General features: G+C 46.8%; 2 protein-coding genes across 4 annotated transcripts; both read right to left on the bottom strand.

The window, feature by feature from the left end:
* Positions 1-23,902: 23,902 nt before the first annotated feature.
* On the bottom strand, positions 23,903-54,337 carry Tex26 (testis expressed 26). 3 transcript variants are annotated; one of them, XM_021162779.2, is made up of 7 exons: positions 54,223-54,337; positions 48,110-48,194; positions 41,038-41,203; positions 37,492-37,636; positions 33,493-33,669; positions 31,354-31,515; positions 23,903-24,397 (listed from the first exon to the last, which is right to left on the bottom strand). In XM_021162779.2, exons 1-7 carry the CDS (start codon positions 54,281-54,283, stop codon positions 24,303-24,305), a joined length of 891 nt encoding a protein of 296 aa, XP_021018438.1. In that variant the 5' UTR covers positions 54,284-54,337; the 3' UTR covers positions 23,903-24,302. The 3 variants fall into 3 exon arrangements, with proteins under 3 accessions (XP_021018438.1, XP_085692478.1, XP_021018442.1); XM_085836352.1 differs by having other exon boundaries at positions 48,110-48,191; XM_021162783.2 differs by lacking the exon at positions 48,110-48,194 and having other exon boundaries at positions 54,223-54,310.
* An 8,609-nt stretch (positions 54,338-62,946) lies between these two features.
* On the bottom strand, positions 62,947-82,850 carry Medag (mesenteric estrogen dependent adipogenesis). The gene is made up of 5 exons (XM_021163369.2): positions 82,386-82,850; positions 72,472-72,581; positions 67,672-67,784; positions 67,209-67,494; positions 62,947-64,866 (listed from the first exon to the last, which is right to left on the bottom strand). The coding sequence occupies exons 1-5, from the start codon at positions 82,661-82,663 to the stop codon at positions 64,742-64,744; spliced, it is 912 nt and encodes a 303-aa protein (XP_021019028.1). The 5' UTR covers positions 82,664-82,850; the 3' UTR covers positions 62,947-64,741.
* Positions 82,851-144,179: the final 61,329 nt, after the last annotated feature.

The raw sequence follows: 144,179 nt of genomic DNA, 5'->3' as shown, positions 1-144,179 counted from the left end.
GTGGTGGGTCAGGACCCGGAGATTGAAAGTCACCGAAAACTCTGTCAGAAGACTTTGTTATGTTAGCAGGTGGGACTCGATATCACAGACCTCGACCCTCTAAATAATGGGTAGACATAGGTACTGTAAATGTTTGAAAGAAACAGCTTCAAGCTTCCTCCATACCCCTTCCCCCACCTCCAGGATCTGACCTTTCTCTTTCAAGACTTCAGAGATACAACCATGACTGTCCTCTTCAGGGAACATTTCAGGAGTCACTGTGTCTAGCTGTGACTAATGGATGAGTCTTCAGCAACACTGGCCATGGTGGCTGCCCATACCCTAACAGGCCTACCCTCGGGACCAAGAATGTCCAGGGTCCAAGATTGCCTGGGTAAGGCTCAGAAGGAGGAGAGCAGCAACCTTGTATATCAGGGATGGAGTCTGTGGCTTGTGGGTGCTCAGAAAACACAGGATAAGTGGGCTGAAAAGCTTTCATGTTTTTGGTTTTATCTCTGAGCAAGGAAATTTGACCTGGTTCTTTTTATCTTTAAAAATCTAGCCCCATGTGTCACCAGTCAAACTGACAGTCTGCATAAAAGGACACCATGGTTTGGATACAATCCTTACATCAGAGGTCTGTGCACTAGGATTTTGGCTGTGGACCCTTTAAGAGGCAGGACCTGTTGGAAAGGGGTGGAGGAGCGCTCTCATGATTTGATTAGTTTTAAAGAGAGAATGAAGCCTCTCTTCTGCATGCTGCCTGCTGCTTTCTTCCCAGTCATGGTAGAATGCACCCAGCTTGATCCTCCTGAGATGCAGGGTGCCTGGGTTTTTCCAGCCACCACAATCGCAAGCCAAGCAAATCTCTTTATAGATCGCACAGTGCCAGGTGCTTTCTTAGCGCAACAGAAGCAGACTGCAGACTGGGACGGTGGATTACCATGCTGTGTGTGCTTCAGTGTCAAGAATGGTCCTCACCCTTGCAGGTCTTTCCACTGCCGGTGACAGTCTAGGTGCCACCACGCTTCTGGTTATTTATCTACTCAGACTTGCTGAACAATGACACTGTCTGAACAATGACAGTGTCTTCCAAGGACGGAAAGTGAAACTTCTAGAAGTTTCTTGGGAGTAAGACATGAAGAAGGATCAAGTGCAATATGAAGACATTGGCCTAGCACCGGTGGTGGAAGCAACTTTGGGCTTCTCAGAGATGGAAGGAATCTGGTGTCCCAAATCATACACCTGGGCCAGTTCACACATGGGCAGGTCCCAGTCATAAACCTAGGCCAGTTCACACTTGGGCAGGTCCTTAGTTATAAACCTGGGCCAGTTCACACATGGGCAGGTCCCAGTCATAAACCTAGGCCAGTTCACACATGGGCAGGTCCCAGTCATGAACCTAGGCCAGTTCACACTTGGGCAGGTCCTAAGTAATAAATCTGGGCCAGTTCACACATGGGCAGGTCCTTAGTCCTAAACCTGGGCCAGTTCACACATGGTCAGGTCCTTAGTCCTAAACCTGGGCCAGTTCACACATGGGCAGGTCCCAGTCATAAACCTAGGCCAGTTCGCACTTGGGCAGGTCCTAAGTCATAAATCTGGGCCAGTTCACACATGGGCAGGTCCTTAGTCATAAACCTTGGCCAGTTCACACATGGGCAGGTCCCAGTCATAACCCTGGGCCAATTCACACATGGGCAAGTCTTCCTGTCTACTTTCTTCCTGTGCTTTTTGCTGCCATCTGTCAGAGAAGATGTGTCTAGTCTGACGACGTCTCCTTTTCCTACATCCAAAGCCATTATTCTGCTCTATGAGCAACTCCAGCTCTTGTCTATTCTACCATAAAATTAAAATAGCTCCTGTACACTTGTTGTCCCACAGTGAATTTAAATCCAGGCCATTTTTTAAGGCCATCTGTCTTGTTCTGCAGTGGTGTCAGCCCATAGCACCCTGCACCTTCACCCATGTCTCCATCCCCATTCCCATCCCCCACTCTCGCCCCTACCCCTACTGCTCACTGGGAGTTTCAGAGACTATCATACTTCTGACATGATAAACAAAATAAAAAGCAAAAAACAAAACAAAACAAAACAAAAAAAAAACCAACCAAGCCAAACCCCAGTGCAGTCATAAGCAACAGCTCCGGGCTGGATCATCTGCATCCGTCAGTTATGGTGAAATGGTTCTGTGTTCGTAGGGATGCATCTCCCTCTTTAAAACCTTCCTCTAATTCTTCTGGTGTCAACCTAGGAGGACAGTCGCTAGATCTTTGGTGCTTCTCATCTTTTTAAAGGACCCTCCATGAAGGTCCTTTAAGGTCTGCATAATGGGTTGGTTCTAGCTATCTGCCATGTGGCACGGCACAGTGTCCTAGTGAACATTAAAATTTTACCAGTTAGGGTGAGCCTCTAGCTGGGGATAGCTTAGTCGCTAGAATGGAGCTGGGCCTTGGAACTCTGTGGGTGGGCATCCAAAGGAGAGAGGAGAGCTGTGGAGGCAGCAGGGGCCCGGGGTAATTAGGAGTGTTCCAACATCCAGGGAGTGGGTACCAAGCTGATGTAGAGGGATCTGAGTATGGCCCAAGGTTTTCACTGTGTCGTTGGTAGTAAGTGAACTCCTGGTATGCCTAGGGAGCCCAGCTTCAGATCTCTGCTATAGATTTGCCTGGGCGTGAAGGGTGCAGTCTGGTCTCTGCTTTCTTACCTTTTCAGCCCTCAGGCTCTGGGCTGGGTCTGCATGACGCAGAGGCGTCCTCCTGTGCGTGGGCTCTTGGGAGCTGACCGAGTGGCTGCGCATTCTTTCTCGAGTGAGGCATTCCCGCAGCAGCCAGATAGGGGGCTCCACACTCAGAAGGCCGGGCTCCCCTGAAGGCTGAGGTCTTGCTGGCGATGTCTGAGCTCGAAGTAGCATAGGCGCCCCCAGGATAGCTGCTGGTTTCAGGATGCTGTGTGGACACCACATAGTTCCTTTAGGGGACACTGAAGAACTCTGGGGTCCACCTAACCTTGCTTGTGCAACCTTCTGGGCAGTCTGTACAGCCACAACCATAGATAGAACTCTTCACATTCAGAAAATGCTTTTGGGGAGGTGGGGGCAGGGCTTGTACTGTCCTTGGCCAAGATAGGAAGCATAAGCACTGTGGGAAGGGTGGGAGGGAGGGAGGGTCGGCCCTAACCAAGTCCTCATGAACCGCTTCTGTTCTGACGGAAAATAATGAGGATGTGAGGATGGGTCAAGGCAAAATTCTGGGCAAAGGGAAGGATTGTGATTAAATAAATCAATAACAAAGTGAATCTGACATATATTTCATAGTTTTTATTGTAGTGAGTGAAAATTTGATATAAATGACCGTATGTTTAAACAATAATCCTAATTACAGTTTATTTTGCCACAGTGTCACCGCATCCCCAGTGGTACCTTGGATGGCTGGTTCTCCCAGAGAGGACTTGCATCTTAGAGAAACAGAGGCAGCGATGGTTTGTAGACTTCTCTTGTGAAGCATGGAGCCCTTTAGGAATTTGCACTTAGAATGATATCGGCTATGCCCCTGCTTAACCTACAGTGCAAAGATCTTGCTTGTTTTTTGTTTTTTTGTTTTTTTTTGTTTTTTTTTTTTTTTTTTTTTTGATAAATACATACTAGAAAGAAAGTTTTCTCTTTCGCTGCCCAACAAGGCAAGGAGTTTGTAATCCCATTCCTCCATTTCTTAAGAGACAAAAGGTAGATCAGGAGACCTATGGAGAGGTTTTGCTTAGGCCTATCAGCCATAGCACGGTGTCCACTGGCCCTGTTTTCTAGTTAGAAACAAGCCTGTCTCGCTGAGCTCTGTCTGAGGCTACACTGGGCATCTGAGCCATCTCTACCTGCTCTCAATGCCTTCTGATAGCCCATGGCTCGCCTAACCACCCTCTGCGCATGCCCAGTCCGCAGAGATGCAGACACAAAGTATATCAAAGAAAGCTGGTGCAAGCAGGAGCTTAAAGAGCGCTAAGCAATTCAGACGCGAGCTAATCCAAATCATCACAGGGGTGCATTTGTGCGGCGGCCAGATCAGAGCCAACACGGGTGCCCTGGGCTCCCTAGAATCCTGTCTGCCGAATGTGCTTGCAAGGCTGGAAGACAGCAGCCTGCTTCAGATCATGAGCTGGCATGCCCTGGTTGCCAATGGCAACCCAGCTGCTCTGGAGTGCTAGCATTTGTAAATGTGTGTGGGCTTAAAATTGTATTATTGATTCCGTCTGAAAGACGATAGTCTGATTTGTATATAGCTCGGAATAAATTAATCATTATCCTTTATAGCCCAACAGAGTATGAATTTCTTTTTTTTTCTTCTCTACCTCGTGTTTTTACTTGAGAGACAGAAAATTGCATCAGCAGATGTGAAATGAAATGTTTCCCATAACAACCACACCAGAGGAATCCACAGCCAGAGGACCCGCCTGGAGAGCTGTCCCGTATTACTGAATAAATAACAAATGGATCGGGGTGGGATGGAGCCAGCATCAGGGGCAACCTATTCTAAAAGGGCTGCAGGGTGTAGTTTGGACTACAATGAGATGCAGCTGTGGAAAGGGGGAACTACAGGTCTGCTCAGGCCTCCCCCTTGCTGAGGTTTCTCTTCTGTGCATGCTGCACATCCCTGGGCAGACTGAGGCATCATTGCCCCAGTCCCCTCACCCTCGCTCTGTCCATGGTCCTTGCCAGTAACTCTGTGCCTCCTTCCATGAAAGGCATCATGCATTGCCCTTGACTGTGGCCTTGGCTCACTGACTAATTTGACAAAGTGGCAGAGAGCCAATTCTGAGAGGAGACTTTAAAGGACTCTGAGAGTTGTCCCGCGGTGCTTCTGTCAGGCCCGTGAGAACACTGTACCTTCAGTGGGAATGCAAATGAGCACATGACAGACAGCCACCATCCCCACCAAAGCCAGCCACCAGGCTCCTACTTGGAGAGTTCCCCAGCCTAGAGCAGTCAGTTACTCCTGCCAAGCTAAGGATACATACCCACGGCTGAATGCAACCAGAGTTTTGTGGATGCTTACTGACAGGCAGTAGCTGATGAACACTGTCCCCCACCCGTCTAATATTAGGGTCATCAGTGGTATGATATGTCTAATATTAGGGTTTCAGTATGGTTTGTCCCCAAAGGTCCCATCTGCAACAGGACGATGGTGGGAAGTGTTATGGAACCATTGGCTCCAGGGAAAGGTAACCACAGCGGAATGTGGGTTTACAAGAGTGTGCCTCCAGCTAGCCTCGGAAATTGGGGATTGTGTGTCGGTTTGGCAGCAGCCAGCTGTGGTGGTTAGATGACAGGGAATGTGAGCAGGTTCCGTGGCAATCAAACCGTGGAAAGTTGAGCAGATGCTGCATGGGGTTAGGCAGCAAGACCGCCAGGTATGGAGAGTGGGAGAGTGCTGGCATTAGCATGTTTTTTTATATTACATGAAACAGTCCTGTGCATGCTCCTGGCATGATCCTCTAGACCACGAGGTGATGAAGCCAAGGAGTGATCTTTCTTGAGCTGGCACCATCGTTGAGCATTATGCTGCTGTGAGCAGAATGGGTTGCTTTAAATCCTCAGAAGGTACAGTAAATACCATCTTCTATCTCAGAGCAGACATGTCTACAGAACACTACTGTCTCAAACTTGTGCCTTTTCTACCCTTCGTCTTTCCACTCCTCAGTCAAGGTATGGCTGATGCAAGTTCATTCAATCAGTTTCTGACAAATGTTATGGAATTTCTACTATATATAGACTGTGGCCCTGAGGATATCACACTGAACAAAGGCAAAAGAGGGTAGGCTAGATATGTAAGGAAAACTCAGGACTTAGCATTTAGCCAACTTACTGTACATTTCTGTTGCTGTAATAAAACACCATAGCTAGGGCAACTTATGGAAGGAAGAGCTTATTTGGGATTTATGGTTCTGGAACGGTGTCTTCCGAGGCTCGGAACCATGGCTGAGAGACATGACAGTAAGCAACAGGCATGGTGGCTAGCACAGTCACTGAGGGTTCACATCTTGGGCCCCAAACATGAACCAGAGAGAGCCAACTGGAAATGGTGGGAGATTTTGAAACCTCAAAGCCTACCTCTAGCGATATGTCTTCTCCCACATGGCCACACCTCCTAAGGGTCCCCAAACAGTGACACCAAAGTAGGGATCAAGTATTCCAACACCAGAATCTATGCCTGTCAGCCTCACTCGAACCACTACAGTTATTATTTATTAAAACACTAAGAAGTCTCAGTTGGGGGGAATGAAAAATAATGATAAAAGCCATGCTTGCAATATGCTGTATCAGAGGTGTTGCCTAGGTGTGAAAGTAGAGATGTCAAGTGGATAGTGGGATGTCCAAATAAGGAGGTCTTAGGAGGGGGTAGAGCTGAAGAGATCAATGTGGAAGGAGAGGGACCCTAGAACAGTAGATGCCACCCAACACCAGATGAGCATTCCTAAGCAGACAGCAGAGAGGAGAAGCGCAAGATGGCCTGGCTTGAACCTTAGGCATCCCTGCAGTTAAACAGTATGCAGAGGAAGATGGGTAAAGTACCACGGAGCAGCTAAAAGAGGGAAAACCAAGAGAGCCGCATCAGAAAGATAGGAGTCTGCCTTCCTATCCGGTGTCATCCCTGCCTTCTCTGGCTTACGAACTCCATTTCTGCTTCAGCATTGGGTCATTGCCCTTCAGAAGAGCAGCAGTGTCTGCCCAGGCTCGGATCCAGAGTCAAGGGTCATCTACAACTACACTTACTTGTTTGGGTCTCATTTTAGACTTGATCATGTGACTGAGTTTTGGCTAATCATATTTGAGTGGACACCCACAGAGTGCCTTATGGGCAAGACTGCTGTGTCTGAGACAAAAAGGAGAAAACATCTTGTCTCAGTCAGGGTTTCTATTCCTGCACAAAACGTCATGACCAAGATTCAAATTGGGAAGGAAAGGGTTTATTCAGCTTACACTTCCACATTGCTGTTCATCACCAAAGGAAGTCAGGACTGGAACTCAAGCAGGTCGGGAAGCAGGAGCTGATACAGAGGCCATGGAGGGATGTTACTTACTGGCTTGCTTCCCCTGGCTTGCTCAGCTTGCTCTCTTATAGAACCCAAGACTACCAGCCCAGGGATGGCATCACCCACAGTGGGCCCTCCCCCCTTGATCACTAATTGAGAAACTGCCTTACAGCTGGATCTCATGGAGGCATTTCCTCACCTGAAGCTCCTTTCTCTGTGATAACTCCAGCCTGTGTCAAGTTGACACACAAAACCAGCCAGTCCAGCCTCTGCCTCCGTCTTGCTCTGCCTCCGTCTTGCTCTGCCTCCGTCTTGCTCTGCCTCCGTCTTGCTCTGCCTCCGTCTGTCTTGCTCTGCCTCCGTCTTGCTCTGCCTCCATCTTGCTCTGCCTCCGTCTTGCTCTGCCTCCGTCTGTCTTGCTCTGCCTCCGTCTGTCTTGCTCTGCCTCCGTCTTGCTCTGCCTCCATCTTGCTCTGCCTCCGTCTTGCTCTGCCTCCGTCTGTCTTGCTCTGCCTCCGTCTGTCTTGCTCTGCCTCCGTCTGTCTTGCTCTGCCTCCGTCTGTCTTGCTCTGCCTCCGTCTGTCTTGCTCTGCCTCCGTCTTGCTCTGCCTCCGTCTGTCTTGCTCTGCCTCCGTCTTGCTCTGCCTCCGTCTGTCTTGCTCTGCCTCCGTCTTGCTCTGCCTCCGTCGTCTTGCTCTGCCTCCGTCGTCTTGCTCTGCCTCCGTCTTGCTCTGCCTCCGTCTGTCTTGCTCTGCCTCCGTCTGTCTTGCTCTGCCTCCGTCTGTCTTGCTCTGCCTCCGTCTGTCTTGCTCTGCCTCCGTCTTGCTCTGCCTCCGTCTTGCTCTGCCTCCGCCCGTCTTGCTCTGCCTCAGTCCGTCTTGCTATGCCTCCGTCCGTCTTGCTCTGCCTCCGTCCGTCTTGCTCTGCCTCCGTCCGTCTTGCTCTGCCTCCGTCTTGCTCTGCCTCCGTCTTGCTCTGCCTCCGTCTGTCTTGCTCTGCCTCCGTCTTGCTCTGCCTCCGTCTGTCTTGCTCTGCCTCCGTCTTGCTCTGCCTCCGTCTTGCTCTGCCTCCGTCTGTCTTGCTCTGCCTCCGTCTTGCTCTGCCTCCGTCTGTCTTGCTCTGCCTCCGTCTTGCTCTGCCTCCCTCTTGCTCTGCCTCCGTCCGTCTTGCTCTGCCTCCGTCTGTCTTGCTCTGCCTCCGTCTTGCTCTGCCTCCGTCTTGCTCTGCCTCCGTCTTGCTCTGCCTCCGTCTGTCTTGCTCTGCCTCCTTCTGTCTTGCTCTGCCTCCGTCAGTCTTGCTCCGCCTCCGTCCTGCTCCGCCTCCGTCCTGCTCCGCCTCTGTCCTGCTCCACCTCCGTCTTGCTCCGCCTCCGTCGTCTTGCTCCGCCTCCGTCTTGCTCCGCCTCCGTCTTGCTCCATACTCCCAAGCTGCTGTTGGGGGGATGAGCACTTTTGCTAAATGTTTAGGCATGGTGGCTCAAAAGCTGTTTGTTGTGGCTCCACCAGATTAGGTGACATGCAGCCATAATGGTTCATTTCATCTCATTTTGGGAAATAACAATTGCTTGTTGCTTTAGGTACATCGTTGGTAGTCTTGTCGCTAACCTAATATGGTTGTAACAGAACAAACATTTTTCTCCCACTCTGAGAATGTGTTACCTCTGGAGACATGGATCAAGCTCCTATTTCGAAGTTTCATAGTTTTGAAAACAGGATCTTGTATGTCTCAAACTGGTCTCAGACTCAAGACCCTCTTGCCTCTGCCTCTGGGGTGTTAGCATTACAGGCATTCACTCCCAGGTGCTTAAATACTTTCTGGAAAGAATTTCATCATCAACGCTTGGGAAGTGAGGAGGCTGGGCCGAGGAGACTGGGGAATATTCTAGAATTAATTTTCCTGTGAATGTGGAAAATACTCCTGATGGGGCAATGTGAGAGGAGGAGGGAGAGGAGGAGGGGGAGCAGCAGAATCCTTGTGGTCAGGAGAAGATTAGACACTGACACAGAAAGCACGGAGACACTTTGTGCCTTGAGTAAGCAGCTCCTGTTGTCACGGCCACTGCAGCTGTAGGGTTCAGGACAGCCTCACAGTTCTTTAATCGTATTCTCTTTATCCAATTAATGCTTCCAAAAGAGCTTTAATTCTGCATTAATCAAAAGCTCTCTTATTTCCAGGATTGACTCAAATTCACACACACACACACACACACACACACACACACACACACACACACAATTAAGTTATCAAGGCAGAGGGTCTGATTATAAGGAAAAACTCCCTAGCAGCAGCCAGTTAAACACATAGAGCTGGAAGCCTTGCTGTGTGGGTTGTTCTTGCCAGACCGAGGGGGAGCTGGTCACAGTGACAATGGGACAAATGTCCCTCCATCTTCCTTGACAACACAAACAATTACCTTACCTACACAGCTTGTGTTGACAGTAGCCAGATCCAGGCCTATACCCCAAGCTAGAAGAATTCTAGAAAACTTTGTGATCATTTTTTTTTCCCCTACAGAAACAAAAGCAGCTTTTCCTTACCTACTGTCCTGCGAGGTTTCTAATCTTCCCAACGCAGAGCGTGATCTTCGTCTCCAGCTCATGGTGGAAGGCAGCGAGGACTTCCAGGGACCCACCCCTTACTGATTGGAATCGTGTCCACTCAGCCCTTTGGAACAGTTAGTTTTAAATGACCAGAGCGATGGTGCATGAAAAAAAACTGTGTGTTTTCTTGCAGGGAGCAGCCCAGGCTGGCGAGATCTACCCAGGACGGAGGATCCGGTGCCCACCGTCATGTAACTGGAGCACCTGCAGGCTGTAGGTGCCTTTCTCCACTCCTCGCTGGGTAATCCCTTTACAGGTGCTAGTAACTGATAACCACGTGACCTTGTGGGGAGAGAGAATGCGAGGGAGTGAACAGCTCTGGCAATAAACATGCTTTGTCACCTTGTTCAGATATACTCAGTATGACCATAACACACAAGGGACCGTCTGCCATTCAAGACTGAACCCTGGTTACCAGTCCTACCCCTTCCCCACCTTCCCTAGCTCAAACGTCCTTCTTGAGGTGGCTTCTGATAGAACCTTTAGAACCACCCAACCTCCTTTTTCTCTCACAAAAATACAGCGAGTCCCCCAGTAATTCCTACTGGCCTCACCTCTACCACACCCCAGTCCTCTCTCCTGCTTTGCCAGTACCTGGGGCCTGACAAACCCTCCTCCTCTCATGTGGACTGCGGCTGATGCCCCTCCCCCATGGCTGTCTACTTCCCTACCAGACAGAGAAAATGTGACCGAGTCAGATGTTGGATGGCGTTAAACCTTTAAAACCCCACCATACTTTTTATTTCATTGGAAGAAAAATCCGAAGAATTTACTGCGGCCCTAAAAAGGCGCCCCCTCCTGTCCGACCCCCGCTACTACGCTTCTCTCTTCACTTGCAGTGAGGCGTGCAGGACTCTCCACCCATTTCCTTTGCCAGGAACGCCCACCAGTGACAAACTCAGTGCCATTTTAGTCCACCCCAACACCCTAAAGAGAACAGTTGTCCCTTTAGCCTAATTGATTTTAATTTCTCCTCCAGGGATCCTCACGCCATTGCATAGTTAATAGCACATTATGAGTATATCTTCGACATATGTATGTTTTTCCTGTACCTCACGTTGCTATGCAGCTCTAAGTAGGTCGTCGAGTTTCCACCCTTTGTAACAGAAGCTCCGTGAGTGTGAATTACCTTTTATGCAATCCCGGAGCCTAGATTTATGTATGTGTGGCATAGTTGAATAAATGAGCAAGCTAGCAAGCGGGTTGGTGAATGATGGCTTCCAGTTTGCCAACAGTTTCCAAAGACTTCATCTACTAAACACTTAATTCCAAAGTGTTGTGATTCTCACTACAGAGGAAGAAAGATGCCCAGAGTGGCTGAAATCAGATTCTGTAGTCAGTGTGGTGGGATTGTTTCTGTTTGCGGATGGGCTAGCTGAGCTCTGGCCTAAATGTGGGCTCCTGTGAACTATTCCACAGCTGCCTCACCTATGGCCTCCCATAAACTTCTATAGAAAGAGTAGGGGCGCTCTAATCTTTTTTTTTTTTTTAAGATTTATTTATCATGTATACAGCATTCTGACTGTATATGTGACTGCAGGCCAGAAGAGGGCACCAGATCTCATTATAGATAGATATGAGCCACCCTGTGGTTGATGGGAATCGAACTCAGGACCTTTGGAAGAGCAGCCAGTGTTCTTAACCTCTGAGCCATCTCTCTAGCCCAGGCTAATCTTTTTGGATTGATTTTTAAATAGTTTTGAGACTTTAATTTCATACACAAGTACTGTATTTACATCATTTCCACACCTTTCTCTCTCTACTCCCTCTAGAATTGATGACTTCTTTTTTTAAATATATTTATTTATTTATGTATTTATTTATTTATTTTATGTAAGTACACTGTAGCTGTCTTCAGACACCCCAGAAGAGGGCATCAGATCTCATTACAGATGGTTGTGAGCCATCATGTGGTTGCTGGGATTTGAACTCAGGACCTTCAGAAGAGCAGTCGGCACTCTTAACCGCTGAGCCATCTCTCCAGCCTGAATTGATGACTTCTTATTGTTACACACACACACACACACACACACACACACACACACACACACACACAACCTCCATATGATGTTGGTCATATGTACATGTGTTTAGGGCTGACCATTGGATGACCCATCAGGGACCTCATCCCTGGAGGAAGCATACTGTCCCTCCGCAGCCATCGATTGTCTGTAGCTCTTCACAGAGTGGCAGGACACTTTAATTCTCCCCACTTGGTCCACATAGGCATGCCAACTGGTGTTGTTATGCAGAGGCCGTTTGAACAACCATATCGTGATTTCACTGACGTAGCTTCCCTGTCATAGCTAGAAGACACTGCAGCTGCAGCCGTCCTGATCTTCTGGCTCTTAGAAACTGCCTGCTCTTTTCTCTTCACGTTCTAATCTTGGATCCTATACATGAATTCTTATCCAGTACAGAAATCTGATATTAAGGTCACATTTGCTGTGGTAACCTTCTGTATAGGTTTAGCCTGGCTTGTCCCCAAAGCTGCATTTCCCCTGTGCCTCATAGGAATGTTCTGTCCAAAACCCATTCCATTCTGGCTAGAAAGAGGACCCTGGGCATTTATTGACGTGTACATGTGTGTGTGTGTGTATGTATGTGTGTGTTTCTATAATGGTGCTTTGATTAGCAATAGCAATACACTAGTTTTATAGCTTCCCCATTTGTTTAAAGAGCTCATTAGGGTGAGTTTATAAAAGTGTAATCCTGAACAGATTGCCAAGCAGAAAGAAAGTAGGTTAGAAAGTGGCGATATCCCATTTATAAATAACGTTTGGCAAATTAGCTAACTAGCAGTGTGGCGACTTTGCTTCCCCCCATCCCCATAGTAACCAGTACGGGCTTGGAAGTTGTCAATTAGCATTTTGTATTCATGAGATTTCCTAGCCTACCTTTTCATGGAGCAAGATAGCTGGACTGTTTCTACATGAACGTCGATAAAGATGGGCACACAGCTTTTCCTTCTGAGTTTACTTTTCCGTGGTTAACACAAGCAAGGAAACTTACAGAAGGAAGGAGCGTTTATTTGGGATTATGGTTCCAGAGGGCTAGGGTCCATAATGGCTGAGAAGAAGCAGCTGGCAGGCATGGCAGCAGAGTGTGATCAGCCAGCCACACACACACACACAAACACACACACACACACACACACAGAGCGAGAGAGAGAGAGAGACGCAGACAGACAGACACAGACACACAGACAGAGACAGGTAGACAGAGACACACAGACAGAGACAGACACACAGTGAGAAACAGATAGACAGACAGACAAACAGAGACAGGTAGACAGACACACAGAGGAAGACAGAGACAGAGAGAAACAGACAGACAGACAGAGACACAAAGAAAGAGACAGACACAGATACAGACAGACTGACAGACAGATACAGAGACAGAGAGAGACAGACACAGAGGTACACACAGAGAGACAGACAGACACAAAGACAGACAGACAGACTGACAAATACAGAGACACAGAGAGAGAGAGAGAGAGAGACAGACAGACAGACAGACAGACAGACAGACAGACACAGACAGACAGAACTGGAAGTGACTGGAGGATTTTTAACTCTCAAAGCAACGCCCCCATGACAACGCCTTCCTCCAGCGAAGCCACATTTCCCAAACCTATCTCAAACAGTGGCACCAACTGGGGACCCAAATCCTCCAGTATTGCAAGCTATGGGGAACATTCTTGTTTAAGCCACACTAACAGCCCCTGCTTGATGAACAGAGAGCTTTTTAAATACTTTCTTACGTTATATAGTGATTTGACTAATAATAACGACACGCTTTCATTGTAAACTTTCCACGTATAAGAAGAGTTCATTAGGGAAATTAATAAAAGCATCCGGAACATATTGCCAGATTGTCTTCCAGACAGACAGTCCAGTATGGAGGACAGTTGTACAGACTGACACAAAGAAAGATGATGGTATGGAGGCCCAGATGCGGATGTTGTGGGACACAGATGTTGTGGGACACATGATCACATCATTACTGAGAACCAGGAGAACAGGGGACGGTGGTGCTGCCCATGGGCTGCAAACATGATGGTCATGCCCAGGGTGCCAGCTAGGTCTTTGGCACCAGGGTTAGGATGCTATACAGAGGCCTAACTGCAGGATCACCCAGACTCTGAGCAGAGACAAGGTATCGGACATGAAAAGTGGTTCTTTTTAAAAAAAGCTCCTGTGATCTGCGCTACTGCGGGAAACCACGTTGGCTGGTGCAGCCATCTTCTGCTCTGGGCAAGGAGGCATCTTTTGCAGGGGAGTCTATGACTGCAGACTCTCAAGAATGAGAAACTGAGCTGGGTATGGTGGCACATGCCTTTAATCCCAGCACTCAGGAAACAGAGGCAGGCAGATTTCTGAGTTCGAGGCCAGCCTGGTCTACAAAGTGAGCTCCAGGACAGCCAGGGCTATACAGAGAAACCCTGTCTCGAAAAACCAAAAAAAAAAAAAAAAAAAAAAAAAAAAAAAAGAGAGAGAGAGAGAGAGAGAGAGAGAGAGAGAGAGAGAGAGAGAGAGAGAGAGAGAATGAGAAACTGAAGGCTTCTGTGCCAACTTGTTCCTCTCCCCCACTCCCCAAGAAACAGTCTAGACATGGAAGTATTGAAGAGAATCATTAAAAATTGTGATAAGGATGTTGAAGTGTAGAGCTCTTCACAGTTGATGGCTTCTGGCGGGTGTTGGGTGGGTGGGGAAGGACCCAGTTTTGTTTAACCGGCTGTCTGCTGGGAAGTTTGACCAGGATCCAATGTGGATATGGTCAATACAAATGTAACATTTTTTCTGTTATTTTTTTTTGAGGGGGGTTAGAGGGGATACAAGGGTGGGAGGGTGGACCTGGGAGGAATGGGAAGTGAGTGTGATCTGGGTTTATTGTATGGAATTCCAAAAATAATTAATAAAACAATATGTTGGGGGAATTGAAATTTATTATATCAATGTAAATTATAAATATATTTATTATATATTTTGGTTCATCTATCTGGTGTTCATTTTTATTGACAAGTAATGTATAAGTGTGTCTTTTCTCTGCAAAGGTTAACTTTGGGATTGTTTATTCAATAAGCCAGTTTCTGTGGAGCTTTTTATTGGTACCTATATTATAGATTGAGTTTTCATATATATCATATATATAATATATACACACAATTTTTTTTCTGGAGATTGTTGTTTGTTCCATTATTCCATTAACCCGCTCATCTCCCCTTGCATCTGTAACACAGTTTTCAATGACTTTTGATGTATTTGAGTATTTGTGGGGGGGACGCTATTCTGTGCATTCACCCTTCCATCACAAACCCTCTGATCTTTCCAGATCTGCATTCTTTCCAAACCAGTTTTACATTTCTTTCACTTTAAACCATGTGCATATATACACGCAGCACCCGTGCAACGGCTACCGTTGGAAATTCCATACGTGTTGAAATGTCTATCTAGGTCAGTTTAGGAAGCTCTGGCATGTCTGATCTCTATTCTTTCTGCCTAAGACCACTGTGGCCTCGAGATTCTTCAAGTCCAGCTTTGTGAATCTGAGTGAGTTTCAGGAAGCTTCCTCATATGGGTCCCATACATTTCCAGAGAAATGTTATTTATTTTATGGGCTTGTACATGTATGTAGTTTCGACTAAATCTTCATTTATATATAATTACTTGTTTTCATTTCATATTACATGTCAGTGTATATGTATTATTTATATAAAAATTTATAATTAAAATTTAAAAGCTGAAAAAAAAAATAGAAATCACTTCACAATGGATTATTGAAAAACAGGTTCTTCCTCTCAACTAAGAAAAAAAAAATGAGCAAACACAGGAAGGCGTGCTGAAACAGGTTCACCTACAGTTTGGCTTCATGAGTCCAGAGAAATCACAGAGGGACACCCTAGGGTTGTTTCAGATCCAAAGCTTGTTGAAAATATAAAGACAAAAGGCTTACTGTCCTCTGTCATCCCCGGTCTCAGGACCTGCTTGGGCATCTAGAGAGATGGGAATAGTGTCATTTCCACATTGACAGGAACAACGGAAAACAGGGACGAGTGTCACGCTGACAGCTGTCATTTTGAGTCGCTCAGAGAGCCTGATTTTGAGCAAGCAGAGCTGAGGAGACACTGCAGGTGTCTGTGGGGAGAGGGATAACACGTGTTTGATGACCTAGGAGAGAAGCTGTAGACTGGAGAGAGATCCCAGGAAGAGAACCCAGCGTGAGTCCTTTTTTCCATCTTGGAAGATGGAGATCAACCATGAGTTCGAGCACCAGCTGAGTTGTGAAAGGGATTTTGATAATATTTGACCAACTTGAAAAATCAGCTTCTTAACCCTTGAGAGCCCGGGGAGGGCGGTGGAATACAAGTATAAATGAGGCAGGAGGACAGACTAACCCCAGAAAAAAATAAATGCTCATGTCTTTTCTGGATGTTATGCAGAGTTGGGGGAATCCAGGCACTGCCTTCCCTTTACGCTCTAGTTAAGGTTCTTTCCAGCTGTCACCAGGGCAGTCGTCAACTGTCACAGTACAGAAGGTATCAGTCAGCACACAGGCAGGCTTATCATAAGGTTAGTGGTTGTCTCCAGGGATTCTGGGGCTACTTTAGGTCCAACTATTTTTACTCTGTCCCCTTAGAGCAGATTTGAGGTCTCCAGGCAGCTTGCTCTCACAGCCTCGTAATATGGGAACCATTGGGTTAACTCAGCCAAGGCTTTGTTGGAGGAAGTATGTCATTGTGGGGGCGGGCTTTGAGGATTCCTATGCTCAAGCTATGCCCTATGTGGCACGCAGTCCCCTTCTGCAGCCTTTGGATCAAGATGTAGGACTCTCAGCTTCTTCTCTAGCACCATGTCTGCTTGCATGCTGCCATGCTCCCACCATGATGATAATGGACTGAACCTCTGAAACTTTAAGCCAGCCCCATTTACAGGTTTTCCTTTATAAGAGTTGCCTTGATCATGGTGTCTCTTCAAAGCACTAGAAACCCTAAGACATTAAGAAAACCAACAACCCAGTTTTAAAAATGGGGTACAGATCTAAACAGAATTCCCCAAAGAGGAAACTCAAATGGCTGAGAGACACTTAAATGTTCATCATCTTTAGCCATCAGGGAAGTGCAAATCAAACCCAGAAAGACAAACATGCTATGTATTCACTTATATGTGGATATTAGCTGTGAAGGCAATGATAATCAACCACAGAAGGTATGTGTAGAGTGACAGACTAGAGGGAACAACAGAAAGGTCTCATTAGGAAATGGAAATAGAACTGATATTTATGGATGGATGGGGGTGGGGTCTGGAATGAGAGGATCAAACCAGTAGGGATGGGGAGAGGGCAGGGGGAGTGGGAGAGTATATGGGAGAGACATCTAAAATTAAAGGGCATTTGAGAGTTAGTATAAAAGCTTAATACAATAGAAACCTCCTACAGTGCATACATATGTGGAGGTGACCTAAATTAATTGCCAAATAATGGGGGAGATAGGAAGGAAGGGAGGAAGGAAGGGAGGGAGGGAGGGAGGGAGGGAGGGAGGGAGGGAGGGAGGGAGGGAAGGAAGGAAGGAAGGAAGGAAGGAAGGAAGGAAGGAAGGAAGGAAGGAAGGAAGGAAGGAAAGAAAGAAGAGGTCTGGAGAGATGGCTCAGTGGTTAAGAGCACTGACTGCTCTTCCAGAGGACCTGAGTTCAATTCTCAGTGCCTCCCAATCATCTGTAATGGGATCAGATGCCCTCTTCTGGTGTGTCTGAAGACAGAACAGTGTACTCATATATAATAAATAAATCTGTTTAAAAGAAAAGAAAGAAAGGATATAAACTTAGCCACAAAGGAAGAAAGAATATAAACTTAGACACTAGGATGAAGGTTAACAACAAAATTGTCATTTGTTCTGATTACAAATAACGGCCGTTACTTGGTGACAATTTGGTGTGACTCTTGTGTGTGTGCTTTTGTTGGTAGTGGTGCTGTTTTCCTTTTTGGGTGTTATTGTATTTTGCTTTCTAGGGTTTGTTGTATTGTTTTTTTGGAGGGGGTTGTATTTTGAGAAAGAGCTTAAAGTCGGGTGGAGAGAGAGAAGAGTAGACTCTGATTACTGTCTGGCGGAGGGGAGAATCAAAATATAGCTAAATGTAAAAATGGTTTTCAATTTAAAAAATTGAAAAAGATCAAGGAGGGGTCAGAGGAAGGAAAAGGAAGTGTGAAATGATGTGATCTTTAAAAAAATCACAAATAATTAAAATCTTAATTCATTTGCATGGTTTATTTATTTATTTTTCTGAGCTAGAGTGGTATTTTACTTCCAGCACTAGGAAAAAAATAATTGACAATCCTTTTGCAGTGAGAATGCTCCATAGTTTGTTTCGCTATATGAGGAATATAATTCAATTGTTCAAGGAGTAACACTTGGCCCTTGGTTGCCTTCGGGTTTTTGTTTTTGTTTTTTTTTTTTTTGTTGTTTTTTTTTTTGGTTTGGGTTTTTTTTTTTTTTTTTTTTTTTGGTTTTGGTTTATAGCTGCAGCCCCGGGAAATGTATTCTGCATAAAAAAAAAAAGATCTAAAACTCTCCCATGGCCCTCACTTCTTATAGAGTTTGATTTTTTTTCTTTTAAAGGGGAAAAAGAAAAAGCCCCACCCCCACCCCGCCAAAGCCAGTCACTACCTAAACAAAATCTACTGCTAGGTGAGTTTCCCAAGCGAGTGCTCCCATCTGAAAGTGTGTGCTCCCCCTTCCTTTGATGAAATCTTTACCCCGGTGCTGGGGTCAGTGGCTGGCGCCTTTGAGAGGTAATTACAAATGGTTTTAGAGTCTTTATAAAAACAGGCCCAAGGGAACAGGGAACCCTTCAGCCATACACGATGTCACACGATGTCAAGGCATGTGTCAGCAGCCGAGCCCTCACCCAACACCAACTGGCTGGTGTCTCACCTTGGTATATCCCTGGGGCTATTTACAAGGGCAGTGTATAGGGAGGTTGGTGATAGTAGCATTCTCAATAGCTCAAGACAAAGGACAACCACCACCCACTCAGCTCCACTTTTTTTTTTTCCCAAGATTTATTTATTATTATATCTAAGTACACTGTAGCTATCTTCAGATGCACCAGAAGAGGGCGTCAGATCTCACTATGGATGGTTGAGAGCCACCATGTGGTTGCTGGGATTTGAACTCAGGACCTTCGGAAGAGCAGACGGTGCTCTTAACCACTGAGCCATCTCTCCAGCCCCTCAGCTCCACTTTTGATGCCAACCCCTCCTAACACACTCATTCTTAGGTGGGGAAAAATGATCCCAGCCTCTGTCATCCTACACCACAAACGTGAGCTGCATGTAAAAACTCAGCACTACTTTCTCTTCTGGCAACGGAGACTGCGAACACGGATGAGGGCTTCTGGTGTTTGTCTAAGCCCCCAGGAAGCAGGCTCTGGCTGCCCTTTGCAGAGCCGGAGAGCAGGGGAAGCAGGGGTGCAGTGGCTGGATGTCACGGCACGGAAAAAGATGCTAAGCACACATTCAGTCCAACTGGGCATCAGCTACCTACCACCCTTTCCTGGAGCAAAAGAAACTAAATTCATTTGACTCAATTCCATCAGCAGGCATTTGGCAGACCAGCCTGGGTTCCCGTACCACCTTGTGATCGGTGATAAGAAAAGGCGGTCACTGGAGAAGTGTGATCAAACTGGTCATCAACAGAGTTCAAGAAGGACGAGAGTGGCTTGGGGTGGTAATTGCTTGGCACCCCTTTGACTACTTCAACTCCATAGACACAAGGAAAAGCTGGCCTCTCTCCCTGATTCCTCCAGACTTCTGTTTGGGAACCCTGACTTAAACTGTGCTTTCTAATGAGTGATGGAGCAAATAAAGCCTTTCTTGGCTTTCCCCCCTCATTCAGGACTTGGAATTTTTCTTGTTTGCTGAGCCAAAAAGGAAGGCAAGGATTCTTCCAGGAATCGAGAAATGGCTTCCTGGATTCTTAGGATAAAGTGTCCCAGCGATGATTGACACATCTACACCCCCCCCCCCACACACACACACACACTCACAACACTGGGTAGGGGCCAGTAAATCCCATCAGCCCTTGGGTTGGGAAGGAAGGTGTCTGTGAAAGAAGACAGGCAGCGGTGGCCTGCAAACCAGCAGGGAAGGCTGCGGTGGTGAAACCCTTGCACTTGCGGAAACCCGAAGCAAAACCCTTGTCCTTTGTCTGTGAAAGGGATAACAAGAACTCCGAGTTTGGCTTTCCACCGAGGTTTTGCAAGGCCAGAAGGCCTTTGGAACAACACTGAAGCCGTTTCCCAAGATGTAAGGAATTGCTGGGGTGAGAGTTAGCAGCTTCTTCCCGTTCCACGCTAGGAAGGCGCAAGGGGCACCCGCTGCTTGACTCAGGACTCAGCAGTGGGGTTCCAGGCACCTGTTCTGAACCTTTAGATGAAGGATTTGGTCTGCATGTGTTTCATTATGTGGAGGGTAAGAAAACCGTGTGGTTTGAGGGCGCTGTTCACAGCACCTTGCCTGTGTGAACGAAGCTAGCTGTGGATGTGACTGGAAACAGCATATAAACCCAAAGCCACCCACGGAAGCAGACAGACGTGGCGCAGTTATTCAAATATGACTTTTAATGCTTAAGGACCTTTTTTTTTTTTTTTCTTTATTTCGCCTGTTTTGCTTGCTGGTGTATCTGTGCACCACATGCGTGCAGTGCCTAAGAAGGCCAGAAGAGGGAGTTGGATCTCTGGAACTGGAGTTACAGGTGCCTCTTCAGGAGCCAAGCGTGCTATCAAATGCTGCCGCATCTCTTAAGCCCCAGATGTTAAATTTTTAATGAACTGATTAAAATGCTAAAGTCTCCAATGGAAACACGGACAGCATGTAATACCAAATGTGTTTCAGTATAGCTGGAATCCACAGAAAGACAGACAGAGAAATGTTCGTCATGGAAACATAGCAACAGAAATGAACCCTTTTGGAGGCTGAGCAGTAGACTTGATTCAGATGAGAAAAGAACTAGTGACCAGGGTAGACAGTCAATGGATGACACTTTCAGTAGATGCTTTGATAAAAGTCAGCCTAACTGAAGTATAAAAGGCAAAAACAATCAGGGGAGAAAAAGAAACACTGTAGAATTGTGCAACAGTATCAAATGATAGTAACTGGAACTGAGTGGAAGACATATTTAAAAACCACAATGACTGAGAACTTTCCAAAGCTAATAACAGCCGTCAACCATCATTTTAGGATGCTCAGAGAACAATAAGCAGGGTACATATCAAAGCTGACCATAGAGGCGGAAAAAAAAAAAGAAACTATTTTATAGCATAGTCAAAATATTGAAAACAAAAGATGGAAACTTACAAGGGTAACAAGAGAAAACAGATATTTTGGGAACTGACACCAGCCATCGGTAGCTGAAAGAACCAAAGCCTGCTGGGAGAGAATTCTGTGGCTGGAAGAACTACCTTTTGTGAACAAAGGAGACATGGTATTTTTAGGCAAACACAAAGTGAAAGAGAAACATTGGAGGCTTCTGGTGCTCTGATGGTCACCCTGACAACTAACCTTAAACTCACTCCGTCTCCTGACAAGGTTAATACCTGCACAGGAAGGGGCTTCCAGGGAGAACTATACAAATGGTAGAAACAAGTTCTTCAGAGAGAGGAATGTGGCGCCAGACAAACTCAGATGTACAGAAAGGAAAAGGGCTGGATGGATGATAACTGTAAGGGTTGTAAATAGCTAATTTTGCTTAAAGATGTCTGTCTAAAATTCACAGAAACATGTATTTATATCACATGTAAAAATAAAATAAACATCACATTAGCAAAAGGGCAAGGAGGGAGGAATTGGGAGCATGGATATAGAAGACCTGCGAATACTTTGGGGGCAATGGTATTTGGTACAAAGTCTGACTAATTCTAGATGCTACAGGAAAAACTGGGGCAACCAATCAAAGACAAGCAATGCAAACAAGAAATCGATAGTGAAAGTGAAGATGATATAGCCAAAAATAAATAAATAAATAAATAAATAAATAACCAGATGGATTAACCAAAAGAACCAGAGAGAGGGAAAAAGGAAATATTCACATTAAAATATGAACTGGGCGTGGTCGGCATGTGCCTTTAATCCCAGCACTCCAGGGATGGGGGGTGGTATTGTGCACTGTGTATTCAGAGGCTGGTTACTGTGCCCAGAGATGTGGTGGCAGTGCAGACACTGCCACCGTCAACATTCTTGTCTCAATGTTGTGTGAAAAAAATTGTCTTCCATCAGCTCTGGTTGGTTAATAAAGTGCTGATTAGCCAATAGCTGGGCAGGAGAGACTAAGACGGGACTTCTCATCTCAACGAGGGGATCTAGGACCAGAAAATGAGGGACTCACCCTAAGACGTTCACCTGGAACAGATCACCAGAGTCGTCATGAGGACACAGATGAAGGAGGCGGCCAGGGTAAGACCAAGATGTCAGGCAATGGGACGCGTGGCTGGGAAGTAGTGCTGGTCAGGTTAGCACCTAAAGCTTTAAGTAAAATACCAGGTCTCCGTGTCTCTGGGAGCAATAGAAAAGAAGCCTCCAAATTACTCTCCCACTCCAGAAGCAGAGGCTGGTGGATCTCTGTGAGTCTGAGGTCAGCCTGCTCTACGTAGCGAGTTCTATGATTGCTTGAACAAGTAAGGATTTGGAACCCTGCTCTTAATGGGAGGTTTTCTCACGGACTGAGTGTACGTCAGAGCATGGAGGTGGTGGTGCAGAGAAGTAAGGGACTATAGGAAGCAGCTCTGTATAATGGACTGTATTAATAAGCTATTGACAATCTATAGCATGCCTGGGGGGGGGAATCTCTAATAAAACAAACTCGAAATGATTTAAGCATCCAAACTGGAGTGAGCTCCTGCTGTGTGCGCAGGGAATGGAATTAGAGGCAAAACATGAAATGAGAAAATAAAATGGTTTTCATTTTTCCTCAGTAGACAAAGGAAGAACTGAGTAAACAGACAAGGCACTGAGAATATAGGGATTGTGCCATTTACATACACATCTGGGGGAGAGAATATAGGGATGTGTGATTTACATACACATCTGGGGGAGAGAATATAGGGATTGTGCCATCTACATACACATCTGGGGGAGAGAATATAGGGATTGTGCCATCTACATACACATCTGGGGGGAGAGAATATAGGGACTGTGCCATTTACATACACATTTGGGGGGAGGAACTTAAATTTAGTAACAGTGTGTGATCAAGAGTGAGAATGAAAATTGCATGCTTAAGAGGTAGAGAAAATTGGGAAAATGGAAGAGGAGGGTTGGCAAACAGCAATCATGGTACAGGAAACCCCCAAACCAGGTGGCTCGCTGTCACGGTGGGGCTGAGTAAACTCCATCATCAGAGCACACCGTCTGCCCTGTTACACGAGGTAAAAACCAGGCAAAGGCCTTGAAAGTGAGACACAAACACAGGCCGAGAGCTGTAGGGATGGGTCAATGGTTAGAGCACTGCCTGCTCTTGCAGACGACCTGGGTTCAGTTCCCAGTGCCCACATGGTGGCTCACAACCATCTGTAACTCCAGTCTCCGAAGATCTGTTGCCCTCTTCTGACCTCCCAGGCTATCAAGCGTGCGCATGGTCACATATGTTTAGACAGAACACCCACAGACATGAAACTTGAAAAGGGGGAGAAAACAGACTTGAAATTGAGGCAGGAAGGAGTGTGTGGCAGGGGAACACACTGAGTAGAAGCAAAGAAAAAAAGAAAGAAGAAGAAGAAACAGATCAGTGCGATGTTAATTGTGATTCAAATGCAATTTAAGTTACCAAAAGCAATTACCAAGTTTTAAAAAAGGACAGTGTAATGAGAAAGTTAGTCAGCAGAGAGTCTTTACATAATCCAGTGGTCAGAAATAAAGCAGCGTGGGCTGGAGAGATGGCTCTGCAGTTAGAAGCACTGGCTGCTCTTTCAAGAGGACCCTGGTTCCGTTCCCAGCACCCACGTGGTAGCTAACAAGCACCTGTAATTCTAGTTCCAGGGGATCAGAGCCCTCTTCTGGCTTCCAGGGCACTGGTTGTATGTGAGCACTCTATACTCAGAGGCAAAACAACTATACATGTATAATAAAAAGTAATTTTTTAAAAATGAAAATAATTTGCAAACATGCAAGGAGGAGATCACAAGACTGTTTATTGTTTGATGTTTTAATTTTTTTTTTCAAAACTTGATAGTTCAAGAATACAGTTAAGGTAACAATAAGAAGGACTTTGGAAGCACATAAATGATTTTTTTTTCATATATTCTTGTAAAGTAGAAATTAATCATACACTGGATTAGCCACATACAGGGAAGCTGTGATGAATCCCCAAAAGTAAAGATTGTTTTTTCCCTAGCATTCAAAACAAAAATCAACAATGGAAATGTCTTTAAAAATCTTTTCATTTATTGGGAAGTTGAAATTTCTCTGAAGAGGAACTCAAGATTGAAACCAAAAGTTATAAAAATAAAAGAAGAAAAAAAAAAAAAGACGTGACATCCAAACCTTGGGGACACAGCTAAAGGTATGTCATGGGAGAAATTGGAACTTTAAATCCTTCCATTTTAGCAACACAGAACATACATGTCCATACTAGCACAATATACTTGGAGAAATTTCACCTATTTTTTCTTGATTATCAGAAAACAACCAGAGCTCCATCTGTCCACCGGTCTCAGGGTCTCTTTCTGTGACTTTGTTTTTCTCTCTTATTAGACTTTGCTTCACTGTCACAGTGAGAATGAATAAAGCGCTCAAGAATTTGTCGGTCTGCAAGTGAAAAAGAGTAGAGGTTTCATATTTCATTATGAATCAGCCATATCCTGGGAGGAAGCAAATATCTGGCTATCCACACTCCCTCTGTAGACCAGGCTGGCCTTGAACTCATAGAGATCTGCCCGCCTCTGCCTTCCAAGTGCAGGGATTAAAGGTGTGCACTGCTACCTCCCTCAATGCCCCTCGTGTCTTTGTCTCTCGTTTCTGGATGCAGATCCAAGTACTTACCTTGCTTCATGCAAAAGACTAAGCATACCGTGTGTGTGATGTCACATATTAATGTGTGACGTTAATTAAATAGCAACCACCTTTATCGAGTGCACAGTATTCTACAGTGATGAGGAAAACTGGGACCTGCCCTGAACTTTGTAGACAGACATCAGGGCTGTTTTCTTCCCAGCCAGCATCGGTAGGCTTTGCTATCTTGAGCTGTAACTGTGCACCTTTGGGAAGCTCTTCAGTCTGGCCTCTAGCTCCTCATCTATGAAGCAGAGTCCTGTGTGATTCTGAAGAGCCGTAGCTGTCCAATCTTGATAACATTCATATAGAGTGGGACTGTCAAACTCTGAATTCCCAGAACTGTCATTGGGCATTCGTCCTCTTGCTCAATGTCACAAATGCCAGCAGAAGCTGGTAGATCAAGGCCGTGTGTGTGTGTGTGTGTTAAGAAAAATTATTTCTATCAAACATAACTAGTCCACCAAGGACCAACATACCATAAATTTCTTCCACCTTAACTTTTATGCAAAAGAATTCAATATTTTTGATTAATTTATTTAAAGTATATGAGTGCTCTCATATGTATATGTAACCTACATGCCAGAGAAGAGCATCAGACCCCATTACAGATGGTTTTAAGCCACCATGTCGTTGCTGGGAATTGAACTCAGGACCTCTGAAAGAACCACCAATGCTCTTATTGGCTGAGCTATCATCTCTCCAGCCCAGAATTCTAAATTTTTAATTGCCCTACCTGGTAAAACAGTTTATGGGGAAGCCCTCCTGCTGATTTCCCAGAATTTGATGGCCAGGAGCAGCTTACTCCTCCCTTCCTTTCCTTCTTGCCCCTTTTCCAGTCAGGAGTGGGGTGTGAGCTTGAACCACAGCCATGGAGGAACTGCCAGATTCCCCTTGTAGTAGGGATGAGAGACAGAGGCCAGCTTGGCCTTACTAGTTTGGGTCATGGCCTCCACTTTTTATAAAACCAATCGCCTTGCCAGGCTACTTTTGCTTTGTGCTTGGTTCTTTGTGTGATACCCTAGTAAGTCTTTTTCAACAGTGTGTAAGTGGGTATTCTGTGTCTTCTATTATCGCATTTATTTGAGTGATTCCTTCTCTGCCTTGTACCTCCCTTGATCCCAGCCTTTCCCTTTAAAACTCAGCTGTGCCTCCCACAGAATCAAATGCGCCCGACCTTAGGTGCAATGTGTGACAGTTGACTTTCGTACACAGGCGAGTCACACCCATTGGGAGACAAGTTTAATCCCAGCACCTAGAAGGTCCTTCTCAATGCTTCTCAGCCAATGCTGTTGGCCCAAGGCAGCCTCTGGTCTGGTTTCTTTCACCAGGGATGAAATTTGCCTGCTATGAACCTTCAAATGAATTTAACCACACAGAGGTTCATCTTTAAAGTTTGGATTTTTTTGTTTGGCATCTTTTGAGTTTGGGCACCTGGTTTTGTACATCAGGAGTGAGTTCCCTTTTACTGCCAGATGTTAAAACATCACACTTCATCCATTTTCCCAATGATAGGAATGGGGACTGTCTTAGTCGCAGTTTCTATTCCTGCACAAAATGTCATGACCAAGAAGCAAGTTGGAGAGGAAAGGGTTTATTCGGCTTACACTTCCATATTGCTGTTCATCACTAAAGGAAGTCAGGACTGGAATTCAAGCAGGTCAGGAAGCAGGAGCTGATGCAGAGGCCATGGAGGGATGTTCCTTACTGGCTTGCTTCCCCTGGCTTGCTCAGCCTGCTCTCTTATAGAACCCAAGATCACCAGCTCAGTGATGGCACCATCCACAATGGGCCCTCCCCTCTTCATCACTAATTGAGAAACTGCCTTACAGTTGGATCTCATGGAGGCATTTCCTCAAGAGAGGCTCCTTTCTCTGTGATAACTCAGCTGTGTCAAGTTGACACAAAACCAGCCAGTACAGGGACCATTTCCAGTTCTGGGATATTAAGAATGAACTTGCTTAAATATTTTTATACAAGTTCTTTCATGGCTGTACACCTTCTTTTCCCGAGGGCCTATATCCAGAAATGAAATTTCTAAGTTGTGACATAGCATATATTTAACTTGGTAAGGGGCCTCCGGAGCTTTTCCCAAAGTGATTCCACTACTTGATATTCCCTTGCAATGTAGGAATTCTGAACGCTCGGTGTCATCACCAACTGTGGTCACCCACCTGCTCCTCATTCGGCTTGTAGTAGTTCTGAAGTTTATACTGAATAAGAAGCAGTAAGTGTCCTTCTCGTAACGCACACATGCAGATGGTAAGCCAAGCTGAGTACCTATTAGCCAAAAGAGATGGCCCAGTGTCCATCAAACAGCAGACAAGCTGCTCAAAAGGCCACCAGCTGTTCTCCAGCTGCTCTTGGCTATGATCCTGACAACTTGACTGGATTCAGCTATGCCTAGGACTACTGGAACACGGCTGTAAGTTTGTTGGGGTGCTTCCAGAGATGGTCAATCAGCTCATGGAAAGGCGAGTAAGGGTGGCACCTCAATGTGGGCGGCACTTTCAAAGGATGACTTGGATAAAAGAAATCCAAAGAAAAAGCAGTTTGCAGGTAAATGCCTCAGCCTGAGCCGATACGGTGTGTGTGTGTGTGTGTGTGTGTCTGCTGCAGCCATGCTGTGCTGACCTACTTGGCCTCCATGGAGTCCAAGATTCTCCAAAGAATGTCTGGGCTTAATGTGGTTCCTGATTGGGAGTGATGAACTTCCTAGCTTGGGCAGCCATCTTGCTCTCTATCTTGCTCCAGATAGCCATCATTGGACCATGCAGCCCCTACTATAGTAGCAATCTAATTAATCCCCCTTTGTACTAATATTCTGTTTCTGTTGTTCCGATTTGTGTCCTTTGGACTTTATGCCATTCCCTCTGCTGGAACAGCCCTGTCACTTCTTGATATGAGGACCACATTGGCCAGAGAACCCATCTCTCACCTGCTTTGGATCTAGGGCTAACAGCACCTCACACAGGCGCTCCCTAGAATCAAAGAGTTCTTCAATGATGCCGTGTGTCCTTATGCTTACATCACTGTCTTCAACACTGGACACTTGATAGGATGGGTTTGTTTTGATTTCTATTTGTATTAAGTTAGCATGCTAGACATACAATCAATGAAGTTTGCCGAGTGGGTAAAGACATGCATTCTTTTAAAAATAAATTTATGTTTATGGGTGTTCTGCCTGCATGTGTGTCTGCGCACCACGTGCATGCAGTACCCATAGAGGTCAGAATAGGATGTCAGATCCCCTGGAACTGGAGTTATAGATGCTTTGGAGCTGCCAGATGGATGCTGGGAATTTAACCCGGATCCTCTGAAGAGCAGCCAGGGCTCTCAACCACTGGGTATCCTTCCAGCCCCAATCTATGCATTCTGAAATACAGCCTTGGGAGAAATACATTGTGCATTTTATGTTGGAAAAATAAGGGGTCATAGCTTGAAAAGACATGCAGAAAACCAGGTTCAAGATAATTCTATTGCTCAAGTGGGAGGAGAGCGGGTAGATGAGAGTGTACCAGCAGATAGCATATGCATGAGCCCTCAGCTCCTGAATAAAAAAAACCCAGGGACAAAAAGAATTCTGAACATAGACTGTCCACTAAGGACTCAGTCTCAAGCATCTTGAGATAGAAACAAACTCAATGTGGCATCCTTAAGCATCCTTATCCCAAAAGGCTCAGAACTCAACATGTTTCAGATAAAGTCTCTTGGGTTTGGGAATACGGGCACATACATGGTGAGGTCTCTAGGAGATTGGATCCAAGTCCAAACACAGAACTCGCTTCCCTTTTGAATCCACCGGGTATCCACCAGCCAGGGATAATTGCGCTCAACATTTTCTTCATGCCTGTGCTTTGACTGTGACTCTTGGTGTGAAGTAAGGTGTGGAATCTTTCACTTGTGGTCCCCTGGGTGCTCGAAGGGTTTCAGATTTCACTGTAGAGATGTTTGTACCAAACGGTGCCAACAGAGATTTCATGGACACTGAGGCCGGCTCTCAGCGCCTTTCTAGGCTTCAGTTCACAGCCCCCCCCCTTCCCCCTCTCCCTTCCTCAGCCTGCCTGCTCTTCACCCTGACTGGGGTGTTACTTAGGTGGGAAGACTAATGTCTCTCCCCTCCCCTCTCCTCCCCTCCCCTCCTTGTCTCTCTTTTCTTATACCTCTCCTCCCTCCCTCCCTCCCTCCCTCTCTGTCTTTCTCTTTCCATCAAAATATCACAGCTCTGGTTTATTCCTCAAAAGCTACTTATGCAAGATAATCCAATGTGAAGCCAGTAACAACTGAGTCTGAGACATCTCGGGTCTCTCTGGTCTGAAAGCCAGCTGAACCCCCGCTGTGGAAATGCTTCTGACATCATCCACAGCTGACAGGCACTCCTATCATCCCTGACACTAGGAGATGACAAGAGGTTGGCTGCATAAAAGCTTTAAGGGAACCTCCTGCTTGCCAGTTGCCCCCTCCCCCATAGCTGAACTCATGGATGAGGGCATCAAAGCAGAAAGGACAGAGTGGCTTCTTCCGTAGTCCAGCAAAGCTCTGGGTCATGTGCCTTCTGGTACCTGCCCTCCAGTGCATCCCTGGGGCACCAAGAAGAAACTGTTGGTTTGCTGGGGCATCTGGAAGAGGTGATCCTGACTGGCTAGATAAATCTCACTGACTAGAGAGTTCATCTTCCCTGGCGAGAACAGATGCCAAGTTAACAGCAGTTAGCAGAGGAGTCTCTGGCTTTTAGACTTGGGGATCAAGGCCAAGATTGCTCACGTACAGAGCGTAGGAAACCAGACTGTGTCTAGTGTGATGGCTGCATCTGATATGACCAGTCTTTGGTCCCTGGGAAGATGTCAGCTGCTTCTGCAGGAAGCAAAATGACTCCTTCTGTGGGGCCAAGGGACTCGGCTCCTAAAGGTCCAATGAGCCCTTGCAAACGCAGAGGGTGATTTTACACATTTTGTACCAAAACTGGTGAAGAGAACAGGCAGGCAGCCTGGCTCTGCTGGTGGGCCTCTGGCTTCTGCTGCATCTTCAGGAACTTTCAAGCAGCAGGCTTCCGGCAGCCTCTTGGTTCTTCCTGAAGAGACAGCCTGGCCCCGAGGCATCTGTTGAAAGGAATGAGGGTCCCAGGAGGAAACAGACTTCTGCTTTCTTAGGAGGCAAAGCAGCTGCTTGGCCCCAACACCCAACATCCAGGCACTTGTTTCTCCTTCTTGGGATGTGTGTGTTCTTAAGTGTGTGTACGCGTTCATGCTTGTGTGTGCATGTGTGCCTGTGTGTTTGTGAGCTTGAGTGTGTGTTCATATGTGCATGTGTGTGCATACATGTGTGCATGCGGGTTTGTGAGTGAGCGTGTGTGTGTGTGTGTGTGTGTGTGTGTAGGGTGTTTTCCAGTCTTAAAGAAGTATAAAGGGCTAAAGCAGTGGCTCAGTGGGTAAAACCACATACTTTTTTCTGCAAACATAGGAGCGTGAGTTTGAATTCCCATTGCCCATATAAAAAAGCCAGGGATGGTTTCAAGTGCCTACAATCCCAGCACTGGGAAGCAGAGATAAATGGACCCCAAGGAGCTTGCCAGTCAGCCAACCCAGCGAAACGCTGAGCTTCTGATTCAAGATTGAAGAAGAGCAAGAAGGAAAGTGAAAATTTAGACACCCAGTGATGATGGCCTCCTCCGGCTTCCATGTGCAAGCACACAGTAGGGGCTTCAGTCTTGTTTGGAGCAGGAGACCTCAGGGGCAGGGTAGGGGTGGAATTCGTTTTAGAGTAAGCTCTGTGGCAGAGGAGATGGGGACGGATGAGGAGCGGTGGTGACTGGGGTGATGGGACACAGAGAAGGGTAAGGTGGAAGGAAGAGAACAGCTGAGGAGCCGCTGAGCAACTGGAAGCACAAGCCTGGGCACAGAAAAGGACATAGCTGGGGCTCACACACCACCTTGTGCAGTGTCCAGGAGCCATCTTAGGGAGCACAAAAATATTCGACCTTCTTCCTATGTTTCTCTTACTTCCTTCTTGAAGCTAGAGTGTTCTGCAGTGGTCACAGCACATCTGTGCACAGAAATTCACTTTATGTGGATGCTGGCACTTACGCTGGGTTGTGAACACACACACACACACACACACACACACACACACACACACACACACAGGCTGACAGGCAGCTCTGGGAAAGGCTGCTTTTCCCTCCTCAGGCTTGTTTGTTCTCTTGTTGACTTTCTCAGATGACCGTACATCCCAAAGGTGCTCCCGATCAGCCCGTTACACTCCACCCCGTGTGTGAGTGGGTGTGAACTACAGGGATCCTTGTGTGTGAACAGCCTGACACTAAAAAACGTACAGCCAGACAGGAAATAGAGAGTAAACAAAACTCCTCAACAGCACAAAAGCCAACTTTTGTTAGAGAAACGGGAAGCCATCCTAGCACACATAGCTCAACCACCGGCCAATCGAGAGGAGACACCTAACACTTAGAGCTATGTGAACAAGCAGAAATGGAGTCTCTGGCGCGCCTTTTAGGAAAGTAAGTTTTCAACACGTTGAGATTTGCATGGCACTATGGGATTTTTTTTTCAAAGTAGTCTTTGTCTTTTGGGGTTTTGTTTGTTTTCTTGTTTTTCTATTTGACTCCAGCTGCCTCGAACAGCTTATTAGCAATAGGAACAGCATATTCAGAAAGGCATTCGCTATCCTGATGAACGTATGAAGTGGTGACCTCTTACCTTTGTAGGAAACACTTTGCAGGTAGTCCTGGACTTGGGAGGGCGTGAATGAGTCTAAGATTGTCAAGAAGTCCAGGCAGGCTTTCCCGTAGTCGCACTCGTACGTGGTCTGCTTCTTTGTGCGTTCCTCGTTCCGAATATAGCTAGACAGCACAGAGGGCACTGTAGTGGTACAGGGTGGGCAGCACAGGCTGTCAGCAAGCAGAGAACGGCTGTCGTTGTTCAAGCACACCCCTCACCCCCCAACCCCCTGCCCAGCCGGAAGTCTACTCAGCATCCTTACTGGGAGCTAGGAGACATGACCCAAAGGCTCGTGTGGTCGCCATTTTCAGGAGACCAGGTCTTCCTTCATGTCTTATGCACTTATACAGTGTATATAAGGTTTACCTTGCTTAAGAATAAATGGACTTTGTAAAGGTTTCGTTTTCATTCAGGACAACCCTGTGCATCCTCGGAGGGGCACGGGAAGAGACCCCTTTCCGGTGAGTGACCTAGGAAGCCTTAGGATGAGCACTTTAGCAAGCATTTGCTGTTCAGACTAGAAGCAGTCACAGACACAGGCAACCCCAACCACTCATATTTGAGTTACGACTCAGTTAATGTGGATGCCGGGATCTGTGGGGCTATAATTTTAAAAAAAGGAAGACATGACGCTTTAAAAGGATGATTTTTTTTTTTAAAGTAAGCGGTCCAACTTTTGTAAAACACCAACACCTCAACTACTGTCCCCAGCTCCAGGTGCCCCCTTTAAGGACTCAAGTGTAAGGAACAGGCTGGAGAAGAGACCTCTGTGTTCTCTCTCCCTTGTGGAGAACATCAGAGTCTGGAAACTGCTTTAACTGAGAAAGAAAACTTAGGAGGCGTGACCAGTGGTTTCCATGGGACAGAAGATTTCTACTCATTAATCTCCTTCAAGAAACAGGATCAGTGGTTATACACTTAGGACGAAATCTCCCAGCTGTAAGAGGTTTCAAGCAGTTGGATTATCGGACAATGACGTCACCACCTTGGAGTGTGGAGCATTGCCCTACGTGATATGCAAAGATGGGCCACCCCTCTTTGTAACCACTTGAATTCACACATGACCCAAGGCTCTAGACGGGAAGTCTGTGTTCTCCTTTCACCATGCAGGCCTGGGGTATTGAACTTAGGTCATCAGGCTTGGCTGCAAGCACCTTTATCTGCTAAGCCCATCTAGTTATTTTCTTAACAAGTGGCTTAGAGGTTGCCTGGTAACAGAAGTTTTTTAAAACATCCCTATCAAAAGGGATGGGAATCAGGATCATGAAAGAACACTCGCTCAGACAGCTAAACCTGAGGCTGTGTGGTGATAAGCCCAATGTGATTCACATCTAATCTCTGTCATTTCAGGACATCTCCTGACTCCATCATTGCTCTACCCGGGTACCCACAGTGCCATCTCTTTAAGGCATAAGCTGGCAGCCTTCTGGAATTTACTGTTCCTTCACCCCGAGGTTGGGAGCTATAGTAGCATGGACATTCTGTTATCAAAACTGTCTGCCAGGGACTTCTATGTCAATGAGTCCTGGAGCAAGGAGCCGGAGATGCCAAACCATAGTAGCAACCGCTGTTTCTAAAAAAACAAACCAAACCAAAAACCAAAACCAAAACAAATAAAAAAAAAAAACAACTGCTGTACAAACAGTGAATCTGCATGCTGGACATCAGCGTAGACCGGAGGTCCTAGGTGCCAGGGGCTGGAGATGGCTCAGCGATTAAGAGCACTGGTTGCTCTTGCAGAGGACATGTTCAATTTTCAGCACCAACGTGGTACCTCATAACCACCTGTAATTTCAGTCCCAGGGGATGCAAGGCCCTCTTCTGTTCTCAAGCACACATGTGATGCACAGATACACATGCAGATAAAACACCCTTACACATTAAAAATAAATAAATAAATAACTCCCAAAAGCCCCAGCTTCTATCTCACTCATCCCTCACCCCTGCACTTTAGTCTCTTTGTTTAATGGATGTTAGAGACAGACCCAAGTCCCCTCCTTGTCAGTTAACATTAAAACTCCTTCTTTTCAGAAGTCGGCGCCACGGCATTAGTTTCTGGCTTCAGGCCGAGAGCCCTGTGGGTTCCTATGCAGCTGTAATATCCGAAGGCTCACTTACCTAGACCCTGGGAGGCAACAGGCAGGCTTGCGTAGCACCCATATTTGAAACTAAAATCCTTCAATTCGGGAATCTGAGCTGGAATTTGGTAATTATATCGAAATTCAGTGTCCAGAGGCCGGGGAAGGAGCGATTTCCCGTCCTGGGACCTTGGAAATCTTTTCATGGTCTTCTTAGCTGGGGTGAGAAGGGAAGGCAACGGTTACCATGGTAAGCCATGTTGAGTGGCTTCTCCCTGAATTGTGCTTTGGCCAGTAGCTACAGTGCGCACCATTGTTTGGAGGTATAGTCGGTGTACTCTATGAGTGTTCCAACCAAGAAACTACTTCCCACTCTCAGACCTGGGATTAGATGCTCAACTCACCATAAGTAGTTTTAGAATGGCTAGATACTTGGGCGTTTGAGGTGAGTCCTTGGGAGCACAGTGCTGGGGACAGAAACCACTGGTGACCTTGCTCGGGCTGTACTTGGCCTTATCGAGGCAAACCAAAGGGAGAGATTTTGGGTATGGCCAACATGGCATACGAAAGATTCCCAGTTAAGTCAGAATGCCACGTTAACAGTGATGACTTTTTCTTTTCTTTTTTTAGTGTGACTATGCATAGATGCTCATTATCTGATACAGATCACAGTCCATTTTAACTGGGCAGTCTGCTGAGCTTCACGGCCCTACATGGAGTGGCATCTCACTCCTAGGAATGAGCTGGTCAAAGTGTGCCCCTTACTGACAGAGGGCCGAGGGGCATCGCTGTCATTACTGGACAATAGCATTATTATTTCTTTAAAGTATTTCCACTGGAATCCTCCATGATGTGGGCTCAGTTTTCCTCAGCCATACGTATGTATATATCATCTGGGTTTGCACTATTTGGCTCCTTCGGGCGTTTCTAAGGCAGGAGGTTGTGAATGAAAAGTAACTCTGACCTAGCCAGAAACTCCCGTCTTCCTTAAAGCATTGTGGTAATTCTCAGATGTATTTCCCCTTGTTAACCCTGACACTATTACCAGTCAATCATGCCAACCCCCAACCCCAGTAAGATGCTGGCTTCCATTAAGGTGAACACAAATTCCTGGAGTCTTCCATATTTTGCGTTCCATGGTAGAACAGCGATCACACCCGTTTTACATGCTGAGGTCCTAGGTTAGAGCCCCAGTGGAACCGTGATGAAAAAAAAAAGATTCTGGGCCATGTGTGAGGGCAGCCTGGTTTACACAGTGAGCTATAGGGTAGCTAACCAGGGGTCTCAAAAACAAAACAAACCAAGGCTCTGAAGAAAGGCGCGATCTAAAAGCAAATATAGATGACCATTCAAAGTCATCAGCACTGCCAAGACCCAGACTATAACAAGAGGGAACTGGTTTTGCGCTCTTCATTCGCTGTTGCAATTCATCAAAGCCAAGTTCTCCAAGCCTGAGTGTGCAAACAGCCAGTTTTTCGTGCTTCTTTTCATTTGCTTTAGCTTACCAGCAAGCACTCAAAAGAAGTCTTTGCCTGTACATGGGGCGGTGATGATTGGCTTACATGGAGCAGAGTAGCAACTCAAGCCTTTAAAAACTATAAAGAACACTAAGGTGCTTTCCTGTGGCCCCGGTATCTCTGTGCAGACAGCACTGTCCTTTGATCTCACCACCATCTAAACCCTGAAAAATAGTGTTTTCCATACTCTCCATCATTCAGCAAGTATATCCCAAACTCCACCTGGCTACCAAGCCTTCTGCTGGCCATGAGTGAACATGGCCTGTGAAGAAGGGACCTTACCCTAAATATGAAAGATCAAAACAAAAAAAAACAGCAAAAGATAAGAGCTGGTGATAAGAGGGTCTGGGAAGATGCTCAGCTGTTAAGAGTTCTCACTGCTCTTGCAGAGGACCCAAGTTGGCTCCTAACACCCAGGCCAGGTGACTCATAACCGCCTGTAATGCCAGCTTCGGGGACACCCAACATCTCTAGCCTCTACCCTCTGAGGGCTCCAAGACCCTCAGCAGATATCCCTGTATCCGGGACCCACGGGCCTCCAGCACCGTGAGCAAACCCATTGTTTATAAATTACTCACTGTGCTAGTCAGCCGTAATAACGGGTGAGCCAATTCCTGACAACAATTTGCAGGAGAAGGGACTTATTTTGTGCTGTCATTTTTCAGAGGTTTTGACTTATAGTCAGCCGGATCTGTTGTTGCTGGGCCTTGGGAGGGCAGAGAATAATGACAGAGAGGGCAGGGTGGAGCCAAGATTCTCGCCCATCCCCCAGAAGGCAGGAAACAGAGAGGGCATGGGTCCGGATAAGATCTGCCTTTCAAAGACCCACGCGGATTGATCCTACCTCCTCCAGCCAGGCCTCTACCTCCTAAGCTTCAATTACTTCTCAAAATAACGCCACCCACTGGGGACCAAGCCTTCAACATAGGAGCTGTACTGATATTCACATCCAACAATGCCCACATAGCAGTATTCTGCTGCAGTAGAAAACACAGGCCTTCCCTTTTTTTAAAAAAGAGAAAGAACTGATATATAAATCGCTTCATTGTAATGAACTCAGACAAAAAAACATCTCTCATTGATGTAGCTACTCAAATGTTCTGCACAGTCCGACTTTTCTTCACTCATGGTATTCTCTGCAAAGCTGAATCAAAGGACTCAAGAAGGTAAGGGTGAGACGCTGAATTGGGAAAAGAGAGAGACCACCAGCCAAGAAGATCTCCAAGAGACCACCAGCCAAGAAGATCTCGACCCTTCTCACCATCGCCACTCTTGGAATCCCAGTGGTCTTGTGCTTAGCTCTCTGATTCTACAAGTACTCTCTCCTAAGCATGATCCCTGATCACTCATTTAAGTCAGCTGCCAGCTAAAAAGGCCTTTCTCTGGACTTGGTTCTGCCTGGCTAATTCCCCATCACCCACTGGGACTGGAGAGGGAGGTCTGGTTTTCTTTTCCCTCCCCCCTCCTTACCCTCCTCCTGTTCCCCACTGCCTTTCTCTTCCCTCTTACCCCTCCCCCCAACCCTGGCCCCAAGTTGCTCTTCTCTTTGCTTTCTCCTTGCTTAGCGTTTTTTTTTGAGACAGTCAGCTACAGCAGTAATTAATCTCAACCGGGGGTTTCTTCCCTGCCTTAATCATTCAGTTCCCAGATAAACAACACGAAACTTTTATATTTATAATAATCCAGATCTGGACAGATATCTACCCTCTATGCTATTATGTCCATTTCCCTGCCAATAACCCTGCAATATGACTTGCCATACTCTGCTTGGGTCACTCCTACTCTGACTAGCCAGCTCTCAAGGCCAGTTCTCACAATCTATGGTGTGCTTCTCCCCTCTCTCTCCCTCTCTCCTCTCCCCTCCCCTCCCCCTCTCCCCTCCCCTCCCCGTCTCCCTCGTGCCTCCCCAGGAACCAAAACTCCACCTACCTGTCTTCTGCCCAGCTCTAGGCTGTCAGCATCTTTATTCAACCAGTAGTTTTAAATGAAGAAGCAAGGTTACATAGCATCACTTGGTGTATGTAAGGATTTCCTCACCCCTGGGGCAACCAGACCTTAGGGGCTCATATTTAGCATTATAATTCATAGCAAAAGACCAAACCTCAACAGTCTTGTATACATGTCAGGTTGTCCATGTCTGAGTCCTGTTGCATTAGTGACCAAAGATTTACCACCAATCCTGGCTAATGGAAGTCTTTTTTTAGCCTCTACCTTCCATTGGAATAGATGTTCCTAGCAACATACATTTATTTAGTTGCTTGTTTGCTTTGCAATGCTGAGGGTTTGATGCCAGGACCTTACACTTTCTAGGTAACCGCTACCATTGAACAGTGTTCCAGCCGGCTCCACTCTGGCTCCACAGCACGTACCCTTCTATAATTGACTGGTTTTGCTGGTAAAATTTCTTGCCCCACACTAGCTTGGGAGTTCCTGTAAGAGAAAGACTACCTCTGCGCCAGTAGCCACAGCCATGGTGGGGACCCGGGCCCATGCCACGCTCAGGGAAAGGGAAGAATGCTTACATTGAGTCAGGTCCACGAAGTCCCTCTTGGTACAGGAGACGAACTGGCTGGCTATTGCGTTCCGTAAGCTTTCCTCGGAAGGAGGCTCTATCCAAGGGAGCTTGTGGGTTTGTTTTCCTTTAGGGTGTGTCCACTGAAAGAATTCCTGTCGACAGAAGCACGGATTTAGTGGGAACCCCACTCAGGCCCACTTCGTCGAGTCAAGAATGCACAAGAGTGTTTGTATGCCTGTATTCCTCCAGACCCTTTATAGCCAGCGACCACTAGGCGGCGGTGGCTGCCAAGCAGGGACCTTGGCAGGAGGGCCCGGTAGTTATAAGCTATAACCTGAGTACTGACTCAGGTCCTTTTTTCACTGGAAGAAAATCAGAGATAAAGCAACCTAAGGAGGGAAATGATCTGAGAGTTATAATCCATTGTGATGGGGATTGGGGAGGGGGAGTGGCGCAAGGAGGCAAGGTCAGACGGAGAGTGCAGGCGTGGAGTCTGGGGCCTGGCATGGTGGGCCATGGAGCACTCTGGCTGGTGATGCCATTTTCTGAGTGAGCACAAACATAGTTACTTTTGTATCACTGTCATGAAGCTCGGGCAGGGACAAGCCAAGGAAAGAAGGGTGGCCTATTTGGCTTAGCCTTTTAGGGCGTTCAGTCCATGTTTACCTGGCTGCAGTTGAGCAGAACTTTATGGCAGCAGGGGGCTGGCTGGGCCATAGAATGGTATTAGCCACATTCAGGTTGGGTCTTGCCCTCTCTGGTAATCCTCTCTGGAAATGTCCCCACTGACACCAGGCCCCAGGCTCCACACCTGCACTCACAGCTGATGTGGTGGGGATGAACCCTAAGGTGTTCCCTGTAGGCCAATGCCAGCATACTCCGGCAACCCTCAGTTCTGGCTATCAGCTTCAGTTTCTCATTTTTCTGCTGGTTGGTTGCCTCCCACCAAAAACAGCCTGCTTTGCTTCTCTTGCCTTATAAAGAAAGCCCCAGAGGAAACCCTGTCTCTATCTCCCCTCGTCCTCTGGCTAGTAAAGTGTTTCTCAGTAGAACCTCAAAACTCTGCATAATGGTTGTGTCCCTGCGCTTTGCAGTACCCCTTCGTGATTTATCTGCTGCAGAGCACAGTTAGGGACATCATGAATGTGTGAAGAAGTACAGGTTCTCTGTCCAGATGCTGTTGATTGCACCCTCATCCTGATGGTTAGCACGTGTCTGCCCCCAGGACATAGTCTGGAGGCAGAGCCTTTAGAGTTGACTAACAGTGATGTTTGGGCAAGACAGAATGAACCACATGATATACATTGTATCTCTCTGTGCAATGGTAGCAGCTGTTGAGACTCGGTGATTAATAGTGTTCACAGTCCGGCACCAATACTCACTGGCTGAGATCACAAAGACAGTTTGACACATCAGTTCTCACTGACTGGGAACACCCACCCCCACACCCACCCACCCACCCCCACACACCTGACGTACATGTTCCTGTTGGCTGAGAACATTCCTGAGTGCTGGGTTAAGAGAGTCCTTAATTAGGAGCTGGAGAGATGGCTCGGCATTAAATGCACTGGCTACTCTTGCAGAGGACCCAGCTTTGATTCCTATCACCCACATGGCAGCTCAGAAACACCTGTAACTCCAGTTTCCAGGTCTAACGCCCTCTATTAATCTCCATGGGTACCAGATATATACCATGTAGCATAGATATACAGGCAAAATATCTACACACATAAAATTAAAAAAAGAAAGCCATTTAAAGTCCTTAGTACTACTTCAGATAAAGGGAAATTTCATATCTGTATATGTGTATACATTTACAATAATTACAAATTATTTTGCATTGGTTTTAATTTTTTAAAGATGTATTTATCGATGTTAGGGTGTAGCAGCACTCATCTTTAATCCCAGCACTTGGGAGACCCAGGCAGGCAGACCCCTGAGTTTGAGGTCAGCATGGTCTATAGAACAAGTTCTAGTACATACAGGAATACACGGAGAAATCCTGCTTTAAATTTTTTTAAAACTTATTATCATTTCCTGTGTATGAGTGTATGTATGTGTGTGTGTGTGTGTGTGTGTGTGTGTGTGTGTGTGTGTACATATCTGGTGCTTCAGAGTCCAGAAGAAAGCATACAGTTTTCTAGAACAGGAATTTTGAATGGTTGTGGGTTCTGGGAACTGAACCTAGGTCCTCTGCAAGAGCATCAAGTGCTCTTAATGGATGAGGTAATGGAAGCCATGGAAGACAAATCAAGTGTTGCATGGTGTATGTTCTTCTGGTTCTTGAATCTACATCTTCTGACTCATCTACCTGCTGACAGACTTCCTATTGCTGTGCCTTCCCATCTCCTCCTATGCCTTTCCCCACCACAGAGTCCTGCACAGGTTTCAACCCAGGCTGCAGCACCAGCATCACACAGAGTCCTGCACAGGTTCCCGCCCAGGCTGCAGCATCAGCATCACAGGCTGCAGCATCAGCACCACACATACAAGTTAGAAAAGTGAGTTTTTTCTTTCCTTCTCTCTCAGTCATCAGCATCCATTCTACCACCTCGTCATCTGCCGAACGCCCCCTGGTGGCTCCAACCCAGATGGCAGCTGTGTAAATGAAACCCTTTAACAATAGAACAGACAGTGCCAAGAACAAACAGGAGGATCTGTCGCCTCCATCCACTGGGGAAGACAATTGGAGATATTTCTTTGGGCTGAGCTCCCTTTGGGTAGGAGAGGGAATTCTGAAGAGAAGCAATAATGATAAGAGAGAGGAGGTTTTACATGTCCAAAATATGATCATAGCCTCAAGCACTTGTAGAATAACCAAACTGTAGGACCAGCCCAAAGGTAGATCGCTGGATAAATGGATGGGAAAACTGTGGCATACCATGTAGTATTACCTAACTGTGAAATATCCTGATGCTGCTATAACATGGGGAACCCAGAAAGTCATACTAACTGGAAGAAACCAGACACAAAAAAAAATCACACAACATGATCTCTCATGGAGAATATCTAGAATGGGTAATCCATAGAGATTAAGGGGGGAAAGGCTGGAGAGAGGGCTCAGTGGTTAAGAGCACTGGCTGTTCTTGGCAGAGGACCTGAGTTCAGTTCCCAACGCCTATATGGAAGCTCCAAACCATCTATAACCTGGAATGCACATGGCACACATAATAAAGTCAAAGCATTCATACACATAAAATACATACTTTCCTTAAAAAGCAGACTGGTTGGTATGAGGGTAAGAGAACAGGAAAGAAGAGTCACTCTAACGGGCAGGGTCTCCTTCTGAGATGAAGAAAATACAAGATGGAGAGGTAGGAGTAGAGTTAACACGCATCTGCCAAACACTGCTGACTTGTTCGCATTGTAGCAGCTAAGTTTATATTAAGAACTCTAGGGACTAGAAATAGGGGCATGTGAGACCGTAAAGAAGGGGCAGTCTGAGGAGAAGTGTGCTTCTTAGCACCACAGACAGACAGATGGACAGACTCTGCAAGGTCCTTATAGGCTCAAGATGGGGTTACACCCAGTAGACAAGTAGCTAGTCTCTTACTTGACCAGGGTGAGCTTTGTGGTTCCGTACTCCTCTTGAAGTCCCGGTTTTTACCATATTTTCTTTAGAACGTAATTTCCAGGTATACTCATCGTGGTACTGGGACTCATTCAGAATAGGATCACTAATCGAATAAGTAAATCCCAGTCGTCTGGTGCTCTTTGGGCTATAAACACAAAAGGTAGAAATTAGAGTAAGGGACAGTCTTGGTGTCCTTTCCAGATATAGTGGCAAGATACTTTGACAAAAACCTCAAGGGAGAAAGGGTCTCCTTTGCCCCACAGTTCAAGAGCACAATTCCTCTTGGAAGGTCAAGGTGGCCAGAGTCTGAAGCAGGCAGCCACATAGCAACCAGCATCCAGAAACCAAAGAGTAATGAATGCTTAGTTCTCGTCCTCCATAACACAGTTCAGGAGCCCAGCCAGGGGAATGGTGCCACCCACAGTGGATGAGTCTTTCCACCTCCATCAATGCAATCAATGTATTACAAGCACACCCCAGACCTGTTGTTGAGGCGAGTCTAGGTATTATCAGGTTGAGAACCTCAAACAGACTAAGTACAAAATCGCACAGTGATACTCATGTCAAATTGTTTTTTGTGTTATACAATTTTAAAAGATTTGCAGGTTTAAGATTTGATGCCAGATGTTGAATATTCAGATTCCCTTAATAAAATCAATTTTTTAAGTTAGGACAACAACAAGACATAAAATGAAAAGGACAACTACAATCTAAAATGTATCTGAGTGATTTTTTTAAGAGTTGCATATTCTTATTACAAAGATTATTTCAATGCATCTGAATAGCTGGTGAATGAAAGCAGTTCTCTAGAGAGATGATCTTATAGGGTAAAGGGAAAGACATGTGAATTAGGATATTAGTTATCCTTTAAACATTTTAAAGATAAGATTTTTACTGATATATGTGTATGGGTGTTTGGCCTGCATGCATGCATGTATGTATGTATGTGCACTGTATGCATGCCTGATGCCTGATGAGGCCTCAGATTCTGAGAATTGGATTTACAGATGGTTGTGAACCTCCATGTGAATGGTGGGAACAGAACCCAGGTCCTCTGGAACAGCAGTGAGTGCTCTTAACCACTGAGCCATCTCACTAGCCCTGGATGTTCTACTTCAATAGGCAAGTCTCCACTGAAATGCAGGTTGGCAATACCAACTCACAGCTCAAAGCAGTTAAGAGCACTGGCTGCTCTTCCAGAGAACCTGTGAGTCCATGCTCAGTACCAACATGGCAACTCAAAACTGTCTGTAACTCCAGTTCCAGGGGATCCGACACCTCACAGAGACATACATTCAGACCAAATACCAATGCACATGAAATAATAAGTCACACCAAATATTATCATTGGATATCACCACCAGATGACACCATCCCCAGCCACCACCCACCAGGGAATACTCCCATGTGATAGTATCATGACATTACCACCAGATACTATGTACCCCACATGTTTATCCCACCACACATTAAATATTATTTTTTTGCTCATATACAAAATATGAATCAACTGGAATCTTTAGTTTATTAAATTATAGGAAATGCACAAAAGAGAAGAGAATAAACTCATTGGGAGACTCCTGAGTAGAGAGTGTCCAGGGATGCCTGCTTGTCACACGGGTTCCATACTTGCCCTAGGCTCACCCTCTGTGCTAGATGTTTCTATGGAGTAAAGGGCATCACTGGGCCTGGGTATCACAGGCTGAGCCGGATGCTGCGATTCCCATGCCTGGGGCAGCCTGGCTCAGTGATGTCTGTCTCCTGGTCTCCTAACAGTTATAAAACGTTCATCTGTCTTTAGGGAGAGGCTCCTAAGACAGCATGTAGGGTACTTTAAATGTCTCTTCTCACATATTTAAAGATAAGCATTTTTGGTTTTCAGCGTACAAAAAAAGTCCCTGGGAAATGTCATTAGCTGGGGAGGAAAAGCAAGTCTGAATGCGGGAAGCCGCACTAGCTGCTGCCGATGACGCTTTAAATAGAACTAGACTTTTCTGGGCCATCGTGCGCTTCAAGATTGCTGGATAAAACTGGTTCATAAGAATCGTGTGCCACTCGAAGCTTTTCAGAGTTAGCGTTCATTGTTCAACAGGGGTATCTTAATCTCATGTTTAAGCTAATCACAGTTCGTAATGTTCACTGCAATGTAGTTTGTGCCATAAATCGATGAAGTTGTTTATGAAAGGAGACAGAGACAGAGAGAAACAAACAAACAGAGAGAGAGACAGAGAGAGACAGAGACAGAGACAGAGACAGAGACAGAGACAGAGACTGAAGAGTCTTACTAGGTGGCACAGCCTGACCTCAAACCTGCCATCTTTCTCAGCCTCCTAAATGCTGGGATCCCAGGCATAAAGTGCTTTGCCTGGCTGGCTCTGACTTTTAAGTGTAGTTGCTATTTATTCTCAGAAGTTTAGCACAGTGTTCTGTGTAACAGCATATTTAACTAGGGGGCACCACCCATTTGTTTTGAGACAGGGTCCCACTATGCAGTCCTGTACAGTCTGGAACTTAAGGAGTAGACCAGACCAGTCTGGCCTTGAACTCACACACACATACACACATACACAGACACACAGACACAGAGAGAGAGAGAGAGAGAGAGAGAGAGAGAGAGAGAGAGAGATCGATCCACCTGCCTCGGGGATTAAAGACATGTCACATCAAAAAATTATTTTTCAATTTTTAAAATATTCCTTAAATACAGCATTTGTGGGACTAATAAATGTAGGTAGGTTTCATCTTGAGAGGAAATAAGTATAGCTTTGCATCTTTGGCAACAAAAAAACTGCCTTTACGAACCACACAAATGAGAATTTTAGTTCCAAGAATTAGAAAAAAAATGTATTTAAATCTGTGATAGTTAAAAACCTTTCTTTTAAAGGTTCTATTAGGGGCTGGAGAGATGGCTCAGTGGTTAAGCACACTGGCTATGCTTCTGGAGGTAATGAGTTTGATTCCCAGCAACCACATAGTGGCTCACAACCATCTGTATTTGGATCTAATGCCCTCTTTTGGTGCGTCTGAAGACAGTGATGACAGTGTACTCATGCATACATATATAAAATAAAAAAAAAAAAGCTCTGTCAAGTTTGGAGAGATTGAGTGGTCAGAACACTGACTGTTCTCTCAGAGGACCCAGGACTTATGCTCAGCACCCACATGATGGCTCACAACCATCTGTGACTCCAGTTCCAGGGCCTGCAAAGCCCTCTTCTGGCCTCCTCAAGCCTCATGCAAGCATGTGGGACACAGCCATAAATGCAGGAGAAACATTCACACACATAAAATAAAAAGACACTCAAAAATGTATCCAAAAACATTTGTCAAAGTTCCTGTTTTGTTTTCCAAGTCTGTCTTGAGTTAGGTAGCACTTTAAAGGGTTATATCCAAGTAGATCAATTGGCATAACTCAGCAGCTGTCTGATCGGGTGGACTGTGTACTTCTCACTCTGTGACACGGGGACTGACTAAGTGGGGGACGGGGTAGGCCATTTGCTTTCAATAAAATTGTCTGGGTTCCCCACCAAGTCACCAGCAGAGATCAGTCATTAACAATCTCCTCGTGATTTCTGGCATCTAAGTGATACCCTGGCCCCTGATCTCTCTCTCTGACAATCTGCTAGTTCATAGATGGCCGACTTTTCTCGTCACTAGCATCTATCCACTGGAGAAAGAAACAAAAGCAGAAGGTGGTTGACGATCAGGGGCCTGTCACCCTAAAACTCACAGCATGGGAGGCTGGATATATGAACTCCTTGTCTCGTTAACATGTATACATATATATATACACACACACACACACACACAAACATATATTGCTTTGAGCAATCAGGTGCTTAAAATAACTGATAACTGAACTCTTTAGGTCATGGATAATGCTTGAAACTTATTCTCTGTGAATACATCCAGTTACAAAGAAATGTAATAGGGCGGTCGATAAATTGCTTTCACAATCTAAATGTCCTTCAACTGGAGACTGGATAACGAAAACATGGTGCATATACCACATTTGGCATGTGGGAAGTATTCCACAGTGTATATGCACTACATATACAGCTTTAAATATGTCCACTCTTCAGCTGTAAAGGACAATGAGATCTCCGTGTAGATGCACAGACTAGAAATGATCATATTGGATGAGGTAACTCTGATCCCAAAAGACAAACACTGTCTGCTCTCTCCCTGTGGTTCCAGGCTCCATATCTTCGTATATAAATCTCACTTTTCATCCAAGAAATATGTGCAACATATACAGAGACGATTACAGAAAACTCTAACCAATCACAATACAAAGAGCAAGTGGCTCTGTGGTGCCCCGCCCCAGCTGATGCATCTACAGTACAACTCCTGCACCTAAGGCTCGGGGATAACTGTGGAAGAGGGGGTGGAAAGACTGCAAGAGCCAGAAGGATGGGAATTTGCTGTGAGCTTGCATCTCCTAGAAATGTCAACGAAGACACATCCAGAAGTCTCACCAACATGTCTGCCTAAACAAGACCCGGCCATGGATGACACCGATAGACATGCTAAGACGGAAAAGGGAACTCTCATAGGGCCTCAGCCCCAGGCAAAGGACTGCAGACAGCTAAAGAACACGAAGAGTGGGAAAAATATCTTCCCCAGGGAAGAGCACACCAACGGGTTTCCAATGCCAAGTGGCCAGCCCTGAAATCATGTATAAAACAAGCAACATTATATGGACTAAGCAGGTTGTGTTTATATATTTAGGAATATATATGTATATGTGTATGTCTCTATATTTGTATACACATACATATAAATATGAAACATAAATAGGAGCCACGAATTAGAGAAAGATGAGGGGCTTACATGAAAAGAAATGAAGAGAGGAAAGGAAGAGGTAAAATAATATAACTATATTTTAATTAAAAAGAGCGAGGAATAAACACATCACAACAGGGGAACGTTTCCAAATGGAGTAAAGGATTTAAGAAGGAAAAAACTTCGGGAGTAAAGACAGGAGATAGATTTGAAGTTAGGCTGGGCTGTTTAGATAGTTCCACGGCAGCCTGAGCTGCATTGTAAGACTGTTTCAAAAGCCAAGGGGAACAGAACACAGTTCTGCAGTTATGATCGGTTGCTATCCCTGCTAAGGACTGTTTGGTCTCCCTGCACCTATGTGGTAGCTCACTGTTGTCTGCAACACCAGTTCCAGGGATAATCTACTGTCCTCTTCTGGCCTCTGAGGGCACTGCATGCTTGCGATGCATATATATGTACAAGTAGCATACATGCAGGCAAAACCTCATATATATAAGTTTTTAAATTAAAAAAAAATGAATAAAGAATCATTAGAGCTAGGTTGTAGCTCAGGGGTAGGTTGCTTACCTAAGTCTCTGGATTGCAGCAGTAACAACAGCAGCAAAGGAATACAAAAAGAGTTCATTTTTCATATGTCATATATAGTCATGGCCAAGCAAATGAACTAGGAAAGGATTCCATGCCTAATGTGTAAGGCATTTGAAGCCCCCAGTGAGAATGATTAAAATTTTATCTCAAAACATCAGTTATTTAGATTGGGCTAGAAGTATCCTTAGCAGCTATGAAAACTTTAAAAAATAATGTGAATTTGAAAGGCACTGAATATCTCTGGTTTTCTCTTTCATCCCAAAAGGTCCCTCTTTGGGCATCTGTCCGTGCCCGTGGACTTGCCATACTTAGTAGGGGAGAGTGATAACTATCCCGGCTCAGTGGGACATCCAGCAACTCAGACAGACATCAAGAATACTGCAGCTTTGCACTGCTGTAAGCCTAATGAACATTTTATTCGTCTACGAATGAAAATGACTTCTTCGACCTAACAGCTCTGTTAGCAGCTTTAGAACTCTAGAGGCGCTCCCTCCCTTGCTGGACAACGATCCTTGTACCCTTTGCAGTCTGGGGTGGCGTGGTGCCTTCCTGCGCGGCAGAGGTAACAAGGGCTAGCAAAGAGTCTCTGTAAGTGGAATCCACTTACGGAACAAACACGTGCCACGTTAGGTACTCGCTGCTGATACCACACACCCATCAATCCCACAATGAAAGACAGAGCTGCCATCCTCCCGTCTCAGTCACTGTGGTGGCTGGGATGATGAGAGTCCTCCATAAGCTCGGATATTTCAACACTCAGTGGCACTGTTCGGGAGAAGTTATGAAACTTTCAGGAGGTGCATATTAGCTGGAGGAAGCTCATTTCTGTGGGCATGTGGGCTTTGAAAGTTAGAGCCTAGCCCACTTCCGGTTTGCCCTCTAGGCTTTGTGGCTGAAGATGTGATCTCTCAGCTTCCTGCTCCAGCTGCCTGCTGTCACACAAGCCAGTTAACGTTTTTTTGTTTGTTTGTTTGGTTTGGTTGTTTGTTTGTTTTTGTTTTTCGAGACAGAGTTGCTCTGTGTAGCCCTGGTTGTCCTGGAACTCACTCTGTAGACCAGGCTGGCCTCGAACTCAGAAATCTGCCTGCCTCTGCCTCCCAAGTGCTGGGATTAAAGGCGTGCGCCACCACTGCCTGGCTTAAATCAACTCTTAAACCTATCATAGCAACAGAAAAATGACTGAGACACACTTCCCTCCACTGGTCTCAGAAGGGGCCCAAAAGCCCGCAGTCTTCGCTCACAGGAGTCTAGGGGAGAAATGCAAGCTGACACTGCAGTAACTGGAAGAGTGGAAGAGCTCACAGTGGGAGCTATGGAAGCTTCCAGGACAGCATGGGTGCTAGCGGTGATAAATATCCTTGCGCGCACACATCCATTCACTCAACAGTAGCTGCACTGCCTGCCTGCTATGGTCCCTGGGAGGTACTCAAGTCATTCATCAACAGGAGTCTATACCGATCCACAGCGTTCAGTGGCATTGGGAAGAACCAGTAGGTGATTTTTCTGATTTCCTTATAGCAAGTCTGGCCTAGAAGTTTGCAAGGTGGATTCTTGGATACATGGAGGAGTGCAGAGAGCACGGGAGACCCTGCCCTGCCAGTGTTTCCAGTTGCTATTTCTGTTTGATTTGGATTGATAAAAGGCGAAGTCAGATAGCAACGGGTATGTCGACACCTACCGTATTAAATCGGGCACCATCCCTCTTTTAGGTGTGAATGCTGTCTTCATCGTGGTAGCATAGGAATCCCAGTTGGTGTCACCTGCTAAAAGGACACCAGGGCGATTTGACATGTGGCAAAGCAGAAAATCCTAACCAGGTGTTGTTTCCACAATCAAAATAATATCATAAAAGAAAAAAAAAACTCTGCACAATGGTTTCATCTTAGGGTCCAATTAGCTATGATGACCAATTTAGGTCTCTGTAAGAGAAGATGGACATATTATCAGCTGTATGTTGACATTAAAACAGACCCCTTACCTTTTCCGAGTACTCCTATAAGGTATTTATTTTTATTTATGTGTATATGAATGCATATGTGCAAATGTATGTCACGAGAGCTAGTGACTGAAGAGGGCTGAAGGGGACATCACATGATTGTGAGCTGCCTGATGTGGGGGCGGGGAACTGAACTCCGGTACCTGCAAGAACCGGCGGTGCTCTCAACTGAGCCACAGCTTCAGCCCTGAATGCATGCTATTTTAACAACACTAAAGATGATGTCAGAAAGTGTGAAGAAAGAAGTTGATTTGAATTCTACTTTAGGTGTCCCTATAATATCTTAGTGACCAACTTACATCATTAAGAAAATGTAGGGGACTTCAACGTCGACTCAAGACACCTCAAGATCAAGTTCTCAGCACAAAGGAGGTTGACATGCCCCAGAGGGACAGAGGGCAGGGATAAGGAATAAAGACAGGAGACAAGATGCAGGAGAAGGGAAAGGAAACAAGGGAGAGGAGGAAGGGGCATTTGTTCCAGAGAAGACAGAGGACTGGCTCAGGATAGAGAGGAGACAGACGTGGCACACAGAAAAATGTCAGCTTATAAAGGTTAGGAAGAGGTGTTTCGTTTTGCTGGTCATGTTACTTAGGTAAGCCAAAGGGAGCTTTTGATTGCTGGACTTCAATCCTTTGATAGCTGGACCTTGGTAGTCAGCCTCAGGAAGAGGAAATGGCTAAATAAGCGAGTAGACCTTGGGGGCTAGCTTCAGGAATGCGATCTAATGGTTTTTAGCAAGGCCGAAGGAACAGGGGAGAAAGACCAGGCCTGCCAGAGCCATGCTTGCTGTGCTGGAGCTGACCAAAGTCCCTTCAGAAAATCTGTGCACACACACTGTAGTCCTGGACACCTCCTCGCCTCCTCGTCTGATGTCCAGAATAACCCTGCTCAGGCCTCCTCCCTGCTGCTGAATGCCAACAGGCCTGCCTGTCTTGATCTATATGAGGCAGAATAAAAAAAGAAGTTTAAGAGGGCATGGGGAGAGAAATTGCCTGCAGAGATCTGGCATGTTTGTACAAAGATACCTCAAACATGGATGCTAAAGACCAAAAACGCTTAGGGCCAGAGGTTGGCAACCTCGTGTTTTCCTGAACTAGAACTCCTCTCTCTATATATACAACAGCACCTTAACATAAAAAAACACCTCACAATTTCATCAGGAAATAAGTAAGCTTGCTTACATCTCTTTACTTAATACTTAAATGCTAGGCTTTGCTTCATTGTTAAACTTTGCCGTTTATACCCTTGAGATGCTGTGACTTAGAAAGCCATGGGGTCATTTGTGTGAGCTCACTGTGAAGACAGAGAAGCTGGATGCTCCCTGGGGAAGTACTGTTCTCTTAACCTCAATGCGTAAGTCCTTAATACATTGCAGTCCTTCTTCATAGGCTTGCTCATTGAAATTCTTTCTGCAATGAAGCCTCGGACCTGGCTTTAAAGCAAGCCCTTTAGTGGAGAGGGCAGCAGTAAGGAGCTGCATCTCTGCCTCTGCCTCTCTTGGCATACATCCACGGGTATATAATGCTATGCTGACTTATACATACATCCATGTAAACACAGACACAATTGGTGTGGTGGTTTGAATCAGAATCCCCCCCCCCAATAAGTGCATATATTTGAATACTTAGTCACCAGTTGGGTGACTTGGGAAGGATTAGGGGTGTGGCCTTGTTGGAAGACCCATGTCCACTGTGGATGGATTGAGGTTTTTAAAATGCCTGCCAGGCCCAGTGTCTCTCTCTCTCCTCCCCACTTTGTTACTCTGCCTCACGTTTATGCTCCAGTACCACAAGTGCCTGCCTGCTGCCATGTTCCCTGACACAATGATCATGAACTCTAACCCTCTGGAATGGTGAGCCCCCATGTTAAATGCTTTCATTTATAAGTCACCTTGGTCGTGGTGTTCTGTCACTGCAATAGAAAAGTAACTAAGATGGTAGGGTTTCACGCTAGCCATTTTGACTTACAATTCATATATAAATTCCCTTATTCATACATATATCCCAAAATCCTGGGCTTAAGACCAAGAAGGAACCCAGTGAAACGGGCTGTAAAGAGCAGCTGGCTAATCCAGGAGTAAACCATCATGTGCTGTCCTGAAAGGTAAAGAAAGAGTCTTCATATGATGGAGGAAATAGTGTTAGATGACTCTAGAAGGATGCTGAGGTCTGCTTGTGGGCAGCAGAGCAGCGGAGTTTATCTGCCAGCTTCTTACAGCAACAAGCCAGCTCACTAGACCACCTCCCTTAAACAACAGAGTGCCTCAAAATTTGCTAGACATACAGCAGTCTCCTTATCTGCAATTTTAATGATGGGTATTTCAGTCAACCACAATTCAAAACCATCAAAGGGGAAATTCTAGAAATTAGCTTGCACGTTTAAATCGTTTGTCATTTTGAGTTCAGTGATAAAAATCTCAGGCCCTCCAGCTCCCTCCAGCTCATACTGTGTCCACATCCACGCTGTGTACACAGCCTGTCTTGTAGTAACCCAGTCAGTTTCTTGCAGGGCGCAGTGGCTTGTAGGTAGGGCCGATATCAAATATGATTTCAGAGTATGTCGCCTCCAGATGTGGTCAGTGTGAAGTACAGATTCAGTAATTTTCTCATTTTTGCGTTTCTGGGTAATTATTATTACTTCTTATACTTCATAAGAATATGGGTTGGAATGCCTCTTATTTGTGTGTAGGTGTGTGTGTGTGTAGGTATATGTGTGTGTGTGTGTGCGTGTGCGTGTGTGTTTGTGTGTGCACATTCATGCAGAAGCAAGATTACTTTCATCCAACCCTGGAGAACCCTGATGAACCTGCCTTCCGGTCCATCACACAGATGAGCGTGTTCCTGCTCAGGGGTCTTTTGGCTGAGGAAAGCCGAAGATAGCCAAGGACAGCCGAGGACTGGCAGCTGGTAGCGGGGTCGTCTGAAAACCTGGCTTTAGTAGCCTGTTGGGACAGAAGCAGCAGGCAAGGCTGTCTGCAGGGCCCGAGGCCAAAAAGGTCTCCTGTTCCCGCGCCACCTAAGCAGAGACCAGAAGCTTTTTTTCTGCCCTCTAAGCCTGACCCACTTGGGTGTCCATCTGACCTCCAGTCCGTCGCCGATTCACGTTTAGTGCTCACCCTACTGTAATCCGTTTTTTGTCAGTGATGTGTGTATGCTCTGACCTCCGTTGTCAAACTTCCTGAAAGTGGTGTTATCAGAATTAATCCTCTTTAGTACTTTAGTACTTGAGACTCTAATCCAGAAGGATGTCATCTGTTTCCGGTGAGATCTTTGTACATCACTGGTGTCTCCGTGGTCGGTAGTATCCCCGAGGCTTTCTCTGTGGCCCCATGCTCGATCTCTCCTGTGATTCTGCCGTCCTTTTAGATGGTTCTTTCTTCTCTAGTTCTCCATCCTCTGATCCGCAGCTAACATCGTGGTCAGCCCTGGGAAACAGAGCCCTGTCCTGGTTTGTGAACTCAGACAGCCAGTGGAGATGCTGAGTCCTGAGGAAGACTCAGTGGTGGGCTGACGTCCTGTGGGATCCTGGCTCCCTGAGGATGCTCTTCCCTCACTCAGATGTTGGGGTGGTGAGTTACAGATCTCTTTTGTTCAGCCTTCACCTCCTGGGTCATCTGCCCCTTCAGTCTTGGGTCTGTCACAGGCATTTTGTAGATGCGGGGCATCTGAGCTGTGGTTTAGTTGGATAGGGATCTGGCAGGGGAACTGAGATGTGAAGTCAAGAGACTGAGGCACAGCAAACTACCCACTGTGAGTGAAGAAAACAGTCTGGCTGCCAAGGCTGCTACCTCATAAAGTCTTACTCTGGTAACCATGGTGACTTATCCCTGGTGTTCATGGTCCTGTAAATAATCAGGATGTAGTGACATAAGCCTTGAATCCCAGCACTCGGGCAGGAGAGGCAGCCTTGTCTCTATGAGTTTGAGACCAGGTTGATCTACATAGAGAGTTCCAGGCTAGCCAAGGCTACACAGTGAGACCCGGTCCAAAAAAAAAAAAAAGTTAGTCTGCACTTAGAACCCTGAGCTGGCTAGTGAGCACATAACTTAATGTTTGTTTTTTTTTTTTTTTTTGGTTTTTAGTTTTGTTTGTTTGTTTGTTTGTTTGTAGACAGGGTTTCTCTGTATAGCCCTGGCTGTCCTGGAACTCACTTTGTAGACCAGGCTGGCCTTGAACTCAGAAATCCACCTGCCTCTGCCTCCCGAGTGCTGGGACTAAAGGCGTGTGCCACCACACCCGGCTATAACTTAATGTTTTAAGCCAGGACTCTGTGCTTTTGTATAGCAGCTGTGACAAGAGGACAATAGCCCAGGATTGCTCACTTATGATCAGGAGTGACTCAACAACAGGCATCAGCTGTCTCCTCTTTGGGGGCAAAGATTAGATATGACATATCGCACACTCTTCTTGGGAGTGTGACTTTAGCAGCAATGGAAGATGGGATTGTGGCTGTGACAGACCCAAGACTGAAGGGGCAGATGACCCAGGAGGTGAAGGCTGAACAAAAGAGATCTGTAACCAATCAAGGGATCCTTCTCTAACAGCCTGGGCCCTCTTCATTGCACTCTCAACTTCTGGAACGTTCCAAGGAGGACAGGAAGGTGATTTTTGTCCACACTGAGGCACAGGGGCCGCTGGGCCATGCATGGAAACTGCCTGATCAAGAGCGGGATAGTTCAGTCTGAACATTTGGCGTTGGGTGCTGAGTGTAGACAGTAGAGTCCCAGGCAGTTTGTGCAGCACCGGAAGTCCTGGGGTATGTGATCAATTCTGTAAGAGGAGGAATCCTAACTCTTATCTGTTCCAGACAAGGAGGGAGACTTCTGGCCTAGGAAAAACCCTGACAGAGTGTTTAGAAAAAGGGAAATGGAAATTAAGGAGTGCCCTTGGGAATCCTGGGAGTTTTTCCCTCCTCCATCTCCTGACCTCGCAGTCCTATAAAATCTGAAAACATTTAACATTTTTTTTTTAAAACTGAATACGCTCCTTCCCGCCTACACTCCAGCTTTCCGCTCTTCGTTTACAGAGAACTAGATTGGAATGTAAACACCCACTTCATTGTTCTCTTAGGAGCATCATTCTAAAGAATCCTCACAGCCCCGTAGCCAGCTCGGCTAGACGGCTGCAGCCGGCCATTATTGCTCCGAAGGGATGGATACGCTGACTGTGCACTCAGTAATAATGCTACTCGAGTCGCTGCTAACAGCCAGGGGAGGTGATGTCTCTCCACCAACGCAAAACGCTGAGCTGGTAAACCCGCTGCCGCCGCCGCAAGCAGAACCACAGAGCAAGGCTCTCCATCTGTCACCTGGCAGAGCGCCTTTGAAAAGGGCTCAGCTCCCAGCCCAGTCTGCAGGCAGAGCAGCCCTGGCCGGCTGATCCCGCCCCTTCCCTCCCTCCCGCCCCACTGAATTTGCTGTTTGCGACTTAGAGAACCAGCCAGACTCCTTCTCTCCCTCCATAGCGTCCCCAGTTCTGTTCATTTGTCTTCGGCTCTGTTGTCCTTGGAAGGACACTAGCTGAGGCTTTATCATGTCTCCTCAGGGGTTTCCTTAAGTATTTAAAGGGACACCCCAGAGTTTTAGAGAGGGGAGTATAAAGGGCTGGACAGGAGTGTGGTTTTGGACAGCTGATCATTCTCCCTGACTCACTTGCGCCTCCCTGCCATCTCTAAGAGCGAGGCAAACCTCTCACGATTGATGTCCTTGGGCAAAAAAAATGCCTTATTTAAAACAACTCCACCGCACACACAGCACACCACGCCCCGCAGACCCGCAGAGTGGGCAGTCTTACTTGACTGGAGCTTGGGGTCACATTGAGCGGGGCACGAAACCGCGTTCCTATACCGGGCCATCTTGTCCCAAAAGGTCGTCTTCCCGCCCTGACAAGGCTCTGCTCTGCGCCCCACCCTCTGCGCGTGCCTTTGTGAAGCGTCGCTATGGAGACGCCGCAGTCTCCGCCCCTGGACCCAGAGGGTGGGTGCATCGCGCTGATTCCTGACTTTCATGGAGTGCCCTAATCCAATAGTTCTCAACCTATGGACTGCGACCCCTTGGGGGTGGGGGTGCGGCGTCGAACGAACTTTTCACAGGGGTCACCTAAGACCATCGGGAAACACAGATATTACCATTATACATTACAATTCATAACCGTAGCAGCATTACAGTTATGAAGTAGCTACCAAACAATTTGTAGTGTGTGTGTGTGTGGGGGGGGGGGGTGTCACCACCACATGAGGAACTATATTAAAGGGTCGCAGCGTTAGGAAGGTGGAGAGCCACTGCTCTAGTCCTTGCAATACTATGCCATTGTTTTATGTATTGGCAAATACGAGCAAACTGGAAAAGGCTGAAAAAAAAAAGTTTATTTCAGCCTGGTATACTGGTGCTCATCGGTGATCCGAGAACTCGGGAGGCTAAGGCAGGAGCCCAACCCTGGAAAGAGATGCCTTGTCTCAAAATATTAAATACCCCGAATATTAAAAACCCAGAAGCAGACGGTCAGACGCCCAACCGCAAATTTGTGTTCATTCATAATTTTCAGTGTAAGCAAAAGTGGGCAAGATTGGCATGGAAATCTGTAGGACACAGCGACTACACTCAAGGATGAGAAAGATGTGGTATAAGGGAAAGGTAAAAGGTTCGGCAACAGGTCTGTGTGAGGTCAACCCAGAGCATCCTAAGCTAGTGTCTAGTTACTTCAGGGAAACTTTGGGCACAGGCTAATTACGGAGAGTCCAGAGGGATAATGGATGCAGCAGGATCATCCTCCACTACATAGTTTGTCCAGGGGCAGCCTGGGTTACACCAGACCTTATTTTTAATAAATACAAAAAAATTCCCAAACTATATTCATAGTACCAATCATAGGATGCAGTGGGGGCCACTTTGTTACTGTACACTGGCCCACCAACCCTACCCACTTATACGTGTTAGAGTGTGGCTTTTAATTTTTTTCCACTTGTGATCACACTGTGCCTGAGAAATTTTTATGCCAGCTAGAGTATATAAGGTATATAAGACAAATACACAGGTCACATGTTTATTGATAATGAACCATGAGGAACTTTATTTTAAAAAGCAATTCATTGCTGTGCATACAATTTTACCATCTATGAAAGAAATGAAGCAAATTTGCATATTAATGAGGTGTCATATTATTGAGGTTGCATATTAATGAGATGACCTGTTTATTTTACATAAATAATTAAAACTCGGCTGAATATGAGATGCTGAATATGAGACCATCTTCGGGGCTTTTCAGAATCCATCAATATTTTGGTTCCTATAATCACCAGTACTTGGAAGACCATTTTGGATAAATGCCTGGCACAAAAAGTCAGAAATGTGCTTAGGACCACTTCAAAAAAACACTTGGAACTTCTGCCCTGATCCCAAGCCAAAACTTACTTAATATGTTTTTATAAAATTCAGGACAGCAAATCAAATAGCAATTTAAAAAAAAGGAAGAAAGAAGGAAAGAAAGAAAGGAAGAAAGAAAGAAAGAAAGAAAGGAAGGAAGGAAGGAAGGAAGGAAGGAAGGAAGGAAGGAAGGAAGGAAGGAAGGAAGGAAGGGGCATTCCTAAATGAGACTCAAAGGGAAATTGGAAGGATTGCATCAGGGATCCCAGTTCTTTAGTGGGGATGTGGACAGCGTATGACGAAATGTCCACTGTTGGGAGCTATTAAGACAACTCTTGATCTCTAAATTGGGCCTCTCCCCCCGACAAGAAAAAGGGGTCAAGTGGGCCACTGACACATGGATTCCAAGAACAACCACGGGATGTTCCAGCCCTAAGTCATCGCCTATGTCCTGACCACACCCTGATACCACCAAGTTCCTGCTTCCCCGTGTAGCTGCCAAAAGAAAGAATTTCTATTGCCCTCTCTCCCATAAGTACTTCTCCTTTTGCTTGTATTGCCCTACCCCTCCCACTGATACGTATCTGTACTTCCCCTTTTGCTTGTGCATTTAAGCCTTGGGCCTTTCTCAATACATTTGGGGCTTTGATGCATTCCAGAATGGTTTCCATGTCGTTATTCGCACAAGGCCCTCGTCCCTCTCTACCCCCCATTTGGTTCTTAGGAGGAGGTCCCCTCGAGACCCTCGAATAACTGGACCTGCTGGACGGGTCAGTCCACCATAGCTTTCTTCCTGGATATCACGACCTATTCTTGTCTCCGTGTTCTAGCCGAATACCATAAACCCTGCATCCCTTCTATCTCGATGTAATACCCTGGTCTTCTTGTTCAGCTATACACAACAACCTCACTCCTCTGCTCAACTCTATATAATAAACACTCTGAGCTGGCTTGATTTGATTTTGAATTACCAGTTAGCATTGAACATCCAGAAACCCTGTAGTGTTGTCAGATTGATTGACTGCCTGATTATTGATTGTAACTCTCTGGTTCACTTATGGGACCCCTCACAACACAAGAAACTATGTATTAATCACTGACTGCAAAGGGTATTTCGTGTTCATAATCTTGGCAACTGCCTGGCTATTGGCCACATAGCACTACTGAACGCCTCCAGATGAGAACATGGCTACCATTTGCTCTTAGGAAGAGAAGACAGGAAATGCACAGCGGACATTTCTGGAACCTTGTTTAGAAGGCGATTGACAGCCTGCCTTAGTGGAGCATGCCTTTGATCCCAGCACATCAGGAGGCAGAGGCAGATCGTTCTCTGAGAATTTGAGACACACCTGGTCTACATAATGAGTGCCAGCCCAGCCAGAGCTGGATGTCACTTGATCCTGTCTAAAGCAAAGGGGGCGGGGCATCAGATCCCTTGGAACTGGAGTAACAGGTAGCAGCAGCGAGTCACCAGATGTGGGTCTGGATGTGGGTGCTAGGAATTAGACTCGGGGACTTCTGCAAGAATCAGCATCATCTTTAAAATGAAGAGCTAATCCAGAATTTTCTGGTGGGGGAGCCTCATGCACACAATGTAGGGAATGTGACACATTTTAATGCAATGAACAGCAGAAAACGTTGGGAGGCACAGACTTCTGTCAATGTAATTTAAAAAGGAATGAGTCTAAATTAGGGTTTAGTAGTGGCATCTAAATTAAGAAAGTAACACCCAATAACAGATTAGCTGTCTGGAAATGGTAGGGATAATTAGCATAGCATAATTTAAGATAAATATATTTTTAAAGCAGAGCAGTGAGCATATAGAATTTTTAAAGCCAGTTCTTATTAATATCTTAGATTTGTCTCGTCTTAAGCAAGCTAAAATGTGGGGTGTGCACTGACTGCAGATCCAGGAGATGTCTTTGCCACTTTCCTTCTGGGGACCCTCGGGGTAAGGCAGATCTGTTTGTGAGCTCCCGTTGCCTTGTCTGTAAACACTGGGCTGACAGAGATGATAATCCTAACTACAGCTTATCAGTGGTAACCCACACAAGCCAAGGAGTCTCTCTTTCTCCTCATTTCTACTCTCTGTTTTCATTGGTAGTGTAGTTTCTTATCTCTATGCAATGCATATATTTTGGTCTGGGTCTACTTTACTGTGAGTGGCATTGCTGTGTTCCTAGCATTAAGTTTTGTTGGCCTGAGGCAAGCCTATACATGATTTAAGCCAATGTCTGCTTGGTTACATGTGTTGCACACTCTCTTTTCTTTCTCCTGTCAACAAACACTGCTTCTGTATTGACTATAAGCTATATAATGGCATTGGAAGCAGCACTTTAGATGTGACAGGGGCTTGGAGATAGCAAACAGACTACGTCTTGAGGATATGTAGAGGCAGCCAGGAAAAGAAGAGGGAGAATGGTGGAAGAATAATGGAGTCCAGAGACGCTGAAGAATTTATTGGTGCTATGCTGTGAGGATCAATGGGGGACAGTGCAGGCACAGAGCTACAACTACTGGGTTGAGAGATGGCCATGTGAGCCTGCAGCGGGGCTACAGGTCACCTGAGCTCACTGAGTGCCTTGCACAGTGGAGGGAAGACACCAAGCCGGCCCTTTAAACTGTGACCTTTTTTTCCCAAAAGCAGAAGTTAGAACTGTTACTCAGAAAGCAAGACATCTGGGTCAGTAATGTGGCTCGGTAGTTTTGCATAGATCCTAAACAAGGGAGATTTCAATCCAATGGATTAAGAGTTAATGGTTTGTTTGTTTGTTTGTTTGTTTCTCAATGAATATCATTGTAACAATCTCTGCACACACAATGTAAAGTGATTAAGACAATGGGTGGTAAGAGGAAGCAGACAGCAATCCAGCTGTCAAGTTGTAAACTCTGGTGGAGAGGGAGAGAGGTTAGTGTAGGCATCAGGTTATGTATGCTTGGCTCTAAATTACTTCACGCCGTATGAAGCATCCAGGCCCTGCTTTGCCCATTTTGCAAGCAACATTTAGCTTCACTGAAGGTGCAAATCCTGAGGCAGGATGAGTGTGTGCCTCATTCTGGCTACGAACCCCAGGACCTGTGCAGCATCCTCTAGGATGCCCAGGCTGATGAGTGACTTGTGTAGGCTACAAATTTACCAAAATCAAGCCGGGGTGTGAGAGCCCCTGGGCCTATTAAAACCACATCAGTAAAACCAGGCTGAAGAGCTCATCAAACAGACCAGGCCAGCAAAGGGGGACACACTTTCACCCGAGCCATAACTAAAGGATGCCTAACAGTGGGTGACAGGGACCCTGTTAACCTATCATCTGACCCAGTGCATGCATCAGGGGCCTCAGGAGCAGCAGAGTCCGGATGGTCATCATGGCTTCAGCCCATCAGTGTTTTCCATTGCTTCACTGGCCACTGAAATCACAGTCATCGGCTCATCTATCTGTCCATCCAGTGACCGTGAGGCACAGCTGGACCCCATGGCCCCGTGGCTCTACTCTGCTCACTGCCACACACCTCTAACTGGGTTCGTTCGTATCTAAGCATCTGTGGTGGCTTTCTCTACATTTGTACGAACTCTGCCTCTGCTTCCAGTAAGATCTCTTTAAAGTGTGCGGCCTCTTTTGTACCATTGTATAACCTATTCTCTCTCTCTCTCTCTCTCTCTCTCTCTCTCTCTCTCTCTCTCTCTCTCTCAGTATTTCTCAGTCTGTGGGTCATGACTACTTTGAGCTGTCTAATAACCCTTTCGCAGGAGCAGATATCCTGCATATCAAATATTTACATTATGATTCATAACAGTAGAAGAATTACATTTATGAAATAGCAATGAAATAATTTTATGGCTGGGGCTCACCACAACCTGAGGAATTGTATTAAAGGGTTGCAGCAGTGGGAAGGTTGAGAACCACTGCTCTGTAACCTACCTCTGGTGTGTGAAGTGTTGGGTGTAATCTGAGTTAATGTTACTAATTACCATCAGAATGAAAGAACCTGCGGTTGCCATCACAGGAAATGAGGACTTCTTGATACAAGGCAGAAAGAATAAACCTCACAGATCCTGTGAATAAACTTTACAATCGGCATGACTGAAGGTGTGAATGTGGCCTTTTATGTTTCTAGCTGAGCGGGCTAATGATAGTCAGTTCAAGGGCAGGGAGCAAGGATAGAGGTAGGAGCTAGAGGAGAGCAGAGGGACCCAGGAAGGGGACAAGGGATTGTTGGAGAGCAGCCTTTCAGGCTGAGATACATGATCCATCCTGTCTTGGTTTGTTTTCTAGGGCTGCGATAAACAGCATCACCAAAAGCTACTCAAAGAGGAAAGGGTTTACTTCATTTTACACTTCTGCGTCCCAGTCCATCACCTGAGGAAGTCAGGGCATGAACTCAAGGGGAATTAACTACAGAAGAATACTGCTTGCTTCCTTGTTCCCCATGGCTTGCTCAGCCTGCTTACTATATAAAGTAACCCAGGTCTATCTGCTGGGGGGGGGGGGGGGGGGAGGCTAGGGAGCGCGGCTGGGAGGCACCGCCCACAGTGGGTGGAGCCATTCCACATCAATCACTAATCAAACAAACACCCCACAAGCCAACCTGTTGGAGACACTTCCTCAGTTGTGGTTCCCTCTTCCCTAATGACTGTAGTTTGCATCAAGTTTACACACACACACACACACACACACACACACACACACACAAGTCTGAACATCCATGCTCGAGTAACATAGAACAGATGGTGAGTTCACTTCCTGAATGGGAGGGAGAACAGGAAAGAACGATGGGATCATTTAAAGAACAAAGTAGTGAAAAAAACGAGGAAGGACCCCTGCTGGCTGCTCCAGCACCCCAGAAGAGGCCAGAGCGAATTAAAGCCAGCCCACAGTGGTGCTCCGCCACTCTAGGTATGAAGGTATTGTCTTAGCTCCTTTGCCGATTTCTCCGATGAAACACCTGACTAAAGCCATTGAAAGAAGTAAGGGTTTGCTTTGGCTCGCTGCCCAGCGTGGTGAGGAACTCATGAAACTAGCAGCTGCTGGGTATGTTTGCATCTGAAGTCAGAGGTCGATAAATGGCTACTCTCAGCTAACCTTCTCCTCCGGGTAGCCCAGGGCCTCCAGACCAAGGGCAGATCTTCCTATCTTTTTTTTTTTTTTTTTTTAGATTTATTTATTTATTATATGTAAGTACACTGTAGCTGTCTTCAGACACTCCAGAAGAGGGCGCCAGATCTCGTTACGGATGGTTGTGAGCCACCATGTGGTTGCTGGGATTTGAACTCTGGACCTTCGGAAGAGCAGTCGGGTGCTCTTACCCACTGAGCCATCTCACCAGCCCAGATCTTCCTATCTTAATGAACTAAATCTAGATAGACTTTCCCAAGCATGCCAAGATGTCTCTCCTAGGTGATCCCAGACCCTCTGGTGCTGATGATGGCTATTAACCGTCCTAGAAACTGAATAGTTTCTCTGCTTTGTTTCTTGGATTTAAGTAAGACACTGTTACTAGGTAGCGTGTGTTGCTTGCATCGAGTAATGTGTGAAAAATACATTGTGTTCTTTCTACCTAATTGGTGAACTCCCAAGACATTATCTCAAATTTGTGGATTCATTCTTTGTTAAGATTCTAAAAACAAATGAGCAAGAAATTCATTCATTCATTCATTCATTCTCTTTCTCTCTCTCTCTCCCTCCTTCCTTTCCTCTCTCCCTCTCTCCCTCCTTCCTTCCCTTCCTCCCTCTCTCTTTTCCATCTCTCTCTCCTCTTGGGTATTTACTTATTTTGACACAAGGCCTCACATATCCCAGGCTAGCCTTGAACATGCTATATAACTATGAGTTCTTGGTCCTTCTCCCTCGCCTCCTGAATGCTGGGATCATCTGATACTCAGCTCTGCAGTTTCGCTTTAAGGAATTGCACAGGGTTTTTTGGACCTTGTTAGGCACGCTAGCTAGGACGAAGCAGTTAAGTGGAGACTGGGTAAGTAGCAGAGCTGCAGCCCAAAGGCTGTGAACACTTGCAGACTTCCTCTTCCTGCAGAGAAGTCTCTCATAGTTAAATCCAAAGGCGACTAAGTAAGACCCACCTACATTAAAGAGGACTTTCCTGCCTTACTCAAAATTCAGCAATTTCATGTTGACTTTATCTTTCCCAGAAGCATCCAGAATGATTCTTGACCAAACCTAGTCTCCTTGGTTTGGCCACGCAGGCACACGGAATGGGCCATCACAGACCTTGGACCTTCCTGAGGCCTTCTGGATCTCAGTGTCACTAAGGCCATGGCAGTTACGGAGCCCTAGAAAAAGTCACTGTCCTCAGATAGAAATTCCCAGAAAACAACCATGGAATTAGAAGGAGTAGAAGGGTTATCAGGTAACAGGGGAGGCAAGTGCATATAATCTGAAACACATTGTGGACATGTATGAAATTATCATGAAGCCCATCAGTATATGTAATTAATATATGCTAATCAAGATGCAAGATCAGGTGACTGCCGATAAAGTATCAATAGGAGCTTGGGTGACCACAAGCCGTAAAGCCATTGTACTGGCTAATTTTGTGTCAACTTGACACAGAGTAACAGAGAAAGGAGCTTTAGTTGAGAAAATGCCTCAATGAGATCCAGCTGTGAAGCATTTTCTCAATTAGTGATCAAGGGGAAAAGGCCTCTTGTGGGTGGGACCATCTCTGGGCTGGTAGTCTTGGTTCTATAAGAGAGTAAGCTGAGCAAAGCAAGTCAGTAAAGAATATCCCTCCATGGCCTCTGCATCAGCTCCTGCTTTCTGACCTGCTTGAGTTCCAGTCCTGACTTCCTTTGGTGATGAACAGCAGTATGGAAGTGTACCCCAAATAAACCCTTTCCTCCCCAACTTGCTTCTTGGTCATATTGTTTGTGCAGGAATAGAAACCCTGTCTAAGACAGCCATCCTACAGACTTTGTACTATTCTTACATGCTGGTTGTCCAAACCAGGCCATGTGCATGCCCAGTTTGGAGCCTCTTTCAGCCAGGAAGAGTTTTCACCAATTTATAGATTTACCAATCTTAATTTGAGATATTTGTCAATAAGATACACTATCATCGTGTGTTTTAACTTTTGGATCAACTAAAAAAAGATTTTTTTAAACAAGGGACCCACAATGCTTGTTAGTAGGACTTTTTTTTTCCATTTTATTTATTTATTTAATGTATGTGAATACACTGTAGCTGTCTTCAGACACACACCAGAAGAGGGCATCGGATTCCCATTACAGATGGTCGTGAGCCACCATGTGGTTGCTGGGAATTGGACTCAGGACCTGTGGAAGAGCAGTCAGTGCTAAATAACTGCTGAGCCATCTCTCCAGCCCAACTAAGACATCTTAATGATGAAATTAACTTCCCAGATCTTCAATCCATTTCCTGGGGTGATTACTGGCTATTTTCTCAGTTCGGTTTCAAAAGAAAATTGTCAATGTTATGAATAGTTTTTTATTTCCTTTGGGAAGAGTTTAATTCTTGCTGTGTGCCCAAGGTTTATTTCTGCTGATTGGAGAACCGGTTAGAATTTATTATTTTCCTTTTTTACTGAATTTAATAACATATTTATCCTCCTGTGACGAAGTGACACTTTCTTTTCTCCTTCTCAACCTTCATTTTCTTTCTCCAAATACTCTATGGCTTCTCTCTCTAAGTCCCTTCTTGAGGTAGCAGCTGTTAAAGCCACAGCCCTCCCATTCTTAATGTTCCACAGAGCAACCCCACCACCTGCAGACTTCAAGGGGCCACCCTGTACCTTCTTTTTAGCCACAAATTAAATTCATTACAAGGTGAATGCTAAGAAAACTTTTAATTGTGCATATGTACTAGGTAGCATCTCAGATACAAATGGCTGGCCATCAACCTTACTATCAAAATATGCAGTGTGGGAATATGTTTTTAGAAGGGCAGAAAAGATGCCACAAGGGGCCCATAAATCTGCCTTCTTATGAGTATAGGTGGGAATTCACATGTGCAATGATGCGGGTTTGTTTTTATTAGACAGTCTCCTGTAGTAATAGAGCAAGTTGGCCTTGAACTCCCTATGTAGCCAAGGATGGTCTTGAACTCCTCATTCTACTTCCTCCACCTCCCAAGTGCTAGAATTACAGGCACCAGGCCCGACCACTCACGCAAACTTTTATATGTGGATCGGATCATTTTTTTTCCCCTTTCAGTGAATCCCACTGGAGCTGTGGGGCAGAAAGTGCCCTGATGTCTAGTGTTCCATGGTAATGGCTTAGTTTCCCTGGGCTTTTCTTCTCATATTAAGATTGCTAAATCGTATTTCAAACACCAACTAGTAGGGTGTACCTGCAGGGAGGAGGACCCTCCCTTGTCACTGTTTGATTGGCGCCCCACCTGGCTTTACATTTCAGGGAGGGCTCATCCTTGTGGCCTGCAGAGATCCTTCAGCAGCCAGTATCTTGAATGTTCATCCCATTGGCAGGTTGGACATCAGATTTGTTTCCCAGGGAAATATCAGTACTGGCTTTACCCGACACATTTGCAAGAGAATAGTTTAGCCCCGAGGCTTGATGGGGCTGCTGGCTGCAGAGGGCCAGTCTGTGATCCAGGATACATTACAGGTTAGCATCCCAGTCAGATGCCTCCCGCAGAGGTTACCAGGAAGGTCTCCAGAGTGCCAGGGTGCTAAGCAAAGTTCATGGGTGCTTGGTTGCCCCTGAGAATTCCCCAGAGAAGTGTTCAATGTTAATGACACCCTACGCCGTAGAGACAAAGTCCTTCCATCCCATAATCATAACCTTGATGGAAGCCACTGGACCTGCCAGTGCCTAGGAATGGGAAAGGGGGTCCTCTATAGAACCTTGGAGGACCAGAGGTTGGCAAAGGGATAGAAATGTCCACTTCCTGCCCCCTCTTACCCCTTTAACCCACTATGTGCCACAGACCCCCAAAGGGCGACAGCTTGAATGTTCAGACCAATCAGATAAGTTGGCTGGATGTCTCTTCAGATTCCAGAAGACTTGGAAATGAGAATTCTGCCAAAAGTGGTTCTGTAACCGATGATCTGGGTGACAGGTTGCAGTTGAAAACGTCATCTATTGAACCTAAAAACACAGTAAATAAGGCATTCATTAAACCATCACTACGGAAAGAAAGAGTGTCTCTGAAACTCATCCAAAACAGCCATTTCAGCAATTAGCAGGGAATCCTGGTTTCCACGGGGACACTCAAAAACTAAGTAGAAGTGCATTGATTTCTGCTTATCTGTGCTATGACTGTTGGCTGGGTGTGATGGCACACACTTTTAATCCCAGCACTCAGGAGGCAGAGGTTGGTGGATCTCTGTGAGTTTGTGGCCAGCCTGGTCTACACAGCAAGTTTCAGGCTAGCCAGGGAGGGCTACATAATGAGATTCACAAACAACAACAACAAAAATATTGATGGGCATTCAGGGCTATGACTGCTTTCCACTGGGCTGGAGATCTGAAGTACAGCAGCATGTATTGGGAAAGGGATGCTTGAGACAGAGGCCAGGGTCAGGGGTCAGGAGTCAGATTCTGACTGTTGGTTGGTTTCCTCATCTTGCAGGACGGAGGAAGAAAACAAGGGCTTCCTACATGAGGGGCAAGGACTCTTCTACTGAGCTACACTCCCAGCTAGAGATCAGCTTCTGGAGTGGACAGAACCAGGTTGGCAGTCAGTCTAAGGGCTGTGTGCCAGGCTTGGCAGCCTGCCAGTGCAACAGGTGTGCCTAGCTGTGCTCTCTGCAATGGCAGCCAACTCCCAGGGGGCTGTCTTCTCCAGGGCTCACCCTAGATCTGGCTCAGGGGTAACTTTCTAGGGAATGTGACACTTTGTTACCCTGTGTGCCCTAGTGGAAACCCTAAGCAGATACAGAGGCAGAGAGGGAGTCACAATGAAACAGGAAGGCTGTCCAAGAAGCTGGGGCCAGTGGGTGAGACTGAGGACCCAGCAACAGTAGCACAGTCAAGGTAAGCCGGCCCACAAAGCTTTTGTTTGTAACAGGCAGAGAGAGGAGGTTGGGAGGTGAGCAGAAACAGAGCCTGAAATGGAGGAGAGAAACAGACTCAGAGAAAGAAAAGCAAGAGAAAGAAGAAGGGACATTCCCAGAAGGGGAAGAAGGGAGGAAAGGACACAGACAAATTTTTAGGAGGTGGGGGGAAGCCCCTGACTTTTGCTACACACAAAGGAAGAAAGAGCTGCCACTAAACACAATTAATCCAGACCGTTGACATCTGCTCTGCAGAACATTACAGGGGCCCTGAGCTGGCAGTTGCTGCAAACAGCCACCAGAGCCCTAATCCAGGAAGTGCTCTGGGGCCCCCTGGACTAGCTAACCCTAGTCAGAGAACAGCTCAGGAGGAGGAAGCCATCTGTCTGAGCCACACGCATTTCAAAGCCTAGAGCCCACCATATGCCGTGTGTGTTCTTTAACTGAAACCTTCCTAGGAGTTATCCTTGCAGTATCTAGGAACCCTTCCGAATATACTGTTAAGACAGAGACCAAGCCGGGTGTGGTGGCACACGCCTTTAATCCCAGCACTTGGGAGGCAGAGGCAGGCGGATTTCTGAGTTCGAGGCCAGCCTGGTCTACAAAGTGAGTTCCAGGACAGCCAGAGCTATACAGAAAAACCCTGTCTAGAAAAAACAAAAACAAACAAACAAACAAACAAACAAAAAAGACAGAGACCACAGCCATGAGACATGTAAACTGGCTGCCGGCTCTGTTTCCTGAGTTCATGTGAAGGTAATGGGGGAGCCAGCCCTCTTCCAAGTAGTTTAAACCTCATGTGCTGAAATGAGCATAGTCGTTTAAGTTAGTAATTTTTCACTTAATAATTTCAGGTTCCCCTCTGCTTTGGCTGATCATATAACTGCTATATCAGAAAATTTAGGGAGCTTACAAGAAAAACTCACTATGCCTTTCTTCCTTTTTCTTTTCTTTTTCCTTTCCTCCTCTTTCCTTTTTATTGGAAACAGGACCCCCCTGTGTTGCCTAGACTGGCCTCAAACTCCTGGATTCATCTCGTCCTCCAGTCACACCCTTGCTGCAGCCTCATGTCCAGCTGGAATACAGGTGCAAGCCACCAAGCCCAGCTGGAATACAGGTGCATGCCACCATGACCAGCTCCTCCTTCAGGCTAACAAATGCCTCTTATTCCTTCCTTCCCAAGTTGGAGGTACCAGGTTTTTTGGTTTTGTTTTTAACTCACTATCTGGGACTTGCTGTGTAAACCAGGCTGGCCTTGAACTCATAGAGACCAACTGGCCTTAGCTTCTAAGTACTAGGATCAAAGGCATAGACCAGGGTATCGATCACTGTTCTTTCTGGTAAAGAGGCAGGCCTCTGGCATTTCAGTTAGTGGCTTTTATTCTACCCTTCGAGCTAACCACTTTCCCCACACCCTGAGAGTTTGTGACCTACCTCTAGATGTGACGCTAAATTTCCGATCAGAGAAACTACTCCTTCGTATTAGAGGTTCGCTCATTTTTTCCAGAAATAACTTGATCGTTTCTTTCTTTTCTGGGTTCGTACTTGTCAAGTTCAGAACCTTTCCGTGCACTTTTACGGTGGAATTGCTGAGCCCAAACCAGTAGAAGAAATCAAACAGGGCGTCTGCCTTGAATTCGTAGGTGAAGCTCAAATTCTCTCCATTTAGCACAATCGTTCCTGGAGGGAAGAAATTCTTCACTACTTCCTGGAAATCAAACTGAAAGAGAAAAGAGTTTATTGGCATGGGGTAGGAAACCATCGTGAGCGTTATAGAATCTACCGCAACTTGAATGTCCGCAGCAGAACACCCTGAGAGGGAGTGGCAGGTGCCCGGGAGGAAGGGGTGTGGTCCCTTTGTGGGGGCGGGAGCCCTCATGAGGAAAGCCCTGCTCACCTGAAGTCTATAGCTTTCTCCAATCACTGAGGAAATGACCATGTCCATCCCTTGCTCTATCTGTCTTCTTATCTTGGGGTGCCTTGTGTTCACAAGAAACGCGTAGGTCCTTTCTAGAAGTCAGGAAGCAGACGTTAGAAAAAGTGTTGTTGCTGGGCAGTGGTGGCATACGCCTTTAATCCCAGCCCTTGGGAGGCAGGGGCAGGTGGATTTCTGAGTTCTGGGCCAGCCTGGTCTACAGAGTGAGATCCAGGACAGCCAGGGCTACACAGAGAAACCCTGTCTCAAAAAAAAAAAAAAAAAAAAAGTGTTGTTTGTGTGCTTCTGATTAGCAGAGGTGTGGCTGGATCCTCTTTGGAAGATGGCCATGCAGCCACTTTCTTTCCTGCCAGCTTCCTGTTAAGGTTTTGTCTTTTACTGTCTATTGCAATGCTAAGTGTGGGCCCCCAAGACCTGGAGTCTTCATGTAACTGTGTAACCTGCTCCCAAGTTAATTCTGATTGGTGAATAAAGATTCCGACAGCCTATAGCTGAGCATAAGAGACATAGGTGGGGTTTAGGTTTCGAGGGTTTGTAAGATGAAGAAGGTGCAGGAGAGGAGGAAGGAGAAGCAGCCGTGGGTTAAGGATCAAGAGATCATGGCTCTGAAGGCTGTCCAATGAGAGCTAAGAGTGGTCCCGTGGAACTTAATAAATAGTAAGTAATAACTTGGGGTTGGGTAAGCAGCTGCCCAGCTCTTGTGCTGGTTTGAATATTCTTGGTCCAGGGAGTGGCACTTTTAGAAGGTGTGGCCCTGTTGGAGTAGGTGTGTCACTGTGGGTGTGGACTTTAAGACGTGTCATTTTAGCTGCTGGGAAGCCAATTCTCTACTAGTTGTCTTCAGATGAAGATGCAGAACTCTCAGCTCCTCCTGTGCCACGCCTGCCTGGATGCTGCCATGTTCCCACCTTGATGATAACGGACTGAACCTCTGAACCTGTAAGCCAGCCCCAGTTAAATGTTGTCCTTATAAGAGTTGCCTTGGTCATGGTGTCTGCTCACAGCAGTAAAACCCTAACTAAGACAGAGGCTTATTGTAACTATGAAGGTTATGAGTGTGTCTTTCATCCAGGAACTAATAACCAAGGCAGGGTAGAAACCCTGGTCTGGGACTTAAATATTTAATACATAATACCACCAGAGCCTAGTGAGATTTCTAGAAATGTTTCCCAGAGCGTTGTAATTTTGAAAGGCACTCTGGGCCACCATGAGATCAGTTTAGGGAATCAGCTACCTCTGATATCTATCGGAAGCCCTTTGCATGAGAACATCCTCTCCACAGCCAGCGTGCTCCAGGATGGACAGGAATGTGAAGTCCCATGTGGCTAGCTTCTCATCTTGCCTGCCTCGCTGGATGTATAAAGAGTAGCCTGGTTCCCAGCAGCATCTCACTTGCAAAGCAGAAAACCAGCAGAATTCAGGGAAGATGCCTCCTGGGCTTTCTACCCGACCAGTCTCTGGGAGAACTGGCCCTTACTGTCAAGGAGGAGCTAAGTTCTTTTGGCTTTTGTTTGGTTGGTTGTTCCCCCCCCCCCCAGGTTTCTTTGTATAGCCCCCCCCCCCCCCTGTCCTAGAACTCACTCTGTAGATCAGGCTGGTTTCCTTTTTTTTTTTTTAAACATTCATTTATTGATGGTGTTTATACGCTTGAAGGCATGCATGCAGAAATCAAAGGACAGCTTGCTTGAATCAGCCCTTGCCTCTGCATTGTGGTTGCTGGGGTGAAATTTAGGCTCCCTAAGCTTCTAAGGCAGATTTTCAGCCCGTGGGGGCATATCCCCTTTAGGGACCACATATCAGATGTCCTGCATATCAGACATTTTTTACAGTTTTTAACAGTAGCAATATTAGTCATGGAATAGTCATGAAATAGTTTATGGTTGGGGCTCCTTAGAACATGAAGAACTGTCTTAAAGGGTTGCAGCCTTAGGAAGGTTGAGGAGCACTTTAAAGCATTCCATTGCCCCAGGCTAGAGTTTCCAGCACCAAGACACTGGAAGTAGAGCCTACCCGCTGATCTTACTCAACCCAGGATATAAACAAAGACAAGATTCTTCCCTCATTTAAAAATACCGGACTCTTATTAACTACTAATCTCTCTCCATCCCTCAGAATCAAGCAGACTTTACTCAAGTGCGTCATCAAGAGAGGCGAGACATGCATGCTAGCGTCTGTCTAAAGGCAGGACCAGCTGTTGTGTGATTATTCTGAGACCATTCTATTGCTTTGTGGATGTCTCAGGGGTAAACCCCGAGGGTCAAAGGCAAGCATTTACATTCTTAAGGAATGGAGTTTTTGGAAGATTTATTTATTTTCCTTTTATGTGCATGGATGTTTTGCCTGCTTGCATGCCCGTGGACCTCTTGTCCAGTGCTCTCAGAGTCCACAGAAGCCACCATATGCCTAGTTACAGATAGTTGTAACACCATGTGGGTGCTGGGAATCGAACCCAGGTCCACTGGAAGTGCAGCCAGTGAGCTTTACTGCGGAGCCATCTCTCCAGCCCTGAAAGTATTTTAAACTAAGCTTACTCACTTTTAGTCTTCCTGCCCACATTTCCCCTTCTTCTGAAGTTTTAAAAGGAACTTAAGATATTAACCATCTTATATGCTGCTTGAGATGACACATAAAATAAAGCAAGCAGGCTAGCTGGGACCAGAAATTGAATTTCATGCAAAGCAACCAAGACCTTTCAAAGGCCCGTTAAACAACTAGGCCTAGCCTCTCGCAGCTGGGCAGGTTGTACCCTGCACATTTACAGACCTGCCAATCTGTGTGTTCACTATGACAGACTTCTAGATGACGCAGTGCTTGTCTGGAGGACAAGGTAACTGCTAATTTGCATATAAAATGCTGTCTAGAAGAGCAGCAGAGCTGACATGTTGCCTTAGTTATAGCTGTCATAGCATAAGCTTAGCAATCTTTGGTTTCTATATTATAGAACTTTTCCCACGTCCTAGCTTTTCTGGAAACTGACCAGCTGTTGGTTGGGTTCCCATACCTCCTCTGGTGCCCCCTCCTGTAGACATTGTCATGCAACTATGATCTGTGAGCTTCCCGCAGATCCCTTCTGATACCACACTTGGAACTTTGATTAAAAGGCTAAACTCAGAGGTATCATTCTTTCTTTCAATTCCTCCTGAGGGAGTGAGTCGGGGTGTGTGTGTGTGTGTGTGTGTGCAGGGGGAGGGGGAGCAGGAACCTACACATCTGTGAATTACCACCCTGGAGACCTGGTTGGCTTCCTGGCTATTGCTGAGCTGGAGCACATGTGGTACTAGGATGCTCTCACAGTGTGGCTGATCAATGTGCCCTCTCCTCTCTTCTGCAGACAGAGAGCTCTGACTTGGAGTTATGGATGATGAGCACAGAGCCTTCCAATAACCAACTGAGAGGGGAGGCTTGGGCCAGTCTGTCTGAAGTGAGCCAGTTACTACTTATTACCCTGGACTCACTTGAAGAATACTACCTAAAGTCAAGGTCTACAATTTCACTTAACACTGAGTGTTTTGCTGGAAACTTTCCTGTAGTGGTAATTAGTTACCATTTTGAGCTCCTGATAGGTTGCACCTGCCCGAGAGCTATCTTGATCTGAGAATGAAAGACACAGCCTCTTAACCTCTGAACCATCTCTCCAGCCCTTAAATTTTATTTTAAATTATGTGCGTGTGTGTCCAGTATGATTTGTGTACATGAGTGCAGTGTCTTCAGGGGCCAGAAGAGGGCGTTAGATTTCTCAGAGCTGGGGCTGCAGGAAGTTGTCAGTCACCTGATGTGGGTACTGGGAACCCAATCCAGGTCCTCTGCAAGAAGAAAAGGTCATGCTTTTAGCTCTTGACTCGTTTCTGTTGCCATAGTTAATAACTTTCCTAGGATAGAGGGATAACGTGCTATTTCAGCAGGATGCAAAGCGATCCTACCTATGGGGTACATATGTTATGTTATAGATGAGGAAACTAGGGGTTTTTTTTCCCCTGAAGGTAGTTAGCTATAAGTGCTTCAGGTTTTGTGTTTCTGAGTGTAGAGCTGCATGTTTAAACACAGCTCTTTAGGGTTTTCACATTAACTGGTAACAACCGTGTAACAGTGTTAACATTTCTCCATTTTTCTTCCCTCCTCTGCTCAGACTGATAATGTGGGGAAGTGTTGGGGACTTGATTTCATGGATTCCCAAATTCCATGGTAATTCCCACGTTTGCTTGTAAGACATAGCAGGTCACTGCCCCCAATTGATTTTGATTGGGAAATAAAGATGCCAACAGCCAATGGCTGGGCAGGTAGACTGAGGTGAGAATTGGTGAGAGAATAAGGAGGCAGAGATCCCCCATGGTGGGGAAGAACAAAGACCAGACCTAAAGGCCTGATGACATGTGAGAATCAGGGTAAGTAGCCACACAGGCCACTTCCTCAATTGGCCCTGGGATAGCAAAGGTGAAATCTAGATTTTATAAGATGTTGACTAAGGACTACCAGAGGGGAGTGTTTGCTAGTAGCAGGAAGGATTAGACATGTCCAGCCATTAAGCTAGTCAAGGCATATTAAAATTAACTGGTGTGTGTGTGTGTGTGAAACAAATTGGTAAAAAATTTTAAATTTCTTTGAAAAAAGAATTGTCAGCTTGGCGTGGTGGTGCACGCTTTTAATCCCAATACTCGGGAGGCAGAAGCAGGCAGATCTCTGTGAGTTTGAGGTATATATACCAGCTTGGTATATATATATATATATATATATATATATATATATATATATATATACACCCACCTTTTGAGATGTCCTTCTTGGTCTGCACGTTAATAAAGAACACCATAGGTTTGCTCAGTATCGTTTCCCTGTAGTCTTTATAATCACAGTAGTTGGTCAGTTCCACGTATCTACGGAAAAAGCAGAAATAGCTGGAGATGTGGCATCCACTCCCAGGTGAGGCAGGGGGGACGTGCTGACTGGACATGCACCTGCCTCAGCCGTGGCCTTTGAGGGATGTTTCCTAAAATGTATCCTAACAGAGGGTACCACATTTTGTACATATAAGGAAATCACCTTCTGGACACTGCTGATTGGCTGAGGGTTCTATGGCCTCTGGGATGGCTTGGTATCAATGTGTAGCTTTACCAGAGGAGCCTAGTGTCATATATCATGTGGGCAAAAGAGTTCATCAGAAGGTATCAGAATCCTGAGTCCCCTTGGATCAATAGTGAACAACGCTCCCCATCCCCTCTGTCTGTCTGTCTGTCTGTCTGTCTGTCTGTCTCTGTCTCTCTGAATCACTCTGTGTCTCTGTCTCTCTCTATGTTTGTCTGTCTACAATAAATACCTCCCGCATAATCTTAAAAATAAAACAAAAAACAAAATTGAAAAGGTGGAACTCGCTGAATCTTCTCTCGTGGACTCATCTTGTCTACTAGGTCTGGAATTTTCTATCTCCTCCCCATTTCCCCATTCTAATCCGGAAACAAGCACCCCTCCTGTGTGGATCACACCATTAATCATTATTCCCCAAAACTATTACTAATTCACATTTCCTCAATTCTCAGTTCGTATAAATGACAGAAAAGTCAAACTGCTAATGGATTTCTGCCCATATCCTCATTAAATTTAGCTCCCTTGGTTTTCCTCTACTATTCTACCCTAGAAAGGTTTGTCTGAATCCTGACTCTCAACCTGGCCAGTTAGCTTTCTCTCCAGTGCCCTCTGAGTTCTCCAAACAGCCTCCATATGCCTCCACACGGTTAATAAAAAGACCCAAATGCAAAGTGTGTTCCTTCAAGGGTGAGGTGGTCTGAATGAGCCCCTATAGAATCATGTGCTTAAATGCCTGGTCAATACTTAGTGGAATTGTTAGCGAAGAATTAAGAATTGTGCGGTCTTTTTGGAAGACGCATGTCTCTGGGGGCAGGTTTTTTAAAAGCCAATGTCAAGGGCCAATCTCTCTCTCTCTCTCTCTCTCTCTCTCTCTCTCTCTCTCTCTCTCTGCCTGCTTCCTTCACCTCACAATATAAAGCTCTCAGCTACTGCTCCAGCACCATGCCTGTCTGCTTCACACCATGATGCTGATGACAGACTAACTCTCTGAAACTCTATGCAAGCCCCCAACTAAACGCTCACTTTCACAGGAGTTGTCTTGGTCACAGTGTCTCTTCACAGCAGTAGAACATTTCCTAGCTGTCCTAGCTTCAGGGTCGGTGTGGGTGTGGGCAGTCTGAATGCTACCCAGCACTTGAAAGACACCTTGGCCATGATCCTTCTTAAATTTGGGTTGGTTCCGAGTGGGCCCAGGTGAAGCATCTGTGGGGAGCGAATGGGCCAGCTGAGCTGCAGCAGGGGCTGCCTTCTGCTACACTGGACAGACAGCAGGTACGCTGTAACTCCCCTGCCTCTGATGAGTCAGAGGTCACTTAAAGGGCCATCCAACCCCAGGGGTGTGCCAACACTGAGCATCTGAAAGTTTTGACAGCATCATTTATAGAAAAGAAGTATTCCATACATCTAACATGGCCACAGATAAGAACCACAGGGGTCCTTTCTTATCCATCCAGAAGATGCTGAAATCATTGGATGGCACCACATCTGTACACATCTGTACACTGGACAGTGACGCTAACACGCTAGAAAGCTAAATGATGGCAAAAGTGTAGCAAACATCTTCAGCCAGGATATTCAGGACAAGAGGATGTGGCACGTGCTGGCTCCCACCGGGAGGAACTTGATGAGAGACCACAGCCTATGACATGGCACGTGCTGGCTCCTACCAGAAGGAGTGTGACGAGAGACTACAGCCTCCGGATCTCAGTGGTGCACTGTTTAAAATGTACAATTTTCTAAAGTTTGGAGCTTTCAGTCTAGCATCTTTGACCGACGTTAACCACAGTTAACTTAAATGAGGGGAAGCCAGACTGAGCGAAGGACCAAATTCTAATTTATTAATTCCCTCGTTCCCAGTTCCCAGTTACGCTCCCTTTGTCAAACACCTCGAATCCCAATGAGATAAGTAAGCGTGGGTGTTTACTTGAAATTTATTATTATAAAAATTTGAACACAAAACTCAATTCAAAAAGATCAGAGGTCTCTTCATTCAGCTCCATGAGTGTCTCAGAATCTAACTTGGAGTTGATGCTTTTTCTTCAGGGTGTCTTACTAGACGACACTAGGGACCAGTTATTCTGGATTAGTAATGAAAATATCACCTCTCTGCACTGAACACTTACTGTGCTTGCTAAAGTTATCGTAGGGGATGGTAAAATGTAAACGGCTTTAAGGTTACTTTTATGTAGCAAGCCCTTTAACTCCCAGTCCTTCATTTTACCATGTCCCCCAATTGACTTTCAGGCTCTAACGTTCTAAGCCTGGCCCCAGAACAAGGATCAGAGGGCAGGACAATGTCAGAGAAAGCAGTGTTTCAGAATAATATATAATTCATGTCTAAGCTCAGTGATGTGTGAACTCCATTTCAGAACCAAAGCGCACTGTGACCTGAGCCACAGCTGACCTCGAACCTGGGTCATATCTCTCTGTGACCCACTGAGAGGTAGATTTTGATAATGCAAAGATGAGGAGGAAAATACCTTTGCCACCCAGAGCTACATGGTGCATTTGAGAGCCAGATAAAACACATAGATTTCAACGTGCAACAGAAGAGATAGAAGTCCTTCCTGCTTAGGGTGTGGTCCCTTGACCAATAGCATCAGCATGCCCCGTCCAAATACAGAACTCAAGCCCCAGGCCAGTTTCATCCAACTAGATCTGTGCTTTATCAAGAGCCCTAGGAACTTGCATGTTAAGCTGTCAACAGTTTGAGAAACACCCGTGTGTTAAAATAACTTATTATATTCTCCTGTAATAATTGTCATCTCTGAGGCTCACTGCCTCCGTCTGCTAACCTAGGTGTAGTCCTGGAATCTTCTAACCTCCGTACAATCTTATCAAGGCCTAAAACGTTTTCAGCTTCTGAGACTTGCTGCTAAATAAGCTCACCCTTTCTAGGTCTTTCTGAATTCTGGTTCGCTGGTTCAACTCAGCTGTTCTGGCTCAAACTCATCTCCAAGCCGACTGGTTCAATCTGGCTTCTCTCTCAGCCTCTGACTTATTCTGTCTTCACCTGTGACTAGCTTGTTCTCTCTTCAACCTGTGTCTGTAAAACTCTCCTGGTAAAACTGCCTCCTCCCCCACCCCACACCCCCTCTGCACTGCCCTTCAAGTAGCTTCCCTTCCCTCTCTCTTCTTGTGAGAGTTGGGCGTATCCTATTCTGCCAAATCTTTCTCTGATTTGTCACTTTGTCTGTCACTCAGTTAAGTCACTTTCAAACATGGCTGTTTCCTTCTAACAACTAAGTTTTCCTTCGTTGTTTAGGATTAAAGGTGTGTACCACCATGCCTGCACCTAAACTCTTCTTTACCTGAAACTTGCTCATACCAGGCTGGCCTTGAACTCAGAGATCTGCTTGCCTCTGTCTTCTGGGATTAAAGGTGTGTCTGTATTCCAGCCCATTCACTCAGACCTAGAAGGTCTTTGGATGTGACCCCTTGGTAGAGCAGTCATGGACTGAATTAAAATCTAAACCCGGAAAAGGGGGATCCCACTATTCAGATTTAAAAGCTGTCCTATCATTCATACACAGAGACACCAGGGGGAAAACAGGTCCTCTATATTCATAGATTCAAACTCCACTGTTTTACATCTCAGGCACCTAAATAAAGGAGAACAAGAACCAGGAACTAGTTACCTACTGAGGCGAGGTAGGTATGGGTAAGAGAAGGTTCTGTCACACCAAACACACACACACACAGGGAGGTTGGCAAGGAGTAAGAGGGCTGCAGAAGCTGGCGGGGGTGAGGTAGGATGGGAGGCTGGGTGTCAGAAGGCAGGCAGCCATTCAACAGTGACCAGTGCTGAGACTATTAAGTAGACAGAGTGTGGCTTAAAATCAGAGCGAGGCTCTGAAGGCACAAAGCCAGGAAAGGACTGCCTGGGCTATGATCTCTCAGGCGATTTAACTTAGCTCACACTCATTTTCATCACCAGGAAAGGAGGCTAGCAGCTTCCCACAAAAGGATGACTGGATCAAATGGTGCAAAGGGGGCTTGTGGGGTTACTAAGTAACAATGCCAAGACTAACACCTGACAAGGGTCAATACCTGCTATGACTTGTTTCTCCTGGATTTCATCAATTTAAATTCTGATACAGCAATGTTTTAAGACTGGGGTGATTCTTTTTAAATAGGTTTTATTTTTAATTATGGGTGCATGTGTTTCTGGGGGGTGTTTGTGCATGTGAGTGCAGTTGCCCACTGAGGCCAGAAGGTGGCACCAGATACGGCCCGGAGCTGGAGTTTACAGCCACTTGATTTAGATGGCTAGGAATAAAACTGCAGTTCTCGCTAAGCCATACCCATTTTGTCTTTATTTTATATGGCGATTATTATCCTCATGCCATTATTATTCTCAGCCATGGAAACTGAGTTACACAGAAGGTAAGGAAATGTCTCAGGGTTGCTCAACTGATACAGCGCAAAACTGGCCACTCAGGCTCACACACACTTCCTCTGGACTGGCTCCCACCCAGTTCAGTGTGTCCCAGAGAAGGGTTCTGCACACGTAGGTTTGTAGGTCTGAGACAGGAGGAAGAGGAGGGGTCTCAAGACAGAGCCCAAGCTAGCAAAGCAGAGACCTGCAAGCTGCCCCTGGGAGCGGCAACCTTGTGCGGGCTGGCAAACAGCCGGCACTCCTCACTGTAGAATCATAAGGCTTGGACAGCATAGGCCTTTACCCATAATTCCCAAGCATCCTACCCCCCAGGGGCCCCTGGGGAGGAGAGGGCTGTTGCTTATCTCCTGGCTAGTCAGCTGTAGATACGGGCAGATTCTATCATTTTTTTCCTTTAAAATCTCTGCACTTTTAAAAGACTGCTTTATATTTAATGTAAATGACGGATAGAACCCCAGTTATTTATTTGGGGCTCCTGGACCTGTGAGAAACTGCCACCAGCCATTGGAAGGCAGAGCCACTTCGTGTTTGAGGCAGTTTCCTGAAAACACAGGCATAGTTAGACAACGCTCCTTAGAAACCACGGGTTTTCTTTCATAGCATTCATTACTAATACTCATTTTCCCATCATAAAAAAATAAACAACAGTGGTGCCCCCGTTGTAACATATTACAAAATGACACTGGCAAATACTTTGCACCCTTCTGGGGATTCATGTTAATATTAGTAGCCACCCTTTCTGTTTTATTTTAGATTACTCAGGAACCTCTTTCACACCAGGAAGCAGTGCACGGGCAGAATTCAAGGTCATATTTGCCAGACATTGCCACTGTATGTCAGTCATAGGCTGCATCCTAGGGGGAAGACAGGTGGTGTGTATGTAAGTCTGTGTATGTGTGCGCAAGTGTGTAAGTATGTGTGTGTGTGCCCATGTGTGTGCGCGCCCATGTGTGATAGTCAAAGTGGGTTGGTCTTTCAAGTCACTTAGTAACCACTGATGTGTTTTATAAAATGGTGACAGTGATGCAGTGGAAGGGAGAGCACTGAGGGGCCCATGGCAAAGTGTCCCTTGGCGGGGGGGGGGGGTGTGTGGAGAGGCAGTAGGAGTGGACACGTGAGGAAGACAGAATAGGTGTGGGAGGGAGGGAGGGGGAGAGAGAGAGAGAGAGAGAGAGAGAGAGAGAGAGAGAGAGAGAGAGAGAGGAAACCAGCAGGGGATACGTGGGGAAGACAGAAAGAGAATAGGTAGAGAGGGAGGAAATAGGTAGAAAGAGAGAAGATAGAGAGTTCTTTTTATACACTCATACCTGCATGTTGCTAGGTAACTGTTGGGCAGAGCCTAGAGGAAATGCTAACAACCACTATATATGGGTAGTGTCCTAAGCAGGCTTTAGATATGACATGGACAGAAATCTTGAACTTAAAAGAAAAATGACGATGGTGGTGGTGGTGGTGGTGGTGGTGGTGGTGGTGATAATGGTTTGCTCATTAACTCTACAGATTAAGACAAGTATTTTAAGAGCAGATTTTTAGAGGACCTTTATGGCCATCACTAAGCAATTGGGAAGAACTTGGCTTCTGTAGTTTATATTTAGTTAGTGTTGTGTTTAGAAGTTTAAGTATTGGAAAAAGGATGGAGAAAGGAGGACAGATGCCCTTAATGAGGGACTCAAGTGAATGTCAAGGGCAATGGCTCTCAGCATTTGGGGTTTCTTGGGAAAGGACCCAGGAAAGGAATAGAACACACTTGAGACCCTGCGTCCTGATTACACTATGGACTTATTCCACACCCAAAATGATCATCACAGGAGACAAAACCTAATAATTAATACAACAAGGGTTCTTGTCCACACATCTCTGGCGCAGGGACACAGAGAATACACCCACATCTCTGGGAAGGTCAATACAAAGTCCTCAAAAGCCCCATGCTCCAAAGAACCTACAACGGCCTTTTGTAATCCCTAACCTTCCCGGCAGCCACTTGTGCATAGATGTCATCCCACAGCTAAGGTGGGAATGCAGTGGTTTTGGAAAAAGGTGAAATTCAGCAAGTTCATCACCTCTAGGCTCTGACTTGTGACAAACTGTGGACAAGCGGACGCTGCAGATGCCTGACATGGTGAAGCCAGGCTGCTCCTCCACCCGAGTTGCCTAGGTTTGAGGAAATCCAGCTGAGGAAATCCAACACTATGCCAGGGACGTTCAAAATCAACGCCTCCTACGGCACAGCAGCAATAATATCAGACTGGAGGCACGGATGGATGGATGGACAGATGGATGGATAGATGGACAGACAGACAGATAAGACTTAGCTGTGGTACATGTTTTGACAGAAGCAGTGTACGCTATAGAGACAGACAAGCAGGAAATAGTTCAGAAACCTTGTATCCACTTGGTTTGAGATATGCCCACTTCCTCTTCTAATATTGAACTCTCTCACTTGAGACTCTCACCTGCAAACTACGCACACACACACACCAGAACAATGCACCCAGCAACCTGTTATGACCTAGGATACACACGTGCATGGAGCTGCTTGCACACCCACCCATACACACACACACACACACACACACTTGGAATGGAAAAATGCCCCCCCATTTAATGACCTTCAAACTTAAATTCTATTCAATTATACGCCAGTCAGGTCAATCAGGAGGGTAAGGAAGGGTGAAGACAATCTAGCCTGAACTTGTCTTGGGTACATTCACAATAAGGCAAACTGTGCCCTATAAAATGTGAGGAAGCTCTGATGTCCACCTTATGCCCATGCACTGCCGACACAGTTGGAATGATTAAACTCAGACTCTACAAGGAAAGGGGTGTGTGTATGCAGTGAGTTACAGCTTACATAATCCAAGCCGATCAAACAAAACAGACCCACCCAAAGTACGAGCCTCCCCCCCCCCCAGCTCCTCCTTCCTTTCAGCCATAGAAAGAAGCCCAAGCCTTCGCTCAAGTGGCCTGCTGTCACTCTTAACAGTAGGTTCCTGTCTAATTTGTACTATTGCTTTGCCTTGAGTAGAATCATCCTGGGGCTGGAGAGACGGCTCATCACAACAGTCTGTAACTCCAGCTCCAGGGGATCTGATGCCTCTGGCGGCCACCGGAATCTGTACTCACATGTGCACACACTCACATTGAGATACACGCACCTACACACAACTAAAAGTATAGTAAAAAAATGAATTTTCAAAAAACAATAGAGCTTTGCTACTTTGCAACCATATGTGTGTGTGTGTGCCTATCTATCTATATCTATACCTATATCCATACCTATATCTATCTATCTATATAAAATTCTGAGAATCTGGAAACATCCAATCAGACCTGTGCCTGGTAATGCTATCTCCAGAGTCATACGCCACTGGATCCATCCATCTTGCAGAACAGAGCGGAAGGCTCTTGATGTGGCTAAGTTCAGAGTGCTTCCATATCCCAGCTGCTGCACAAACCCCAGTCCTCTGCCTAGAAAGCACTCTCCATTCAGACTTGTCTCCCTTCCAGCCACTCTTCAGGCTGCCCACACAGTGATAAAAGCTGCCTCCTACCACGGCATGACCCCCACAAGAAGACAAGCTGCTACTTCCACTTTCTCAGTGGAGCCTTTGCATCTCGGGGGTATGAAAGCCCTCACGTGATGGTGTGCGCGAGGAGAAGCCAGTGTGTGTGGATTTCATTGCTCCCTGGTCTGTGTCACCCAGTCTTATGACTACACTCTAACTTGCCCAGGGACTGCTGCTGGTTTTCATTTACTTACATAAAGGTGTTCGAAGAAAAAAATTTAATGACAAGCCTCAAATCTATTCTAAAATTTCCAGTATCATATGCTAAGATCCGGGGCTCTGATTCTATTAAACACCTTGCCTCTGGCTTCAGCTCACTGGGGAACATTGTAATCGTCCTGAGGGAGGGAGGGAGGGAGGGAGGGAGGGAGGGAGGGAGGGAGGGAGGGAGGGAGGGAGGGAGGGAGAGCAGACAGGTGCACCAATGCAGACATGCCCTTCTTATTCATTTCAAATAGGTCCTCTCACTGAACCAGGAGCTTGTCAGTTTAGGGACCAGCTGGAGGCCAGCAAGCCCGCATGATTGTCCTGTCACCATGCCCCTAGTACACAGAGAGACATTTTTGCAAGGGAGCTAGGAATCCAAACTCAAGTCCTCTCACTTCAGGCACTGAACCGTCTCCCCAACCCCAACCTGTTTCTACCATAGCTCTTTCCACTGCCCCCCTCTTACAAATTAGCATTTTTATTTCCCTTCCATAGAGAAATTCTCAGTAGGGACTATTTTTCTCCGACATTCAAAACTCATACCATCTCGAGGGTCCTACCTGCATGCAGTTGGAAGAATGCACCAGCGGTGTCTAGCTTCCAACAGTGCACCCTAGCCCAGTGATAAATACATCATATCTTTACAATCGGGCCGGCTGCAGATCGCTCAGACTCCAGACTCACTTGGTTCTGGGACACTGAGCACCCTACTATACATGGATGAGGGCCATGTACCCTATTCCTTCAAGGTGACTCGGTAATGCTGAGATCAAAGTTGGCTTCCACATCCTTGCCAGCTTCAAGCCTACCAATGTATGTCTGAGTCCTCTTGGCCACGACAGTTCCTGAGGACCACTGGATAAAGGCCAGGGTCTCACAGTGCTCTGCAGAAAACCAGGAAGCTATCTTTGCCCTTATTTCTGCCCAAGCTGTCTATTCACCCAAGAGCCAACACGGGGTCTGGGGTTCTGGGGGCTCTTTCTCTTCTGCACTATAGTTGCTTAGTTTAAGAAACACCGAGAGAGCAATTACTCTGGGAAAATGAACTATCTGCATGCTTCAGCTGCATAAAGTTATTCTCGCTCATAACTAAAGCTAGGTGTGAGGATCCGCATCCAAGACATCTCCTGAGGGTTGTGCCTGAACACTGAGCTCATCCGACCTCGTTTAAGGGCAGAATGGAAAAAACTTGCCACCAGCTAGGCTTGTTGGGTGGGACTGAGTGTGCTTCCCACCCAATCCTCCCTACATTCTCAGCAAAATGCCCTAGTTACCTGCTTGGGGGCTGAGGGGAGGAGGGTTCGGGCTGGAGGGTGGCAGGTAGGTTGGCCAATCTCCATCTCCAGTCCCCAGTCTACCAGAGACAGGGCAGCAGCCAGATAGAGTATTTGCTCCAGGCTAGAGCACACGGTGTGGCCACCTACCTCTTGATGTAGCTGCTGAGGCGATAGAGCTGCCCGTCTAGGCGCACAAGGCCGTCCCCGAAGACGTTGAAGCCCCCTCGTGCGGCCACGGGTTCCCCGGGCCCGGGCACCAGGAGCTGCTCACCGCGCAGCTGGAAGGCACCAGGCTGTAGGCGGAGCAGCTGCGACAGGGGCAGCAGGGCCAGCTCGCAGTCGCACGTCCACAGGCTGCGCAGCTCCCCGGATGAAATGGAGGTCAGGCTGGGTCTGGTCACAGGCTCGCACGCTGCAGTGGCCATACTCAGGCTGTGGCTCTGTCCCCTTCCTACCCTGAGGGTCGCTAAGTGGGAGGAGTAAATCTGTGGTCTGTCCCGGGCTGCCTTGGGCTGCGTGCAAGAGCCCTCTTGTCACCTTGAAGGTTGCCCACCCTTGTGGAGCGCTGCAGGCAGGACACTGAGAAAGCGGTCCCCGCGCTGCGCAGCCCCTTTTATCAGGCACCAGGCACGCCCCTCCGGCCCCCAGGCAGGACCCCAGATGCTCCTCCACTCCGGCAGAGCAATCAGTGTTTCATAACTTGGCATGCTCCCACCTCGCCTGTTCACAGCCAAGACTAACTTAGTCATCCCACTCGGGTCAGACACTCAGCCCCCGCGCGGGGCCCTCCCTGCCTGGTCCACACTGCCTGGTGCAGCATCCTCCCCACAACAGATACCCAGGCCTGGCTCAGCGCCGATTAATCCCTCAGGTACCACACAGCATTCCTGACCACTTCACCTGGGGCCCAGGGGCTGTCAGCTTAGGCTGGGAGGAGCTGCATCCGTATCTACATCCCCCATTCCATGCCCCATCTGTCTGCAGCTCACTCCACCTCCACCTAGATGACCCAGCTTTTCCTCCTCTCAGCATTTCCTGGAGCGGGTTCCCACCCAACATCCTTCCATGAAGGCCTGCCACTTTCCCAAAAGGCTTTCCTGCATCCCCTGTGCACTTCAGACCTTGACCCTCTTGCTTTGTGCTGCCCGGTGGCCCCTTGACAGCTTTGTGCTTGGATTCAAGCCGGAAGTCCCCTAGCAGGCCTTCCCAGCCCTAGTCCCAGAATCTGTTAATTTGCTCAGTTTATAAATATTTGAGTGCTCTAGCTACGTGCTCACACGTCTCCTGAGAGATGAAAAGACTATTCCTTTCAATTTAATTAAATGACTATTTCCAGACTATCTAATAGAAGATGAAGAATAAGCTAAATCCTGAGAATGTGGGTGGATAACCACAACCCCTGTTATCATCCAACTTGTAGTCTAACAGAGGAGCAGGCATGTTTTCCAGCAATTACATTGGCTGAGTCTCTGCTCTCGGTAAGCTGGCATGAGACTCCAGGCAGCGCTGAGAGGTAAAATTTAGAGTCTATCTTCAGTTTGTCTCTGAGAGCCTCCATAGCGCCTGGGTTTAATTGATTCAAACAGAAGCATTTCTGCTACATTTCACTTTTGCCATTTACTTTGGAAGGTTTTAAGTTATTTGTGTGTGTGTGTGTGTGTGTGTGTGTGTGTGTGTGAGAGAGAGAGTGTTTGCATGTATGTATGCACACCTCATAACCACTGAACCATCATCTCTCCAGCATCCTCACCCCAGGTGTTGTAGAATTTTTATTCTGCTTGCTTCATTTGACGGTAAAAAGCACGTTGTGTTTCAAATGGCACTGCCTTGGTAAACTGTTTCAAACCACTATGCTAGTTTCCATCAAAGGAATGCACTCTTCTTTGTCTAGACTTTCCTTTACTGCAACATTAAAGTCACTTTGTTTTCCCTTACGATGGTAACACATCATTACACTTTCCATCTTTTCTGCACTCCCTCCCCTCTCAGAAATGGAGTTACTGGGATAAGTGACATGATACAAGGCAAGGCTTATGCTTATAGTTAAGAGGTGACAGCCTGAAGATCTAGCCATCCTCATGTGCCCATACTTGGGTAATAGTGATGTCATCAAGGCACAGGGGCGGCCTTCTAGCCTCAGAGCTTTAAATGCTCCTGTTGGGTGCCTGTATGGTCAGCTTTGATTGTCAACTTCACACAACCTAGAATCACCTGAATGGATAATCATCATTGATGGATTATCTACACCAGGTTGGATTGTGATTATGTTTGTTGGAAATTGTTTGATTTAATTAATGTGGAGAGACGTACCCCAAATATGGGCAGTGATTCGGATAGCCATAAAGATGAAGGTGCATGGAAGAAATAAGGCTCTGCCTATTTTGGCTTTCACTCTTGCTGGTGAATCCATCTACTCAAAGCTGCTGCTGCTGCTGCTTCCTTCCGTATAAGAACAATGCTTTTCCGACTTCCAACATGGACTGAAGACCAGCACTCCCCAGGAATCCTCTAGGTCTCTGGCACCAGATTGGAACCACTGAGGCACACTGCTTCATTGTCTAAGCAACTACAAAGTGATTAGCCTTTTTTTTTTTTTTTGCTACTCCAACCATATGGCATAAGTCAATATCATACTTCCTCTTTGCAGCAGGGATTCATTTTATTGGTTCAGTTCCTCAACAGAACCTCAAGTGACACAGAAGCCTTAACTCAGATCTACCAAGCTCTCACAGGCCAGTTCACACCACCACTAGTCAAGCTCTCACAGGCCAGTTCACACCACCACTAGTCAAGCTCTCACAGGCCAGTTCACACCACCACTATTCAAAGCTCTCACAGACCAGTTCACAACACCACTAGTCAAGCTTTCACAGGCCCGTTCACACTACCACTATTCAAACACTCTCAGAGATCAGTTCTCACCACCATTATTCAAGCTCTCACAGGCCAGTTCACACCACCACTCTTTTCACACCTAGATTTTTCTGTCAGACCACAAGTGTCTGAGTCTGGCAAGATGCTTAGTAAAGTGTCTGCCACATGAGAACAGGGATCTGAGTTCAGACACCTATCACCTGCATAGGATCTAGGCTAGGCAGAGGGGCACACATCACTGAGGCTAGGAGAAGAGAAGCAGATCTGTGGTGCTCATCAGCTAGATAACCTAGTGGAATGGATGAGTTCTGGGTTCACTGAGCAATCCTGTCTCATAAAAATAATGTAGAGAGTGATCAAGGAAGACAACCAGCACTGACCTTTGACCTCCACATACACACGTGTGTGTGCACACATGTGCTCACAACCCTCGGGTACATGTGCACATACCCACAGGAACACAGACACACACACAGAGACACACACACATGCAGACATACCCAGACACACAATGTCACACAGAGACAGGCAGAGACAGAGACAGAGGCAAAGAGACAGAAAGAGACACACAGAGAGAAACAGACAGAATGCAAATATCTGTAGTCTTCCCTCTTATATTAAATAATCTTTAAATATAGTTTTATCCACCTCTCTTGTTAGCTATTCTTCTCTTCCCCCTGGAAGAGTCATCAAAATTCCTTCTCTTCCATCTCACCCCATGACATCATTGAAACTGACCTAAATAAAGTGCCAGTGACTTCTGGATTGTCACCCCTGGAAGACATTTTCCCCCTCTGGTCTCTCCCAGATCACCCTTGTCCTTGCCATTCTCACCTCCCTTAACTCCTGAAGAAACTGAAGTCAGTCTGCTTCGTTAGAATTTAATTTGTTATCTGTGTCAACTGGACTAAGTTTTCCCATCTCTAAAATCTGGTGCGATTTGAGACCAGGGAGTGGCGGGGCTGGAATACAGACAGCCAAGGGCTCAGGCTGTGGTGCTTCACTACCTGGGTTCAAAGTCGCAGTCAGCTTTCAGAAAGTCTGAGCACATCAATCCTGTGTGTCCCAGCCTTTTCACACGCACATTGTGGGGATTGTAGGCAAAGCGTTCTAAGCACTGTCAGTCACACAAGTGTGTGTTTGATGCCTGCATCTGGGAATTTCTGTGAGTACAATACCCGATGGCCCGCACACTGCATCTGGAAGCCACCACAGTACCACCTCCTATCTATTGCTGTTTTCTCTCAGCTGAGGCCATTTCTTTCTCTTGAGTCTCTGGGTTCTGTCCTTGGCAGCTTCTTCTTTCATGGCTGAAGCGGTTCAGACCTTTGCCTCTGCCAGCAGCCCTAAAGCTGATGACCCCTAGATATTTAGTTACAGTCCAGACTTCTTGCCAGGCTCTCAGATAGTCTACCCAACTCTGTCCAACCTCTGCATGTGACTTTATACTGGTGACTCCAGGGACTCTTCTTCCTCATGCTGAATCTGCCCCTTTTGCTGCATCCCTCATCCTATGAGGCATGCGCATCCTTTGCAAGAACAGTAGGTGTTCTTAACTCTTGAGCTATCTTTCCAGCCTCTAATCATTACTTTTAACTATGTGTGTCCTAAGGAGGAAATGAGTGTGGGAAGACAGTGCTGCCAGAGACCAGAAGAGGGCGCTAACTCCCAGACAACTGGAGTTATAGGTGGTTGTGAACCACCAGACATGGGTGCTGGGAACCGAATTCTGGTCCCCTGCAAGAGAAGCAAGTGTTTTTAATCCATCTCTCTCCTGTCCAGTCTCTCCTGCTCCATGATGGCTAGGTAAGCCAGACCGCTGATTTTTACATACATATCATTGGCTTAAGAGTGTAAAACATAGCTGGGCAGTGGTAGCGCACGCCTTTAATCCCAGCATTTGGGAGGCAGAGGCAGGCGGATTTCTGAGTTCGAGGCCAGCCTGGTCTACAGAGTGAGTTCCAGCGCAGCCAGGGCTACACAGAGAAACCCTGTCTGGGAAAAAAAAAAAAGTGTAAAAATACAACTTGTAACTCCCTGGGAAGTGGGGCACAAAGGCTACAAAGGCTGTTCCTGATGTGGGCCTCTCACTTCAGTTTACAGACCTCTGCTCACCTTTTTTTTTTTTTTTTTTTTTTGGTTTTTTTTTTTTTTTTTTTCGAGACAGGGTTTCTCTGTATAGCCCTGGCTGTCCTGGAACTCACGTTGTAGACCAGGCTGGCCTCGAACTCAGAAATCCTCCTGCCTCTGCCTCCCGAGTGCTGGGATTAAAGGCGTGCGCCACCACGCCCGGCTCTGCTCACCTTTTAATACTACAGACATCCTAAACTGCTGGTTAAACTAGGTGACCCCTCCTCCTAAGGGCAGATGACCTCTGAGGTGCATGACTTTATCTTGCCTCTTTCTGGAAATGCTCTCGCTCTCGCTCTCTCTCTCTCTCTCTCTCTCTCTCCTGCCTCTGTCTGTCTGTCTCTTCATGTCTCTGTGTGTCTCACTAGAAGAACAGCTCCACCCTATGCCTCTTTTATTTCAGGCACACTGTGGCTACATAAAGATATCCAATTTGTTTTCACTGAATGAATGAATAAATAAATGATAAACGGCGCTGTGTCATGGTTATGCATAACATTCTAAAAGCAGTGCCTGGCATAAATAAGTACTATTGAGTGTTTGTTAAATAAATGAACAAAACACACGGAGCATGCTTCGGATCATTTTTCCCCCCCTGTGGTTATAACTGTCAAAGTCGTGTGAAAGCCAAAGCGGGAACATATGGAGCAATGAAAGCCCAGATTTGCAAAGACATTTTATGCAAAAAAGTTCACATTCATATTTACCGCACTGACTCCTGACAACTTTAGTCATGACTGAGCCAGAATGGAAAATTCCCTGCTGCCTCCCTCTGAGCTCACCTCATGGGCTCTGGCTGTGGTGTTCTGTGAGCTCACTGCTTCTGTCTGCCCAAGTAGATGCTCCTCCAGCATCCACACGCATTCCTACCCAGGTCAGTAGGCTGATCCTGGGGAGGTCCTTTGCACTTTGACTGCATCTTCTTAATTGCTAGCAGGACACTCAGTGCTCTGGGGCAGCGAGGCACAGTGTAGGTCAGGAAGCTGGCACATCTGGGAGACTCCGAAAGCAGTCCAGAGGGGTGCAGATGCCTGTTGGGAAGGCTAATAAGAACCAAGTGGGGTGCTGGGATATGTTCAAGTCTACAGAACACTTGGGCATGGCATAGGACTGGCTGCTTCTGGCTGTGGAAGGTGGTCTCCTTGCCTGTCCCTGGGCTGCGGGAGCAGTGTCTCCTTCCCTGAAATGTCTGCTGGAGGAGATCGGCCTCTCTGTTACTGCTTTTACATATTAGAAGCCCAGTCCCAGACCACTGAGGAAGGAAGGACTGATTCTGGCTTACAGTTCAAGAGGATCAGCCCGTCATAGCCGGGAAGGCATGGATAGCATCAGGCGGGCTGGGTGGTGGGGGTATGGGCTAGTCATGTGGCATCAGGGAAGGCAGAGATAGCATCAGGCGGCAGAAGGGGGAGATCTGCTGGTCACGTGACATCAGCAGACAGGAAATGGAGAATGAACATAAAGCGGGCCAGGGCTGTTAAGCCTCACAGCTGGTCCCCATTAACCCACTTTCTCCAATGAGCTCCCCCCCCCAAGCTTCCCTAAGAGTGCCACCAGCTGAAGACCAAGCTTTCAAACACACAAACCCATTGGGGGCGCATTTCCCATGCCAACAGCAATAACCTGAAGCAACCAATCCTAAACTACTCATCTTGCCTCGTTTTATCGTCCCCAAGAAACCCTAGTAAAAGCTCTGGCCTCAACCTTCTCACCCCTGTCCCCTACTCCTGCCTCCTGCCTGCTTCCTGCCTGCTTCCTGCTAGACATGGTCCTATGTGGCCTGCTGTACCTCTTGAGTTAGAACCTGTGACTATCACAGTTGTCTGCTTTCCCCAGCAAGGCCACACCTCCTAAACCTCTCCAAACAGTGCCAGGAGCTGAGGACCAAGTGCTCAAACTCCCAAGACGAGGGGACCATTCCCCATTCCAGCTACTACAGCCCGTATGTCGTACTTGGTACATCTGTGGTTTGGATGTGTCTTCTGCCTTCTTTGATGATATTCTCACTAAGCAGATGATAGTCTGAAAGCTCACGCCACAGTGCTACTCTGGAAGGAGGAAACAAGCAGCCTTTGGAATGTACATTCTCTTCCCCTCGCCCACCAGGACTGTGTGTGTTCTGCTACCTATTATCTATATGTCGCCTGCTATTTTCGAGCATCCCTCCCCGTGTGTTGTGGCTTTCCAAAGGCTGGTTTTCTTTCCATCTTAGGAACAGAGTCTGTCTTTCATTATCCTGAGGCTCTCCTTCCCTGGGTCATACAGATGCAATTTCTAGCTCACCATCTTCCTTGCAAGGCTCCGGGAGTATTTTTCATTACAGCCGTTGCCCCGGAAATGTCAGCTGCAAGGCCCTTCTCCATCCACCAAGTTGTAATAAACTTCCTCCTTCTTCCAACCCACTTACGACTTCGTGATTACACTGTAAAATGAAATATATTTCAATTATTTTGCCCCTTAAATCTAATCTGTCTTTATTCTCTAGACTCGGTGGCTCTATAAACTGAGTATGATCCAAGTTGGCAATGGGTATATAAAATAAAACTGGTCAGTCTCTTTGTCCTTTCATGATCTTCTCTTAAACAAGAAAACTTAAAATATTCTCTGGGAGTCAGAGAGATGGCTTAGCAATTAGACCACTGTTGCTCTTGCAGAGAACCTCTTTTCAATTACCAGCACCCAGCATGGCTCACAGCCATCTCTAACTCCAGCTCCAGGGGACCTAACGCCCCCTACTGGCTTCTGCATGCAATGTACACACATGCTACACATACATGCATGCAGGCAAATACCCATACACATAAAGTAAATACGTCTTAAAATAAATGTCCTCTGTTAAAAATATTGTATGCAGACAAGTCTCAAAAGTGTCTAGTACAGCCACGTACGCTATTATGGCCAAACTCAGCTTCAGGGTGGGAAGAGTAAGAGGCAATATAGAAGAACTGAGCGTTTCTCCTAACCGCTTGAGAGGTGAGAGTGGCCTGCGGGAAGTCTGCTCATTCTGTGGCGCTCATGAGCTCATTGAAACTCCTAAATCAAATACAGGGAAGATCTGGGTCATACAGGATAAACATAAGCTTTCAGGGACACTTTATACACTCAGCCAATCACGAAATTGATTGTTGTTAATACCATTTAAAAATAAAGCAAAGCCAGGCATGGTTGCACACACCCCTAGTTCCAACACTCAGGAGGCAGAGGCAGTCAGATTCCTGTGGGTTTAAGGCCAGCCTGGTCTACAAAAGAAAGTTCCAGGATAGCCAGAGAAACTCTGCCTTGAAGGAGGAGGAGGAAAAACAACATTAAAAAAAAGATTTATTTATTATTATATCTAAGTACACTATAGCTGTCTTCAGACACACCAGAAAAGGGCGTCAGATCTCATTACGGATGGTTGTGTGCCACCATGTGGCTGCTGGGATTTGAACTCAGGACCTTCGGAAGAGCAGTCAGTGATCTTAACCGCTGAGCCATCTCTCCAGCCCCAAAAAGCAACATTTTTATAACTTAAAAAAATTACTACTCATTAGGCATTTCAGCAGAAACCCTTACATTTCCTAGGTCGTTTTGATTCTTCAAATATCTATTGCCAATTTTGTATTTTTACACAACAAGCTTGGCTTTTATTGCATAATATCTGTGAACTTTTATCCTGTTAGCTTCTTTAATCAAAAAAGTGCAGATAGAGCTGGTGAAACTCAGCATTTAAGAGCATTTATTCTTCTTACAGAGGACCTGGGGCTGGTTCCCAGCACCTACACGGCAGCTCATAACCACCTATAATCCAGTTCCAGGGGGTGTAGTGCCCTCTGCTGGCCTCTGCATGCATACAGTACACATGCCTAGTTAGAGACAGGAAGAAAAGTATGGGTAAAGAAAGGTGCCATGTACTGAGGCTCTACCTTCATGCTCTGCTTAGGCACACGGGCCTTTGCCAGAGAGGGCGTCAGTGAGAGCTACGGACTCCCACCATTCTGCCTCTGCTTTGCTCCTGAGCATGAGTGGCTTGGTCCATGGATGTGCAAGCAGACTCATGTTCCAGCAAGACAAAAATCGCCCAAGGGCAAGCTTATCCCCAGTTTAAGAGCCAAGAGTTAAGAACTTGTTTTCAAGATGTCTGAACGGGAGCCAAGGACTTGCCGAATAATCCCCAGTCATCCTTTCTTCCACAGTTTGCCCAAGGGCCTGAGGGACATTGGCAGAAGCATGAGCCATCTGGAAACAGTATCCAGTGACGTGCACTCAGCCGCACCCCTCCTGTTTTCTTGTTTTCTCAGATGAAAGCTGGTAAATCTCAGTGTAAGATACAAAGAAGCAGACTCCATCCTTCCAATGCACCTGTGATCACACAGGGGGGCATTCTGATTCTCTAGAATACACCATGTGTTCCTCTGCTCTCCCCCTTCTTTCCCCCTCCCCTCCCCTTCCCCTTCTCTTCCCTCTCCCCCTCCCCTTCTCTCTCTCTCTCTCTCTCTCTCTCTCTCTCTCTCTCTCTCTCTCTCTCTCTCTCTCCTGGTGATGAGACTCCAGTATTTTAGCTTTTCCAGTAGGAAATAAGTGTGACAGTGCCTTTTTTTTTTAATGAGCCCAAGTTTGTCTTTCTTACGTAAAACGAAGAAAATAAATAATACTTTCCACTTCCTCCAGGCTTGGCCTTATTCGGGTCAAAAGGATCAGCCTTCCCATGAGGCAACCTCAGAGAGATGAAGTAGCTCGCCTGAATCATCAGAGGTCAAATTCAAACCCTGCTTGGTCTCACACTAAAGTTTTTGCCTTTCCCCTTCTTGGGGATAGCTCTCCTGAATTTCATCACGAAAAAATACCCAACATCTCTCTGCTTCTTACTCAGGTCAGACAGAAGGGAAATAAACCATCAGTGGGTTGGTTTTCATTTAAATCTTAAAATCATTTCCATCCATCAACCCCACGAGTTTAAGTCTTCCAAGTCCCTATTGGGTATAAACTCAGTTTCTTGGCCATGTCTTTGCTCCGTTCTGCATTCCATGTCTAGAGAAGAGATTCAGGCTCCTTTCTGGCTGCTCCTTGGTGTGAGCTTACTTCTCACCTGAGGTGTCCCTTCCACATCCTCGTGACAGTCCGACATACCAAATCTGCATATTGCCTTCACCTGAGAAGTCTAAACTTTTGATCTACGATAACAGATACCAAGAGAGTAAATTCAGCTCTTAATGTTCCTCCAGAGATATAAAAAGTTGGCCATCTTAATATACTGCTGGAAACTTTGACCTCAACTTAAAAAAGAATAAAATTCAATATGTACTAAGCACTCACAACATAAAACGAGCATAGGCTTTCTACCCCGAAGGTAAAGACAGAGACGGTAGGCACATGAAACAGAAAAGGGATGTTTAAACCCAAGGACCCTCACTAGCAAGTCGCTACAGGATTTGAAATATAAATACTCTTTTAACTTTAAAAGGATGAGGACACTGGAGATATTGACAATTCTCTCTCTTTTACAGTCCTCATCCTGGAAATAAAGAACATCCAGTTTTCAGCACTTGGACTCATGCCTCGCCCACAGCAGAGAGTTGGTAAATATTTGCTGGGGAAAAAATATGAATGGATAATTGTCGTAATCCATTTCCTGTTGCGGTGACACACTACCACAGGCTGGGTGAGTGTTAAAGACAGGGGGTTTACTTTAGCTCTTGGTTCTAGTCCAGGAGTGGGGGCCTTATCCGGTGATGATCCTCTTGTTAGCAGCATCTCAGAGCGTAACGTGGGGTGTCACGTGACTTTTACAGCTGCATCACCAGGACGTCCCATTAACGCACTGCACTTTCCATCATGGCAGCAGATACTGTCAAGAGCCCATTTAAAGGAGGAAGGATTAATTTAAATTCATGGTCTTAGAGGTTTGCATGGATGGTCACTTAGCTTGTGCTCTTCTGGGTCCATGCACAATGGGTCAGAACAACCTGGCAGGGAGCGTGTGAGAAGCAACGTGGCTCACCTCATCGCAGACAGGTAGCAGAGGGAAGGAGGTGTGACAAGAGATGGCCTTCAAAGGCAGCACTGTGACATGTTTCCTCTGACTAGACCCCACTTCCTAGATGAACTTATCAGTTAGTCCCCCCGTAAGCCAATCCCCTCCCTCCAGTGTCACAGCTGAGGGCCAAGCCTCTCACACAAGAGCCGTCAGGGAAGATGGCATTCTGTGTTCAAACCCTAACACCTGTGAACTGAGTCATCTGCTCATGGGGGCGGGGCCTGCCATCTCTTCAAGGTCTACCTCCTCTCTTCTTTAATACCTCATAATGGTGCTTAAAAGTCTAAAAGCATGAGTTTTAGAGGAGGCAAACTATAGTCAAGCCACAGCAATGATTTAAAATCCCTTCACTTTTGCTATTGTTGCTCTATTCTTTGATTTATCCATTCAATAAACACATATTCTATCCAGTTGACGGCTCTATAAAATATGCTAGAAATACAACCTTGAGGCACATATATTCTTCCTGTCTCTGTATGATTTCATATAGCTTGCTCTGATTAAACATGTTTTCACCCTAGAGCAACACCTTCAGTGTTTTCTTCCAATTATAACGAGAGGACCAATGGTTTTATATGACTATCCCCATGGAGCTGTTATAGAAGATGAGGCAAAATAACATGATTTGTAAGTTGTTGAATGCCAATGAATTGCCAATAAAGTATACACATTACATCCATGCATGTTTATTTTTAGTGTTGGACACATCTAACAGAAGAATATAGGTCAAGTGAGAAAGCTTTAGAATAGGAAACATTTACATAATTGACCTAAAAGCTAGATGAGTTGGTGCCGAATTAGCTTAGACTGGCAAGGCCAAAGATTACTTGAGAAGAGAGTCTCAACTGAGGAATTGCCTAGATCAACTTGGCTCATGGGCATGACTGTGGGGACATCTTCATTGTTAATTGATGTAGAAAAGTCCAGCCCGCCGTGGGCAGTGTCATCCCTAGGCCTAGGTGGGTCTGGGCTGCATAGGAAAGGTAGCTAAGCATGTGTCTTGCTGTGAGCCAGCCAACAGTATTCTTCTATGGCTTCAGCTTCAGGTTCCTGCTTTCAGTGATGGACTGTGACCTGGAAGGTCAATCCAAATATATCCTTTCTTCCCTTAAGTGCCTTTGGTCAGTGTTTTAGCACGACAACAGGAAGGAAACTAGAATAGTTGGCAACTGAGAGACAATCCTTGAGCACAAGTGGACTGAGGGTAGAAAGGCTGCCATCTTGGTTGTAGGGTCTGGCAGCAGAGGGTGGATCCTACTCCTCTATCCCTTGTTATGGCATCTCCTCGTGATTCTGACAGAACCCAGAGTGAGCAGCTGTGGCTTTCCCCAGTCATATGCCACACTACCCGAGCAAGTGCCACCACTCTCTTAGATCTCTGAAAGACCTTACCAACACTTCTTCCAAAGCTTGATGGCTTTTTTCACAGGTGTTGAGGGTCAGATCTGAGGAAGCTCAAGGCTGAAGTTGCCCCGTTGCTGTGCAGCCTATTTGGGCCTTCTTCCACTGTCTGAGCGCATGTCTTACTTAGGGTTTTATTGCTGTGAAGAGACACCATGACCATAGCAACTCTTATAAAGGAAAACATTTCATTGTAGCTTGCTTCCAGGTTCATTATCGTCATGGTGGGGAGCACAGTGGTGCACAGGCAGACATGATGATGGAGAAACAGAAGAGAGTTCGACATCTGGATTGGCAGGCAGCAGGAAGAGCAAGTGAGACACTGGGCCTGCCTTGAGCTTCTGTAACCTCAAAGCTCACCCCCAGGGACACACTTCCTCCAACAAGGCCACACCTACGCCAACAGGACCACATTTCCAATAGTGCCATTTCCTATGAGTCTTTGGGGGGCTGTTTTCATTCAGACCACCACAGCACAACATGGCCTCATCAACCATGGGTGCTTCTAGCACCGTCTGCAGAGCCTGTGAAAGCATTGGCCTTCCAGGTAGAACGGTGGGTGGCATTCAGCTGCCCCACTTCCTCTTTCTCCAGGACTTTTCTGTGGCTGCCAGAATTCCCCTCCTCTTTGAACTCTTTGCAGCACTCTTGTGGGGTCTCTTAGGTCTCCCTGTTTGTGTTTTCTGAGCGAGATAAATCCCGCTTGGCTTTTTTTTCTTTTCTCATTAGAACCTGTCATCTTCACACCGGCTAGATGAAAGACTCCAGAGAGGCTGCAGGGGTCAAAACATCAATGGCAGAAATGTGTCTGCAATGTGCCTGGCTTCTTGCCACCATGGTAGTGAGTGAATTTAGCACAGGTATTGGGCATCCTGTTCTTTTGATGCTGTGGCTTCTCTGTGGCTTCTCCATGGCAACAGTGGTGTCAGGGACCAAAGAGTACCGACCGGGAAGAGACAATGGATACCCATGACTCAGAAGCCTCTGCAATCTTCTGATACTTCTGAATTTCATAGTCCTGAGAGCAGAGATGGGTGCTTGTCACCAGGAAGCCCCAAAGATCCCACAGTAGAACTTGGCCATGTCTGAAACCTCAGGGTCCTACCTCATAACAGAACAAACATGGATCTGTGCATGGAAAAACTCACACAAGAATATTCCCTTTTTTTTTAAAAATAGTGGCCTGAAAGAAAAACAAACAAACAAACCTGAAATGTCTTTGTCAAGTGGGAGCAATCCAAAAGATGTGTAGAAAACACGTCTTTGAATTCTGTAGGTCTGAGTGCTTAAGTTTATAGATTACAAAGAAAACGTTAGACAGAGCCAAATGATACACATGATAAAATTACTTCCAAGCTGTAGCCTGAAAAGCTAACTTTAATAATTGATAAAGAAATCTAACCGTGAGAGAAATCAGCAGCACCTGCGAGAGGCTGAACAGATGCTCAGAAGAGAGGCCACCGGGACAGCTGTGCACATCTGGGCTCTCTAATGCTGGCACTTTTGGAGAAGTAAGCTCACCAGCCCTCTCACTCGTGGTAGCTTTAGGACTAGACTGGCATCCTGGCCTTGTGGGGAGGGAATGTGTCCTCCACATGTCCCAGACGATGATATTTTCTAGACCTAGGGATTCAGTGAAACAATCCCTTAGGACTTATGACACCACTGGCCAGTTGGTCCACCATTTGGATACTAAGCAACATTCCCCTCATCTAGCCATTAACACATCGCTGCAAGACCCTCCCCTCATGGGAACACACTCCCAGAACACTGAGTCTGACCTTTTACTCCTAACTGTACATAAAAGATAAATGTCACCACAGTCAAACAGTAACTTTAACCTGTTTTTAGATGGCACCAGCTAGCTGTTGCCAAGGGCATATTGGGTTTCAGCTTGTTTTAGCTACTAAGCTACAGGTTCTTTTGGGGGGGGGCGGTTTTGAGACAGAGTTCCTCTGGATAGCCCTGGCTGTCTTGGAACTCACTTTGTAGACCAGGCTGGCCTTGAATTTAGAAATCCTCCTGCCTCTGCCTCCCAAGTGCCGGGATTAAAGGTGTGCACCACCACGCCCGGCTCGCTACAGGTTCTTTTAAAGGAGCTCAAAGTACAAGAACTCAGACCCCGGTCTGTGGCCTTCTGGTTATTTAGCTGACATTTCTCTGTAAATCAACTCTTAGAATAAAATTATGAATTTCAAGGCAGGTCCCCAAAGTGCTCCAAGCTTCTAAATAAAAATAAATGTGACCTATCTTTGTTGAAGGGAGCAGGCGTTTGAGATGGCGGTACTGTTTTATGCTGCTGACATTGAGTTGGTACTGACCCTAGTGAAGGACACCATGGTTTACAGAGCCACGATGCTCCCTGCAGCCCCTCACAGACATTGTGAAGGAGAGGAATGTTCACCTCTGTGGACCTCAACCACAGACCACTGCTGAAACTCTTTTGCATTGTCAACCCCAGGGATTTTTATAGACCCTTCTGTTTTTCAGAGTGACAGCAGAAACACAGGATCCGGAGTTTCCAGACAGGACAGAAAGTATGTGTGAGAGTACTCTAAGAGCTGGGAGGGAACTCAGAACTGAGAAACCCCCAAAGACAGAAAGGGTGAGAAAGAAGGGAACAGATAGATACATTTGTATAGGAGGGATCTGCCACCCAAAACAGAGACAGACCCAATGTCTGCCCATCCAGTGGGTGAGGTGGCAGTGCACAGGCCCAGTGTTTGGCCTGTCCAGTGGGTGTGGCGGTGGTGCACAAGGGCTTAGGAACAGTCGACAGGTGCTTCTTGGAAGAAGAAAGGAGCGGTGGGCGCTCTCCATGGGTGGAGCACAGAAAGGGCAGCCGCACTGACCTGCTGTCTCCGTGCTCCACCAAGTGCCATGTTCATGTGCATCTTTAACACCGAAAAACATATAATCATATGTGACTCTCCCTGCCCTTGGGGATGGTCAGCTGATATCAATCCAGGAGAGCAAAGGAAGGAGAGACGTCAACAGGGGTGAAGTGCGGAGTGTGTGTGTGTGGGGGGGTGAGGACAGACAATGAATGACCACACTGGGACCCCTGCAGGAGGCAGGTCAACTTTACTTGGGGTGAGTCAAGGCTTAGATAGTTTGAAGGGACTAAAAGTAGGGACATCCAAGATGGGCAAAGGTGATGGGCTGAGGGCTTAGGGTACCGAGATGCCTCATTAGCCTGGGGAGCAGTTCGGGAGTCTCAGGTGCTAGCTGAATGGGTTCTTGTTGGGATCAAGAAAGACGAACCTGCCATCTAACTAAGGTTACATGGCGTTCTGCAGGTAAAGGGGACATGTGGGGGAGGGGAGCGTTGAACTCCGCAGATGAGGTCAGAGAAGGGGAAGCCCTGCCAATGAAGGGGGTCTTCCATGCAGTGCTGAGCTCCAGAAGGCTCTCCGGACAATTGTAGGCGTTGACCTTAATTAGCAGAGCAAAATCGTATGTGACTTGCTAGGGATGCATTCAGAGGGCTGTATTGTCCGTTAACTCAGTGTTGGTCATGGGCGGAGTTTGCTGTTGGATGCTTGTGAGAAAACATTGGGCAGAAGTAACTTATGAGGGACGAGGTTTATTTCAGCTTACCGGTTACAGTCTGTCATCAAGGGAAATCAAGGTAGGAACTCAAGGCAGAACCCAGAAGCAGGAACTGAAGCAGAGACCACAAAGGAGCATTGCTTCCTGGCTTGCTCTCTGTGACTTGCACATGCAACTTTCTTATATGGCCCAAGAAATCAAGAGGTCTTATATGACCTCATAAATAAAAAAAAAAAAATGTCCCCTCAGACATACCCGCAGGCCCATCTAGTGGAGGCGATTCCTCAATGGAGGTTCCTTCTTCCAAAGTGTCTTTAGTTTGTGTCAAGTTGACAAAACCTAACAAACATATTCACACATCACAGTATGCATTTAATAAACCCTGACGGCGTGGCTGTTGTGCACCTAAGCTGCCTGGTGTATGTAGCGTTGCTGCTAGGGTGACGACGAACAGAAGAACATGATTTTAAGTCAAGTACGAGAGAAAGGGATGCAGCTAGAGATGAGATACACAGATGCGTGAGGCAGCTGTCAGCATCACAGACAGGGTATGTCTCACAGCAGTGCATTTTCAAATAGCAATGAAAATACAGCATGGTAAGTGCATAACACATGATGAACGCAGTAGCACCGTCATTTTCTGTAGTTAACAGGCATTGTATGCTATACAGAACTACACATATCGTTTCTGTAGAGTGGATCACAGGGTAGACTCATTTGCACCAGCATCAACGCAAGCACCCCAGAACTGCGCTGCGTTTCAACATTACTATGGTTACAACCTCCCTGAGCTCTGGGAACCTTTCAGCTCCATTAGCCTTGCCCTGTCTGGGCAGCCTGTCCCTGACAGGAACGTCCTTATAGGTCAAACGGCTGTGTGAGAGGGGGAACTTGGAACCAGTTTTGGTGGCTTTGAAGACAAAGTCTTAAATCTTGCTAGTAAGAAGGCAATGAGGGCAAGTCTCTGTCCTGTCATCTCTGAGATATTTGTCCGTCATGGTTTTGGAGGTTTGTGTGAAAAACCTGGCAGACATGGTGCTTTGGGTCTCTGACCAGGTAGTAAGAGTGGGCAGTGTGGGGGAAAGGGGACATAAAGAGGGGGGAGGGTCAACTGCTTACTTGATGACTGAAAAGCCAAAGGGTCCAAAGGGTTAAAGGAAGAGGTTGACATCCCATTATTGTCCCTTGGCAGATGCCCAATTAAGTTATTCCTTAATAACTTTTTTTAAAGATTTATTTATTTATTATATGTAAGTACACTGTAGCTGTCTTCAGACACACCAGAAGACATTTCGGGTGGTTGTGAGCCACCATGTGGTTGCTGGGATTTGAACTCTGGACCTTTGGAAGAGCAGTCGGGTGCTCTTACCCACTGAGCCATCTCACCAGCCCTCCTTAATAACTTTTAAGGAATGTTATTATCTGCAAGGGTGGCATGACTCAAGGTGTTACCTCTATAGTCCCTAAATGGCATGGTGGGGTTTTTTTTCTTTTTTAAATATTTATTTATTTATTTATTTGTTTGTTTGTTTGTTTATTGTATATGAGTACACTGTAGCTGTACAGATGGTTGTGATCCACCATGTGGTTGCTGGGATTTGAACTCAGGACCTTTGGAAGAGCAGTCAGAGCTCTTACCCGCTGAGCCATCTCACCAGCCCAGCATGGTGTTTTCTACAGCATCAATGTCTCAGGAGAGATGTTCCACCTGATGGGTAGTCCTTTAGAAAGAGATAGACACACGTGCTCCTCCATCCTCCTGACACCACATGCCACTAACAAGCAGTCTTCACATACTGCAGGACTGAGCTGCAGGGTACCCTTCCATGGGCAAGCTGGCCCCATGTCTGTGGAGCATCAATCTGAAGGTGTCCTCTCTGAAGAGGACCTGGGGTCCTCTAGCTCTTCTCCAGGCCTATCCAACCCCCTGGAAGTCACTACACACCCAAGTTTGTTTAAATTGTGATAGGAATACACGTAACAAAAACTTGAACGGTTTCAAGTGTATAGTTCACTTGAAGTGTATATACACTTGAAGTGTATAGGAAATACACTTCATGTTTTGGGAAATGAGCGCCCCAACATATCCCCAGAAAAGTCTCTTCTTTCCAAGCTGAATTTCTGTACCATTAGGGGGCTGGAGAGATGACGCAGTGGGGATTGCCGTGCTTGCTGGCCACCAGCCTAACTCGGCTTCAGTGACATACCCTTATCTCAAAGAAATGAGGTGAGAGTGATACAGAAGGACTCCCCTCCCCTGGTCTGTGCTCACACACAGGTGCGTACATCCTCTCTCTCACACACAGACACTTGTGCACACACTCATGCCTGCAGACAGACACACACACATACTCATGAGCATGTCCTCGAGTATACGTGTGTGCACACACATGCACACATAGCCACTTCAATTTTTCTGCAGCCCCTAATATCCTCTGTTTCTCTGTGATGATAGACTCTAAGCCACTCACATAAGGGTCACACACTATTTATTCTTATGTACATATAGTAATATTCCAAAAAGTGAATTGTAATCATTTGTATATGCTTGGCCCAGGGAGTGGCACTATTTGGAGGTGTAGCCTTGTTGGAGTAGGTGTGTCACTGTGGGCTTTAAGACCCTCACCCTAACTGCCTGGAAGCCAGTATTCTGGTAGCAGCTTTCAGATAAAGATGTAGAACTCTCAGCTCCTCCTGCACCATGTCTGCCTGGATGCTGCCATGTTCCTGCCTTGATGATAATGGACTGAACCTCTGAACCTGTAAGCCAACCCCAATTAAGTGTTGTCCTTATAAGAGTTGCCTTGGCCATGGTGTCTGTTCAGAGCAGTAAAACCCTAACTAAGTCATGGATTATCCATCACTATCCAGGGTTCAGTGGTCTTGACGGTGTTGAGTTAAACAGAACAGAATTTTCGAATCCTCAGTACAGTCCTGCATGTGAACTGCAACCGAACTCAGCCCACAACCTTAAAACCTAATTGGGGAATTTATAACTAACCACTGAGTGTCAGGCAGTCACTTCAGCTGAGTGGCCAGCCAGTCTCCATGGTTTGCCCCAATCTATGACACTTCCCCCTTTTTTTGTCCACATATGGGATTCAATCACACACCAGCCCGAGTCAGTCTGACCTCTTCTGGTCCTATGAACTGATTCTCCAAAGGCTCCTTGCTCCATTCATCGCCTCTAAAGGTTTTCTTTGAATCCAGGCTTGCCAAGAATTTTCCAGAGTCTCGACAAACAGCAATTAAGCCAGAGAAAAAATAAATAGCTTTGAGGGGAGACAGTAGGGTGAGTTAGAGGAAAACCAGATCAGGAAAGGCTCCGAACGGCCCCACTTCAAGGAAGTCTTTGAGAGGGTTCAAGGGGGTTCTTATCTCCACTACGGTTGTACCTATTGAAGTCAATATTTGGGTTAAAGCTGTCTGGCAATGTCTAACTCAAAGTTTCTATTGCTGCAATGAAAAGGCAATTTGGGAAGAAATGGTTTATTTGGTTTACACTTCCACATTGCTGTTCATCATTGAAGGAAGTCAGGATAGGAACTCAAGCAGGGCAGGAACCTGGAAGCAGGAGCTGATGCAGAGGCCATGGAAGGGTGCTGCTTACTGGCTTGCTCCCCATGGCTTGCTTGGCCTGCTTTCTTATAGAACCCAGGACCACCAGCTCAAGGATGGCACCACCCACAATGGACTGGGCCCTCCCCTATCAATCACTAATTAAGAAAATGCCCCACAGGCCTACCTACAGCCTAATCTTACAGAGAGATGTTCTCAACTGAGGCACCTTCCTCTTAGAAGACTCTAGCTTGGGGTCAAGTTGGCCTAAAAGTACCCATACAGGGCTGCATTTTAAAGTTTGCTCAAAGGTTTCTGAACTGCAGCTTAAGGTGATGTGGAAGCCACCTTGTGATAAGTTACAGCGCCTTTGCCTGTCACCAACAGCCAGCCAGTCGAACAGTTCAAATAAGACAGACACAAGCGGTGGCTGTCAGATTGTCTCTATGTCAAGTCCGATTTCTTTATCTTACTTCCTTTTCTCTGGCTATAAATACAATCTGCCCTCTTGGTCAGCAGCCTGAAGCTAGAGCCACAAGACACACCAGTCAAGATCTTCAAGAGTAGATTTGTTGTATTCTCTTCCATATTATTCCAACACCTTCTACCCCTAACCCTGCCTGGGTTTCATTGTTTTCATTTTATGTATATGAGTGTTTGCCTGCATGTATGTATGTGCACTGCATACCTGCAGTGTCCATGGAAAGCCAGAAGAGGGCGCTAGATCTCTTGGACCGAGAGTCATTGATGGTTTTGAACACCCACATTAGTGCTGGGAACCAAACCTGGCTTGTCTGCCAGAGCTGTCAGTGCTCTTAGCCACCGAGCCATCTGCCCAGCGCCCTGTATTTTCTCTTTTGACATCCCCAGGTGGATGACATCTGTTGCAGAACAGAAAACACAGCCAAGATTAGAAAAGAGACCGCACTCAGAGCGCAGTTTCCCTTCAGTGGGCAATTTAAGGCTCTTAACATTCTCTTGCCGGGCCTCAGATGTCTGGGTAGAAAAATCAAATCCATAATTGTTACAAAATCTTACTTTTTTGTTATCTGATACAATTGACACGGCCCTTTCATGCTGACATTATCCAATTTAACACAATAATACAGAGTAAAGCGTTTGGGAAGAATAAAATGCTTAACACATGTGGGGAATTCTCTCCCGTCTTGGAAGAGTGCTCTGGGTGGTTCGCTATTGTTTAGTTAAGACAGCTCCGCAGTTTTGAGACGAGGCTCCTTATCTTGTGTGGACTGAAAGGCGATCAGTCATTCCTGTCAGAATGTGAGGTAAGGCAAGTGCCACTTCAAAGGGCCCACTTACCCAGTGGAAAGAGTTGAGCAGAAACAGAAAGCCGAATATAATTTCCTCCCTGCGCGGCCAATCCATATGGCCCCAAGCAAGAATTTCAGACCCATGTGTGGGGAGAGAGAGACAGGGATAAGAAAGTTAACTTTTCTCGCTGTGGTGTTTGACAGCCATTTCCTAAACAGCCTATGGAAAGGACCTGGCCCTCTAAAGATAAACGGGCTGCGAGGAAGATGCTTTCATCCCTGTGAGGCAGGACTGTTTACTTATGAGTCAATGTCTTTTTATCCAAAAAGAAGGTTCCAGCAACACAAGATGATTATATATGGACATTAAGCCGGGGCAGTTTCTGTGCTGCCTCCCTCCCCAAACCCCACCCCGGACACACTCTCAAGTATTTCAAGTACAAACTGTACAACTAGAAGATGCAATCAAATGATTGCCCCGCCCACAGCTGGCCAGGCTCCTCCGCAGACAGGAAAGCCGTAAAGACAACAGCAATCGAACACACAATCGAAAAACAAACGAATGCCACCCACCCCATCCCCACCCTCCCCACTGCCTGGTGAGTACCCCCACTTCTCTCCCTGCATCTCCTCCTCCCATAGTTTTGTCTAACTCCCAGGAAGGGGCCACATTCTCTTAGCTTGCCCTGCTGAGATGAACAAGCCGCAAATCCACACACAAGTGTGATCTACGTGTAGCCCGTCAAAGACACCCAAACATAATCCTGTGAGTCAAATAATGTCAAATATAAATTTTCTTTAAAAACCAGAGGGGATCCACGGGCGTAATCTACTTAAAGAAAGCATTGTCTGGTGTGTATTTCCAGTCCACCCCACAGCTGCTCATCCCACAACGCACCCTAAACTTGTTCAAACACCCAGTTCCCAACCTCTCTCTGCCTGTACCCCATCCTATGCAGTTTTCATTACAGAGTTGTGGCTGGACAAGGGTTAACAGTTTCTTCACGGGGCTGGAGAGATGGCTCAGAGGTTAAGAGCACTGACTGTTCTTCCAGAGGTCCTGAGTTCAATTCCCAACAACCACATGGTGGCTCACAACCATCTGTAATGGGATCTGATGCCCTCTTCTGGTGTGTCTGAAAACAGAGACCGTGTACTCATGTATGCATAAAATAAATAAATATTTTTTAAAAAGTTTCTTCATGTTTGCGGCACACTGGGCTTGACCATGGTAAAATAGGCTTTTGGGTGGAGGGTGGGGCAGTCATAAGGCATGAGGGGAAAAGATTAAAGGAACTTTGAGTTTCTTCCATTCTGGCTAGGGAATCTGGCCCTCAACTCCTGTCTCCTCTAATCCATCAACCCAGGAATAGTGACTGACCTCATCAAAGCCTGAGTTCTCACTGAGAATTCTGGGTGAGGTGGTGGCAGCACAGAGGAAAGCTTTAAAACACTTAGGGGATATCGGGAACTGGAGAGATGGCTCAGCTGTTAAGAAGGCCTGGGTTCAGATCCTAGCATCCACATGGTGGCTCATAACCATCTGCAATTCCAATCCCTGGGGACCTGGCACCCCTTCTCTTGTCCTTGGATACTAGGCAGATACAGGTACACAGATAGATGCAGACAAAACACCCACACACATTGATGTGTTTATAAAAAGATAAAGAGAGGGGGATATGTTCTATGGATGTGTGGTGAGATATGGGGGAAGGGGGTGCCTCGGCCAGCCCATGCTGAGGCATCCCTTCCACCTGAGGGAGTAGCCACATGACAGTATAGTATAGAATAGAGTTTATTCAGAGCATGGGGAGGGGATTTAAGAAGGTAGTAGAGGCAGAGAAAGGCAGAGAGAGAGAGAGTAAGAGAGAGAAAGTAAAGATGTAGAGGCTGGCCATGAGCACATGGAGAGAGAGTAGGGAAGGGAATGGGAAGAGAATGGGAGCAAGAAGGGAAGAGGAAGAGAGAGCAAGAGAGTGAGGAGGGGGCAAGCAGACCCTTTACAGTGGGTCAGGCCTACCTGGCTGTTGCCAGGACACTGTAGGGTGGAGCTCAGACAGAATGCTAGCACACATAAAATACAAAATTTAAACTGTTTGTTTAAGTTTAAGGAATCCCAGGGAAAGGTCTCTCGCTGCTTCTTTGTTCCCACCATGGCCCCAGAGGCTGCCAATGGAATCTGCTTTTGCCTGAGCAAAAACATGTCGATGATAGACAGCTTCTGCCAAAGGTGAGTTTGAGCCAAGCCCAACCCAGAGTCATGCCCCCCTCAGCATCCTAGAAAGCCTGGACGGGATGGAGAGCAGCATTTCTGAAACCTATTTCATCCTCGGGGGTAGAACTGAAAACTCGGGGCAAAACTGAACCTTGCTGTTTTTCAGCCGAAGCTGCCACAGGGACAGATGCGTATGCTTGAGAATGTGCCTCCAGCGAGCATTTGCTCTGCCCAGTAACCTTTGGTGGGATGTCTTAGCATTACTCACGCCTTCCCGGAAGGAGCTCAGCATTCCAGAAAGTATTACGGAACTGGTCGTGTGGTTCTAAATCACAGGGGAGAGGGTGGAGAGGCAGCTGGCGTCCCACTTAAAGGTCACAGAACATCATTTCTACTTTAGATTCCAGAGTCCAAGTGGAAATAAAGGAGAAGGGTGAGATCCAAGGTTGTTCTCACAAAATAAACTGAGGACAGGGAGCCATGGGGTTCTCTGGGACGAAACTTGCTGCTGCAGGGGAAGGCAGATCTCCCTGGATGCTACACAAGCAACCTCTGAACACAGATGCAGCACCTAGGATGGCCCGGGGAATGATCGACGGGAAACATACAGAGCAGCGGGTAGAAATCAGTACCTCTCAGATGCTGAGAATGGAGCAGACGGAGGAGCTAAATGTAGACCCACACAGTTTCCCCACTGTGTGCAAGCCCCAGCTCCTCCGGCAGCTACGGTCTTGCAAGCCACTCCAGGGGACCAGGATATAATGACCAGTAACCACAAAAGCCCATTGGCTCTGCACGTCTTCCAAAAGAACCTTCAGCCCCCGTTTCTCCCACGGAGGTCTCAGAGAGTTCACACCATACCCTTGGTGACTCATACAAACTTTCTGGTTCTTTCTGTCCTTCCAGCCACCCTCTGCCTCCTCGTCAGTTACGGGGCGGGGGGGGGGAGGGGGGTTGGGAGAGGAGGGCAGCCATTCCTCGGCATGGGAGCTGATTGTTCTCTCCACTGTTGTCATTGGTTTTTCTGCCCTGGTTGTTCCCAGACGGGAAAAGTGCTTCTCCTGACCAGGTCTGAGGTGAAATGACAGAGACTTGCATTCTTGGTGTAGGGTGGAACTCTCCTGGAAAAGCTAGCTGTGGGATTTCCAGGACAATCAACACACTTCTTTCAGTAGTCAACTTAAGTACCAGGATAGATGCTGTGAACGAGGTAGACAGCTAGCAAGCACCTGGATGCTTCGGGGCTTGTGCAAATTGTCTCGTTTCCTTGTCTTAGCCTCTGAGGCACGTATGACCACTGTCCCATTCTGAGGACACAGACTTGTGGAGACAGAACCACCGCTTTTGACTCAAGTCAAGAGGAAGAGACACTCTGACCGGCTCTTGTTTGGGGGGAACTTTCATTTGTTCCATTCAAGGGTCCAAGGCACCAAAGCCACAACTCTCTGATGATTGGTATTTGGTATATCGGATGAGCACCTAGGCATTACCTGTGTAGATAGTCTCGGGTTTGTTTTGGTTATAAGGCATTTACAAATGAAAAAGAATGCCTTAGGAAATAAGAAAATGAGCTGAACAAGAAAGATATCTAAGATACTGATTATTTAAGGAAGACTCAGTCCTGAGAACAACACAGGAAGGAAGTACTAGTAGTGTTACCAAAACACAGGCACAGAGGTGGTAAGTAGCCATCTTGGTTAGGGTTGCTATTGCTGAAACAAAATACTATGACCAAACAGCAAGTTGTGGAGGAAAGGATTTATTTGACTTATGCTCCCATGTTGTAGTCTACCATCGAAGGAAGCCAGAACAGGAACTCAGACAGGGCAGGATTCTGGAGGCAGGAGCTGACCCAGAGGCCATGGAAGGATGCTATGTACTGGTTTGCTCCACATGGCTTGCTCAGCCTGCTTCTTATAGAACCCAGGACCACCAGCCCAGGGATGACCCCACCCACATGGCCTGGGCCCTCCCTCACCAATCATTAATTAAGAGAATGCTCTACAGCCTGATCTTACAGAGGCATTTTCTCCATTGAGGTTCCCTCCTCTCAGACAACTCTAGCTTGAATCAAGTTGACATAAGACTACCTAGCACAGTAATTCATGTAGCATGCATAAGTACTAAAAGTGGAAAAGGCTGTCATAGTATACTGGCTGGTTTTGTGTGTCAACTTGACACAAGCTGGAGTTATCACAGAGAAATGAGCTTCAGGTGAGGAAATGCCTCCATGAAATCCAACTGTAAGGCAGTTTCTCAATTAGTGATCAAGGGGGGGGGGGGAGACCCATGGTGGGTGGTGCCATCCCTGGACTGGTAGTCTTGGGTTCTATAAGAGAGTAAGCTGAGCAAGCCAGGGGAAGCAAGCCAGTATGAAACATCCCTCCATGGCCTATGCATCAGCTCCTGCTTCCTGGCCTGCTTGAGTTCCAGTCCTGATTTCCTTTGGTGATGAACAGCAATGTGGAAGTGTAAGCTGAATAAACCCTTTCCTCCCCAACTTGATTCTTGGTCCTGATGTTTGTGCAGGAATAGAAACCCTGACTAAGACACAGAGCTAGCTTCAATTGCCAACATCACTCACTTGGGAAGAGAGAGCCTCAGTTGAGGAATTGGCTTCTTGGATAGGCCTGTAGGAATGTCTGTTGGGCATTTTCTCAATAACTGCTAATTGATTCAGGAGGGCCCAGAAGACGTAAGATTAAAAATAAGATATCTGAGAAGTAGCTGACTGGATATGTGTGTGTTCAAAGAAGACTACAGAGTCCACTGTTCAACTTGATCTTTCCTCTTCATTAGCAACCATGATTCCACACGTAAGCATGCATTGGGATAGACAGAGGTGAGTGCCTTAGAGAGGACCCGATTACATCCCTGGAGGAGCTTAGGTGACAGGAGAGGGACCGCTAAGTCACTGAGATGATTATGAGTAGAGATAGGAGGGACAAGTAGGGAAAACTCTAGGTAGAAAAAGAGCTTGGCTGTGGAAAAGTTTCCTCAGATCCGGAAACAGCTTCAAATTGAAGTGCATCAGGCCAGCATGGTGAATGGATGAGTCTAAGCATAGTTTATCTGAACGTATGCCTGAAATTTATCAGAACCTGTTAGCAGGGAGAGTTCCCCAGCATTCCCAGCGTACACAAAGCCTGGAAAGCTCTTGGTAGTGCCAGGGTCAGAAGAGTTGTGTGTTCCTGAGCCAGGAAGGGTTGCTTTGTCCCTGCTCACTCTCCGCTCTCAATATCCACCTCCTTCCTGTTTGGCAAATGGAAACATAGGACCAAACATGACAGTGTATTGACAGTCCTTGAGAGATCGTGGTTTGGGGTAGGATGACTCAGCTCGCCACCAAGCCTGATGACCTGAGTTTGATCCCCAGGACCCACATGGTGGAAGGAGAGACATGACTCTGCAAGTTGTCCTCTGACCTCCACACATACATCATTATACAGATGCTTCCCTCTAATAAATAAGTGTAGTTTAAGGAGATCAAGCGAGCATGGGTTTCAAGTTCACAGCACAGTGCCCAAGGGACAGAGGCAAAGTCACTTTTTGTCTGCAGCTGTGTATGAGCACAACCTCAGCTGAATTTGGAGTCTAGACCAAGTTCATCCTGCCTCACCCCAGTTGGCCTGGATTTATGAAAACCAAACAAACCATCACCAACAGAAACCAAAGCTAGATTCTTTCATAAGGACATGGAGAAAGAACATGCCTTTTAATCAACAGTCCTCATTGGCCTACAGTCAGTGGACAGCAAGGAAAGGAGCTTACCACAGTGACTCAGATCGACTGGTAGTCTATTTCTTGTTGTTGGAGAACTGCTTGAGTTTCAAACAAGAAGTGTTAAACCTAAGAAGTTAAAAACAGAGTTGACAATGGATTTCAGAATCAAACACAAGAGTTCTCTGAAACAAGGAGAGCGTCCAGCTCCATGGTCGACCAGTTGTCTATTCCTCTACAGGTTCTCTACTTCTCTTTATGAACTATATTATTTGGATATGACCTAACAAATGTCCAGGGGGGTCACACAGTCCTTGCAGAAGAAGGAACTTAACACAGAGGAAGCAGCTCTGACCACGCTTTCAGCTTGGATGTAGACTCTGCCTCTGTCCGGTGTAGCCTTTTTCACTTAGCAAAGTCTGACTTAGTTGACCGGTGCCATTGTTGTTGGCTCTCATTGTTGCTTGAAGTTGAAAGGCTGGATGTTAATGCATCGTAAAGCTTCCAGACCGTGGTGCACACTTCCATTTAAGGATGACCACATGAACCAATGCTTCTTGATCAGCCACAGGTGGCATGCTTTGAGCACTGCAGACAGAACAGTTGCTGCTGTTTTCTCTCTGTCTCTTTTCTGCATGTTCTGTGGTTTGCTTACTGGAAACAGGGATAAATGATTATTTAAAAATGTTAATAAGGCCCTGCTCCCAGAAGCACGATTTTGAAAAGAATTCGGAATAAAAACAGTGGAAATCGAGCAACTTGAAACAATTGTTACTCTGACTAAGGAAGAGAAGAAGAAAAAACAAAAACAAGAACTCAGATTCTTCCTGTCTTAGGATTTCAGTTTCCAAATATTTCATAAGTCAAATACAGCCATCTGCTCACATTGCAAGGTGCATACCATGTGAGTTACACACACAGGGAGAGGCTGTTTTTCAAAGTTCCTGCCTGCAGTGTCAAGCTTGTTCTTGCTGTGTTTTTTTTTTTAATATTTTTTTATTATGTATTTTCCTCAATTACATTTCCAATGCTATCCCAAAAGTCCCTCATACCCTCCCCCCCACTCCCCTACTCACCCATTCCCACTTTTTGGCCCTGGCGTTCCCCTGTACTGGGGCATATAAAGTTTGTGTGTTCAATGGGCCTCTCTTTCCAGTGATGGCCGACTAAGCCATCTTTTGATACATATGCAGCTAGAGTCAAGAGCTCTGGTATACTGGTTAGTTCATTATGTTGTTGCACCTATAGGGTTGCAGATCTCTTTAGCTCCTTGGATACTTTCTCTAGCTCCTCCATTGGGGGCCCTGTGATCCATCCAATAGCTAACTGTGAGCATCCACTTCTGTGTTTGCTAGGCCCCGGCCTAGTCTCACAAGAGACAGCTATATCAGGGTCCTTTCAGCAAACACCTGCTAGTGTATGCAATGGTGTCATCGTTTGGAGGCTAATTATGGGATGGATCCCTGGATATGGCAGTCTCTAGATGGTCCATCCTTTTGTCTCAGCTCCAAACTTTGTCTCTGTAACTCCTTCCATGGGTGATTGTTCCCAATTCTAAAAAGGGGCAAAGTGTCCACACTTTGGTCTTCGTTCTTCTTCAGTTTCATGTGTTTTGCAAATTGTATCTTATATCTCGGGTATACTAAGTTTCTGGGCTAATATCCACTTATCAGTGAGTACATATCATTTGAGTTCTTTTGTGATTGTGTTACCTCACTCAGGATGATGCCCTTTAGGTCCAACCATTTGCCTAGGAATTTCATAAATTCATTTCTTTTAATAGCTGAGTAGTACTCCATTGTGTAAATGTACCACATTTTTTTGTATCCATTCCTCTGTTGAGGGGCATCTGGGTTCTTTCCAGCTTCTGGCTATTATAAATAAGGCTGCTATGAGGTTGTACAAGCTTGCAATTCCTCCAACAATGGAAAAGTGTTCCTCTTTTTCCTCATCCACGCCAGCATCTGCTGTCACCTGAATTTTTGATCTTAGCCATTCTGACTGGTGTGAGATGGAATCTCAGGGTTGTTTTGATTTGCAGTTGAGAGGACAGTGATAACGTCCCAGCACGAAGTTCTCAACCTGTGGGTCAGGAACCCTTTGGGGGTTGGATGACATTTTCATAGGGGTTGCATATCATATCAGATATTTGCAGTATGATCCGCAACAGTAGTGAAATTACAGTTGTGAAGTAGCAATGAAAATACTGTTATGTTTGGCGGTCACCAGAACATGAGGGACTGTGTTAAAGGGTTACAGCATTAGGAAGGTTGAGAACCACTGTCCTAGCACATTTTAACGTTAACACTTAAAGCTTTGTCCTCTTTTAGGAATGTTACCCTTAGCTATGGCTTTTGAATATTGACTTATTTTTTTATGTATATGGGCTTTTGCCTCCATTTATGTATGTGCACTAACTGTATGTGCCTGAGGCCTGTGGAGAAGAGAAGAGTGAACCTGATGCCCTGGAACTAGAGTCACAGACAGTTATAAGCTGCCATGTTGGTGCTGGGAGTTGAACTGGAGTCCTCTACAAAAAAAAAAAAAAAGCAAGTACTCTTGATGCTGAGCCATCTCTCCAGCCCCCCTGATTATGTTTATAAAGAAATAAGAACTATGTTGCAACAACCACATGGAAATCACTGTCTTAGTCACTGTTCCATTGCTGTGAAGAGACACCATGACCAAGGAAACTCTTATAAAAGGAAACATTTACTTAGGGGCTTGCTTACAGTTTCAGAGGGTTAGTATATGACTGTCACAGTAAGAAGCAGACAGGCAGGCATGGTGCTGGAGCAGTAGCTGAGAGCTTTACAGTCCGATCCACAGGCACCAGGGAGGAAGGGAGAGAAGGAGAGAGGAAAGGAGGAAAGGAGAGAGAGAGAGGGGAAAGGAAGGAGAGAAAGAAAGAGAGGGAGAGGGAGAGGGAGAGGGAGAGGGAGAGGGAGAGGGAGAGGGAGAGGGAGAGGGAGAGGGAGAGGGAGAGGGAGAGGGAGAGGGAGAGGGAGAGGGAGAGGGAGAGGGAGAGGGAGAGGGAGAGGGAGAGGGAGAGGGAGAGGGAGAGGGAGAGGGAGAGGGAGATTAGGCCTGGTGTGGGTTTTTAAACTCAAAGCCCACCCTCCAGTGACACACCTCCCCCAATAAGGCCACACCTCCTAATCCTTCCTAAACAATTCATCAACTGGGAACTAAGCATTCAAATATAGAAGCCTGCAGGGGCCATTCTCATTCAAACCACCACGGTCTCGATCATCAGTAAGATCACATACAAACCCATTCATTTATATATACGTACATAGCTTATAAATGTATATCTTCTTATCCTAAGTATAATGAAATTTATGCATGAAAAGTTATCTCAATCAAATCCATTTAGTTTCAAATCCTCAGGGTCTGAGAAAACTCGATTCACAGGAAGAAAAAAACTGGAAAAGAAAACATGTTTATTCATACCTTTGTAGTTCTGGCATACTTGAAACATGGCGACTTGAAACAACAGTATAAAATACTTCATCAGAAACCCGATGAGAGCTAAGAAACTATTTACTTTAATTAGTCTAGCTTCTGTTTTTATAATCAAGGCATGCACAGACATGGAGCCCTGAAATAAAGCAGATAGAGTCCTTGGGTCCAAGTTTAAATTCAATCCAGCAGAACAAATGAACTATGACTGTGCACCAGGCTCTGTGAGCTGCTTGGCTGTGAATGAACAACGGGACAGTGGGATGAAGAGTGGCCCCCAGGAAAACATCCCACACACTGAGCCTGAATTCTTTGTGAATTCACTTCCCTTGGAAAGGAGCCCCTTTTTTAGATTTATACAAGTTATACAGCTTTAGATCAAGTGTTCTGGTGCATTAATCACTTGTTTTGTTACTGTGACAAAATACCTGAGGAGAAGCGATTTAGGCAGGGAAGGGGTTACTTGGGCTCACAGGGTGGGGTGTTGTCTATCCAAGCGGTGAGAATAGATACTATGTCTACTGTCGGGTAGCAGTGTGAATAGATACTATGTCAGCCAGGTAGCAGGGAGAAAAGCCTCTTTCTGCTTCCTCTTTCCATTTAGTCCCGGACCCCATCACGGGAATGATGCCACCCACATTTTAAGATATGCTTTTTCTCTCCCCAGTTCAGCTTCCCTGGAGACATCCTCCAGCCATTCCCTAAGGACTGTCTCCTAGGTGACTCCAAATGCAGTGAAGCCGACAAGGGAGATTAAACTGGATTAGCTGGGTAGACCCTAAATTCAGTGGTACATACTAGGGTGCAGGGCGAGGCATACAGGAAGAAAAGGTTATGCAGGGGTGGAGATCAGAGTTATGTAGCCTTTGGCAAGGAACGTCTGGAACTATCAGAAGTTGGACACAGACAGGATCCCCTCGAGAGGCATCAGGAGAACACTGGCTCTGCTTATGCATTGATTTCAAACAGCTGCCCTTCAGAAACAGTGGGAGAATGATTTTTTGTTATTTCAAGTCACCATATTTGGGTTAATTAGTTACAGCTGCCTTCAGAGATGACGACACACAGTACCTGGCAGCTCAGGGATATTGTGCCAGGCAGAGGAAACTAGAGGACAAAGAAAACAACAGGTGGAAATGTATACTTGGAAGTGTAACCTTGTGAGAAAAGACTCAGCTCGTGGCCTAAGCTAACCCCAAACCATGATCCTCCTGCCTTAGGCTCCTGAGTGCCATGGTTGCAAGTGTGTTGTTACCATATTCAGCTTGTACGTGTGATTTCTGAAGAGCACAGGACTGCCACAAAAGTCTTTTCACGAGACACTGTCTGGAAGTCTGCAGCAGCTTCAGGAATCCTGGGCTATCTGGGTTTGGAATGAGGACTTCATGTGCAGATCCTAGTGTGTGTGTGTGTGTGTGTGTGTGCGTGCGCGTGCAACGCGCACGAGTGTGGCTTGAGCAGACAAGCTTGCATTTCCTGCTTGTGTATATCCAGCATATACAAAAATATGAAATATTTGAGATAAGCATGCGTGTTTTGAGGGCCTTTGCTTGGCCTGAACCACACCCACAAAGAGACTTGTGTATGTCTGGGTGTGTCTGGCAGCTTGTGAGTTGGGTGGGGCTGAAATACACAGCTGGGGCTAGGTCTTGAGAGAAAATTCCTCTTGAGGCAAGATTCTTCCTGGTTGACTGTAACTCCATCATTTCTCTGTGAAATGGCCCCAATGTGCAGTTTTCTGAGGAAGGGTTGGAGATTTGCCACCCTTCAGAGGTTTTATGGCTCCCAGAAAAAAAAAAAAAAATTCCAACCTCTGAGACCAAGCTTGAGTGAGCTCCACCCACGAGAAAAGCCTCCGTTGTCCAGGAAAGTTCTGGATATGAACTATGCTTGCCCTGGGTTCCTGAAGTCCATTCTTACAGGGAAAGCTGAGTCTGGTGGAACGAGACAACACCATGAAGAAAAACAGGCCGGGCGTGGTGGCGCACGCCTTTAATCCCAGCACTCGGGAGGCAGAAGCAGGCGGATTTCTGAGTTCGAGGCCAGCCTGGTCTACAAAGTGAGTTCCAGGACAGCCAAGGCTACACAGAGAAACGCTGCCTCGAAAAAACCAAAAAAAAAAAAGAAAAACAGAAAGTTTGGAATAGGGAGGGAAGCCCAGTCACCCTGCCTTGGGTCTGCCTTCTCAGGAATAATACAAGAAAGGAACAGCATCTTGTAGTCCTGCACAACCTGCCCATCCACCCAACAGCCATCCGTGGAAAATAGGCAAGCCCTGTAAGACAGAACATTGAGATGTGCCCCTGGGAACTCTGGGGAATATGGAAGTAGAGCTCTCTAGCAGTACCCTTAGACTGTTACCATCTATGGAAGCCTCCTGACTATAAATGGACTATGTGAGGAGACTGGCCTGTGGAATCTAGGTTTGCACAAGAAACCTCTCTGATGTTTGCCCAGTGACCTCAACCAGCAATGACTCTCCCAGTGTACTGCATGAGGACTGGTCTATGCACGTGGTCACTGGGGGTTGTTATAAGAATACAGCAGTTCTTCTGTTGAGTCTGCCAAGCAAGAAGAGGACAATTACAAAGTCCTGGTCAACCTCTGCTACTGATGCAATGGTTGGTTGACAGACTTTTCATTCTCAGGGGGCAGGGGATGGGGGTGGGGACTGCAGACCTGGACAAACAGGCCATAGCAGTTCACCAGAGGCTGTACATGGAAGGGAATGGCAAAAGTGGACTCCTTCTCTTCTTCAGACAGACAGACAGACAGACACAGAGAGGGAGAGACACACAGACAGGGAGAAAGAGAGACAGAGAGAGACAGAGAGACATGGAGAAGGAGACACAGAGAGAGAGAGAGAGAGATCGGTCTTGTTTCTCAGGCTATGTTAGACCCCACTGAGGCTGGTAATGACACGTATATATTTATGTACAGTGGGCTTTAAAAAATAGCTTAGGGATTTCCTATTTTATCATATTTTTTAAGCTCAATTTTCAGCCACAGTCACTACTGAAAAAAAAAATAGGAAAAAAAATCAGAAAAGGGAACTTATGGGAAAGTGCCTCTCTCCCTCAGGCCTGCTCAGCTGTCACCATGGAGACGCCTGATGGGTCCAGGAATGACTCCCTGGATTCGCTGACAGAGCCTTTGAAATGGAAGCAGCTAGAAGCACAAAGACAAACTTAATGTGCAGTCCTTGAAGAAAGAGCCTTTGACTCCCGCCTGCCATGAGCAGGGAGCCTCAGACAGCAGGCATGCCCCTCTCTGCTCACAGGCATCATTATTTGAGGTGCTTTGCCACAGAGAGCAGAGGTCCAACTGCTTCTTTGCCTCCCATCACCATTGAGGAAACACTCCTGCAAGGTCTTAGGGGTGAGACTGGGAAAAGAGAGGCAGGGTCTCTGAGATTACAGAGAGAGTGTGTGAGAAGCATACTGGATGGCCTGGCTCAAGGACAGTTGAAAACACCCCCCAAACACACACACACACACACATACCCGCCATCAAGCTGTCCCTCTTGCTGCACAAAGCCGTAGATTCCTTCAAACCCAGAGAAGGCAGGCTACCTGTGCAAATAAATGTCTCTGGCTTCCATCTCCCTGTGACAATGATCGACAGATGCAGGGATAACCAGAGTATTATCCACAGCATTCCTCTGCAAGTATCCTATGCAGAGGAATGCTACAGATAAAAGCCCCATCCTTGGGTGCTGACCCTGGGAACCCACGCAGCACACCCATTGCCCCAAAACAGATTGCCGCTCTCCTGAAGGTCTTGACCAGACAGTGGGAAAGGATCTCTCACAGGGAGTGCCCAAAGGTGCCAAGCTCCGCAGAATAGTTGGTACCCTTGAGGACACATCGCCACCCAAAGTGCCAATCAACACAGCTGACCCAGAATGCATGGCACCTTCTCTGCAGAGGAGGGTACCATCTCCTCCAGGCCTGTTCCTGACCCATCACTACCACAAGACACAGCTGGCCCGAATCCCCTAGTTCAAAAACGCATGGGACCTACCCCCTTTCTTCCCTGCAAGGGCAAAGGCAGAATGAAGCCATGTATTCTTTCCTTCTCTACCCTGGTTACTGCAGACCTGCCTAACCTGGAAGAGGAACAAGAAATAAAGGCCATGGAGAGCCTGGATTGCCTCCTCGAAGCTATTTATTCTGATTTCCCGACAAGCGAGTTAATTGGATGGGCCCTGGCGACAGACATTCCAGACTAAAAACCCATAGCTTTCTACCAAAACAACATATTGCTCTGTACTCTATTTCTACATTGGGACTTGGAGCCGCAGGACCCGGGAAACCGAGGTAGAGTGAGTCACACCGGCCCAGTCCCACAACAATGCTGTTCCCCTGTGTGTGTTTGCTGTTGCTTGCAGGCATTGCTGGGTTGGAGTGCAAAGGCATCCAAAGTGGGGAAAAGAAACAGATGCTCCTTTTGGGCAAGCCCAGCAAGCGAGCGGGAAGGAATTGTGCTGTCTGATGCTGCTTCCTGGTCCCAGCTGCCTTTGACACTTGTAAGTTCCCTCCACACAGCCCAGTGTTCTCATTCCCATGGGCCACACCCACTCAGGACACACCAGGGCCACCAGCCCAGACAGAATGGTGCCTAACTCACTGTTTCTCCAATGAGGCAGGGCTGCTCCCATGTTCCCAAAGGAAAAAGCAAACACCAGGCAGGCCTTAAACTCTGCCAACCACAAAGTTACCCAGGAGGGTTCTGCACTCTCCCTCCTGGCCATGACCACTGACCCAGCCTTCCTGCACTCCCCACAAGCTGGTCTGGAGCTGAGCACTGACCTAGAAGTTTCCATTTCATCCTTGCCCCAACACCAAAAGCCCAATTCTAACCTCAAACTTGGAAACAGAGACACTCCAGTCTAGAACAGTTAAGAAGGCGGCAGAGTCTCCCGAGAGGAGAGTGGTTACAGTTCCTCACTCAACAGGCAGGACAGTGCTGACCTCCCTGCGTCCAGCTATGACCTGCCCTCCCTAGGGCAGGACCCCAGGGAGCACAGACAGCCCACACTGAAACAAGTTCAAAGCTCCCAGGACCTGATCTCGGCCACCAGGATCAATTCATCCCTCATCCCAACTGCCTCAGAGGAATGGGGCCCCAAGACAGTCACCAGGGCTTCCTCCTGGCAGATGGCAGCCAACTCTGGCATTCTCGTGTGACTTCTGGGCATCCGGGGTGAGGGTGGGGGGGAGAGCAATAAGACATTTCAGGTCCATTGATTCGTTCCTATCGATTAAACCTTCGTAAGTGGTTTCAGCTGTAGCATGGAAGATTTTAAGTTAGGATTTTACAACAAACCAAGAAGACCACTAGATCTGAGGAGCTAGAAGGTTTTGTACTTCCTAGTTAAGGCTTTGCTTACTGAGGAAGTCTATGCAATTTCTGTCTGTCTGTCTGTCTATCCGTCTCACCTTTTACATACCCGAAAGTCCTACTATGTATAGCTACATGAGTTTGGAAGATTCTAAATGAAGGACCCCTTGGGTATTTGTAGTTAGCTTGATGATTCCCAGCTTATAAGGTGGCAGAGGGCGTGTGTCAGTTCAGATTCCAGATCACAGGCAGGCTGTGTCCTCTGGGTTTACAGACTTAATTGATTTGGCACACTTGATGCTTTTCGTGGAAAACCTGACTCTTGTTGGAGAAAATCAGTTGACACAACAATCTAAGGGCCATTTGGCTCAGGAGGCCATGGTGGCACAGGTTGGCGTCAGATGTCCTTAGACAGTGCCTCCATCAGCTTAACATTGTCACCTTCCTGGTGTCTTTAAGAATATAAGTGGAGGAGCTGGAGAGATGGCTCAGTGGTTAGGAGCACTGACTGCTCTTCCAGAGGTCCTGAGTTCAATTCCCAGCAATCACATGGTGGCTCACAACCATCTGTAATAGGATCCTATGCCCTCTTCTGGTGTGTCTGAAGACAGCGACAGTGCACTCATATACATTTAATTAATTAATTAATTAATTAATTAATTAAATGCTTTAAAAAGAATATGTCTGTAACATCATGAGACACTGCTGCCAGGTGTCAATCTCTCAAACATGCTCCTTTCTATTAAGAGAAATTCTAAGCCCCGGCAGGCGCCGTGATAGGGCATCATAGCACAGCGACAAGCTTTTGCATCGAAGGGTCTGATTCTCACCCCTATTTTATGTCTTCATAGAAAAAAAAAAGTCAAATCAAGTCTATTTCTTCTTTTCCTTCTGGGGAAGCCAGAAGTACTCATCAGGTGTTGAGATACAAACTTACTTCTTCCCATTGACAACCCCCCAACCCCCCACTCCCAGCTCTGAGGGAAGGGTTGACTTCCGCCTAATGAGAGATCCAGAGCAGGAGGGGAGTGTGGTGTGGAGGATAAAGCCCAATCTACTGTTTACTCTGGCGCTAATCACAAGTGGTTTACAGAAAAATGCCCTCATTTGCTTCCAGCAGCTCCAGCCTCTCAGCCATGTGAGAGCTGTCTTCAGAGTCAATTGCCTGTCATTTTACTGATTTATGTTGAACAACGGCAAGGACCCCTCGAGGTATTCGTAGCTGGCTTGATGATTCCCAGCGTATAAAGTGACACTGGGCAGTGTGCTTTGGTTCAAATTCCATCAAGATGGAATTTAAATTCCCTCCACTGCATGCTTTGATAAGCAGGACCATCGAGCCTTAAAAGAAGGAACAAGTGCAACCTGGGCTTCTTCAAACGGTGGCAGAGGCTGAGCCACATCTTCTTTCAGCCCTGGGATGTAAAAATGATACCCGAAGTGTTTAAAACAAACAGCCATCATAGATTAATTTTCCCAAGGAACGCCGATGAATGACAAAGGACAAAACCCATCCTATAAGGTCGAAGGACCTGGGGATTTTCCTACTTGTTCAGATTCCTGCTTGTCAATGAACAGTATCTGATTTCCTTGGAACCTTCTAACAGGAAATTCCCTTTAAAAATGTAACTCTTGCAGGGATGGCCTGCTCAATTATTAACCCATTATAATGGCTGTGTCTTCACTTCAGTGTTTCAAACAGTACAGATTTGCTTCCATGCCAGTACCCACACCCCATCCCCTCCATCACCCTCACTGTCCTGAAGTACTAGAAGCCTCCATGTCTTTAGGAGTTGCTCTCCCTCTTGGGTCCCGAGAGTCCCCCACATGCTAGAAGATTCTTCCTTGCTTCTCTCAGGATTCCTGAGCTACAGAACCCTGAAGACAGGCAAGATGGAAGTAGATGCTTGTTTGTTCATTCGTTTGTGTTTCTTTGTGCATTTTTAAGTCCCCCCTTAAATCAACCAGAAGTCACACAAGTGATTTAAGGATAGCCAACTGCTTTCTCCTGCATTTCTCAGATAACAAATTCATACAATGTTTTAACTGAAGAAAGACTTTGAGCTCTGACTCCGCCCACAAAGCGAGGAAACCAAGGCACAGGGACTTCCCGAGCTCAACTGAGCCCCGGGATCCTTAAGGATCCAGACACAAGCCAGACTGAGCTGTCCAAATGGAGGCCGGTTCCAAGCTCATCTTACCCACATCTCTAGCTCGGGGGTGGGGGGCGTGGGAGGGGGTAGGAGTGGAGAGTGGGGGTGTTGGAGGGGGTGGAGGGGGGTGGGGATTGCTCACTCCGACCAGTTCATTACTTTTAATTCCTCTCTCACGCTCCAGATCCCCCGCCCCTTTTCCCTGTCCCCTGCCCTATTTAGGCGCTTCCAAACTGGCTATGGTCTTTGTGCTCCTGATTTTTTAACTCCTTGTCTTTGAGCTGGGACAGCTAGATTGAACTAGAGTCCGGGTGCCCTTGATGTGTGATGTAGTACCTCATCACGCCACTAGGTGGCAGTGTTTCAGAGCAGTCCTGAGCCCTGCAACGTGGCTCTGGGCTGGGCCCGGGTTCTTTCCAGCACAAACAACAGTGAGCTAGCAGGCAGAGCACATATCCGCTGTCGTGCTTGGGAAAAGATGAGCATTCAATATTATGGTAACGAGGAACAGAGGTCTGCAACCTGTCTGCGTGCTTTCAGAGCCTGCTTTATCCACAAGGCTGACATCTGCCGTCACCTTCACAAAGGAATCTCAAGTGGGGAAAGCTGTTTGGGAGGTGCCCTTGAAACGAATGACTGTCACCTTCTGCCCTCTTCGGTTTTTTTTTTTTCAGCCCACCATTGGGCCCCGATTTCATCCACAAAAAAAAAAAACATGAAGCAAAGAAGAAGAAAGGCAATCCCTGGGGCATTATGTGTGTGCTGGACAGGATAGTAATGGCGCAATCCTTCTAATGGCTTTGGTCACTGCAGGATGCTAGCTATTAGAAGGAGCCGTTTTAAGGGAGGAGGAGGGAGTGGGGGGACGGTAGGGATATCTGCTGATTACAGTGCGGTCAGGAACAGAAAGTCCATTTAAAGGAACACAGGCATAAAGCCTGACAAAGGGGAGTTGTTTGTGGGTTTAAGGTATATTTAGGGCTTACAGTGTAGCATCTGAATTATTCGTATAGCTCAAACTCTAAGTGCATGTCTATGATGGGAGACCATTCCAAGAGCTACTTGGCTCCACCCCTTTGTTAGGAAGTCCCTCAGGGAACTATCAGGAATGTGCCCTGAAGTCCTTTACCCGTTGACATCAGGGTCAACTCCTGTGGAAGACAAGCCAGATGTTTTCTGTTCAAACAGGTTAGAGCCGGATCAAAACTGTGAGGGGCGTGTCGGCTTCTGCTCCAGTCTCCCCATCCCAGCCTCCATGTAAGAGACAGTCCTCAAATCCCACTGGTGGGCCAATCCCTCTTGCTTTACCCTCATTCCTTACTCTGTACTTTGCAACCCCTTACCGGCCTGACACTAAAATGAAGAAACTCCAGTCTTTCCCCAAGTATGACCCATTAGGAAATGAACGAAGTTCTCTCCACTTAAGAAAGCTGGGGGCTGGCCTTCCAGGGACTCAGAATGGAGATAAAATGGGGCTTCCCTTCCAGCCAGGCTCTGGCTCAACAGGTAGCAACTGTTGCTCCATGTGTGGATTTTATACCCCGGCTTAAGGAGAAGAAAGATGTCAGTTGCTTAGATACCAGTGCATCCCATCATCAAGCAAAACGTCTGTCTCCTGAACTGAGAGTGCATATAGCCCTGAGGAGAGAGAGCTCCCGAACACAAAGCAGGGAACACTGGATGCTCTGTGGTGGGATCGGAACCCACACATGGGTGATGCTGATGTGCAGAGAGAGGCACGTGAGGTTACAGAAGCCGTCACAGGACGTCTGAATGTGAGACCTTGGAGAAAGAGAGTAGTTTTAGGCACGGGGAAGGCAGGAGTTGTCCGAAGGATGGCCTCATGACCAGGCACAGGGGACAAGAACATATTTAAGGCTATTTACAAAGAGAGCCAGCATGCTTGCCTGTGAAGAACATGGGGAGTGGGGAGCTCTGTAAAGAAAGGGGGTGAGACAACCGGTAAAGATCTGATCTAAAGAAGAACTAACAACCCACTGAAGTGAGACAGGTCGTATTCAGTGCCTTTACCTAGGGTAAGGCAGGAAGAGCCCCGGCCTTGCCTCAAAGAGGAACAACCAAACAGCCAGACTCCACAGAGATGAGTGAGTCACGCAGAATCTGCCGATTTTAGAAATGAGGTCAGCAGACCAGGAGGCAGCTGCTGTTGACAAGACAGGTCATTCAGTTCCAAGAATAAGGACCATGCTATACCCCAGGGCACCACGAGGGTAGCACCTGGTCAGGAGGGCGGAGGAAGAAGGGTACAGGGCGTCACTGGGCATTGTGGGAGGGAGTGGTCAGGGAGGAGTAAACAGGTTCAGCTTAGGTGAAAATTAAGCTTCTTAAGTCTGGGCTCTAGGGACTACCCTGAGCTGGGTACCTGGACTAGCAGTGATGGAGGAAGGTGGAGTGTACCTGTGAGAAAGAGAAGTCAGAAAAGGAGGTGGACAGGGCAGGGGCTCTGGTTGGTTTACATCTGAGAGCCATGCTGGAGTGGGAGAGGAGAGGCAATTAGCTACTTCTCCTATGACTTCCCCCTCCAGAGTCAGTCAGTAAGGTATCCAGATGTCCCCCCTCCAGAGTCAGTCAGGAAGGCCTCCAGATGTCAAAACATCAGACTATAGAAACCAAAAGGCACAGCCAGTGCCCGGTGAGATCATTCGGGACAGTGTGTCTACCAACGTTATCTCACTGCCCCTAAGGCTGTCACTCTGGGTTGGGTGACTCCTCCTCAGCCCCTCGCTGACTCTGCTCAGCGGCTCCCTTCAGGAATGAGACTCCCAGGAGAGGCCCAAATTGATTCGGTGGCCTCCGTCCAGCGCTGGCTGTTCTGCATGGGTAGCTCTTTATGACAGGCTGCCTATGCTGGCTGCCCATGAATCAAGTGTCTACCCATGATCTAAGCCATTTACGAGTGGGGTTCATGGCTTGGCAAGCTACACTGAGGACCCCCTCCTAGTAGGGCAGGGGGTGGGGGCTGCATTAGCAGAGATGGCCTGAGCATTCCGAGAAGAAGAAAAGATAAGGAAACAGCTCCTGGCTTTTCTCATACAAAGATTACAGATAGCAGAATAGGAGTCCACGTCTCAGCCGCAACTGTGTCTGAGAGCTCTAGACTAGATGACAGGTAGAACCGTTGTTTTTATATAGAAGATTTGCTTGGTAATCATTTGTCATATAGGGTGAAGAGGAAGGTGCCTGGAAGATTCATGGGGGTCTAATGATAGGTCTTCATGGGCCCCTGAAACTGGAGAAGGACCCTGGCTTTGGAGACAAAGAAGAAAGGGCGGTCCCCAGAGACCAGGGCTGGGTAGCTGACTGTCCAAGTACGGAGAGAAAGGACAACTCACAGACAATGTGAGACTTAAAGGCCCCAGAAGAAGAAGGACATCATTCCATTAGCAAAACCCCAGCAAAGCGCAGAAAGAGGACAGACGCAGGAGGATTCCATTCAGACCTATGAGGTGAGTGTGAGGGCAGACAGATGACTCATTACTTTTACGCACAGTTAACCAAAATATTTGAGGAAACAACTTAACTGATTTGGGCTCCTGCTTTCTGAGGCGTTACTCTGTCAAGAGGGAGAAGGTGCAGTGTCACAGAACAGTCCAACAACATCATGGTGGGCAGGATGCAGAGGGGAGTCCCCAGAAGAGTCTAGGGCAAGATATAGCCCCTAAAACTCTAGTCTAAGCCTCTAGACACCCACTTCTCTAATCGGGCAGCAAGTCCCAGCATCTTCCAATCACCTATTCAAATCTTGAACCCATCAATGGATCTGAGCATCTATTAGTTAAGAGCCTTTGTCTTTTAATAGTCTCTAGACTATTAAATAGACTCCCTTACAGGCTTGCCTGAGGGTGTGCATTACCAGTCTCCTAGGCAGCTCTCAGTCCAACCAAACTAACTAAATTAACCACAGCACATGGCAGCAGCCTCCAGCTACTGCTGGGCAGGAAGCCTTGTGACTCTGCCAGTGATGCTCTCCTAAGCCATCAAAGAAGTGTCTCTTGATTTTCACCCACGTGTTCAGCAACTCTACAGACACAAGTACCACATTCCCGGGTATCCTCAGAGCCCTCAAAAGTCGAGATCCTGTATGTGTAGTGAAGAGGCGCTGGCAATTCTTATTCAGGGATCTCCCCCCACCTCTGACTCTCTGAGCATCCGTTAAAAACTTGCCTCCAGGACTGATGCTCAAGCCAGAAAGAGGAGAACACAGGCTCAGAGAGCGTGTGCAATGAGCTCTGCTGTGCGTGTGTGCATCCAGGTCTTCTGAGCATTCTCAAGGAAGAATGATGAAATGTTTGCTAAACTTTGGGTTATCTTTCATTCTTGGTGTGTTTTAATTTTATTTTATGTGCCTATGTGTTTTGCGTATATATATACACATACATATATATGCATACATACATATATGTATATATATATGCATTCAGTGTAGTGTCTGCAGAGGCCAGAAGAGAGCATCAGATCTCCCTGGAACTGGAGTTATGGATGGTTGTGAGCCGCCATGTGGGTGCTGGAAACCTAACCCAGGTCCTCTGCAAGAGCAGCCAGTGCTCTAACCACCGAACCATCGCTCTCGCCCCTTAAGTTATCTTTTGTACTGAACAGAAGTTTTTTTTGTCATTCTAATAAATAAAAATAACAATAATCATAGTTTGTAGTTTAGCAATATTCTACGAGTTAACAGCTAATGCCACACAGTTGTAGACCTAATTGATAGTTAATAGGAGGCCAAACTCAATAGAAATTTGGGTGGTCTCTGCGTGGACTTCTTAGATAAGGACCTACCACGCGGCCCTGAAAGCCAGCCATTATCCTTTACAGCTAAGCTTTGGGTCACTTCTAACTTCTATCTTGCCTTAAAAAGTTAAAGCTCAACTCAAACACCATTTTCTCAAGAAACTGCCCTAGTTACTTTTTGTTGATATAACAAAACAGGTGAGACAGGATTGCTTATAAAGAAAAGGAGGTTATCTGGCGTACAGTTCTGAAGGTAGGAGGATCAAAATGGCATAGCCTCATCTGAAGAGGGACTTCTGTCACATCACAACAAAAAGACGGTACCCTGTGACAAGAGAGGCATGTGAGTATCTCTGGGAGAGATGAGACCACACAGGAAGCTGCTCCACAAAGGTCCCTTTCACAGGTGTGAATCCGGTCAAGACCGGCCCCACCTCTTAATGTTGTACATCAACTGAATTACATGACTTTTTTTTTAAAAGATTTGTTTGTTTGTTTGTTTGTTTATATTTGTGAGTACCCTCTAGCTGTCTTCAGACGCACCAGAAGAGTACATAGGATCCCATTACAGATGGTTGTGAGCCACCATATAGTGGCTGGGAATTGAACTCAGGACCTCTGGAAGAGCAGTCAGCGCTCTTAACCACGGAGCCAGCTCTCCAGACCAAATTACATGACTTTTAACATGGACAAAACACACCAAACTCTCATACCAGTCTTTCTTGGTCTCCCAGATAATGTCAGATTGCCTGTTCGTTTGCTTCCATGAAGTTGTTCTTTCCTTTCAAAGTGGTTACAGTAAAAATCACCCTGACACCCCTTAAAGTGTCAAGAAAGACTATGTTCAAGACTATTGCTGTAGATGCTCTGATGCAACCCAGGCCCATCTGTCTTGGGACGACACCACCCACAGTTGGCTGGGCCTTTCCTCCTGATAGAGGCAATTCTTCAGTTGAGGTTCCCACTTCTCAAGTGTGTCAGGTTGACATCCAAGATGATCCATCTCAAGTGGGGATTTCTGATCAATAATCATGGTAAATGAATCTTACAATTGAAATTACTAAGAGATAGGAAGCGTCTTGCTAACCAATTGTATTGCCGACTTTCCATCACTATGATAAACTACCCCATCGTCATAAAGGTTCCAATGCCTCTCAGGAGTGCCAGCCTAGAGCCCAAGGCTTTAACACATGAGCTCTGGGGAAGGCTCAGAATCTAAACATCAGCACCACTGAACAAGAACATTGCTGAAGACAGGCCTGGTATGATCAGAGATTGGGGACGGGGATAAAGAGTTTGATCAATTGACCTATGGAGCGTGGGAGTTTCTTCTTAAACCGACTTAACGCTTAAGAATGCAGACCCTGCAAGGACAGAACGAAGGTCAAGGTTGAGACGTAAGTCCAAAGCCTGCCGGAGAAAAGGACTCAGCTGAACCAGACCAAAGCTTGTCTATGGAGAGACGGTCTGTGTCCCCTGCTCCAGATGTCCGTGTGGCCGGGCCGCGCGGCGATGCCCGTCTGCTCTCCTAAACTGACAGCCCTTAGAAGACAGGGCCCTGTGACTTCTGTTTGCTGTCTCACCGGTGTCTGCTCCGCGGCTTGAGGTACTGAGGGGCGCTCAGGAAATGCCTCCTGCCCAGGTCTAGGAGCACACGCCCAACATACATGAAACCCTGGGCTCCCGCACTGGAAATAAAAGCATACATTTTTATGATACGGCTTTATGTAATATGTCTCGTGCACATGTATTTAGTCAATGGAAGAAAGAACAGCCAGTGTTCTGAGCCAGGGGGAAGCCCCAGAGATGGGAGGCAGACCACACTTAGTACGTGTTCTCTTTGGCTGCCGTTACGGTTACTCTTTGTCTCGGTTCGCTCCATCGCGCTTTTTCTCAGCTGGCTGCCTGGCTGGGAATTTATCTCCAGAGCATGGGAAAGTAACGTTGGATGTGAGCTTCCAGCAGGAGAGCCGGCTGCTGGCTCAGCACTCTGCCTTCAGAGACCCAGAAAGGGATGCGTGAGACGCCCTCTCTCCCCTCCAGGAGACTGCTTTTGGATATGTGTTGCCCACCCTCTGGACACAATGGCTACCTAAGGGGAAGGGTTGGTTGCAGGGCGCGGTGAGAAGACTCTTACCACGCTCTGACAACTGATAGGCTTACCTTAGGGAACATCCCAGAGAACAGTCTTTCTGAGAATGGACACAGGATGTTATCCTGCGTTTCCATGTCTCAATTTCTTCACTTCTGTTTCCACGACCCCAGCTCCTGTGGGGCAAGTCTTACTTGCACCAGACACCTGATCTTGATGACTTCATTGTGTACTGTCTGTTTCTTATTAGATTCTGCTGCCTAACAGGAGGAGAGTCTGAGCAAGTCCCATAGCTCAGTGTATCTCTCTGTAGACTCGCTTTCCCAGGGTCCTGACTTAGATAAACCTGTGGCTGTCTGCTCAGTCCCTCCCCAGGACACCAGGCTTACAGTCTGTGTTAGGTGGCTCTTGCAGTGACCCCTGAGATCCCCGTGTTCAGGTGTCACCCAGCTTCTCTTCCCAGCTAAGGTGAGTGAGAGATCCACCTGGCCAGCTCTCTCTCTCACTCTATCCCTGTGCTTTGATGAAAGCCAGAAATGGTGCTGTCATGCCCTGTGGCTCTGCATGGAGGACAGTCTTCAGACATGAGTATCTGAGGACCCTAAGCCACCAGCTTCTGATGACACTCATCCTGTCAACAGCCCATGCCAGAGCTCAGAAACAGACCCCCTCTGGTGAACCTTCAGACCTCAGTGGGACACGGAGTCAGGCAGGTCCGGCCTTGCCCTAAGTAAACAAGCTAAACAAGCTAAAGTTGGGTCAGGCTTGGACCCAGGGCAAGGCTCTCGGCAGCCACCTTGGATTCCTGCGGGAGATACAAAAAGCTTGTCGTCTTAAGCCACTGCCTTTAGGGACAATTCGTGACATCACAAAAGGCAGCCAACATTCACTACACCTGTTCTGCCCAGAAGCCAAAAGGATGTTTTTCATCTTTCATCCTGCTAACCTAATTCCTGATTTCCTGTCCTAAGACCACAGGAAGCAGGTCAGAAACAGAGGCACATGCAGAACTACTGTGTCACAGCTGACACCAAAGCTCAGAACACCCTCCTGGCTGAGAAGCCACAGAGGGGGAAGCCGCGCCCCCAACTTTCAGAGAAAATTTAGCCCATAGATGCCTTTTGCTGGTTGGAGCTTGTGGGCAATTAGGTCAGACTCTGGCTGGTTATGCTTATCTTGTGTGGACTCCATGCAAGAACTAACCGTGCCTCCCTTCATGGACACTGTCCACGGGACACAGACATCCCAGGCAGAGGAGGGCAGGATGTCACTTCTGGGACAAAAGCCACAGAAACAGCAGCAACTTCACCTCATCTCAATGTTTTAAGAAGTCACTAGGCCTGGGGATTGTCCAGATGTGTGTCTCCTATGGGACTCCAAACCCAAGGATAAGGACAGTGAAGATTATCCCTCATGGGTGCCCAAAGAAAAAAGGGAGGTGGCAGCCATAGGAAAAGAGAGGGAAATAGAAGAGAAGTTTCCAGAGCTATGCACAAACACAGCAAGAACTTTGCCAAGCTGCAGACATAGTTTTGAGGCAACCTTGACTTGAGACTAAGGGAGGTCCCTGGTGAGCAGTTACCTTTATTAAAAAAGGATTATCAAGAGAGCCTAGAACTTACCTGGATCATCAGACACCCCCAAGCCAGTGCTCTTTTTAATCCTTCAGGATCCTAAGTGTTAGGCCAGATCACTCAGCTCCGAGAGCTCCCCAACTGTCTCCAGATGACAGCCCGTAATATTCATGTGTTCCATACCCATCTCTTCCTTGTGACCCAGATGGCTTTATCTACATGCCAGTTTCTGCATATCCTGTGGATGTTTACCGAGTCTAAAAGAATGTTCCTTTTCTACAAGTTTTCTCTTCCAATTCATGAAATGACAAGCCCTTGAAATCCATCTTCAGATGTCTGATTTTGACTGTGTGCTTGAGGGGCATAGAGTGAGTGAGTTTTCTGCATAGAGATCACCCAGGGTATCGTGATCCTCTCTGTCTACACCCTGTGGGAAGGGACCAGCTCTTCCCTGACAAGGTAAGGGAATGCCTAGTTCATTGACTGGCAGCTGAGACCTGCTCTGCAGACCCTCAGCCGTTAGATCTGGTAGCCCCTTGTCTGCAGAGCTAGAAAAAAACATCAGGATTGAGACAAGCTCAAATCATGTAATGTAGGGGAGGCATCTCTGTGCCAGGTGTGACTGCCTTCCACACAGGCACATGTGACAGACTGCATGGCAGGCACCAAGTGTTCTGCTTACAACAGTGAGTGACATAAACTTGTGGCCTGTCTGTCAACCAGAAATGCAGTGAACTGGCAAGAAGCTGGAATGAAGTGTCTAGTGGCAGCTGGTCATAATCCTGAAAGAAAATGTCAGATGAAAATAATCCCAAATATTGTAATCCTGACAGAGCGAAGTCCTCAAAGTATCTCTAAATGTGTAAGACCATAACTATGGAAATCCTGGAAATTGCAATTCAAATTTTAAAAGACGACTCGTCAAGGAGGAGGAGCCATGCATGAAGAGATGGGCACATGCTCAGTTGCACTCTGGACAGCTACTCGCTGTTAGAAATGAATACTAGAAATATGGTAAGTATTATGGGCTGTCTGCTTCTGTAATCCAGGTCCTCCTGAGATACATCTCCTTACAGCCTGCTCCTGAGGTACATATACCTCCTCAGGCCTGTGTCTGAGGTAAAGCTCCTCAGGCCTGTGTCTGAGGTATACCTCCTCAGGTCTGCCCCTGAGGTACACCTCCTCACAGCCTGTGAATGAGGTACACCTCCTCACAGCCTGTATCTGAGGAAAAGCTCCTCAGGCCTGTGTCTGAGGTACATCTCCTCAGGCCTGTGTCTGAGGTAAAGCTCCTCAAGCCTGTGTTTGAGGTACACCTCCTCAGGCCTGTGTCTGAGGTACACCTCCTCAGGTCTGCCCCTGAGGGATACCTCCTCAGGCCTGTGTCTGAGGTACACCTCCTCACAGCCTGTGTCTGAGTATACCTCCTCAGGTCTGCCCCTGAGGTCCTGAGGTACACCTCCTCAGGCTTGTGTCTGAGGTACACGTCCTCACACTCTGCTTCTGTGATGTAGCTTCTCACATGCCAAATTTTCTTCTTAAGGTTGTTGTTTTTCTTTTCATGGCTGTTTTTTTTTTTGATAGATTTATGTAGGCAGCCTAGTTTCTTCGAAATCACTGTGCTGCTCTCTCCATCTTGATGTCCCTTTTAGTACTGGAAGGATACATTGTGTGACAACTTTTTTTAAAGATTTATTTATTTATTATATGTAAATACACTGTAGCTGTCTTCAGACACCCCAGAAGAGGGCACCAGATCTCATTATGGATGGCTGTGAGCCACTATGTGGTTGCTGAGATTTCAACTCAGGACCTTTGGAAGAGCAGTCAGTGCTCTTAACCACTGAGCCATCTCTCCATCCCTGTGTGACAACTTTTAAAGAGTTCTTATTTCATGCATTTTTGTAAAATTGACTCATTACCATAATACTGGCTTTGCTTTGTACTTGTGCTTGTGGAAAGGTTAAGATTTTCTCAATAAATGAGGACGCATTCTTCTTGAGCATCCATACTTGTGAAAGACAAAATATCCAGAGCTATTGGCACCCCAGTTGGCAGCATATACAATGGTTGACCTTCACAGTTTTTGATCCATTACATCAAAAGATGTGGGTGTCTTTTGCAGTATTGCTGATGACCATTTACAATGTTGGGCACACAGAATTGTCAGCTCCAGAAATATGCACTTAAGCTTTTCATATGTTTTGACAGATCTCTTTATGAACACGATTTATCTATTCACAACTGTGTATGTATCATGTAACTGTCATTGTAGACCTGAGTGCTTGAGCTTGTGAACACATGTTATGATTGCCTGTTTTATTGTGGGAAGATGCCAATAACTGTTCTACCACTTTTCCGTGTGTCCTCAGATGGATTTCCTTATAAAAGATAAATAAATGCCTCTTAACTATGCTTGACTTTTTTCCAGATATTGTATTTTTAGAATCCTGTGGCGCGCACGTGTGTGTGTGTGTGTGTGTGTGTGTGTGTGTACTACGGTACGAGAGCAGAGATCAGGGGACATCCTTCATCTTGCCTGAGAGGGGATTTCTTACTGTTCCAGCACAGTCTATGCAAGCTATGTAAGCCGCAGATCCATACCGTTTCTGTGGCCTCCGTTTCTCTTACCCCAGGAGCACGGGAATCACAGATGTGCAGCCTTGCACGTGTGCTGAGGATCCAGAGTCAGATCCTCGGGACTGCACGAAAATGTTTTCCTCCTGAGCCAGCTTCCCCAGTCCTGTCTACTTGTTCATCTGCCTGTCTGTCTGTCTGTCTGTTTGCTTTTGAGAGGCCTTGTCCTAACACTATGCAAGAACAAAATTAACACTAATGTTTTGATAAGTGCTATTAATCAGAAATCCTTACCATTGTGTCTTTTTTCTTTTAAAATTTATTTAGATTTGTTTATTTTATCTGCTGTATGAGTGTTGTCTGTGTACTTCAGTGCCATAAAGCGTAGTGGGGATTGAACCCGGGTCCTCCACAAGAACAAGTGCTTCTAACCACTGAGCCATCTCTCCAGTCCCTTGATGACTACTTCTTGGGTGTGTGTACTGTCAACCACTCTTCTAGAAGCAGAAGCCAGACCAGTGAGCAAAACAGTGAGATTATGTGATCTCTGAAGGTTTCCTTCCTAGCTATGAAAGGCAAAGACAGAGAGAGGGAAGGGAGAGGGGGAGGGAGAGGGGGAGGGGGAGAGAGGGGGAGGGGGAGAGGGAGGAGGGAGGGGGAGAGGGGAGGAGGGAGGAGGGACAGGGAGAGGGAGGGGGGAGGAGGGAGGAGGGAGGGGGAGGGGGAACGGGAGACTCTGCATGATGCTGTAGCAACATGTGTCCTGTGGCTAAGACAAAAAAAGAAAGGAGACCGAATGTTGCTGGGGTCAAAGGTACAATTTTAAAAAGAAGTCTGGTGACCTTTTGCTAAAAGGGTGGCACTGGCGTCCATACCTTGAAGGAATGAGCTGAATCTATAGAAGAAGAATGTTTGAGACACAGTGTGACGCAGGACACAAAGGTCCTGGGGTAGAGCTTACCTGATGTGTGGAAGCATGGAGAGACCACAGTAGGTGAGCTCAGCAAGGAGGAAGGGGAGGGGCCAGGCAGAGGGGAGGGGCCAGGCAGAGAGGAGGGGCCAGGCAGAGGGGAGGGGCCAGGCAGAGGGGAGGGGCCAGGCAGAGGGGAGGGGCCAGGCAGAGGGGAGCTAAAGATTTGGAGAGGGCTGGGTACTCTCTGCTAGGATATTGGACCATCAACATCAACATCATCTGAGAGCTTGAGAAAATCGCAAAACTCAGGCCTCCCTCAGAGCAGAGTCAAATGATCTCAAAGCCTGTGCAGCACTGGTGAGCCTGAGCGACTCACAGTTATGTCTTCTCTATTTACCCGAGCAATGGTGTGGGATGCCAGTGGAGGAGAGGAGGAGCAGGATCTGAGACCCTGGCTGCTGTGAGAAGTGAAGAACAGCAAGACCCCTTTCCTTTTCCAGCTCTGCCTGTGTCCCCCCAGCAGGCACCAACCAGTGCAGCATCAGGACTGTAGAGCTGGGGAGGTTCCCACTACCAGTAAAATCGCGTTCTCCCCAGCATCCTCCGCACCATCCTCCTCAGCATCCTCCTCAGCTTCCTCCTCAGCATCCTCCCCACAGTCTTCCCCACCATCCTCCTCAGTTTCCTCCCCAGGGTCCTCCTCAGCTTCCTCTCCAGAGTCCTCCTCAACATCCTCCTCAGCGTCCTTCCCACAGTCCTCCTCAGAGTCCTCCCCACCGTCCTCCTCAGCGTCCTTCCCACAGTCCTCCTCAGAGTCCTCCCCACCGTCCTCGCGTACTCACTGGCAGCTCTGAGGCTGAGCATCAGCCCTCACAGGGCTTGCCTTCTTAAAATCATGTGGCTCTCAGAAATGTGAGCAAGGCTTGACCAAGCACAGGTGCTGAGGCTAAAGTTAACACGGGTGTGACAACGCCATGCCAGGAAAGCAGGAGCTGAGCCTGGCTGTTCTGCCACTACAGTGAAGAGCGACTGACCTCAATCCCTGCTGACCAAGGTTAGTTACACTGTTCAGCAAGGGAGAGCACAGGCAAGAAGCCTGCAGGGCAGAACTCTCTGCTGGGGCTATGTACCCACCATGCTTTGCTGTTGCTCCCTCCAACACATGCTCACAGGAATGGCGGTGGGGGAGCTCCAGATACAAGGCTAGACACCGACTGTCCCTCCTGCTTCAAAATGAAATCCTGGGGAAGACAGCCACCGATGCAAATGCCAGTCCCCACCCAGGAAAATTACCCATGCATTGTCAAACAACATAAAATTCTGGTCACTGGGTCTTAGCATAGGAGTATTCTTTTTCTTTTCCCTTTTTCTTTTCTTTTCTTTTTTTTAACAAATCATCATTAATTTGCTGGAAACATAAGAAATGCTAAAAGGTTCTGAGATTGTTCCAGCCACATTTTGATTCTTTTTTTTTTTTTTTTTTTTTTTTAGATGAATGTCATCAAACACGAAGGGCCTGCAGCCTAAGATACAAGCTGGTCTCCTCTAATAGCAGGAAGTGCCGGTCTCACCCAGGAGCAAGGTCCTCCTGTTCCATAGACAGATGGGTCCATACTACTTATATCTGAATATAACATCTGCGTTCCCTGTGACAGGGCTGAGCTTGTACACCACCCATGAGCCACTGGCGTCAACAGATGCCCGCAGAAGACTCAAGACAGAATTCATGGCATTCTGAGCATATTTGCGCCAGTTGCTTTGCTCCAAGTTCCAGGGCACAAAACCCCACCCGGTTGAGTCCCTCACGCCCACTAAGATCCACAGACTCCTAAAACCCAGCGTTAAGCACCAAACTTTAACTCCTTTAACACTGTAGACACCTTGTCTTCTGAGACGTCTGTGACCAGCTCAGATACTGCCAGGCATCAGGACAAGGCTGAGTTGTTGCTGACCCAAGTCAGCACACTGAGTTGTTGAGGTTTTGTAATTGCCTCCAAGATCTGGAGTCTGTGTATAGCCTCTGGACCCTGCCCCCAAGTCTATTCTGATTGGTGAATAAAGATGCCGATAGCCAATAGCTGGACAGAAGGGAGATAGATGGGGTTGAGGGTTTCTGGGTTTGGGACCATGAGGAGGAAGGAGAAAGAAAGCCACGATGGAAGAGGAACATGCAGGAAGGAGAGAGCGAGCCACCATGGGGTAGGAGTAAAGGAAGCGTGGCCATGTGGGCTGGCCAATTGGAGCTAAGGCCAAGTCAGATGAAACATAGTAACTAGGAAATAATAACTCAGGGTTATCCATAGGGAAATGGGTTCTAACAGCATGGAGGGTAGACAGTTACCTAGCTATTGTGCTGTGTAAGCCTTATTTAAAATATAAAGACTGTGCGTGTGTTTTATTGGGGAATATAAATGGTCTAAGATGGGGAGAAATCCCATGCCATGATTATTTAAAAAAAAAAAAAAAAAACAAAAACATGTTTTGCTATACACAGTAAGCATGGGTAGGGCTGCTCGCGTGTATCTCGCGGCGCCTCCATCTTCCAGGCAATCGCCTCTGCAGCACTTTCATGGCGTGAGAACACTGCTTTATACCGTCCATGTTACTTTAAAGACAACTAGAAATCTGACCTGGTAGCTCTATCTCCCAGGCAACCCACCCTGCAGGGAAAAATCACATCTCAGAAGAGCAGATTCAGACCAATTACAAAACCAAGGCTTCTTTTGTTGTTCGTGTGTGTTCTACTAATAACCAGTGAAGCCGACATAGGTGTGTGCTCTGTGATACTTTATACACCCTTGACATTTTGGAGTTTGATAACCATGCAGGCACAGACCCTTCAGGTATAGCCCTATTGGGGGGGGATGGGGAGGAGGGAGAGGGAGGAAGGGAGACAGAGATCACTCAGCTATTTTGAAAACAATCAAACCAGCTGTTTGGAAAATATGGGTGCCAAGGAGCCTCTAGTGAGCCTATGCACAGTGCCCATGCACCAGAGGCACTTTAACAACATGAATGAATGAGTGAGTGAATTCATTCATTCATTCATTCATTCTGAAAACAGCTGCTCCATATTTAGCCAAATCAAGGACAGAGAAGTGGCATGGTGGGAGTAGAAATAGCCAGGAAGCATTGTGGATGTTTGTGGTGTATGTGTGTTAGGGTCCAGCTGTGGTTCCACATCCTCCGTTTCCTCCCTTTTGGAGTGTCCTGGTGCCGCTGCTGGAGGGATGAAGTGGAGTCTGTAATGGGTGAGGTCTACAGGATCCTGAAGCAGCTGGGAGTGAGTGCCAGAGGGGGCGCGGGAGCATGGGATTCTGGGGCACGGGGGGCGCGGGGGCACGGGGGTGTGGGGGCCCGGGGAGGCTCTCTCTGAGGACCTTAGTGTTACAGCTCTTTTAGACAAAGGCCTTTTTCAACAATCTTCACTGAAACAGCTCTCTGAGACGATCTTAGCTTGTGCACATACCTTTATTGAGGATGAACTTGTACACATACACTTTATTTGGGGTGAACCAAAAGCTATATATATGAACCTTGGGGACTGGGAAGGGGTTCTTCTTAGGGTGAAGTTTCATTGACTGAGGCTTAAGGTTCTGAGGAATACCTCATTTTCATGGAGAGGCATTCCAGGAAGTTGAATCTGTGATTCCACCAGGGATTATGTGACATTCCCCAGGGAGACCGTGGGTTGGGTTCCCCAGATCAGAGAGAGAAGAGGAAAGCCCCACTATGAAGAGGGAGCCCTCCATTTTGTGCCAAGCTCAGGAAAGCTGTCCGGACATCATAGACCACAATCTTAGCGAAGTAAGGCAGCTATTCAGCTACCTGTGTGCTGTTCTCACTCCACCCTCTAAGGTGGGTAGACCCTTTCCTCTCAGTTTCCTGTAAAAATTCTTCACACATCTGGTGATGGACATGGGAGCAGGGTGTGTGGTGAGAACTCCGAAGCACCGCATCTTCCATGTGCTCTCATTGGTCCTCTGTAGAGATTGACACACAGGCATCAAGAGCAAATGTGACTCAGAACAACGGAGACGCTGTCACAGTGAGCCCTATTGGAAGTGTCCAATGAGGGCAACATCCTTGAGACCTTCCTGAGATGTATACCTTATCTCAGCTGCCAGAATCATCCCTTGTCCCTATGGAGGGAAGAGAAGCCACAGGAGGGATAGAGACCCGAGGGAAAATGCATGATGTCCCTGTCACAATCATTTCTCCTTCAACAGGTGTGCACTGCCCAATGGGCTTGATGCAGAGGCCAAGGAGGCAGAGGGTACCAAACACAGAGCCTGTCCTGCCCCAGAGAACTTATGCCTCACTCTTTCTCCATGCATGTGCTGAAAAGCTCCCCAAAGCCCCTTTCCCTGGGCATGTTAGCTCCATGGCTGGAAGAAGCCACCCTAGGTCCAATTTGGGACCTTGGAATAGTGTTTTGTGAAGTGGCTTTACAATAGCTCTACTGCCTATTAATGCTTGTGGTCACTCACAGTTCAGGACTATCCTTCAAGCTGGACTGCTACCAGCTTCATCAGATCAGCTGTGCTTTCTTGCCAAAGAGCATCACAACTGAGCTTGTTGGCTGTTGCTATTCCTTAGTAGAAGAAGGGTGTGAAGGGTGTGATGGTTTGAATAAGATGGCTCTCATAGGATCATATATTTGAATGCTTTAGTCAGCAGAGAGTGGCACTATTTGAAAGGATTAGAAGGATTAGGAGGTGGGATGGTTTGTATCTGCTTGGGCCAGGGAGTGGCACTGTTATGAGGTGTGGCCTTGTTGGAGTAGGTGTGGCTTTGTTGGAGTGGGTGTGGTTTTGTTGGAGTGGGTATGCCACTATGGGTGTGGGCTTAAGACCCTCATCTTAGCCACCTGGAAGCCAGTCTTCTACTAGTCGTCTTCAGATGAAGATGCAGAACTCTCAACTCCTTCTGTGCCAGGCCTGCCTGGATGCTGCCATGTTCCCGCCTTGATAATAATGGACCGAACCTCTGAACCTGTAAGCCAGCCCCAATTAAATGTTGTCCTTATAAGAGTTGCTTGGGTCATGGTGTCTGTTCATAGCAGTAAAACCCTAACTAAGACCATAGGCATGGCCGTTTTAGAAGAAGTGTGACACTGGGGGTGAGCTTTGAAATTTCAAAAGCTCATGGCAGACTGACCACCACCCCCATCTCTGTCTGTGTGTGTGTGTGTATGTTGGGGTCAGGATATAGCTCTCAGCTCCTTCTCCAGCACCATGCCTGCCTGCCATGCTTACCACCACATTTCCTGCTGTAACAACAATGGACTAAGCCTCTGAAGCTACAGGCAAGACCTCAATTAAATTATTGCATTTCTAAGAGTTGCCCTGGATGTGGTGTGTCCTCACAGCGATAGAACAGTGACTAGGATGGAGGGGAAGGGAAGGTCACGTATCCAGTCACCTCCTCTCCTCCCAGCAGCTGTATGCAATTCTGCTCTAATTGAAAGTGGGTTCTTGAGGAGGAGGAGCTAGAGTATAGTGTGGGGAGAGGTTCAAGGAGCCGGGGCTCTGCCTATGTGGCCATGGGAGACCTTCCAGTGCGGCTGCCTTAAGACCACCAGTGTTCTTGCTCATAACCCCTCCCTCAGTGCACTCCAACTAAGCCTGATGAACTCACTGGCTCCCCAGAGGGAACTCTAGAATAATCACACCTCCATTTGTCATACGGACCTTAGAAGGTGTGCACATGTTGCTTCTGTCTCCATCAAGGAAGGGATTATAGCAATGAAGATTGTACAGCCATGTAAAAGATGGGGCACATAGGTTGAAACTCAGAGCTCAGGCCCCCTTCCCTGGATCCTCTCAGCAGGCCTGTGGTTCTCGTGGCCACCTTGTGCAGACGCTGGCAGCTGGGGAACACACACAGGAGTGTAAGTGCCAAGAATGGTGGGAGCTGTCAGATCTACTAGGGCCCATTCTAAGGGGTCTAAATGCACAGGGCACATTCAAAGGCCTCTAGAAGAAGATCTGAGACCCCATAAAACACCAAGAGACTCTCATTACTCATCCCCCCCTCCTTTTCCCTACTCCCTCTTGCTCTGGCTCCACTCACTCTGGGCCCCTGCTCGCTCTGGTTCATAGGTTACTATTTATTATTATTATTATTATTATTATTATTAGACACCATGTGGTTGCTGGGATTTGAACTCATGACCTCCAGAAGAGCAGTCAGTGCTCTTAACCACTGAGCCATCTCGCCAGCCTTCATTACTCATTATTACTAACTCCAGTAATAATAATAGCTTATGCTGGAATAGAGCTTGTTGAGAGAAAGGAGAAAACTGAACTGAAGATTTTTGGGCCTATTTCAGAATAAAGGAACTCACCCTTGTAATCTGAGCAGGGGACATATCATCTACTCCTGGCGGGTGCATCACTCTATAAAACTGGGTCTGTTTCTGCCTTCCTCACAATAACTCAGGACCAGTGTGGCTGCAGAGAAATGGGTGGAAAGTGAAGCCAGTGCCCACCATGGAAGAAGAGTGGAGACAACATTGCAGTAGAATGCACATCCCTGCCCGAGAGTGTGAGCTAAACACCTCGGCAGAGAAGCCAGAAACGTAATTCTGGGGATTTCGACACTTCTCTGCCTCAGAAGCAGGGGTCAGCAGGAAGCTTTCTGAGTCTGAGTGTTGTGTGTGCTGCATCAAAGACACTAACCGCTCAGACAATGTCTCACAGAACCACCAGCCCAGATCTACCATCAGAGTCACTGAGGGCTTTGTTCAGGAGCAGGAGGGGTCCTCCAAATAGATGGGGTCAGCAGCAGGTTCTGCATCCAGGTGTTGGGTCAAGAGGGCTGTGTGTGTGTGTGTGTGTGTGTGTGTGTGTGTGTGTGTGTGTGTGTGTGTGTGTGTGTTGAGGCTAGAGAACAACCCTAGGTGTCATCTTCAGAAATGCTGTCCACCTCTTTTGGGTGTGGTTTCTTTCTGGCCTGGAGCCTATCAATTAGGCTAACCCATCTGGCTAACAAGTCCCATGATTCTCCTCCTCTCCCTCCCCAGCTCTGGGATTACAAGCAATGCACCACCACAGTCGATCTTCTAACATTGTTTCTGGACATCTCAAGTCCTCCTGATTACAAGCAAAGCATTTCGCTAATTAAGCAATCCTCCCAGCCCAGAAAATGGAGGATGGAGAGATAACTTATTGATTAAAAGCACTTGCTACTCTAGAAGAGGATCCATTCCCAGCACCCACCCCAAGTGAAGGCTCACAACCATCCTGTAACTTCAGTTCCAGGGGACCTAGCGCCCTCTTCTGTTCTTCCAAAGTACTGCATGTATATAATACATACAAATACATGTAGGTAAAACATCCACACACAGATTGATAGATAGATAGATAGATAGATAGATAGATAGATAGATAGATAGATAGATAGATAGATGGATGGATGGATGGATGGATGGATGGATGGATGGATGGATGGATGGATGGATGGATGGATCGATGGATGGATGGATGGATGGGTGGGTGGGTGAGTGAGTGGATGGATGGACGGACGGACAGACGGACGGACAGACAGGCAGGCAGACAGATAGACAGACAGACAGACAGACAGCACTGGGCCTCCCACAGCCTGCGATACAAAAGCTTGCAGCACACCCTCCCAAAGAGGTACTGGCTGAATCTCACAGTCTTCTGAGAAGTGACAGGTTGCAACCTCTCTTCCCTCAACAGAAAGTGACCTTTTCACTTGAGCTATTGGACACGATAGAGCAAAATGGAAGACACAAGACTGATAGCATTTACAGAAAGCAGGAAAGGGGGACAGAGAGAATATTCCATACTTCCTCTTCTCTGAGTACCTTCAAAACCTTCACCACATCAAAAGCAATGCTCTCATTGAGCTAATACCAGTGTTATCAGAGGGGCCTGTGGGTCAGGTGGACCATCCCACTAGACAGAAGACCTGGTAAGGTTGAAGCAGGCTCAAAACCCCCAGAAATTGTCACAATTGAGAACTGTAGGTGTTAGAACCAGCTTGAGGCCAGGGTCTACCTATTCTGGAATACATAACCATGACACCTCATTGAGAGAGCCGTAAAAATCGGTCACATAGAATAAAAACCCAGAGTTCTCCATGCTCATGAGGCATCTAGATAGGCCCGCAGTGTTTAGCCAATGAGCTTCCCTTCCTGGGCATCCCTTCCTGCAAGAGGTATTTAATCCCTGAGTCACCCTGAGTAAGACCTGTGCATTCACATCCGCCATGACAATAAAGCAGTTTGGACAAGCAAGGACTGTCTCCTTCATCATTGAGGATTGTGGGAGCAGGGGAGGGGAGCCTTTGTTGTAAAGGTCCATGCCTAAATCTCCTAGAGAAGGCCTCTCGCCCAGCCCCTCCATACTTTCAGCACTCACTCAGAGTTAGACTGGATCCCGCTATTCCCTTCCTGCCTGGCCTGTAGGAGAAGCACAGACCTGAGGACCCCAGTTACCAACTCCTGGCAGTCCCCAGTGGTGGGAGATTGAGAACCACAGCATCAGACCCAGCCCCCACTCTTTCTTAGCCAGGGAAACACGGCCTGAGACCCCCTATCTCAGACTGCATTCTGCCTTCCCTGGGCGACATGCTGGAGGTGCTCCGGCATCCCAATGGCAAGGCAGACAGGGGACCTGGTGACAAAGGCTACACAGGATACAGGTATGACCTCAAGAAGCCCAGAATCCAATAGGACAGATATAATAAGACATAATCAGGCAATAGCAGCCAGGATGTGATAGTCAAATGGCTAAAATAGTTCATAGGAGAGAGGTTTGTAGAGAAACAGAATACCTGTGGTATTTGAACTTCAGATGATTGTGGCATAATGGCCTAGTGTATGGATGCCGCACATATTTCTTGGAATTTAGTGCCATGGCAACTGGCTCCAGGACCCCTGCCCCTATCCGCAAGGGTTCCAGCCCCCTCCACCAGGATTCCTAATTCATGAACACTTGAGCCAGGCTACACAAGGCATGTGACCTACATACACCTCCCGGGAGACTTGGAGGTCTCTGCAATGAACTGTGAGGCCTTGTGCTATGTAAAGTATGTAAACAGTTGTGCTCTTTGTGAAATGATGATAGGAAATTTTAAAAAAGTAATCTGCACGTGTTCCATGCAGACACAACTGGAGGACATTTTCTATCTTGTAGTCCACTGGCTCCTAGCACGCCGAACCCACAGATATCGTGGGCAATTATATTTATGCCCCCAAAATTATAGATTGTTCATACTCTGTTTATATGAGACTCAAATTAAACCAGATGTCCCAGGGTTTCACAGGCTAAGCCTGTTTATGTTATTTATGGGGGATTTGTGGTACAAATAATATTTCATCTAGAAATAGCTAAACAAGGCACAGGCAGGGGAGCTATGCTTCTAAGAATCCAGGATACTCCCTTGACCGGCCTCAGACACCTCTCTCTGCTCCAGTATAAGGAAAACCTTCTGCAGATCCACAGTGGCACGAGAAAATGTCTTCCTCCCCCTTAGTCCTACAGCCTACAGGAGGGGTGAGGCCCCGCAGTGCAGCTCTGTGAATGATTAGATAACACCCACCTAAACAGTGCCCGGCCAGCAGGGCCTTATCTTAACTCTAAGATTCAGGCTGATGGGGCACAAGGAACAGGAAAAGGCAGGTGTTATCTAGAGCAGTGTTTCTCAACCTGTGGTCTCAACCCCTTGGGGTCGCATATCAGATATCCTGCATATCAGATAGTGGTATTACAATTCATAGCAGCAGCAAGGTTACAGTTACAAAGTAGCAACAAAATAATTTTATGACTGCGGGTCACCCCAACATGAAGAACTCTATTAAACGACCGCAGCGTTGGGAAGACTGAGAACCACTCCTCCAGAGAGTGGCCAGTTACCATGGCAAAGGGAAAGGATATGGATAAGTAAGGCACTGGTTGTTCACATGCACACACAGAGGGAACAGTGACTTTCTTGTGATTGTGAACCACTGCAGGCCTGGGATCATGGGAGCACACACTCTAACGCATCTCTCATGTTTGGTTGTACCAACAAACCAGCTTTAGACTGTCAGGGATTCCCCAGGGCCAGGGACCTCGCCAGTGCTAGGGGCTCCTCAATGCCAGGAAGTTAGGGACCCTCAGTGGTAGCCCTCATACCAAAGTTCCACCTTTCTAGGGATTACCTACTGTCTTAGTCAGGTGCACAAAACATCAGGACCAAGAAGTAAGTTGGGGAGGAAAGGGTTTATTCAGCTTACACTTCCACACGCACTGCTGTTCATCCCCAAAGGAACTCAAGCAGGTCAGGAAGCAGGAGCTGATGCAGAGGCCATGGACAGATGTCACTTACTGGCTTGCTTCCCCTGGCTTTCTCAGCTTGCTCTCTTAAAAAACCAAGACTACCAGCCCAGGGATGGCACCACCCACCATGGGTCCTCCCACCTTGATCACTAGTTGAGAAAATGCCTTACAGCTGGATCTCATGGAGGCATTTCCCCACCTGAGGCTCCTTTCTCTGTGGTAACTCCAGCTTGTGTCAGGTTGACACACAAAACCAGCCAGTACATCTACCAACAAGGACTACACGTACAGATTCCCCTAATATAAAGAGCTCCATGTACCAAGACTCTCTTAACATAAAAGCCCCAGTTGGAGATCCTTCCAGTGCAAAGGTCATTCTCCAAACCCCCTGCTTCTGGGCTTCTGGGGGCTACTGGCCCTGGACACTGAGACAAGCACTCTGGATGCTTGTATCTCTTTTCCATGGGGGTCCCTTCCCTCTACAGAGCTCCCTACATTTCTAAAACCAGTAGCAAAGAATAGCCTGAATCCTAAAGACCTCTCAGAGCCCACGGTTGGCACAGGCCTCTAGGACAGAACACAAGAACTTCCCAGGGACTCCCGACTGGTGAGAGCCCTTGGCTTCCTGGGGGGGGGGGACCCTCTGGCTCACAGCTCCCACCGGTGGCGGCTGGCATTTAGTCCTGTTGGACTAGTATAGACTACCTGGCCCAGGACTGACCCAGAGGGTCCCTGGAACCAAAAGGCAGCTGTTGTTTAAAAATCAACACGGAGAGGAAATGAAAAACACCCACCAGGCCTCCCAGGGCCAGGGGACTGATGGCTGCTGGATGAGGCAGTTTCTGGAAGAGGCATGACTAATGGCCCTGCTGAAAGTGTCCTGGCCAAGTGCCAGCAGCTCCCGTCAACGCCTCGTCTCTGCAGCAGTCAGGTGTGGCTGGGAGACAAAGGGGCCATCTGTGTGCTGGCGGGTCTTGGACCCAGTGGCTTTTTGAGTCAGGCAATGGTGTCACAGGAGCCCCTGGAGGGTTGGGGGCAGGGTTTGGATAGAAAGAAGGCCTGGAGGGGTACTGCCTGCCAAGGTTCGCTCACACCTTGCCACCAGGAGAGGCAAAGCCATCTGCCATCTAGCCACCCAGTGGAACAAAAAAGCAAGCACCCTGTCCCCTCCTGCCCCACCACACCTTTCAAGTCTCCAGTGCCTGGGACCTTCCCTGAAGCATCCTTTCAAGGAAGTCATGCTAGCTGGGCCCTGCATCATCTGGTACCTGTGTCTTGTTTGGTACATGCACTCTGACATCTGCCATAACCAACTACGAATTACAATCCACAGATAAAGAAAGTGAGGTTCAGCTAAGGCTGTGAATCTGCCCCAAACCATCACTGCTCCCATCACTAGAACTATTCCCAACAGAACCAAACTAAATACAAAGTCCCTCCACTAGTGGGCGTTCCCAGCCGTAGGCTCGCACCAGCTGGCCCAGGATAGCTGTGAATGCCGCTCAACGTATTTACAAATGTCAAGGACCATGTTGCAATGTCTAAAGGATGGGTACCCCTGCTAGACTAGTCCAGGATCCCGGTGAGCCAGCTCTCCCCACAAAACTTAAAAGAAAACCCAATAATGAGAAAGAACGTTTTCATGCAAGTCAAAAGTAATGCAAAAATCCCACAACCAGAGAAGACTGGAAAAAGAAAGGGCCCAGCCTTGTATTTACACAATCGGAGAGTATGCCCTCTCCTCACCTCATTTCCAGTGGGGAAGGTACCATAGCTCTAGATTCATCTCCATTGCCATTCACCGTCACCAAAACATTGTCACTGCCATGGGGGAGAGGGAGAGGGAGTCCCTGTGTCCCTCCCTAGACACTTGAGTTATAGCAAGATCTGTCCCCATGTACCTTGTCCACCCCACCAAGGTCCCCTCTGGGTGACACCTCTCTTTCTCTGTGCTACTGTCTGCCGGGACCTCTGTACATGAAGAAACATAGTTGACCTTCAACAGATTCAAGTAATTATTTTAACAGACTCTCAGCCCTGGTGTGC

Source organism: Mus caroli, unplaced genomic scaffold, assembly GCF_978045245.1.
Source record: "Mus caroli unplaced genomic scaffold, Mus_caroli_1 scaffold_4, whole genome shotgun sequence".
NCBI lineage: Eukaryota > Metazoa > Chordata > Mammalia > Rodentia > Muridae > Mus > Mus caroli.
This window is presented reverse-complemented; position numbering and strand designations above follow the sequence as displayed.

Bases quoted from the DNA above. Each gene is read 5' to 3' on its own strand.
- Tex26 (XM_021162779.2), bottom strand. From the start codon at position 54,283: ATGGCCCGGTATAGGAACGCGGTTTCGTGCCCCGCTCAATGTGACCCC. The intron at 48,195-54,222 runs GTAAGACTGCCC...GTGTCCTTTTAG, and splicing joins TGACCCCAAGCTCCAGTCAA to CAGGTGACACCAACTGGGAT. The intron at 31,516-33,492 runs GTAAGTGAGCCT...GTACCACTACAG, and splicing joins TGTTGCCTCCCAGGGTCTAG to TGCCCTCTGTGCTGTCTAGC.
- Medag (XM_021163369.2), bottom strand. From the start codon at position 82,663: ATGGCCACTGCAGCGTGCGAGCCTGTGACCAGACCCAGCCTGACCTCC. The intron at 67,785-72,471 runs GTGGGTGTATAT...CCTGACTTCTAG, and splicing joins CAAGAAGGACATCTCAAAAG to AAAGGACCTACGCGTTTCTT. The intron at 67,495-67,671 runs GTGAGCAGGGCT...TTTCTCTTTCAG, and splicing joins GAGAAAGCTATAGACTTCAG to TTTGATTTCCAGGAAGTAGT.